Raw genomic sequence first — 115,807 nt, 5'->3', positions numbered from 1 at the left:
TGAAAGTATTACGTATATCTGATTACTATGCAGCCAAGTTGAAATATTCCCTCCATCTTCTATTCCAAAACAGATGGCAAATAATGAGCAAGTTGGAATATTCTCTGCTTATAGTATTTAGCTTGCGGTTAAGGACTTTCCAACTTTCTGGGTTAGCACCATCTCACTAGAGAACTGCTGTAGATCAAGGAGGACTAGCAGAGCTGACATAATTCAATCTCAAACCAACCTTCCCATACTTAATAGCTTCTTGTGTCAGCATGTGTCCTGAGCTGAAACATCTCAGATCAAGTTTGGCTACAACCTAAGAGTACAGGGATGTGTTTAGCAGATGAGACTGGCAGGAACAGAGGACCTTAATGTGGTCAGAGGTTCCGAAGGCAGTGGAAGCACTATGGCTGCTGATGCACTGAAAGTAAAAAGGGAAGGTTTTATCTTTTCTTCCCTGGTTCCTCACAGCTTAGACACTTGGATTTTTACTCTGCAGTGTGCCACCACACAAGTGGGAGAGGAGACAAAGTAGCAAGATTTTTCTTAACGTTTCTGCAAGCTTACCAAGATTGCACTATTCCAAAGTAGGCAGCTACCCTGAAAAAACCCACAAGTCTTAAGCAATTAAATTCACCATGCCCACTAATGAATTTGTTATTCTGTGACATTATGTAATTACCAATTAATTATACATCATTTTAACACGTGCAGTAGGCTAGAGGCCTACTAGATGTTCAATCTTTTTCATTCCACATAAAAGTACATCTGTAGTGGTCTAAAAGACAATTGATTTTAGGTTTTTCAAACTAAAATTACACAAATAGTTTCTTCAAAATGATAAACAATGGAAGTCATACCTCCTTAAACGTGTTTTGGTAACCTTGTTTATTTAAAAAAGTAATTAACTGCTATGTCTTAATCAACTCTTTAAATCATGCCACTTCCTTACATAGGTTAGTATCAGTTGAAGAGTATCAAACATACAGCCCTCATTAATTTCAGTCTTCCTTAAATTTTCTTGTTAGAATAGTGGCTATGGGATGTTCAGCTGTCCTCTAGTCAGAGCGCTAACATGGCTTAGGTTAAACTCCAAACCCCTATTTTCAAAATAGGAACTGCAGAGACTTCAGAAGAATTTTCATTATCTTGCTTAAAACAACATATGGGAATAAAATAGAACTGCAACTTTGGTTTACAAAGCATAGCTTTAATTATACAGATTGCTTCAATGAGTTTTCACATATAGATTTTAAAAAGTCATCAGTGTTTTAATATATGCTTTCTGAAATAACATTATAACATTTACTTTTGAAATACTTATTGCTAATGTTAATATTTGTTGAGTTTTACCAAGAGTTAACACTGAATATTTTTGTTTAAGTGTTCAATAATAATTAAATCATCATTGAAATGCCATCTCTAGACATTCTCTAGTGCATATATTCTTTTGTAGGGATTCAGGCATGAATCTGATTTACAGGTTATGAAGAGCTTAAATATGTCTGCTAGACTCAAATGGGAGCCATGCTTAAGTTATAGAAAAAAAAAGCAGCTAACCTACTGAAGTGGCATAAATAACTAAGAGAGAAGATAGTGACTTGGTCATAAAAGCTAACAAATGTATATACTTATGAGCTTCAGTTTTAGTCTTTTCTTGGTCTCAGGAAGAATGTGAAATACCAGAAAGTGAATGATTGCCTGGCCCACAACATTCTGGTATAATCACAATAATCTAGGGAATACAAATAGATTGTGAAGAAGGTCATGTGGAACAAATTATATTAAAGAAGATTCTTTAAAGAAATGTCATTTTTGACTCACGGAGTAGACTGAAGTAATTTGGAGAAAAGTCTTCAGCGCCAGTTAGGCTCCAAGTGGATTTCTTTATATTGTTCCCCAATGCATACCTCAAGAGGTAGCAAGGTAGTTTTATCATTATACAAACAGAATTTTGGCTTCTTTTGCAAAGGCACCAACTTGGAGGTGATTTCTTATCCTATGCAAACTGCTCAGCCACAGCTCCTTCTGAATAAGCCCAACAGCAGTCAGAAAGTGGTTTCTACTGACCCACGTGATAGTGAGAATCTGCTATTCCATTAATAATCTCATAGTCACTTGCTTCTTTCACAGTGCCATTTTCAAACCAATCTTGCAACGTTTGTAGGTTTCTACACCACTGTAGCCTGAATTTGATACATCAACTCTTCTACAGAGCAGGAATTTAACAGCTTTGCACAGATTCTAAAGTGACATCAAACAGCAGTATATACTTTGAAAAAAGATTCTTGGTTTTTAATATACTTTTCACTTGTAGTTTCTCTCAAAACAGAGTACCACTGATTTGCAATCACTGTAAGATAGCTGACTTCTTTGTAATTCTTGTTGCGTCACTTCACCATATAGTATATTAAAAAAAAAATACAGTTCATCAATGGAACAATTTCATTTTGAAAAGTCACTTTACCTATAAGTTATGGGGCAAAAAGAAGGCAACTTAGATTAAATGTGTTACACAGAAAATCCAATAATGACCAGAATGCAGTCTTAGAGACCTGGAGGTTTAAAGTGTAGAATTTTTGGAGTTTTACAAAGTAATTTCAGAAGAATCAGAGAGGAATCTGAAACGATGCAGCATAAAAATTGCAAGGATCTCCTGATTAATTTTCACGGTGGAAAGTTTCAGGCTGAAACACACTGCCTTCACACTTTCTTGGAGAGAACATGGAGGATCTTAGTTCTTCAAAATGCTGTCAGATAAAACACGTCATCCACGTGACCCACGCAAAACCATTGTCTGCTAAAGCTCCAAACACATTAGCACTTAACAGAGGTTTCCAAAGGCCAAAATCAGTCTCTTTAGTCACTAAATGAAGATTCACTATCAGAACTGTCTTCTGCCTTCCCGTCATCTCCCCAGGCAGGCACAGGGGCATCTGGGGTCCTGCAGGCAACAAAAACGTTCTGTGTTGTAAATGCTAGAAGGTGGCTGAGAACACAAGCAACTTAGCAATGTAATGCTGATGTCCTTTCAGTACAATTGCATGCACTTTATTTCCACAACTTTTAACACATTAACTGTTGACGGTTTACAAACTCACACTTTATTAGTATTGCTTCACTTACAACTGAAAGATAAACACTAGAAACTGTAACTCACTGGACATCAAAAGTGTAGACATCAGTTTGAATGCACACCTTTGAGATTATTGGAAATAATGACAGATCACTAAGAAGTGGCAAACACTTGTAGAAAGAGTTGAAAGCAGGCAATACTGATTAATTCAATTTTTTTTCACTCTTCAGAGGTTCTAGGGCTGAAAGGAACATGCTGTACACCATTAAGCAGTGTAAATAGTACATGAAAAAAATAAGACAGGAAATGAACAATATTGTATCCAACTAAAACTGCAGGGATAATTTAGAGAAGCAAAAAAGAATTACTCAGAGTGGAATTTGGCTAGGACATTGGGTTAAATTCGACATGCAAGAGCAGCCATGGGATTTTTATTGACTATAAATGATCAGACCTCTTGCATTTAGTTTTGAAGGGAATATTTAAGATGGATCTTAGCATTGTGTTAAAACATTTGCTCAGGGAATCTACTGGCAATGAAGGGGAGAGAAGCAAGCCATCTGAAGACTAACTTAACACTACTGACTGAAGATGCTGGCTCTCCCTGGAGTCTCCCTCCTAAGTATGTAATGAGTTTGACAATACAAGCAAGACTGAGCCTGGTAAGTTCTGAAACCAAGGTAGAAAATATACATGCAATTATACTTGGGGGAGGAGGAGAATGATCTTCACAGCAACTAGCTTTCTATATGATAGTTAACTGCTCTCTTTGATAAAATACTACATCTTAAACTAAGACAACAATTGTATTATTTGTCCCATTGGTATTTATCTTGGGGCTACCCCTGTGTGACATGCCACAGAATTTATTTTCCAACTTTAGTTCTGTTTAACATAATTTCTCTGTTGGAAATCCCTGAGGTTCCTTTAAAGTGTTTCTAAACATTTTGGGTGCAAAAATGAGAAGCGCCTTAAAGAACCGTAGGAGGCCCTTCTCCCTCCCCCCTGCACACCTCTAAAATAAGTTAAGGAGAAAGCATTTGCTTTCTCATGCAAATACCACTTCACAATATTATTCCTTGTTGCCATGGTAATGACAAAACAGAAGAGCTGTGCAAAGACATGTGATCTGGAGAGACCAGTGCAAAAACTCTCCTCTATTAAGGAGAGGAAGATGGCAATTAATTCCTTCAGTTCATGAGAGCAGGACAAACTCTCCTGGAATTGTAGAGAGACGAGAGAGGAAGAATAGACACAAAAGTTAAAAATAGATAAATTGGGAGCTTAATAAAATAGGCAGTTTTCAAACTCTGTATAGAATTGAGAAAGGAGTGATAACAGAAGTAAAACAGCTGAAGGAAGAGAGTATAAAAAACTCCATATTATTAGAATCAGCATCTCTGCAGCCACAAAAAAACCATGCTCAGCCACTGGCAAGCAGCTGGGAGAGTCTGCAGTAAGCAACTGAGCATACAATGATATGTACATGTTCCTAATTGTCACTGGCACTGAGTGAGAGATCCAAGGAACCTGAAGACCCAAGAAATGTAGTGCGAATGGCAAGATACCTATAAAAAAAAGTCTATGATATTGAGACAAGAAAGCAAGAAAATTAAAAGAAAGGTCACACCTGACTCCTTGAAATATTATGCATTATGCACCTTGCCAAATAATTAGCTTTCTTTAACCATGTAGATTTGCTACAGTTTTCAAATCAGTAACATTTTAAAGAAAATCTGCCTGAGCATTACTGTTGCACAGAATCTTTGAAGATGGACTTTGAAACCAAACCCCAAACATCTTCTGTGGGCCCCAATCTACAGTAATAACATTTCTGTCTTAACCCAAAACAGACAATCCAAAAGCAGGTACTTTAAAAAAAAAAAACAAACCTTGAAATTTTAACCTATTATTTTTATCTACTACAAAAATCCATCCAAACATGAAGAAATAGCAGCATTTACAGAAAAGTATGAACCAGAAGTGCAGAGTGAAAAATACGATGCATTTAACACACATATAGTAAAACCATGTTTGGTACCCTGTCTCAGACTTGCACAGGTTCTTACTTGTGTTCTTTTTCTTATTTCTCATTTGGTCAGTAAAAATATCAAACAAGAAATAACTTCTTTATGTGTATTTAGAAACCAGGAAGTAGCTGGAAGATAAAGTGACTCAACATATGATACTTCAGTTTCCCTATATTATTATTCATTTTATTAAACAAGTTGCTAGTTTCAGAATAGGCCTTTCCAAAATGTAAAAAGACTTCACTGGAAAGGAGAAAAGGACTTTCTAATATATTGACAGTTTCTGAAGAGGATGCAAAAGTGTTTCAAACAGTTTTTTGCTATAATGTAAGAGTGAAAGTTAATATTTTCATCAGTTTAACAAATTGTGTGAAATAGTACAGTAAAACTAAATTACATGCCAAATATAAAATAAGCCTAAAATTCATGCTTATGGCCAGACAAGTAGCTTTGAAAATGAGTATCTATTCTTAGTAGTCTTCACATCAGGTTAGCTCAATCAACATGAACTGCTGACTTCAATTTACACTGTCAATGTTGAAGTTGTACACTCCATCTACTGAGGGAATCTGGGAACAACTGTATTGTCCCTCATGCATCTGGCAAAATAAAATGGAGTTTGTTCTTATTACTCTACAATGATGACACTGTTATTGAAGTGTTGAAAGAAAATATCTGGGAAAAACCTCATACTCTAAACCGTACAGTGAAAATGGCTACAGACGTATTATTTGATTCTTCATCTGTACTGGGTCTGCATGTCAAGGTTTTGGTAGCCAGGGGGCTACAGGGGTGGCTTCTATGAGAAGCTGCTAGAAGCTTCCCCAGTGTGCGACAGAGCCAGTGCCAGCTGGATCCAAGACAAACCTACAACTGACCAAGGCTGAGCCCATCAGCGACAGTGGTAGTTCCTCTGCGATAACACATTTAAGAAGGGGAAAAAGTTGCTGCACAACAGCAACTGCAGCCAAGAGAGGAGTGAGAATATGTGAGAGAAACAACTCTGCAGACACCCAGGTCAGTGAAGAAGGAGCAGGAGGAGGTGCTTCAGGCACCGGATCAGAGATTCCCCTGCAGCCCATGGTGAAGACCATGGTGAGGCAGCTGTGCTCTGCACCCATGAAGGATAACAGTGGAGCAGATGCCCACCTGGAGCCTGGGGAGGACCCCACCAGAGCAGGTGGATGCCCGAAGGAGGCTGTGTCCCCGTGGGAAGCCCATGCTGGAGCAGGCTCCTGGCAGGACCTGTGGACCCGTGGAGAGAGGAGCCCACACTGGAGCAGGTTTGCTGGTGGGACTTGTGATCCCGGGGGGGACCCACACTGGCAACGTCTGTTCCTGAAGGACTGCAACCCATGGGGGACCCACAATGGAGGAGGGGAAGAGTGTGAGGAGTCCTTCTGAGGATGAAGGAGCAGCAGAAACAACGTGTGATGAACTGACTGCAGCCTCCATTCCCCATCTCCCTGCACCGCTGGGGGGAGGAGGTAAAGAAAATCAGGAGTAAACTTAAACCTGGGAAGAAGGGAGGGGTGGGGGGAAGATGTTCTAAGATTTGATTTTATTTCTCATTACTCTGGTTTTTGATTGGTAATAAACTAATTTCCGCAAGTCAAGTCTGTTTTGCCCATGACAATAATTGCTGAATGATCCCTCCCTGTCCTTATCTCAACCCATGAGCTTTTTGTTATATTTTCTCTCCCCTGCTCAGGTGAGGAGGTGGAGTGATAGAGCGGTTTTGGTGGGTACCTGGTGCCCAGCCATGGTCAGTCCACCACACTCATTGCTAAATGCACAGTGCCAAATGTTACCTTCTCATTGCTATAGCCTTTTCCTTGAACTGCACCACCTCTGCTCAGCTTGGAAGATGTCCTTCCATTTCCTCTCAAGTCTGAATGGTAAAGTCCTGCAACTTTCTGTTTGGGAGGGGACAGTACCTACCCATTTATATTCCAGTCTCTGTACTTCCTTGGCCTTGCCTTGGACTAGACAATATTGAAAAGACAAGTCATACTTGAGATTGCATCCCTCCTCCTTTGTTACTGATGGCCCTGTTCAGACCTATAAGATGCTAAAAACACATTTCACTGAAGATTTCAAAACCTGTTTTAATGCTGATAAATTTAGATTCACAATACTATAATCAAGCTTTTTAAAACACACTTTTTCCCCAAGTTTTTCAAACACATGGTTGCGTTCCAGCCCTACTGAAAGTTAGAAATTACTTACTCGAGAAGATCTGGATTTAGCCCTTCAAAAATCATTTTGTTTCGTATTGCCATTACAGGAACACCCTGTGTAGGAGGAGGAAGAATAATATGAAACTACTGGACACAAACAGGTGAACTGAATTCCACAGGTTCTTTTAGGCTACACTTTCATACAAATTTATGCACGTCACTTGTTGAACAAGAGCATGGAACGATTATCTCAGCTGTCATCAGTAGGAACTTGGAAGTGAGAAATGACTGAGATCAAAGGTCCTTTTAATCCTTCTTATATTTATGGCAAAACATCTAGAGAAAGTTGCAGGGAGAGAATCAAGAATGGACAGATATATTTGCAATTCATGCAGACAAAACCAGGAAGCCAAAGTTTTGTGTATGGATGAGAACGTGAAGAAAGCACAAAGTATCACAAAGACAGCAAAGAACAGTTGTGCTAGAAAGATGAAGACTTGGACATCCTGAAGGTATTGCGAAAGAGGGAGGAAAACCAGGAAAGTGCATCTGCTACCGCTCCAGAAGGACACCTTAAGACAGTGCTAAAAGTTGGAAAAGGCTGTAAAAAGCATGCAGAAAAAGGCAAACAGGACATGAGAACAGAAGCACAATTTAAAAGTGATTCCTCCAAATACAAGTGCTTGTACAGTCAGGCTTGAATCTTGTATGACCTGGGGACAGATTTTAGCCAACTATGTATGTGTTAAAAAAATTCCTTCCTTTCACTGCAAGTCCTTCCACAGCTTCTGCACTTTGTTTTACTCAGCAACACCTAAACATCCCCCCATCTTGGATCGCATACCCAAGAACACTTTGACCCACGTCGTCTTATGAGATACATTCCAACAAACTGCTCCTATGTTTCCACTAGAGTTGCTCAAAGTCAACTTGTTGCTTTGCCATCCCCTGTTACAAACCGATCAGAAATACCACCTGGACCACTGCATGCCAAGATAGGAGGGAGAAAAAAAAAAAAAACAAACAAAAAAACCCAAGAGGATAGCATTTCTGATTTCCAAGGGACAAAGCTACTGGTGGTCTATACAACTCAGGAGAGGCCTCACAACCTAAATGAAAAGTAGTGTAGGATTCTTTTGGCACAGGAGAAAGATGTTTTGTCCAAAGTAAGTAAATTAGTGATAAAATAAAGGGCTGCCATGACTAATGTTCCAGAGGAGCATGTGGTACTAGTGACAGTTCAGTAGCTAACCTGGCAAAGTGAGAGCTAAGCTAGCTGCCTTACTGTGTTTTCTTTGTGCAGTTTCACAGTAAGAATCACAATCAAGACTTGTGCATGAAGATTCTGGAATAACACACAGACAGGTACATAGTTTTAGCAACCTATTAGGCATAATGGCAAAAACATGACTCAAAATAGTTGCAAGGTATTAGTTTGTAATAAAGAACTCCTCAGTAATTCACAACTAATGTACATTACAAAGGGGAAAGCATTTGAGTATTTCATGAAAGTTTAAAATACTCACTTATTCTAGTATGGATTTGGACAGCAGGGATTGTGTGTCTATACACCGCCTCATACTATCTAAAGTTTTTTCCCTCAATTGACTGCTCTTCGGGTTTCTTTCCCCAGCTCAGAAGTCACTGATGAAGTGTTTATGCATCAATTCAAACCAAGGGAAAATAAGACTGGGTCAGGTCAGGCAAAGCAGAATTCGTATTTGCTTTCAATGAAAGGAAGCTTAGTATATGCACTTCTAAGAATGGATTGGAAACTGTTACGTTTTTACGTTCACACTTGGAACGTGTTTTATTCAGAAATGGTATCATCAAAACATGTAAGAAAAAAACCTCTCAGTAGGCTCATATATATCACAGATTTAGAAAAATAATCTGATTTAATCAAAATAGCCTTTAACAGTGCACTTTTTGCCTGAAGGAAAACAAGTAAGATTGTACCTGTATCTTTTTATAATACATTTAGGGCATTACAACTACTTTATCTTTCATACTTTCATAAGTTTTAATCTGGAAAATCATAGCCTAATACTGCTGTAATTTAGCCTAAATCTTACTAAAACAAAACAGACAACTATTTTAAATCTAAACAGTAACTACACTGAGCATACAAGCCCACTGAAATGGCACAGGTGTACTTTTCCAACATAGGAGCCAACACTAAATTTCCATTGCATTTGTCTCTGCCCAGTTAAGATTTGAAATAATCCAAATGACTACACATTCAACACAGTGTACCCCAGCGCTACTCCCAGTCTGGTGCTGCAGCTCAGGAAGTGTGCTGGTCCTGGAAAAGCCACAGAGCAAGTAGCAATCTTGTTGCAAAATAGATTTCGGTTCTCCATAGTGCAGAAAGAGGTGACATACCATCAGTGCTGGCAATTCCTGAAGATCAGTGTACTCTCCGTGTTTGCTTTTTATTTCAGTCCTTTAAAGCAAGGATCAAGCTATAACAGGCCAGTCAGTATCTTGGCATCTATGAAGTCATGTTTGGTGTTTAGAATCAGGTAGGAGTATCTGTACTTTAAACATGAAGTTTATCTGACATCGTAGACTGCTCCTCTCACACTGACAATAGAAGTGTTCTTAACAATTACTGTAGCAAATATGATACCGCTTTTGTAAGGTTTGCTTGAGTATTACTGTTGTATATTTTAAAAAATATGAATTTAGTATGCTTGACTGCACTCCATTGAAATAAGGTTGTTACTATTTCACAGAACAGCTATCTTTAGCGTAACAGAAATCTCTCTTCATGGTGCTAATTCTTAAATACTACAAATATTGTGAGCAATAAGTAAATGATCAGTTCAAACAAATCTTCTGCTAGAAACTTAATGTCGACAAATAAACGACACTGACTGAAATACTTGACTGGACGAGAAGACAAGTTTGGCAAACACAGAAACACACATTAATTTGTAGTATGCTAGTTTGACTTTCCTACCACACTGTTTACAACTGGCAGAGGAGTCACCAGGAACTGCCAGTACAAAGGATAAATGTGGAAAGTGAGATCTCACTCCTCTAGCAGTCACCAAAAAAAAGTCAAAGTAATTAGACTGTCCAGCACTTTCACATCCACTTTGAAGTCTGGCATTAAATCAATACACTAGCAAAGCATTCTACTCTCTGCTACTACCCCACTGCTAGGTTTTCCAAATGGTTTGTAATAAGCTACCCATAAAGGGCCAATTTGTGATTCAAATGAAAAATAAGGTCAGGAACATCATCCAAAGTACCAAGCACACCAATTGTAATAATTGCTCTGAAGAGGGAGTGAAACCACGAAGTTAGTTTTAACATAAGCAACATTTTACCAATACTATGACATTAGTCATATTTTCCAGAACTGTAGCATATATTTTAGAGGAAAATTTCTACTGACAGCTTGAAAATACTGATTTTTTTCTTTGTTTCCAATCTCATTTTTAATTTTGTGGACATGAACAAAATGAGCTCTTAAAAAATGTCACCAAGAGCATCCCATTCACCTTTTCACTCTTTCATTAGTTTTCACACATGTAATATTGAGATTACATTAATTTATTTCCTATTTATCTGTGGAACAGCCCACAGATAAAGAGGTAAACAAAACCTGTATCATCAATAACAGGAAACTGAAGTGGAACCAAGTAGTGAAGCAATTCTTGTATCTCTGTTTTCAGCCCTACACAAATATCAAATACTTCTGCTCTGGACTATACTAGCAAAGCTGTATTTTGAACCCTACAGCCAAACCAAACTGTAATAATGTCTGTGTGTATGGAATGACACCAATTCTGCCAGAGTAACTACACTTCCGGTGCCATGTTCTGTGACTCCAGCTAATATCACTCTGCATTTACACATCTTCATACCTTCAGTTCACAAATATATTGGCAGAAGTTTGTAGAAAGATCTTGCCTGAAGCTATCTAAGGGAATATATTACATCAACTCATTTATTGGAGAAGATGCGCTGGAAATATTGATGTTATCCTACCTTAAAGATTAACATCTTCAGACATTTAATGTTCACTTACAGCTGTGTGTGACTTTCCACCTAAAAATAATGGTGTACCCAAAGAATGGTAAGAAAACTGACTTACCACTTGTACCATTTTGAGATATCTGGCATATCTTGGATCCTTGGCCACAGTTCTGACGTTTTCTGTTACTACCTCCATTTTCTGTAACCCTTCTTCACATATATTGTTCTGCTGTATAAAAAGAAGGTAACGTTTTAATGGTTACGTAAGCACACCAGAAGCACATTAACACATATACACAGTAACACATTATTTCAATCCATAAAATTTGTAGTTTAAGGGTAAAGTGCAACTCTTCATTAAGATTTTTCTGATCTACATTGAAAGTGTTAGAGATTTCCAAGATGTATGAATACACAAAATCCAACTCTTTCGTTATTCACTGTTACAAGGGTGATTCTACTTTCAGCCACAATTTTAAGTTATTGCACAATATGTGGAAAAAAAAAAGCTTATAATAGCCCTGCTAAGTTTGTTGTATTTAGTGAATAAAACAGAACTAAATTTAAATGCTCACTTTATAAAAAATATTTTTTTAAGGATTATATCTATACATATCCTCTAGTGCTCCAATGCATTTTTTCCTCAAAATATTTATTTCATTCCCTGACAAATGTTTCATACAGATCATATAACTTTTAAACTATAGTTTTTAGTATAAACCATTAACCTAACGGATAATATAATAAAATCAAAGAATCGTTGCGAGTAATTAATTTAAAAAAATGAAAAATGACAAGAAGCTACAGTACTGTTTAAAGGACAACAGAAAACTGGGTATTTGCTATTAAACTAACCATTTGAAAGTAGCATTGGAAACCTCCTTTCATGAATATCTGTCCCTACTTTAATATCTGAGAGAAGGAACATTTTAAAGAAAACGAACTAACTGGTAGTCATTCTCTAACATGACTGAAACATGCAATGCTAACTGTCCATTCTGTCTCCCATGTTACTGGCTTGAAATTAGAACTCAATCTTTAACAGGCAGGGAAAAGCAGCAGAGTACTCTAGCTACTGCTGCTCCACAGCAAACTCATCAAATAAGAGAATGAGCAGAGACTGGAAATGGAGATTCCAAGAAAATAAACTATTATAGGAAACTGGACATAGAAATCCATCTACACGAGTCAGAAAGCCTCACTTAGTGAAGTGGTGATCATGGGATTTAAGTCTGGGTTAAAAACCCAACCAAACACACATATATGCACAAAAAAACCAACAAAAAATTAATTCCAGGGATAGGATCTTAATGTTGATCACCTATAATAAGCTGGAATCTTGTGTACATAGGTGATAATATATAGAAAACATTCACTGTAATAACCTCTTTAAAATAAAGTATCCTAGAAACCCCCATCTGAGCTGAAAGCTCACATTCTAAAGGAAGGAGAAAATAGTTGGAATTATGAGATACGAACTGTTATTTTCATTCATGACCTTCCAAGTCCCTTGATGTAATTCATGTTCATATTTTAGAGTGATTGAAGAAGAGAAAGGAGGAATTTATTATTAGATTTGAGTAAGTTCTAATTATTTAAACCACATATTCAAGAAAGGGTATAGATACCCTTTTTTTAAGTCACTTGTTGAAACAGTTTCATTAGTGAAAAACGTAGTTTTAGATCTTTACAGTTGATTGTTCTCTTCCAATAGACTTGCTTCTTCCCTCTGTTTCAAATGAGACTAGAAACTTGACATGGAGAGGTATATTCCTTCAGTGTATTAGTTATACTTCATTACTTACTCCAGATTGAGGTGATACAGTTGTCTGTTGATCCGTAGTAGCTTGTGCCACAGGACCATTTGTAACACTATTCATATTTGCACTGGACACTTCAAATTTGACATCTTCTAGGCCAGGAATAGAGGATAACTGAATGTACAAAACATCATAAAATAAACAAAGAGCATATCATAAGTCCACGTGTACAATAAAATCTGCAATATACTGCTTACCACATAATCCCCAGGTAGGTTTCACATTAGTAAAATTGTAACTTTTTACCACTAGTTTTGGTATTTGGATTGGGGGAAAAAAATAGATTTTTCTATCTGGGTGGCTTCTACAACAAAAACCTCAAAACACTTCATTGGAGCTTTCATTGTTAACACAGAGTTGCAGTGCAGGAAAGGCTTCAACAACTTCCCAGCGTTTTGCTACTGCACTTACCAACCACACAAGAGCTGTGCCATCTTCTCTGCTACTTCCTCTACAGTAAAAGAACAGCTCTATTACCTAACAGATGGGTGACTGGTTACAGATTTTGCAATTTTCTACATCTTTCTCTCTTTTTTATGGAAATGCTTAGAGTGGATACGCTGCATTTCTATTTGAAGGAAATTCTATTTAACATGATTATGAAGAATTCTGAAAAAAAATATCAGTACTGATCCTAAATATTTTGAAATAAGTAAGAGTTAGTATGCACTGTTTGTACTACTACTGTAGTTTTTTCACAAAGGTCTTAATGAACAGTTTCAAAATGTCCTACCCCTGCTCCCAGAAAAGCCAACTGAAATTGCTTCCATCATTATTGAAAAAAAGATTGGTTAAAACTTCACAGTGGGTGTTTTTTTGGTTTTGGGGTTGGTTGGTTTTTTTTCTTTTAGCAAATTAAATGATAATACATGACTACAGATTACATCCTTTTGTCATTTTAGCTAAAGAAGATAGATCAGACACATTTGTGTTAGCTTAGATCCAACTCAGGTCACCTTTCAATATAAAAAAATTTACAAGCCATCTATCTAGTTATTTATGCCAGTTGAAATCCTTACAGTCCGGTAACACAAAGATACTTTTGCTTTACAAAGGAGACAAAAATTTCTTATTAGAGTTTGCAAAGCAAATGCAATTATGTACTGCAACCCTGCAACAGAAGTTGCATATTTTAATATTGGAAAACTTCGATTTTCTTAAAACCAAATATTGCAATAAAATCAATACAAGTAAGCTGTCATATAGTTCAGTTCCCTTTCAAGATCAAAGTGCTCCTTTCCTGTTCAATATGCTTAACAGAGACAAACCCAACATTTCCATTATGTGCTGTTGGTTCCTCTCTTTTGTATCAACTACATGTTCAAATGTTACAGAATATAAGGGGCAAGGCATGGAAAGAGAGAATCTACCATGTGAGCATTTTGTATTAGCTCCTTCAAATCATTATGAAAACTTATTTGCTCAATTCAGACTATGAAAAGGAAGCTAGTTCATGTAATCTAGGAGGCTGTCACTGTTAGAAGACAAAGTCTGTACACATACAAACCTTTGCATCCAAAATATTGAGCGTTGTTTCAATTTGTTGGATACGGAGAGAGAGCGCTGACAATTTCTAGAATAGAAAACAATTGGGACGTGAAAACACTCCCCTAGGCCACTTGGACATATAAAACAGTTCACATCTAGCTAAACAAAACCGCTTTTGTCTTCTACCTGCTGAAGGCAGAGTACAGTGTAAATGAGATAACATTATGAAATAAACAAAGCAATCACACCTCTTTTTAGTACAGTAGCTACAGTGGTTCACATTTTAAACAATTTTACTAGGCAATTAGTTTTCTCAAACAACAACTGACAGAAATGAAGACAGACTATGTACAAAAGAAAGCTAAAGTAAACAGGGTGTTACTTTGGGCAACTGGAGAATAATGGTAGACATATCATACTCTCGCAACTACCAAAACATCTTTCTTCAAAGCTTTTTCCAAATGTGGAAGATGAGAAGATGTGATGTGTGCGTATGTAACTGAGCAAATACAAAGTAAAGAAATCTGATAAAGACTACAGCAGGTAACTGAAAGTCCTATATAGTCAAAATGCACAGTGAACCAGAACTAAGCAGCTTTATATGCTCCAGGTGCACCTCAATCAAATTTTGACACTTTTTTTTTTTTTAAATGCAACTTAAGTTTTTCTAAATTACTCTGTAAGAACTGTCACTCTTTTAACTAATCACTACCATACTCCACCAGACCTGTCCAAGTGAAGTTGGCTAGCACTCTGGCTGGCAGATATGTACCACTCTGACAGCTTTCTGGCACACTGGCAAGATTCTGCCTGGCTCTGAAGCAGAACTTTAACACCCTAAGAAAATGGCAGTTCTGCCAATATGCTAGAAAAAGTAAAAAGAGACTGACAAGAGTTAGTCTTTTTGGATAGTGCATTGACTTGTTTACAGATGGTTCTTTGTTCATGAAGAGGAGTTAGTTCCTATTGAAAGGAACTATGTGCCCTACATGTAGTTGGGAAAGGGGGTGAAAGATGTACAAAAGACAGTTATATAACTTTACAGGTCAGTTTGACTAGACAAGAGCCAAGAAATTTAGTTAAGGATGGTGTCAGCCCTAATTTTTAATTTCTTGGCTTCTGTTGATTTAGACTGGGACCTTCCACATTAAAAACACTTCCGTACTTCATAAATACAAAAAACTCTTCAAGGAGTTTATAAAGCAACGATTAAGTCTCTTGGGTAACAACTCATTTAGGTTAACTAATAACTGTTTTATTAACTAGATTTCACAGAGTTGCTGCATGCTCAAGATGGCTTTAAATATATGTGTTTTGATTTCCATACTGCCTATGTAAGAGGTAATATTGAGATCATGTGATAACTGAGTTTTGGACAACCGACAAAAGCATCACCAGACAGTTACACCGTCCCATGTATCAAGTTACAATAAGTTTAAAAATCTAGAAAAAAAATACTTTTTTTTTTCCTCTGAAGCTCCATATGTTGATGTGGTAGCCAAATTTTATACTTGTCATGGGTCTGGCTCTAAACTTTACTAACAAATAACAGAATTTCTCAGATTACATGGCTTAGTCTAATTGGATTTGACTGCTGCCCAAGCCCTGCTGGCTAGGGCTATATAGTAGTCTTTGTTGAATAAACTAGTGAACAGTTACAAAAAAACCCACTAATGACAGAAAGGTTAAGCTCAAAGCCACATCAGAAAACATGCTTTCTACAAGGGAGGAAGCACTCTTGTCCTGTTCAGTGAACAACTCTAGTCCTGTCAGTCTGGTATATTTCCATTGACACTAAAGCCATCATAAAAACTTGTTAACACTAAATATTTTTATTTTTCTCTTTTTTACTAGACACTAAAATTAACTGCTTCATGTTCCATACTAACCACTTGCCAAAAATGTCTTTTTTTCCGCATCAAAATTATTTACATTCAGAACTTAGTTTATCACCCTTTTAAATTAAAGGTGGTAAAATGTGAAAGCAAGTTTTGTTGCAATATCCTAGGACACAGATGAGAGGAATCCTGACTGTCAAAATGGATTCAGCACTAAAGGAATATGGCATCCTTCTTCCAAAACAAGATGATATCCACAGATGGAGCTGCTCAGAACAAATTCCATGTATGAAAAAGTTCAAAGACTGTGCCAAATGCAAAAGTTTAAGGAAACAGGATTAAGTGTGGTATAATCAGCAGTTTATGTGGATATCTCAGGGAAAAAAAATCTGTCTTAAGCGCTTACTCAAGAGAAACCTTGAACAGAAAGCAGACTACATTTTTTTGTTTAAGCTACCAGTATTACTGCATCAAAAATACTGAAGTGAATGGTTCTCACTTCTAGGATTGTTTTCATTGACAGCTAGGAAAATAATAAACATACCTCTTCACAAACAGTAGAAAAGTGGTTGAGAAACTGCACTGTATGAACGACAAACTGGTTTAGAAATGCTACAGTTCTCTTCTGCTGAATAGCAGGAACCTGCATTAAATAATATAAGAAAATTAGATTATACATAGATGTCAATTCTCACATTTGGATTCAAAAACCTGTTTAAAAATGCCAATGTTTTAGAAGAAATTTGTTTAGAAATCTGCCTTAAGTATGCTTGCTATGAATGCATATATATACAGTTTTTAAATATATATACATATACAAGTCCTTTTTCACTAAAAATCTACTAACATGACAGTTAAAAAGTTGCAGGATACACAGAAAAGGCAACAAGATCCACACAAATGAAGGACTGGTATCTTATTTAAGAAAACACTTTTAGACAAAATTGTGAACATTCCTGAAATCAGTGTTAAAATTTTCAAAAAATAGAGAGTGTATCAGAATCTTTCCTTCTGAAACTTAAGAAGGAAAAGCAAACTTGGTCATCCATACAAATACTCAGTTACAACCAACACCATAATCAAAAATAAAGTAGGGAAATTGCAGTCTATCCTTAGTGGCTGCCTATACTTTTTCTTATTTGCAAACCCACACTATCCTAAAATTACACTTTAGTGTCGCTCCTCCAAAGCAGATCCAATGCACACAGGCTTTTCAGACTAGAAGGTAGAAAGTTAAGTTTGTCAAAAAAAGTCTGGTGCTTGTAATGTAGCAGACAGTTGGCAGTTTTATTTAAACTGTTATACAAGACAGGAATCAGGCACATTCACACAAATGTTTATGTATAAAATGATAGTGCTTCAGGGTTAATTACCTTGGACAATAGTTTAAGTCTTAAACTTTACACAGGAAATTACTCTATGGAATTGTAATTGGTTAAAGTGGAGGATTTACAAGGAAAAATATTTGCAGCCAAGCTTCAGCTGCACTGAACAACAGTTTGTGAATATAGCAACTGTCTGGTCTTCACCTCTTCTTTGGTCTTCCATTTGTCAGCGTATCCATTCACTACACTTTGCCAGTCCTAAGGCATCCTGATTTTTTGGGAGACTTTTGTTGCTAAGATCTCAAGTTTTCAGTCTGTGCACCTGCATGCAGGGTTTGCTAAAGTTCAATTCTGTAGTTCCAAAACTGTCAAACAGTGCTTATGACCTCATCAGAAATTTATGGGATAGCACTGAGAGTGGAAGGATCATTGGGGCAATTGGACATGTCCCATCTTTACGCTCTGTATTTGAGAAACAAACCTAAAATAATGATTTTGTATCATCAAAAGACATGAATAAGCAGCTTTGCACGGGATTTGCCTCACGGTTCTAAGACTGAAATGGTTTAGCCTGTAAATACAACACAATCACAGAACTTGTAGCAAAATGCCTCTGGCAAAGGCCGATACCGCGCTCCTGGAGCCGCAGCCTCAGACGAGCCCCCACTGCGGGAACTGGGCCGCTGGCACGAAGGCAGCGGGTGCTGTCGGCACCCCTCGGCACCCCCGCGCACCGCCCCAGAAGCGGCTCACCTCGCCCGCGGAGCGCCCCGGCTGGCCCAGAGTGCCCGGGGGGTCCGGCGGGGCCGCGGCCGGGCTCAGGGACGAGCCCGACGGCCGGGCCGGGCCGGGTCTGGCCGGGCAGCGGCGTGCGGGGGGGCAGGCGGGGCTCGCCCAGCACCAGGGCCAGCGCAGCCGCCGCCGGGGGAGGAAGCGAGACAGCTCCGGACCCCCGGGCGAGCGCGGCCCGTACCTTGGTGAGGTCAATGCCGGAGCCCACAATGGGCAGCCCGTCCTCGTCCATCCCGGCGGGGCCGGGGCCGAGGCCGTGGGCCGGAGAGCAGCCCCGCACCCGCCGGCCGCCTCCCGCCGCACCCCGGAAGCCCCTCGCGCTCCGTACGCGGCCTCCTGACCCCGGCCCGGAAACAAAATCCCCGCTCCCAGAGCGCGGGGCCGCGCCGGCGGCTCTGCGCATGCGCGGGGCCTCTCCCGCCGCAATGCCTCATGGGAGGCGTAGTCCGAGGGCGGGAGGGAGCCGCAGGGCCGGAGTGTCTGCCTTGCTCCCTCCGGCCTCCGCCCGCCGCTTTGTAACCCGCCTCTGCGGCCGGGCAGCGCACAGACCAAGCCACCATGGCCGGATGCTCCTGAAAGTAGAAATGCACGGCTTTGCCCAAAACTTGTATGGTTTGTTCTGCAAACCGTCCGTGCCGTAGAGGGGCCCCGGCCAGGCCGGGGCGGGGGGGGGCCCAAGCACGGTCCTGAAGATCACATCGGCTCCCACGTGTATGGACATCACAGCCTCAGGACGAGTCTCTAGGTAATGCAGGTTGTGAAGATAAAGTGGCTTCCCCCGCGGTCAAACGTCGCAGGAATAATGAGAAAAGCCAGTGAGGAAACTGTTTCTGTGCTCATATGCATAATTTGAGTAGTGGAGGGCCGTACTTTGAATATGGGGAATAAAAATAACGAGCACTGAATGACCCTGGGATATTCTGAAAAAGACAAAAGCATGGCTGTAATCTTGTTACAAAAGATTCCTGTACATTAATGCTTACACAAAAGGGAAAAAGGGTATGGTAAACATAGCTGTGGACTGACATTTTTGTTTTGTTTGGCACTACTATCACTGCTTTCACTTGATTCTCAAGTTTAGGGTGTAAGTAGGTCTATTCTGTTTCGGCCAAGGAACCTCAGAAGTACCAGGCTCCAAGGAAATGGGGACTAGTCCATAGGTTTCCAGATATTCCTCTGGAAGAATTCCCTAACTGTAAAATAACCAACCTGTTGTGGGGTGGGGTTTTTTTTGTTTGTTTGTTTGTTTGTTTTTTAATCTCGGAGTGGTTGGTTTTATTTTTCTCTACAACAGATTCAAAGGACTGATCAGACCATTTAGAAGTGGGATGCTGATACGAAGATGGCTTGGACCCCTCTGACTGGTTGTATCATCAGAAAGTGTTTCCCATCTCTCTCGCTCCCCACTGATGGCTATGTGTGCTCATTTTACCATTTGTCAGTTATAGCACACAGTGATCCCTTCCTTAAGGCAGTTCAAAGTGCCATCTCAGCAGAGAACTAGCGTTAGAGGAAGGTCTGTTTTCTGCTTGGTTCATGAGTTGAATCGAATCAGCCAAAGTGTGTGTTGAACACTAGTCTGGTGAGCAGGGTTACAGAGTAAGACCTTCCTGGCTTTGGTAGCAAAAATACAGATAACCCCACTATCTCATGCAACTTCACCCATGACATTTCAGGAAAACAGCAATAGAAACACTTACTGCTGGACACACATTTATCTTTTATGTTGTGCTTGATTGAGCTCTACTGGCTGAAACTGACAGGCAGTGAAAGCTCAAGACCAGGACCTGAACTCCTCGTACCACCAATTTGTCTACCATCTGCGCTAAGAAAATTTTGAATGTGATATCTACAGTTAAACACGGTTATGTACAAGGGATTGAGTCAAACAAAAAGTATATTTGACCCCATCTTGTATAATATTAAATAATCTGGTTTCTGCATCTTCAACAGGTCTTCTGTGAGGTAAGACATCTATTCTCTGGGACGGCCAGACAACTGATTGGAATCAAAGCCATTGAAGAAGTCATTAAATATTTGAGGACATGTTGCCTCTATGGAGAGTCAGGAATGGCAATTACATATAGATTATGTATCTAACCCCCAGGCTGATTTAACTATGAATGAAAGATGAGAAATAACCTTTAAATCCCCAAAGATACGGCTCCAGACAGACCAGTACCCACAGTTGCATTTGTAAGTAAACCCCAACTCGAACAGTATATGGAAATCACATCTATTGAGTTATTCCATGAAAACTATCACTGACTCAGAATTTATTCTCATGTTAGCGAGGAATAATCTATTCAGAAAGAATCTATCCTTTGGAAAAGGGATGGGATGTCAAACTGAACACTGAATTCCCAGTCCTGATGTCTGGCCTAAGTTTTGGACAATCTAGGCTAAGCAACAAAAAATCCTAGAAAGATGATGTGTGCTGTGTTTGTTATAACATTGGAACAAAAGATTACCAACAGCTCAACCTGTTAAGTAAAAATTTACTTCATTTAAATTCTAAGGCTATGTACTACTAGAAGGCAAGACAAATTGGGGGGATTTGGGGTCCTTGTTTACAGCAGTGAATCCAAATAGAGTGTAGTGGAGAAAATATTTGGTGAAAATTCTTCATGGTTACATCTAAATACTGCTACATTTAATAAAAAAACTAACTACAGAGCAGTTAAGAATTTACCATAGTCTGAGGCTATCAATAGGAAGCTTCTCATGTGATGAGATGAATAAAGATGCATTAATTAAATACCTTTAATATTAGAATCCAGATGTGCTATGCTAGTTTTAGTTTAAAATCTAACAAAATTCTCAATTTACTTCTAAATTACACGTTTGCTAAGCATTCTACAAACCTATATACAGAATCCATGGTAGCTGTACACAGAGCACTTAGATCTATTACTCAAGTTTACATAAAATTCTCATTTATGTACTGAAGCAGCTTTTCTCTGATTTTGTTTCACAATATATATACTTTCACAATGTATTTATTACTAACCTGCTGTCATATGCACATTATTATTACTCTCTTACTAAAATACTATAGCAAAGTCTTTTTGCCTATACTGTTTGAATTATTGACAACCTGTTTCATACTATGTGTTGGAGCAATGACACGTAGTTGGCAATTTCTCACATCTCCCAAAGGAAGGACAACAGGTTAGCCTACAAAGTAGTAATCTCTTACAGGAATTGTGCAAATTTTTGTTGGGCAAGGGAGCTGTTTGTTTACATTATCCAAGTGAATTATCTTCCCACTTTAATTACCTCAAAAAATCCCCTAAATTATATTCAAGAAGAATTAATCTCATTTACCATAAAATGTCCATAATACAAGTTTTCCAGGCAATGCCACAGAAATTTAATAATGTAAATGCTTATTCAAATCTTATCTGAATATCTTGGTCTGTAAAGCTGGACAAGAAATCTCACAAGAATATGCTCTTCTGTGAACTTTCTGGTACTTCCTGCTTTTAATTTGGCCAAAAATACTGCATAGAAAAGTGCAACACAGCACTTTTTCTCCCAGCTGGAATTAGGAAATGCAGAGTATGAAAAGTGAAAAACAGACTAGAGGAAAATGATCCAATTTTTATCCAAAACATCTTAAAAATGTTTTAATTGAACTGGTTTGTTAAACTGGAACTATTAATGACTGAACCCCCAGTGGGAGGATTTATAAAAAATAATTGAGTGATAATATTCAGATTGACAGTGTGTATGATTTGAAAATGTATTTTGTACCAGCACCTATACTGGATGATAAATGTCAGATTAAGGAATAAACACTGTACAGTACGTACCTGCTGGCAGGTTATACCCTCTGTATGTGTACATATATATGCAGGCATTTAAAGACATAGTCATGCAGCTCCACCTTTCAGTGAAGATTAAAGATTGTTTAACAGTTGCTGAAATGCAGTTCAGTTGAACATTAGTATTTTTAAGATGATAACCTTAGAGATGCTGAGTCTAACTTGGAGTACAAAAGCTGTGTGTACAGGAAACTGATCAAAGCTTTGTCTTCATCATTAGTAAAAAATATTGTCTTCTGATTAGGTTACACTAAAAAGTAAAGGCAACAACATTGGTTTCAAAGCACTGAAATTGATCTGCTACATATATTTTTGTATTGCACAAAATCAGAGCCTCTAGTCAATTGCAAAACAAAACTGCACAAGCTGAAAAAAAACTGTAGCTTACAAGTGCTACTGTAACTTACAACGTTCGTATGCATTTTTGTATGCTTATATACTGTTACAGGTCCCAAGGCACAATATTCTGTTAGAATCAGCACAGAACTCAAATAGCTATGCAACTGAGAGGCAAGTTAAACAGAAACAAAAAGCTGATCCAAAAAAATTTCCAGACATGGTGTCACCTGATCCTCCATAGGGGCAATAGTTGTTTTTACTAAGGTGGTCCAGTGAACAGCTGAAAAGGTTAGGGTGTGGATTAACATTTTTTTTATTTCCCATGGAGTCTTCTAAATCCATACTTGCAAAGGGTATTCTGGCAAAGGCTTCTATATGAAATTGATATTTTTCCCTCAACTGAATTAAAAAAAAAAAGTCTATCTCAATAATCTAGGTATGTCAGAGTATGTACAAATTTAGCAAACAGGAGGTTCAGAGACTTATCAACCCTTGACAGTTAAAGCGACTGAGAAATACAAATGTCAGGTGTTATGTAGGTTCATAGAAAAAAAAAAAGGAAATTAAATGATAAATGGTTCACAGTTCTCTGAAAATGGCTCTTCAAGTTTCAATTTTCCAAGTACTGTGCGCTAAGGCAACATTAGAGGATTAACTAATTATTTTGTTCTGTACAGAAGAACATGGTGAACATGCTAAAAACATTAGCTGCTCTTTTTTTTTTTTTTTTTCTAAATACCCATTTTATACTGGAAAGAAGTAATACAGAGAGCCTTGAACTTGGCAAAATCATTCCAATCCTTGGTAAATAGCTTTAAAATAGTCCTTAAAAACAAAAGTATTAAAAACAAGCATCCTGGCTTCTGAATTAACTGCAGAACAAAAGAATTTCTTCTCTCTGTCCCCTTGGGTTTTAAGCAATTCTAAATGAAAAGAAGTCTCAGTCAAAATGCACCTGCACATACCTAACACAAATTGCCTTTGTCAATATGGGTACTGAGTATAGCGTATGATATTCTGCTTAGCTAGGTGCTACGTAAAGCTTTGCTCTGAGAGTGGACAGAAAAGAAAAAGTGTTTCAGTTTCACTACACATCCAGAAGGGTAGCAGTGCCCCAGTCCAATCCTTCCTCTTAGACCCACAAAGATTTTTAGCTCTGTCTACGACCCAGTTAAACCTCCCGTTAAGCCTGTACTCTCTGGTCAAACTATGGATACAAGATGAATAAAGTGCTGTATCTTGAAACATCCTCCAGTCTGCTTATTTTACAGTTTAAGCACACACCAGTCAAGACTGGAACCTATAAGGAACTTTATATTAATCTTTTAGGTAAATTTTGGTGGCAGTTGGAAAGCAGAATTTCTCAGGGATAACAAATGATGAGAAATAAAATATGGTCTTACATTTTAAAAGGTGACTAATCTCACTTTTTGCTGTCCTAACTATGAATGGGTTGTGTGTGTCCAGCATAAACAGGGACAAACAAAAGAATATTTTAAAATCTAACTACTGCTTATAAGGACAGCTATGATGCTGTAAGGAGCTGTTACACTGGCTGAACATCTTGGTACCACTTCACTTGCAAAAACATGCAAAAAGGATACTGAGGACAGGAGCTGTCTCTGTCTTTTACTCTTTCCTCTTTTACTTCATTTACGGGTCTTGTATGGGAGAGACAAGAAAAATACGCTTCTAGAAAGCAGAATGTCTTTGATTTTCCTGTAAAAAGCTGTAAGTAAAAGTCTGTAAACAGAAAAAACCCACATGCTGTTTGGCATAAATCCCTCTGTCATCTTAAGAGAAATACTTAAAATTATCATTCTGATTATAGCATTAGCTTCGTCACTGTTAGTGGTAACTAATTTATTCAGCAAATACATCCATGGGCAATGTTTTGTGACAGTACATTATTGCATTTCTTTTTTATAAGAGAGTGATGGTTGGGAAAGTTAATATAGAGACAGGTGTTCTTACTGTGGGTACTCTGGACAATTTCAAAGTATTTGAGCTGCGTTAACTGAGTGATGTTGCTGGATAACATCACTCAGATTGCTGGATACAATATCTCTTTAAAAAAATACTTTAAAAAAATAATTTCACACCAAATACCATGTTAAAAAAGTGTATATTTTATTTTAAGGGAAGCAACCAAGTATCAGATGTATGATAACTGATTTTACAAAAGCTTCTGTATTTGCAAGCTAAACATCAAACACAAGTGTTTCATATTTTGCTTGTTCCTTTCTTATGTTCTCCAAGTGAGTAAATACCAGTACAAAGAGTAAATTCATCCGTTTTGCTAAAGAAGAGACATTATGCTGTAAAGTTTCATATTGAAGGCAAATGCTTATTTTACATTTCAGTTATCCAGAAGAAAATTTTATGATCTCCTCCGACTGCACATAATGGAAGAGTTCTATGCCATGTCAAACCAGATCCTACAGCTGCAGTGCCAGTAAGAATGGGCTTAAAAAAAAAAAAAGAGAAATATCAGTACAACTTACCATATAAATGATCCCTATATGTTATCACATTTATATTTCACATATACCAAGTTGCACAGACAAATAAACACCATAGATTTAGTACTCCTTGACCAATAGTTACAACAGAAATCCACCTGAAAATCTGATTATCTACTACTTAGTTCCAGCAGCTTCTTACTACATTTAAGTAAGGTACAGCAAATTATTCCATGATAACAAAATGTTTCAATTATTTTCATTATCATTAACATAACTGTTATTTTATAGGCATACTTTCAAACTTAGAAACATTTCTTAAATGAAATTACTTCCTGTTATTTAAGCATACTCACTACTAGTATGCTTGGAGATAATAAATGCATGCTAACTCCAGCAAAACAAAAATATTTCCTATGCTTTGCATTCATTGTCTCTGGATATATTTTCATTAATGATTTAAAATATAATTAGTTCAAACCTGTAAAATACACAACCAGTTGTTTTTAGCCTCTTTAGAACTAGAAATATGAAAAAATTTATTTAATAACAGGTTAAATGTGTTTTTCTTCCCCTTAGCACTGATAAAGCAAAACAAAATGAAACATATAGATCAAACAGCTTTTAAAATAGCAGGTTGTGTGATTTTTTTTTTTTCCCCTCAGCATGGATGACACAAAACAAAATAAAATAGACCAAACAGCATTTCTGGATGGTTTGGGCTAGTGTTTAATTGTAGCTTTTAACTATTTATGAGTGTGATTTGAAGAGAACAGATGCAATCCCAGTTAAAATCTGAACTCAAAAATTTACCTGGGGATGTCCTAAATGGTGAACAAGCAGTTGAGTAGTTGTCTTTCCCGGATATCCAGTGGTTGCAAACAGATTTTCATTCACTTGGGACCACCTGTGAATAAAATGAATGTACTTTTCAAATATCCCTGTGAGACTATCAGAAGTGCACACGTGGTTATCTGCCTCGTGGTTAACTGTGCGAAGCTGTCAGATAGTCCACCAACACCAGAGAAAAATTCAGAGAAATGGCTTGTAAATGATTCACCACCCGCAGCCCCATATGCATGTCATTGTAAAACAGAAAAAAATCATGGGGACCTTACACATATTAGTAAATGTAGGTCATTCACAAATTTCACAAACTTTATAGACCAGATCCCCTTAAAAATTATTTAAGTGAGACACAAGTAGGTCCCTAAACTCACAACTGCTTGCATATACATAGATGTATATAGACAAAAAAACAGAGACAACACTTATACCTGAATAATCTGGCTCGATCAATGTGGACAGGTCTTTTATCCTGTGGGTAACTAAAACAGACATTCAGGTTAAAAAACTGTTCCACAAGCAGCTACAGCTCATACTCTAAGTACCAAAAGCCTGTATCATTTAAACAGTGAAGGGGACACATTGTCTATTCTCTGTCAAGAAGCTGAGGGAAAACCAGAGCATTACTGCAGTTTACGTATCAGTTTGGAGTAGGAAACCTGAAGTACTTATCCAGTTTATTATGGTTCAATAATTATCTATTTGTGACTTAGAATGAAATTTTAACAAACACATAAAACTTATAGTGAGAGGTAAACAGTAGTGAGATGCTGTCTCAAATGGACAAAAAGACAATGTTATTTTTAACATATAAATATTGATAAAGATGAAACAAAAATACCAGGGAAGGATCTGTATTGACTTCATAATTCCTGATGAATGTTCATTTATTTACTGAATAGGTGATATAATACGTAGTGCATTTAATTGCTATATTAGCAAAGTAGCCACATCTTTTCATGTACTGCTTAAGAGGAGAATAAAGAAACCTGTCTCACAGTGTGTAAAAATACCTGGAGTGAGTGATATCCCAGATTAGCCAATCACTTCCAGCAACTGCTCCAATTTTAAGAGTATTTTTTAAACACCAGTCTGCTGACATCAGCGGTGTTTGCTCGCACTCTAGGGATAGAATGGCCTGCTGTGTAATTAGATCATAGAATCGTATTGTTCCATTCTTCTCCGCTACCATCAGCTATTAAGAGAAATTAAGAGAACATTGTAAATTTAGCATGTAATGAATCTTAATATCTTTCCTACTCTATAGCAAACCTACCATACTTTCATGCAAATATTAAAAGATACAATTTTTCACTTTGTGCTAGAAAACATTCTCCTGAACACTATTCCACCAATAAATAAAAAGCACTTTAATCTATACTACTGTCACATTGTTATACCGAAGGATGACATTATTTTATCTCTACATATCTTTAGATATCTCTTTCTCTCTAGATATATCCATATATATATTTAGATGATATATATATATATCTTTTGATATATATGTATATAATTTTGGTGCTTAGAAGCACCAGTTTTAAACCACCGTTGCCCTGTGCTTTTAGAGTTGTAAAGCAAAAAGTTACTCTTTTAAAATAAAGAAGTTCCTGTTGTGAGTACAAAGAACTGACTGACATAGTTCTGTACAAGGAAACAACAGTATTAATCAGTGTAACTGCAGAATCTGGATTCACATTTACTGATTTTATATAACAGCTTACTTTATCCTATAACAGTTTGTAACAGATTTTATCTAAACTTTTTCCATTAAAGTGATATATTCAAGCAGTTGTTTATTAAGTATTGTAGAAAGAGTTTCCTGATTAAATGATGAAAGAGATTTTCTCCATGAGGAGACAATGGTTCTGAGGTAGTCATGAACAATAATTAAGGAAGGCTAAGAAGCATTAAATACAGTACTTCCAATAACATCCAAGTTTGTTTGGAAAAAGAGAGCTGTCACCAAAACATGCTGTTCTGCAAACCAAAGGACATGGTGCAGTAAGCATTTTGACCTGCAATAAGCTTTTGAGCAAACATCAAGTCTGTCAAGTTCTACTAACTTTCTGAAGGGGTTTTTCTTCAAAAAAAACCCAAAAAAACAACACACAACAAAAAATCCTCTGTCTACTCTTTGATAAGGGTCAAAGAAAAACTAATATGTACAACTGGTGTAATACTGCAGTATTTTTTGGCAAATCTAGTAATTCTGTTGTGCTAACAAAGCTGCCCAGTAGCAACCATATTGAATTGTGATACCACTTCAACCGATGGTTTTCCTAGTTTTCTTAGTAAGGACCAGATATTGATAATTGGTGGAAAGCATGATGAGAATAGAGATTTTTTCTTCCCTATTGCTATGTAAATATTTTGATACCTTACTTGATTGCTTTTCTCTGGTTTAAGTGTGTGTTTTTGTGGTAGTCTGAACAACTATTTGTAGCTGCTTAAGGCATTTATTGATTGGCACAACAGGAATAATAAATCCAAGATTGCAAGGACTAGACCATTAATGAAGCTGAATATTTTGGTATATATCACCTGATTAATCCTCCCCATTACAATAAACAGATAAGTATAAAATCACAGTTTAATGATTTGTTTTGATTTTTCAGCAGATACTTCATATATTCAAAGCAAGAACAGTAACAAAAAAGTCCCTTGCTAACTTCAAACAGATACTTTTCAAAACTTGGCATGCTTTATAAGAGTCTGTGTTATTGGTGAACCGTGTTACCATGACTGAGAAAAACTTGAACTTTTCTCTGGTAACTGTAAGTTAATATACAATCGGCAGAATAGTTATCAACAACTGATGTACGTAATCAAGAAGGAATATTTCTGATGGGAGAAGTGAGGGACTGAGGGTAAAATGACGAGAATGGGAATGAGAATTCATTTACAGCAACTTCACATTAGCAGATCCAACCAATATCCAGTTACAATGTACACTAGCTCCCCAAACTTCAATCTTACTACAGCATCAAACATTCATAGTTTAGATAAGTCCACCCTCCTGTTTTTTTAAAGGCGGTGAGGGCGAAGAGCTGGAAAACACAACCTTAAAAGCCTCCTCAGGATGCCAGCAAACACTCATTCCAGGAGAACGTAAAACAAAATGGGCCTTCTCATTTCCTTCCAAATCCCAGACCCTAAAGAAAAAAAAAAAGAAGCAAAGTATTAAACTATTTATTGACATTTGACTGCATATACATTAACTTCCAGTGCCTCAATACATTCACAAAGGAAGTGAACAAATGAAATAGTGTTCATGCTTTATCACTTCAAGAAGTCAATAAAAATGGCCAGTGCTGAAGATAATGTATTTTAACATTGATGAACTAGGCAGAGCCTCTGTTTAGAAGGACAATATCCAAATAATTTGACTAGTTGTCTAGATATGAAATCTAGTTATGTTCCCACTTTATTCAAAAGTCAACACTACAGCCTTTGTACTATACCATAAATAACAGTGAGACAATACGAAGGAGGAAGGTCAGTGTTGATCTAGCTGATACAAGCAAGCTAGAGTGAAGTACCGAGCAACTTAAATCATCCACATTACCATGTAAGTGATAAGACCATGCACTAAAGTACTTTGCTTGTCTAATATATGAATTTCCATTTTTTCCTGGTAAGACAAGATTGAGTAATGGAAATATGAGACGCTGAAAGTGAAGCTAAGGCAAACAAAAGGATCTATGGCAGAGGTAACACTAGCTCACAAAGGGTCTTGGCAAGCTTTCAACAAATAAATCACATGTGCCAGTTTAATCTTTTCCTTTAGAAGCACCTACGGTACATATTTAAAATGTAGTTAAAAAATATTTTAAAAATCATCAATATTTGGTCAATATGGATTGACAGCAAAGCGTATGCTGAGACAGCAAAACTAGGTTATGTGATGAGTGAGTTTTCTTTGGATGCAACTGATATGTGTGTTAACGAGCCATGAAGCTACTTCGTTTATAAAATGCAACAAAATCAAACCTGACTCTTTTACCTCACAGCCACTGCTCAACTGCCTCTTTTCCTACAAAATCAGTAGCTCAGTTGTAGGACAAAAACATCACATTTGTGAACATTAGTCTGAACCACAAGGCTGCATAGTATTTATATGCCTTTGCACACTGAAACATACACATATATCCTTCCTCCCTGACATGCAAAACCTTAGAAACGGCCAATTTTTTAAGTAGTGTTCTGTCCAGTCTTTTGAGTTAGATGAGTGGCTACGTACTATTATTGTTTATTCTAGAGGATTTTTGCTGACTTCCTCCAGACTTTTTCAGTTTATATCTCACCAGGGTGCTTAGAGCCTTATATTTAAGAGATTTCAAAAAACTCTTAAATAATACATCATAAGTCTAGACAAAATATATGGGAATAAAGTAAATATATTTAATGAACAATGTTGTTTTCTTATGCCAAACCACAAAAGATCAAATATTTGTTCTCCCTGTAGAAAACACAGGGTCTCTAATCTTGAAGAATCAGTGTCCTTATTAAAAAAAGTCAAAACAAAAACCTGACAACTGTTTAAAAAATGAAATATCTACTTGATTAGGTAATTTAGAAACATACAATACTTTCTTCTACTGCCAAAAATTTTGCCTTGTAGATTTGTCCAAGTCAAATCAACACTTTCCATGTGTATTTACTGTGCAGGGAGAAAATTATGATATAACAGAAGACGGTGAATCATTTTGGCCAAAGGAGCATGCCATCATGTTTCCTTCCCTGAAGTGAGTGAGGTTATTAGGTGTTGAGACAGAATTTATGCTTTCTACCTCCCTATTTTTGTTATTTATAAAATGCCAAACTTGTATCTCTTACTCTGTAAGAATGGTAAGATTGTTAGTAACAAACTGTACAGGAAGGGGGGGACGGGGGGGGCGGGGGGGGGGGGGGGGGGGGGGGGAGAAGGATAAATGCCCCTCTTATATTTTCTTCTTTCTTGGTAACAAATATGGTATCATTTAGTTTTGGAAAAAAAACCCAACAAAACCCCAACAAACCAGGCAATACATATCAAAATAGATCCTTGTCTGACGGCATCAAGTCCATGCTGGTATGGAAGTTTACAATTACATATGTGTTCAATTAACTCTTTTCAATATTTCTTTGTGACTAACCCAAGTAAAAAAATGTGCAAAGACCAAAAATTTAGCCAAACTGAATTTCAGTTACTCAATTACTCAGTAATCATAACCAAATCAGCTACAGATGCTCTAAAAACCCTCTAGTTTTGTCCACATTCCTATCATGTAAATCAATCCAAAAAGACTGAGCATTTTGTCTCCCATTCAAAGCCCTTGAAACTTTACTAATATTACCACGATTTTATACCAGAGCAAACTAGTGTCCACTTTTCTCCAAACATCCTTATTATTTGTAAACCTGAAATGTGTCACCCTCTTACTTCTTCTCCTCCCCCCACCAACCACTGTTGTACAGACTTGTTATTGGGCTTGTGGTATTTTTTTTATATTTAAAAAAGCTTCCACAATAAACGTAAAGGAGAAAAGTTTGAATAACCACAGTTGAAAGAAGGGCCAAAGTTTGAATAGTGGAAAGCCTCAAAAATAATATGTAATCTGCTCAATAAATTCATTATTTTTTAAGTAACTAAGGACTGAGAAATTATATACAGTGCTCACAAAATTTAAACTAATACAAAATTCAGATAGTTGTAAATGCCGTTAAAGAAAATTCTTGAGACATTAGTACACTTCTCTTGTCAGTTGCATCCTATGATTAAACAAACAAATGACAACTGCAGTTATCTCAAAGCATGAAGATATTCAAATTATGTTGGAACAACTATTGTATGTCGTATACATCAATATGGATAATGGCATGCTGCATATATGCAGTAATTTTATCACACAATGGACTTTTATTAAAGTTGGCAAAGTATTCATCAGAACATCTGAAAACCTGTCTTGTGGCAACAGAGATTACCCTTATTTTATATTCTATCTTTCTGAATTCTGAGTAATTCTAACTAGAAAGCAAAACCAAATGCTAACTGAATAAAAAACATCATTTGCAATGGTAAAAACCATAGTACAACCTTCAGGCATTTCTCAGATCCCCAGAAGATGGAAGTAAAAAAGAGAATTCTTTCAACATAAGATTGCCACCAATTTTAGTGAGTGGGGTAGGGGCTAGAACAAACCTTGACATCTGATACCATTCCCAACCACAAAGCACGATAACTTGAACTATCACTCACCAACTACTGTCTGACCTACTCTTAAAAATGCCCAACTTGGTTTTGGTTTTTTGTTGGGATTTTGTTGTTGTTGTTTTTAATAATATCTAACTTAAATACCCCTTGCCGATGTTTCTTTATATCTCCATCAGACATATTCCATGTGTGAGGCAAATCCTAGCACCCCTGAAAAGCCTAGAGGACTATGGAGAGGGACAGATTCCTGTTACAGATATCACACAAGAAAGGTAAAGAGCGAAGTTGTTCCTCACTGAGTACAAGGAGTGAGGAGAGGAAGATCTCAGAAAAGGAAAATGGAAGTGCAGAGATTAGTTAACACTGTGGAGAATAGAACCAACATTGGCCTTGTCTCAGGTCTTCTGCCAACTCCATGTGGAAGTGGTTATCAAAGATCTGAAGAGCATACTGGGCAGGACATGAAAGAACAGAAGGCTGAAGTACAACTGTAGAAATCCTATCTAGCTGTTCACAAGAAGAGCAAGGTGCAATATTCAAGATAATTTCTAGTAATTTATTTTAATAACAAAGAATTTAAGTTTTTATAAATCAGGTAATGCACTGTCCAACTAACAGTTCACTGCTGCAGAATCTGTATCAGAATTAGGCAGCAGAACTCCCTATTCAGCGCACACTGTGAAACAAGCCACAAAAGCAGTTGCATGAGGAGAAAGAGGAAATTCATCTGTGCTACCTAGCACTAGTTCACCAGGCACAGCCATCTTAAACCATCTCCTGACTCAGCATACAGGTTCCTAAATTTGTGTCTGTAGAGCATTTCCTTCACTTATTTCTGATCCATGAAATAAAAGCCTTTTCACACAGTAAATGTATAAATACTCTTTCAGAAAGCTGACCCATGTTCACTATTTTCTTTTGGTGGTCAAAGGAAATGTCAATGTTATTAAAGAATTAATAATTAGAATCTTTCAGATTTTGACATTAAAATCCATGTTACCTCTAGCTTCTTGTAATACCTACTTGGATATGCAAGCATGGATCTATTTTTCACTGGTAACTGTGGGATGTAATTCTGATTATCCTCTGCAATGTTGGTAGAAGTGGGAGAGGCAGTGGAACTGCACAGGTACTGTCTCAGGCATCTCAACTGACTGTTCTTCCCTAATATGCATTTCAGAACATGCACACTCAGAAGTAAGTCCAAGAAATACACACTACTACTACTACTGAAATACCCTTAAAGTTATCTAAAGCAAAGCCAGAGACCAAGCAGTATTTTTGCAAAAATCTGAAGCTGCAGTTGTATCCTTTCAACCAAAGAAAAATTAGCTGTTGTTATCAGCTTATTGCTTGTAATGTAGATGTAGAACTAAATACTTCTGTGGTATGACTGTTACTGAGAAACTCAACTACAATTCTGCCAATGGCCTTCTAAAATACAAGGTAGCTGCTAAACAAATCTAACGCAATGATTTCTATTTAAAAGAATTTATAGGCTGGACTACATTCTAGGACTATGTGACCCTTAACATAAGTCATAACGCATCACACAGGAAATAGCTATCATTTCATCCACATATTTTGAAGACTTCCTAACTAAAGGCTTATTCATTCACACTTAAGACCAGACCGAAACAACGTTCCAAACGTTTGATTTGGAAAGTGATTTTTTTTTTTTTCCCCAAGCTGACTGGATTCTGTAACAGGAGACCAGTTAATACTCACATAGTGATGTGAAGTACAACAGAGTTGTTGGTTAATACTTGCATTGTGGCTGTAAAGTGTAACAGAAATTGTGTAAGACTATATTTGAGGGACATACAAGGACGTATACAAAAAGTGTGCAAAGTCAGACTAGACTCTTAAAAATAATTCAAGACTCTCCTTGTTGTCATCAATTATAATTCATAACTAGCTTGATAACTGCAATCAGCATACCTCAGAAAGGATAAGTATTTTGGTATGACATTTCTTATATGAAGAGATACTGGGGAATTCTATCACACAGATGAAGATAGAACAACATGAAATAAGCTACCTTTTTTAAAATTTTGGCAAAAAACCATAGTGAAGTGCAATAGGAATGGAAAGATTAAAATAAAATATAACTTTGGAGACAGGAATAAGTGAGAATGGCAACTTTTCAACATAGCCAAAGACTGAAATATTTATTGAATTAACAAGGTAAGACTTAAGTGCAGCAAGTGCTGGCAATGCATTAAAGAACACAAAACAAAAAAATCCAAACAAGAGTTACAATTGGCTTTCCTATATATTGTCTAGAGAAAGACCTCACAAAATAACTAAGAGTACCACATAAACAAATACACTACAGATTTAAAAACTCCTAAAACCAGATGAAACACTGCAATAGATTTTGAGACTCTATTTTTAGTTTCCAGTGATATCAAACCTTTCCCTGGAATCTGTCCAGGGAGCAAAACTAACCTGGTGGACTGGCATTTGTAGTGTGTGCAGCAGAGAAGGCTGAATTTGACAGTGACTGATAAATAAATTCACAAAGTCCTTCTCTGTGAAGCAACATGAGCTATGGCATAAGTAACAGCAGAACTCAGGAATCAAACCCCAAATACATTCAGAGATAAAGTTGAAGATAAGTCAACTGTACATTGTTTTTCTATTACACAAAAAGAGCAGAAGTTGATGTAGTTCTAGGAATAATAATAAAGAGACAGGGAGGGAGAGAGGGATGAGTCCTTTTCAGCTTTTTAAAATACAAGCCAATCAGGCACTTGATGACCATAAGAAGTTGCTGTGCTGCCATTATTAAGGGCCTGACACTGTCAGTAATCCTCCATGAGGATGAAGCACGAGGTGGTTATCAATCAGATTGAATTAACCTTTTAACAGACAGAGGTTAATTATCATGATGGTATTTTGCATTAAATAATTCAAGAAACATCAGATAGCATCAAAAACTACCAACAGTAAAGGGGTGTCTGTCAAGCTTGTGCTGTTTTCCAAACATTTCCTATGCTCTTTTTGCAGAGGCTTTATTAAGTATCAGAACAAATGATTTGTACATCTGAATCCCTGCAGCCTCCTATACTGTGTTTCCAAATCACAATGAAAAAACTAGCTTCCACCCCAGAGTGGTGCCCAGGGAGCTGCGCACACAGTTCTCATTAGCGAAGTGGGATGCGCATGTTCCTACACTTAATGCAAATGTTCAAAAAAGTGCATAATGCTTTATAATTTTAAGGAATTAAATGAAATATTCCTTAAAGCTATCATAAAAGATTTTTTCTTATTCATTAAGCATGCTCTTATACCAAGAAATGGACAAGCAAACTAAGTGCATGCACATAAATGTTATACAGAATTTTGGAACTGAGATATGAAAGGTAGATCATGAAGAAAAAACAACTAGATTTGAAGGAAAACAATTAGATTAAATCCAAGAGGTAATTTACTTTTCTGTCATCACCAATCTTGACTGTCAGCAGAAATGTATAAATATCCTAAATCTGATTTTTTAATGTACACACAAGATATTTACTTTTATTTATTTTTACTTCAATTGGAATCAATGTTAACACTCAGTTAAAACTGAGTCACATTTTTGTTTAACAGTAGTTATTTTAGCTATTTCCTCTGCCAGTCTTTTACCATTTTCTTTAGAATTTTCCAGACTTTAAAAATAATTTTATTTTCTTTTTCTCTCTTTTAAGAAAGAGTAAAGCAATTATGAAACGCATAAAAAAGTGAAATACAGCAAAATTTTAAAATGACAATATCCTGCCAAAGATATAAATTAACTACACGCTTATGAAGAGCTTCATCCATCTTGGAACATAGCCATCCTTGGGACAAAATGAAGAAAGTAATGCAAGATATTTAGGACTCAGGATTTGAGTTTTTCAATCAACTTTGCAGATGTAATTTTTAGCTACAGGAATTTTGATCTTTAATATAAATACAGTTGTGAGTAACTGCAACATGGTGGATTTTAAGAGTCTTCCAAAGGTGTCTTTCTTTCAGAAAAGCAATTCTTTTTAAGGTTGTATTAGTTTTGAGGTTCTCAGTGCACAGAAACACAAGATTATTAAAGTGTGCAGCATATTTACATACCAACACCTCTTCACTTATCTATGAACGCACATAACACTCTTATTCACAACTACATAACGTAGATGACTACTGCAATTATTTTTACACAAGAGTATTTTTAATTCAGTTCTACTTCACAGCTGATAAGTCTTGTATTGTGAGACCAACAAGGCCAAAGACTACATGCAAGAAACAACAAAAATTCCTGAATGACATAGCAATTTAAAGGTAAGACCATTGAATATAACAAGCACCTGACTTACACTGTCTGTCTTCCAACCAAAATGACTGAACTCAGCTCTGAGATGTCACTGTTGCAGCAGCTTGTGGCAAGATTGTTTAGTGCATGAAAACTGAAAATCTGAGTTCCTTGGAGATCTCTGCTACACATACTACTGAGTGAAAACCAGGGAAGATCTAAACATGTTTGCATATATTCTGTACATACTGATACATTGTATTAAGACTTAAAAGTGGAACTCTAACCGAACAATACCCAAACACTCCAAATTTCATGGTCTTATACTAATTGTTCTAGAACTTTATTCCAAAGGTATTAACAGATGATGTATCCCAAGAACAATTTCAGGACAGAAACTCAGTGCAGACAGAAGAATTATTCCTGTTCTTACATTACTGCTGAAGCAAATTACACAGTAAGTAAGGAATGATTTTGGTAAGTCCCAAGGAATGCATTTTCCATTAGTTTTGAAAGTGTAACCTTTAAATTCAATAAAAAAAGTCTTCATGCTCCACATGCATGAATGGAAAAAAATAAGAACTCAAGTAGCCAAAAAAAATCCTACTTATTTCCCATGGCTTTCAACCAAAGACTTCATGGTTTACTGCATAAAATGTCTTTCAGAATTACTAAGTTGAAATCTTGATAGTATATATTAATTATATCATTTTTATTTCCTTTTAATTTAGTATCAATAGACTACTGGTTTTAAACCAGTTCTATTTCATCCCAGGAACACTGAGCATTTCATAAAATAAACAAAAAAAGGCCGCACATTCAAACAGCTCTTTGCTGAATAAGCCCAATATTAGTTGAGATTTAATGAAGAAATCAAGGATAGGAAATAAATCAGAACAAGCTATGAACAAGTCATACATTTCTGCTATTCATTCCTAATGATTTTGTTGGGAACATGAACAGGGCGTCTATGGAAAATCTGCCTGCTGGTCCAAGTAGTATTTCTAAGTTCTGTAGGGGTGTTAAAGTCACGGGCCTTTTAGATTTTCTATTTATGTAGGACAGAATAGGTCAACTAAAGCTACTAAACTGTGATTTACACCAGTTGACGATCTACGCTTTACAAAATCTCATACACAGAGTAATCATTCTAAGAGCTATTCCCTTCTCTTTTAGCAGGTAGAAGATAGCTTAACTGAAAAATGACTTTTTTTCCCCCCCTGAGTACTACATGGTCATTTGTATGGGAATTGATTCGGTGGTAACTTCAAAGAGCAAATATATAATTCATATAATCAGGGAAAAATCTAAAACAGTTCCTTAACTGAGACAAGTTTTGAATTATCACAGCTATTACAAAGAAAAGTCAAAGATGATGCTTTCTCAAGTCTCTTGCTGCTACTGCAATGACTTGCAAAGCCTGCATAGCTGCCCTCCTGATCTCTCCAACTGTGAGCTGCATGGGGATAAGAATAGCAGCTTTATAGATTCTTGTGTGCTACTAGAAGAGGAGGATGAGGGACCTTTTGAAGAGGAAAAAGTCCCGTACTACAAAACCTTAACCAGCATTTTTCTAAGTATTTAGCCATGTTTCCCTTTTTCTCTGTTACAAATAACTAAATATACGGGTTCGAAGCAGCTATAATCATGGTATTATGAGCTGCCAGTACCACTGCATTAGTATGGTACTGTCCTTAGGCTATGTAATCCCACCTCCTAGTAAGGCTAATAAATTTGGGTAAGTGGACAAGTTCACATACATATACCGGTTTTAAACTTGACTCATCTGATGATGAATGGATAGAGAGTCTGTACAGTTCAGTGCTGAACTATGCATGTCTTCTCTCTCCTATTCTCATACCTTTTATACCTGGCCCAGCAAGGGAAATTATAGTGTAGGTAATTCCAAGACAGAACAGCTTTCTTCACATTGTATCTAGTTACTTCAAAATGCTGCTTTGAAAAAAAACAACCCACAGTCACAACAAAAAGCCAGTCCACAACCTAGTTAACAAGATTAGTCCACCTGTTGTCTTGTTAGTGGGCTGTGAAGGCCCACTAAAAATAAATAAATAAATTTATGCTTATTTATTTAAGCAAGCGTATAAAGTATACACACACAGAAAAAGCGATACACTACTATTTCAATAATGTTTTGAACAACATGCATACCTGCAGGTGTGATCATCACTTACACTTGCGACTTCTTGACCTTCTTTGGGAGCAAATACCAGATCATTAATGTAATCTGAGTGGCCATCAAACGTCTGTCAAACAGAAAACAAAAGACACCTTTTACTTTTGAGCTGACTTCCATCAGTCCACAATGTATTTATCAGAATCACTAAAGGAAAGATATATGAGTGTTAAGATAAAGCTGTCATTTTACATGGAAGGTAAAAAAAACCCCATTTATCGGTAACTGGAGTTCTTTAAAATCTCTCATTCACGTATAGATTCATACTGCAGGTGAAAAGACTCCCCACTATTCCTTGTAGTTACCACAGAGGTCAGCTTGATGCTTTTGTTTGACAGAGATCAGTGAATCACACCAGAACTTTTTATCCTTGTTTCAACCACTGCATTTTGAAGGTAGAAGATAATAAATCTCAGAAAGAGAATGAGCAGGAAGTGATTGTGTGCATGATCTACATATCTTAAAGAACTCTGATTACTGCTAAGTAACTCATCTCCGAATAGTAGTTTTTACTAGGGGTTCTTGCAAGCAGCAAGAGTTTTTGCCTGAAGGAGCAATAAACCAGCCACTTGTCCAGTATATGCTCTTTTCCAAGCACAACTTGACTAAGAGGGTATGTCCACTAAAGATGGCAGACCAAAGGGAAACCTTTAGAAAAAACAGTGGAAAACAAACTCTCAGTGAAAGATGAAACAGAAGATAATGCATGCTAATGACTAAGGAAACCAAAAATGAGGAACAACAGTACAAGCAAAACCAAGCAAGCCACACCACACCTTAGCAATTAAGCACAATTTCTATTAAGCATTTGAGAAGAACAGACACAGGGCTTTGTGCTCTCTGCTTTACATGCTGTTGTGCTGAAGAGAAAAGCAAACGGGGTATAGTGCACACTCTTCTGTTACTGTGAACTAATAGATCATCCATTCTCAAATAATAGGATACAAGCATTGGTTGTGTGAACCTACATGTGAACTGTCACTCAGAGGCAAACATTTACAGTTGTATCAGAAAGTATGAAGTCATCTCAAAGGGAACCTTGTTACTGTGTAACTGTTCTCACCTGAAGCTTCTTAATATGACATTTTTATTTTGAAGTACTGAGATAATTTATCTGTAACAAAAACCAATTTAACAGCCTAGCTTTTCCAAATAAAAGCAAAATCCCAGTTTTAGTAAAAATTAAAAGTTAGATAATTTTTATATATTTTGAAGGCTTTTCAGCTATCTTGGCCATAACATCAAGACACCACTTTTTCTCAATTCCACTAAGTGTTTTGTACTTAGCTGCAGACATCAGTAATCTTTTGAGGTTTACAGTATCCACAAAAACCTAAGTTAAAGAACTTATACACATTTATCATTAAGCAAGCATGCAAAATTCATCTCATTTAGGGTCAATTCAAAGTTTAACGTACATTCAAATTAATTCACATGGGGCCTAGGTATGAGCAAATAATCTCTGGTCTCATTAGAAAATCTGTAGCTAGTTAAGATACCAGTTTGCTCCATCTGAGGATTTACACATATTTTCTCTCATTAACCACATCTATGGTCTTTTTGACAGAAATCTCACTTAAAATTTTAAGTCAGGCAAATGTCCATATGTAGATGTTGTATCTGTTCCTGTTTCATCCTCTTCAGTCCCACTGATTAAGTCTCAAGGCATAGCTGCTCTTGCTTTGCCCAGCAAGGTATCATAAAAAGGAGACAAAAATATCCTCTGGATAATAGCATGACATGGAGATTGCAGAGGAAAACAAGGTCAAATGAAAACAACCCGTTCCACAGTTTTCTGAAAGGAAAACACACTATCTGTTCTCCAAGTGTAGCTATTCTGAGGATGAAATGCAGAACTGATAAAAAAAAAATAATCTCTCAAGCATGCACAATAACTAAATCCCCCTCTCTAAAAATTTTATGAATGCCTCATCAATTCAATACAGAAACGTTTTCAGCAGCCAACTTAATAAAATTATGAGCTATTGCAAAAAATTGAAACCTAGTGAATTATATTAGAACTAATACATCATAAGATGATGCTAAACTATTTAGACAGAAATGCCAAGTCTTTTGAAAATTTTCAGCATTTTGAATTCAAATATCCTGCCTCATTTTACTTCCACAGTTCTGATGAAATATGCTTTTTATTAAACCAAGTTTGAAGCAGGAGAAGGAAGCCACAATTCATTTCCAAATCAAAACCTCAAAAGAAGAAAAAGATTTCGCAGAGATCCATCAGTCATATTTTACCTTTTGTTTGTTGTTCTGGGCTCGATCCAACCCATAAATTTTGGATTAGTTGTGTTGACAAAGTAACGGAAAACTCAGTATGCTTCAAGTTCCTTGTTGGTAATTACATCAGGACAGTTTTTCCACTGGGAAAACAGAGTAAGATTACTCTGTCTGTCCCTCCAGAAGCAACACATACTAATTGTTTACTATAAAAGACAAAATGTTCAGAGATTACATTTGACTGTAATCACATATTTCCTTCAGCTTTGTTTGCACATTTTGTACCTCTCCTGAAAATCCCATGTGTAAAGTGTGCACCATAAAATGGATCAAAGTCTTCCATGTGTTCATTGTGAGTTCAACCTCAGGTTTATTAAAGAGCTTTTCTGAGGTATCAACATACTGTTACTAAGAAACCACTGTATCAAACTACTGAAAGCCAGCTCAGCATAGCTCACTGAGTATTTGTGAACATCTGAGATTTTACAAATACTTTATATCAGTTAGGTGTTGCTTTTTTCTTGACAAAAATTATAAAGTACAATGATCATCCAGGTATAAGAAGTTAAGATGATTACCCGGACAAAGTATTTTCCACACTTTTTGTCAAAAAAACCCAGATGATAGCCTCAAAGACAACATTTTTACCAATATAAACACACTAGTCCACATTCTTCCTTTCACTAACAAGTTCCTCACTATTAGGTAAAAATATGTATTTTTAGCTGTTTTCTGATTTTTTTTAATATGAGACCAAGCCTGACCCAGTTACAATATGAATTTTTACTTTTTCCTCAGTCTCAGTGTATCCTTAATAAAGTTCTTAGACTGTTAATTCCAGTGATGGAGCTGGCATAAACAAAGCTAATAGCTTTACTGTTAAATTCAATCCAACACTTCTCATTTGTACTGCATAAGGCCCAAACAATCTTTAGTCTTCTGTAGTGTCAAAAATGAAGAAGCATCCATGATATCTTCAGCTGACAAAAAACAAATACTCTAATCCTTCTGTCTACACTGGACACTGGAGCACCTTATTCACAGCAGTTGAATAATTAAGATACTGCAATCGCTTGTTTCCTTCTGGGGCAAAATAACTTCCATGCTTCTAGTACTTAGAGCTGTGGCTGTTCAGCCGAAGTATCACATTCTAATGTCCAACACTTGTATTAATGCTCTGTGGTCTCTGTACTCACTATCTATCATAAAAAATTATTCTGGTGTGTTATGCAATGAACACACTTTTGCAGAAGTTTATAACTGCTCGTCAGAGCGTTTTGTGTAGAAATAAGTCCTAAGGGTAGATGAATCAGTTCTCCAACTAAACTTTTTGTATGAAAAATAATTGCTATCTTAATGGAAATGTAAATGTGGCATTTCAAATTTATTTCTAGGCATCCAGTCAAAGCTACTGTGTAATAAATTCCCCTAAATTAGAAGTGCATGTTTTAAAGTGTCATTTGTGTTGGTCAGATACCAGAAAAAAATCTTGTCAGTACTGGGAAAACAATAACTCATCACAGAAATTCTATTCTGAAAAAACAGCACTCAGCAGACTGTGCTACTGAGTTGCCCCCTTTGCTTCCCTGGTTGTAATAGGGAACATGCATTGATAATAAGCTAGAAATTAACCATCTCATTGGGTATATTCAAAATTGCTGTTATTTTAAAAGTGTGTTGTTTGTAATCTCATTCTAATTCAGTAATATCAGTTTACTAGAATTCTTCACTAGAATAAGCTTGCCTATTTGAACTTGTATGTTAAAAGTCTAAATTAATGAATTATCAAAGGTGTGTTTGTGTGAAGTTATAATACTGATTATTTCTCTGGAAGCAATTAGTTCCTAACGAGCAAAATGGCAGATTGCATTGGTAATTTCTAGTGCTAAGTCTAGGCTGTATCCCACCTCAATGTGGAGAGTCTGAAGGCCGGTGTAGACAGGAAGTCTGCTCTGGAAGGTATAGAACAGTATCTTTGGCTAAGGACCAGATGATGTAGGACAGGAAGAGGTATGAAAGTTATGAACTATCACAGCTGTCACATTCAGTTTTTGGCAAAAACACATAAAACTGTTGATCATTAATTAACCCCCAATAGAAAGAATAAGCGGCTTTCATATTTATTAAACATTTTGAAAAATCACTCATCCATGGCTTGAACCAGTGTCCACTGAAGTCAAGAGATTTCTCATTGATTTTAGTGGACAGTCCATCAGATGCCTTGTTAATCCAAATTAAATAAAAAAATTATAATTTAGATGCTGAATTTAGCTGAATAGAGCCTGTAGAACCAGGTTCATCCATATGTTTGATTAATTCCACTTATTCACCATCCATCATCTACACATTAAAGATTTCATCCATTCTTTCTTCTGTATGCTTACGAATAATTCTAGAAATTTCTCGGATTGTGGTAGACATACATAATTACCAAGTAACTTTACATTCTGCTAAAAAGTTAAAAGATTTAATTCACAACTTAACATTAAAGCCTGGTGTCTGCAGTATCATAAAACTGGCAGATACTATATAAATAGATAACTTTAATACAGGATGACAAACATCAACTCACAAGCAAACAGCATTAAGAACTTTTAGAAGAAGTGCCACCCAAGTTGATTGTAACTGTCAGTTATACACACCACTGCCTGCGTGACAAATCCAGATAAGATGACCAAACACAAAAGAAGGAAATTAAGGGTACGTGCATGTATGAAGTAACAACAAGTATTTTCTTTAAAGAAAGATGTTGGTTTTAGTAACATCCAGCTTTACTTCTTATGCCATTCATTCCATTACCAGTATGGTCACATAGGCGACATCTGCAATTCACTCAGTTTCTGTACGATAAATATGTCTTACTAATACAAATTATCAAACCACAATGGAAAGTCTATTATTTTCTTTAGACTCAATACACAACTCTCACCAAAAGATGCATTATCATATTCCAAAGCACTAAAAAAGAAGGAACCCTCTGCCCTGATTTTTAAATATTAATTAGCCTTGCTTATTCTGGGCTGAGACCTCAACAAAACAAATTCAAACTAGTTAGCACAAACACCTAATAAATATTAGTACTTGGCCTGGGACATTGTTTCAATGGCAGAATTTTGAAGAATATGTACATATCCTAGTGACACAGGAGTTGACATGTCTTGCAAATGAAAGAAATCTCCAGAAAACCAATCTTCAGCTTATAAAGTGAAGACAGTGTTTAGACCTGGCTTCTTTTATATCACCGGTTTAAGAACACTACCATCTACACTGAAAGAAGGGGAAATGAAATTGTATTTGGTAGACATTTCCTTTGTTTCTATCTTAGAAATAAACAAGTGACAGCCTATGGGCATGTTTAGTGTACCTGCCTGCAGTTATGTACTAAATTCAATATTCTTTCTTTAAATTTTCTACTGTTTGAAAGAGTTGAATTGCAACTTCCAGTTCCCCATGAAAGAGAAATTACTGAATTTGCTTTTCTTACAGAGGAGTCCAATAACCAATACCACATAAAATTTTACAGGTTTCTATAGAAAGGAGCCTCATCCAACATGGTACTTGAAATTCACCTGTAGGACACTGTTTATGAGTATATTTTAGATGATCCATAAGCCTCTACTTGCTTTTCTTCAATTTGGTTAAATTGTTACAGAAACACTTTTAAATCAAAAGATCATGTAGCTGATAATTACAGTTATTCCCTCTTTAAAGACAGAAAGGTATATACAATACAATGATTTTCCCTAGATAAAGAATCTGTCACAGTTCAGTGCTCTATCTCATACAGTGCATTAACCAAAATGGGGCAGAAGGGCAGTTAAAGATTAGACTTTACTAAAGACTAAATTTTTTAAAAAAATCAGCTTAGCTGCCCTTACCTTAAATTCATTCTTGTCCTGCAGGTCTGAAGTAAATAGCCTCAACTTCCTATCAGAAGCCGCAGTACAAAACCTACACTCAACAGACAAAGAAAAGCCCTTCAGTCAATTAACACTGCAATAGTTGACTTTTTATCAGTTTCCCTTCAGTTTAAACCTGAAAAGTGACATGCAATGGAAAATTCAGATTTTGAAAAAAACAAAAGCTTCTATCTCAACTTTTTTGCTTTGGCAACAAGCAGAATAACTGAAACTTATCTGTAAAATAGTGTGTATCAAGTGTCAAGAATAATTTTTCATGGAAAGAAACACAAAATATTTTACAAAGCTAAATCCGAATCAACTATTACCTGAAATCTCTCTCACAACTGCCACTGAAACTTTCCTTGGAAAGAAGTTAAGTGGTAGAGCACAAAAACAAGCCCTCAGTGTTTTAAAATACCAAAACATAAATTCATAAACTAATTTCTAACATATTTTAAACAAAAGACCATACAAAAAATGTAGCAGTAAGCAGCCATCATAATTTTGAAGAAGTTTACAAGCTATTGAGAACATTTTCATTCTTAAGTGCATATTTAATAGTTAACTATCTTTCCAGATTTACACCTCAATGGGTCTCACAAATAGCATCTGACCTACTCCTAAACAAAGCCCATACTATGCAGACCATTACAAATAGCTTTTTAAAGCAGGTTATTACAATAGTTTCATCCTTAGCAAAGTTGTTAAAAGAATTCCTTCACAGATGTACAAAGAAAGAACAAACTATATTTTAGGTCCATTAAAATAATGAATAAGGAAAAAAAAAATTACTTACTGCTACTTCACTGGGGGGAGGGGGAAAGGGCACAAGAAGTAGAACAAAAAAAAAAAGAATGACTCTAAGAATGAAAATGTTGTTCTACTGAAGTGTTCAGAGACTTTGTCAGTGATTTCTAAAGAGTTAGATTTCACCCATAAGCTTTAAAATCATCCCAATATTATGGAATTAGCAAAACCAGGTAAGAGGCAAGGATTCATTGTACTAATGTATTACAAATACCTTATCTGGGGAGGTAAAGCATCAAGTCTAGTTTCTGGACTCCATGCTATGGCATCAACTCGGATTCCATGATGGAATGTTCTTAGTGCCTTATATTGCATGCCTTCCACTTCTGCGTCCTCCTCCTACAGAAATACTGTAGTTAGCTAATACAGAACACCACCTTACTAACTTTCTAACAATTCAGAATGATATGAAATTGAAAGGCTTTCAAAATTACATGTTTCTGGGATCTTTTTAGATTGTAACACCCTCAAAGTAAAAACCTGGAACATAAAGAAAGTATAAACTTGAAATATGTAAGTACTTAAAAATAGATTAAATGATTGCAGTCTCAAGCCAGAGGCCAATGTAGTGCACAAAAATCAAAACTGAGTAACAAAGTTGGTGAGCCCACTTGTAACAGAGCGTTAAGTACAGACTGCAAGGAGAAGAAAACAATGGGAACAAAAGCAAGCAGTCATTTAAGCTATCTTCTCTCCAAATTGTTTTTACACCATGGAAAAATGCTAGCACTTCCAGAACAACATTCTTCAAACAGCAAGAGCTAGAAAGGTAACCTCTGTCATCTATCATGACCAAAATTTCTAATTTGCCTATTCTTCCCACTGGGTGGGAAAGATGAAACAAGTTGGGGTTGTAGAATCAGTCAATCAGTTGACCTCTAAAAAACTAAAGTTTTCAAAACATCTAATGGAGCACCTCAAAGGATATTTCTACAAAACTTCCTCTATATCACAATTCTGCTTTAAGGTAAAGAACCTCTCTGTATGCCCTCTGCATAATGTGGAAGCTAGGAAGAACCTAGCTGAGGCAGCATGAAATTATCCAGAGTTTTTCAGTGCTTCTTAAAGCAAGGAGCAAGAATAGCATTTTCTTCCCCTACTTTGAAATACTCACTGACTCCACATGTGGAATGGAGGATATGAAAATTGTAGAAAAACTACCTTGTACCAGTGGTTGTCAAAATTTTAATTAGTTTCAAGACCTACACTAGAAACAAGATACAGGGCAATACAGATGGCAGTAGGTTTCTGTGGTTAGCACTAGGTGCTTTTCAGAAAATTTCCAACAGTAAGACTTTGGGGAACAATAAAAAGACCAGTTATGCTGTTATTCATATTAGATAAAGTACAAAAATAATACTGTATGATAGAGAAGTGAGTTAAAGAAAAAAAGCTTAAAAATAGATTCCGAAGATAACAGCTGTCTCCTACTGATTTTCAAGCATCTAAGCAAAAAAAAAATCTTATACAGTCTAAAAGTATAGAGCATACAGTATTTTACATTTTAGAACCTTTCATAATATGATGACTAAATAATTTAAAGGTAAGAAAACATATATTACTGTTTCTAACAGTCTGTGAGAGAGATCCAATAAAAACAACTGGGAAAGCAAAACCAAAAAAATTAGTTATTTCTACAGTCCTTTCTTAAAAGAAATATCTAGAAAATTAACAGACACTTTAGTTGTAAAGTTTAAAGTACTTGTAATCTTTGCTGTTTTGCAGGCAATTTAATCTAAATAGCAAATGTACATAGAACAAAATATAACTGTGCAAAAAAGGAGCCAATTATCCTGTGATGGTAAAGAACAACGTACAGCAAATATTAAGTCACATATTTCTAAAGTTGCATGCTTAAGTTCTCAGGTAGCAGTCACCAACATTAGGAAGAGATACCAAAATGGGATTACTCTTTCAGTAGAGTACTCCTGGGTTTTTTGCAGTTTATTTAGGGAGCACAGTGACAGGACAAGGGGTAACGGTTTTAAATTGAAAGAGGGTAAATTGAGATTAGATATAAGGAAGAAATTCCTTCCTGTGAGGGTGGTGAGACACTGGCACAGGTTGCCCAGAGAAGCTGTGGCTGCCCCCTCCCTGGCAGTGTTCAAGGCCAGGTTGGACGGGGCTTTGGGCAACCTGGTCTAGTGGAAGGTGTCCCTGCCCATGGCAGGGGGGTTGGAACTAGATGATCTTTAAAGGTCCCTTCCAACCCAAAACATTCTATGATTCTATTCAAAAGGAACTTTATACCAGCAGAATGGTAATTTATACCAGCATGTATTTTATATATTTTTTTTTTGAAGAACAAATATTCCAGACTTTTTAATGTAATAAACAAGTAAAACCCTCCCCTGATTACATGGGGAGGAAACAGGAAAGCCACCAGTCTTTGTAGTAGTAAAGGTGATAGCAAAGTAAGTTTCAGGAAGCAACTAATAAAATCAACAATAACACAAACTAACCTGAAACCTGCATGTCCCAATAACAACGTAATTATTGCCACCATACGCAATGAGGGAACATGCATCTCCACTATCAAATGGATTGAATTTTACCACATGCACATAATCTTCACAATCCACAGTGTAAGCAGTGTTTCTAGTAGAATCCTGCTTCATTTTCAGTGGACTAAGTCAAGGTATCACAGAAGTGACGTCTTCTCCAGGATGAAAATCTACATTCCTACGTAGAAAGTTTTAAAAAGGATGCATTACTCATTTGCATGAAAAAAAAAAAGGTATTTGTGACACAACAAATCAAAATTTCCTGTAACATCATATCAAAAGCTGCATTTAAGCTCATTATTTTTAGATGTAGCATTTAGTTTCATCAAAAGATTAACTAACCTTACTAACAACCATTCAAAACTGTCTCTACAGACTTCAGCAATAACTGCAGATTTTGTGCTACTGTTGGCAACCCAACTCCAACACAAGAAATGAAGTAACTAAGCACCAAAGTCACATATAGAATTTTTAAATTTTCAACCAAATGACAAGAAATCACATTACTACCTTTAAATTCTCTTTACCCGTGTACTTCTCTAAAGACTGTATGCGTCTAACTAAAAGCAAAGTTAATCCAGGCTGCAAAACTGTAAATGAGAATACCATCATGCATAAAGATGGTTTCACGACTTAAGCCACCTCCACTGCAGAGCGCCTATACCTCTGTGTACCAAAGAACTTGTACTCTACTGTATTCAATCAATTTTCAAGAAAACTGCGTCCCTCTGCTAGAACACAAAAGGCTGAGATACACAACTCCTTTTAGTCCCAGTACAGATTTGACACTAGTTTAAGCCTTCTTGGGAAATCAGACCTTTAATTACACAGCACATGGAAAAACAGCTTTAAATCTCAGGCCTTTGACAGATTTTGCTGTGTTAATGATCTGAAGGTCTCAGCATCCAAGACCGAATATTTAGCTTTGGAGCCACCCAGGTTTGACACAGGCATCACTGAGATGCAATGTTCTCCATAACTGCAATGTTTATTTATTAATTAATATGACAAACCACCACATCAACATAAATCCTTTAACCATGTAACTTGTGTAGCTATGCTCCTTAAGGCCAAATGCAAATTTTAACCCTACACATAGCTTTCTTTCTTTAAGGCTTCCCATGAACACAGGCTACCAGACTAGCTTTAACTGAAAATACCAAGAATGCTATTAAGCTTCATTATTTTAGGAAACACAATTCGGGCAACTGAGTCCTGTGTGTACCCGTTACCTCCCCTCCCCGCCCGCCCTCCCCTTAACCTCCTACTCCCTCCTTTTCTCTTCAGGGCCCAGCGGCTACTCCCGAGCGAGGCTGCCAGGCTGCGCCGGTCCCACAGCGCTGCCGGTCCTCAGGCGAGGGCGAGGGCCCGGGCTCCTCCGTACAGCGGCCGGGCCGGGCCGGGCCGGCTCCCGGGACCGACCGGGCGAAGCTCCGAGTTCCCCCTCGGGAGGGGACAGGTCACCCCTACCCCCGCCTCACACACACCTCTGCGGCCCCAAATCCCCCACCGCCACCACCTCTCCCGCCAACAGCCAGCAGCACCTCCCACCCCGGGAGCAGCAACCCTGTGCTTCCGGGTCAGCGGCTCCCGCCCCTAATTGGGCAGCTGCGGAGGATTTAAATTTAAATTTAAAGCGCCGGTACGAGCTGTGTGAGCGGTTCTGCCCCTCCGGTGAGGCAGGTAGCGCCACTAGGAACGCGGGAGCTCTTCAGCCGCTCTGCGGGGTTGTGGCAGCTTGTGGCTCCGCTCTGGGAGCGGTGGGGCTGCTGAGGGGGGGAGCTGCGTCGGGCTGGGCTGGGCTGGGCTGGGCTGTGGTGAGGGGGGGACCCTGAGGCGGCCACCGCCGCGAGTTTTCAGTTGTGGGAGCGGTATGGGGGTGGCGGTGGTGGTGGTGCCTGTAAGGGTAATGCCGGATTTTAAGGTTTGGGGTTTGTTTCGCAGGCTTTTTGGCGTGCTTGGGCTGCTTGGCTGGGCGCTCGCTGCTAATGAGCCTTATCCCTTAGAAACCACTCGGGGGGGGGAGAGAGAAACGCCTCCGGAGAGATTTTTCTTTGCCCCACACTGACTTACACCTGCCCACCTATTCCCTCCTCCTTGGCTTGCATGTTTCGTTCATGTCAACATAAAATAATAAAGTAGGTTGTCCCCTTCAAACATTTCAGAGAGTAACTGCAGTTGCTGTTACAGTCTTGCTTGTTACCTGATGTCTCCTGTTTTCCCTGCCCCTCTCCCATGCTTCATTGCTTTTCTGATCATACCAGTCACCAAAAAGCCTGCTGTGGACTGTGCCTTAGCTAGGTGAAATAAGGGGAAAGGTCGGGTTTGTGTTCTGAAAGTAAATGGTATGGGTGTTGCTCCTCTACTGTCACTGCAGTTTTCAGGAACTGTGTTTCAGGAAAGAACAAGCTTAAAGAAAGCAAATTTTCTTGAAGAGTCTGGTGTACCTGTGTCTTGACAAATGCAAGATGGAGAAGACCAAAGTGTAAAGTAGTCCAATTCAAAACTGATGCCAAAACTCATTGCTGGAGGAAATAGGGGTGGTAATGGAAAAAAAAGCCCAAAACACTGTATAGGTAACAAAAGCATTTGGAGATGTCTTTGTTAGTAAGTCTTAGAAATAGTAAATATTTTGTTCCCAGGTCTAAAACATTCTCACAGACACTGGTCTAAATGTATAGTGAGTGCGGATAGTACAGAAGACATTTCAGCATTCAGGCTGGCTGCTTTCAGAGACAAAAGACTGTCATATTTGTGGTAATATTTATTCTTTTATGTTGGCATAATGTATAAAGAAAGTAAGGGGTCTTCATGAAGAGGTGTCATACATAGGCACTTTTAACACCTCATCTTCATAGTTGCTCTGTCAGTGAGGTGTCTCACTAGACTTTTGGTTTAGTGGGCAGAGTTTGTTGTAGGTACCTGATCTGCAAGAAGATACAACAGGATTTGCACATGTTATTGGAAGGGGGAGATGTGCATAGGCCTCTTGCATAGTTATATTCATTTTTATTTCTCTTAATTATTTTTATCTTCTGCTCTAGACAATGATTGACTTCCAGCAAAAAATTTTAAACTTGATCAAGTGTTTCAGAAGACAATGGCCTTTATTTTCAAACTCTGAAAGGACTACTCTATGTGGAGCAGACTGCATGCTGATGGCGTTACAATTGTCAATGGCTGAAGTCAATAAACAGGTTAGCACTCTTTCAGTATGTTCTTAGTATATCTCAAACTTGGTTCGCTTACTGGACCTTTTGCTTAGGCACCTACTTGAAATGACTATTTTGGTCACTTCACTGTTGTTTTAACTGAGGGTCAGATGCAGCAAGGCACTAAAATTAATATGATTAAACACACTGAATCAGGGCTCCGAAAAAGAACTGCAAGACAGCGGGGAGAATGGAAGTGTTTTAAGTGTATATCTGACTTCTAAACTTCAATATTAAATATCAGTGTATTTTTCTTGATCATGTAACTTCTGTTTATTTCTATCAAATATTTCTTCTGTGCTGTAGATCAGGGTGGAGAACTATGGCATTTGGGATGCATCCTTTTTCTGGGTGCTCCAAAAATGCTTTGGAAGGACATGAGAAGATGAGTATAAAACTGATTTGACATAGGCTGCATGAGTTGTGCTTGCTGCAGTCCATTCTTGGCTGCTGTTTTTCCTGAGGCTCATTAGATGAAGACCTACACCCAGTATCAAATATATGGCCTTCTTTGCATGTGTACAAGAAGCATCTGTCAAATGATCAGTAGGAGACTTAACCCTTAAGTGACTCTGTAAGAAGCACTGTGGCTTGTCACAGCTGGAAGGCTGGGTATTGGCAATCATCTGAAACATACCAAAAACTGTTGCAAGGTACAGTCAGGCCTTTGCATGTGTCTCATCTAATAAGAACAATTGCAGTAGTCACTCTGATAATCTAAAGATATCTTTTTAGATCAATAAGCTTAGTTATTGATGAAAACAAATTACAATTACTGGAAGACTTACCCAAATGTTGCATAGCAAATTAAACACGTAGTACAAATCTTTAATTTTAAAAAAACCCGAAACAAACCCAAACCAACAAAAACCCACAAACAAACAGAAAACCTGCTTCAGTTTGTGCATTCTTTGTTACAATGTATCATTTTAAAAATTACCACTTGTACTGGAAGAAGCTTATGTCTTGGGAGAAATATTTCTAGAACCACTCTTTAACCTAACTGAATTCACCACCAGAAAAAGGTTTGTAGTATAAAATGTGCAGAATGGGAGTATCTCTTCTCTAAACATTAAATATAAAACTGGTCAATTCATCCCCACTGCAACAAACATTACAGCAGAAATATCCAAATGCCAAGATTCTACATTTGTACTTCATAGAATGTAATATATTTCAGCCAGGGTCCCGGTGTCCTCACAATACCTATGTAGGTAAAACTCAAAAATTATTATGCATCAAAATGGACTCTCAGAGAACTGATAAAGGACAATAATGCAAAACTACCTGTGGAGGCAGTCACTGTTTGTCATGTTTGTTGTGATTCTCAAGGGGAGAACTACAAACATTTTTCCAAAACCAGCTCTGGGAACTCAAATGTGTTATTCTGTTGGCTGCCAAAAATTACAGACATGATAAAGATAATATTTTTCTGGTTCATTGCTACTTTTTTCGTAACAGTTTACAATAAGCTCTTTCCTTCTAGAGGTAACTAGTTTATTCAACTTTCTCCTTTTTTCTTCTCTAGCAAAGATTCTTTCCCTCTAAAAGTATATTTTCTTTGAGAGGTGATCTAACAAAAATTAAAGCAATTATTTTCAACTCATTTAATTTTGAAATACACTGCTTTTAGTTCAAATCTGAAGAAAGACCAAGTGCTGAAAAGCTAATTTTTTCTGATTATAGTAGTCAGTCTAATAAGACAAATTAGCAGTTTGTATAAACCTTGTCATGCATATGTGGATTAAAACTATTTTAGAATTTGTGTGTGCTGCCTCTGAAGTTCAATTTCTTCATTTTACTGTTTATAGTGTTAGAGTAAAATATGACTGGTTTATTTTGTTTAGCACTGAAACTTCAAACTAAGATGCAGTGTATTACAGTTGTAGGTGTGTCCCTTGTTAGTTCTCTAAGTACATCAATTTTGTATTGTTAACATAAGACCTGTAGAAGTCTATTATGATAAAGTCAGTTACTGCAAGAAAAATAACTCTACTAACAGGTTATTGACTGGCTGAAAAAAAAAAACCCAAAAACCAACCTACCACAAATAAAAAAACCCTATTCTCTTTATTTAGATGTTTGGACAATTTTAGTGGATTTGGTGGTTTAACTGTTATTGTATCTGTAGTAGAAATGAAAAATAACAAAGATCTTTGGAGAACTCCAGAAAAGTTTGAGTCTTATAATTTATCAGTCTTACATTTCACCTAGAATAAGAATAGTGAACAGTTTGATAAACATTGATCAAATAACAGGGATGAAAGAAAAAAAAAAATCTATGCTTTGACTTACTCTGAAAATACTTTGTGTTGTAGCACAGTTGTAGCTATATGGCATAAAGACAAGTGGCATATGGTCTGTGGTGAGAGTTAATACCTTTTACCTGGACTGATTAGTATAGATCTAAAATCTAGGTAAACTTTCAATAAGAACCTTTCTTAAGGTTTGAAATAGAAATAAAAATTTTCAAGTTGAAGTTCAGTTGAGGGTAATTGCTTTAAGTTGACTGTATTTGCACCTGTGGATTGGGAGGGGTAGAAGATAGGTTATTAGGACAAATAATCACTTGTATTTTCAGACCATGACTGTTTTAGCTAGTAGTGGGGGAAACTGAGACATCACATAAACCAATTGTTTTTTCCTGAGTCTGTGAATTTAAATTCTCAGACTTGTCTTAAATGTTTTCTAAATCTCTCTTCTAGCACTAGGACTGTGAGACTGAGGGAAAAAGTGCTTCATTGTTGATTTTAGAAATATATATTTTCTCTTTATAAATTTGTGTTTGTCTCTTTCTAATTCTGGATGAAATAAGTTTTGGTGTGTGGTTTGGTTCTACCATGTGCTTCCATGAGTGCATTTTGTACACTGTGTGAAGAATATTATGTTTTGTTCATTATCCTGTATTTCTTGAAATGTTTTCCCAAATTATCTTGTTCCCATGTTGGCAAATAAAGAAAAATACAAAGTTAGTTTGCAGCATTACTCCCTTAAACTGTTGTATCTGTCTCCCTTTTGGTAATGAGAGACTCCTACCAACTTTGTAGCAATTTTATATATGTTGCTTGTAACTTACTGTAATGATGCTACCGAGAGGCATTGTCTTGGCTGTTCTTCAGTATGATTAATTTTTCACAGAATCACAGAATGGTTGAGGTTGGAAGGGACCTCTGGAGGTCATCTTGTCCAACCCCTCTCCTCAAGCAGGGCCACTATGTCCAGATAGCTTTCAAATGTCGCCAAGGATGGAGACTCCATAAACTCTCTGAACAGCCTGTGCCATTGCTCAATCACCCTCACAGTAAAAAAAAATGTTTTCTGATGTTCAGAGGGAACCTCCTGTGTTTCTTTCGGTTTGTGCCCATTGCCTCTGGTCTTGCCACTGGGAACCTTAAAAACTCTTGCTACTTAGATCTTGAGGCACCCTTCCTCATCTCAAATAATTACCCATGCAAGGTATACTGGCTTTTCTGTAAGCTTGGGATATTGGCCTGTAACTGGCTTTGCTTCTGGCAGATTGCAATATAGCAACCAGCAGATGCTTATGTCTATACACTTGTGCTTATATGAACCAGTTTCTAAATCTGTGCATGGCACTATCAACATTCACTGGAATGGGAAACATTAAAAATGCTTCTTTATACTACTTTAATGTGCTTTACATACCGCAGTTTTGGAACTTTTCTCTTGTATGAGAGCATATGCAAGCAACGAAGGCTGAGTAGGACCACACGTGACAAGACTGCAGAATCATACAACTCAAAGGTAATGCCAGATAACATTACTGCAGTCTAGGAGTATGCCTGAAAATAATAGAACTAGAGGCAACACCTGAGTGGTGCTTAAGTACAGCAGTCTCAAACACACATATTCCAAAAATGGTTAGTGACCATTTGTTTGGGAAAGGCAGTAGAGAACGTGGTATTTCTGAAATACATATCACTTTTTGAAAACAATTTTCTGTCAAAATAGAAGCTGCTTTGCTATGTAGTTAGCCCTAGAAAGCTTGCAATACCTGCAAAATACTAAAAAATGGTGTCTTCAGACATGAAATGTTGCTACTGGATTTCAGACATTCTAAAATAAGAGTCCAAGGAAGTTTAACATACTGCACTAGCAAGGAGTGAAGAAGTTTTATAATACTTCATTGTTTCTGTGCCTGTGAAACACAATACTTGCAATGTCTATCATGGAATGAAAGTATTAGCCACTTGGCATATGCTTACTGCAAAACACCACATTATTTTTTAAATTAATTTTAAATCCAGAGACTCTTGATAAATTGACTGTATAAGTTATAGAATACACTGTCACAGGGAGCACCTGATCATGAAGGCTAATATCTGGAGTGCAATTTTATTTGGATTTAAAATATTTATTGAGCACTAATATAAACTTTGCTAATCTCCACAGGTCCTTGGTTTGGTGAGGAAAGGTTTTGATTTATTAGATACCATATTGAAATGGTACTATAACTTGGTACTCCTGGAGGATTTTGTTTCAAAACAAAGTGAGAAACTAACATTTTTATTCTCCAACCTGCTGCTGTTTTGATCTGTTTAAATTGGGTTATAATATAATTACATGTTTAATTTTTTGAGGAGCTGAAATGGAAAACAAGTGCTTTTCAGAAAACATATATGCCATTTTAATATTCTGGTAATCTGTGGAATAGCATGCAAGTTCATAGTGCTGAATTATCATAACCCATGCACAAATTAGAAGGCAAAAAAGCACTCAAAGTAATATGCATGAGTACTCTTTCATTTTCACTCCTGGTTCTTTGACTAGGCAATATCAAGATAGTTGACTTTCAGGACTTTGGAATCATATATTTAACCCGATCTATCAGGAAAGTCGTGTGAAGTGTGCTAGAACCCAAGGAGGGATCTTCTGGGCTGGAACAACTTAAATTATTAAAATTGTTCCTGGTTTTGTATTTAGTTTTGTATTCAATTGCTAATGGTGTTTGTAGGTAATTATTTTATCCAGATTAAAGTTGCTTAATGTGAAAATGTCATGAAATAAAATAACCTTTGCACTAGACAGAAGTTACCTGCTGTTACTGACATAGCAAAGCAAGGCTTGTCACTCAGTCACAGGGCATCTGTATCATGTTACATAATGAATTACATGACCGTATAATATTGCGCTTTTTTGCTGCCATATACTGGGGAATGCTTTAGATACCAGTAGTATGAACTCTGTTTCTTTGGTGAAAACTGGAAAATTTGCTATGATTTTTCACTGGTTTAGTTATTTTACTTGTTGCATGTATTCTGAGGTCTAACTCAAATAGAAGGACCTCAGCTGAAAAAGTTTAACACCATGAAATGGGGACTGGTATGTACATCAAAGAGGAGGGTATGGACGAAAATGAGGAGTCTAATTGTGAAAGAGGAGGAGATAAGAGCAAGTAGTAAGGAAGTCACAGATTTCAGGGAAAGGGGAAGTGGTGGTGAGGAAGTTGGCGTTGGGAGGATGTAGAGTATGGTAGCATGGAAAGGTCTGCAATAGGCATGGCTATGAGATAACAGACATTGTGATGGACATTAGATAAAACACCAAGATATGGAAGCAAGGTGAAACCTGGCACAGAATATAATGAAGTACGGGTGTGTAGAGAGATTAGCATCTCCTAGCTAGAATTTGGGAAGGCAGAGGACAGTACAGGAGTTAAAGTCCAGAGTCAGTGGTCAAGAGATGAGAAACAGGTTAACAAGTAAATAGTGAATGAAGGACCATATTCTAAATTACAGAGGCCTGTAATCCTGCATCCCAAACCCTGTGTTTTGCCTCTGTTGCCTTTAGCTCAGCCTAATTAGTAGCAGAATTCTCTGCTACTATGTATTTTCACTTATATAAGTAGCATCTTACTGCAATTCTTTTTTTGTGTGCATAGCTTGGTTTACAGGGATTGAAAATGATTTTTCTGGTTTCCTCAGTGTTGCAGCCCTTAACCATTGACAATACGCTCATCTCCTTTATTGGAAGGTACAAGAGACAGGCTCAGATTTCTTGCAGTTCCTTGTACCCCCACACTGAACTGGAAAAACTTAATTAAAATGTCTGATGCTCAGTGAGCTGATTCCCCTCCCCCTGCCAACTGTGAATCACTTGGTTTAAAAAACAGTTCTTTACTGAAAGTGACAATGCCAGGGATTAAACAAATAGGATTATGTATTGTACCTAATTATTTCTTTCTTAGAGTGCAGCAATAACTGCTCTCTCCTCTAGTGTCTCACCGATACAACTGGATGGTAGCTGGCTTGCATCCCACTTCCTTCAGTAATGCATCATTCGGTTTGTAACTCAAATAACAGGACTTTGTCACTTGGCTTGTTTTTAAATTTCTGTGAATTCCAGCTCCACTATCTGTTCCTATCTGGTGTGACACTTTCAACTTTTTGTTTGACATTTGTGCCCTGATGCCATACTTGTAACCTTCAACTATGCCAGGTTTGCTAACAACTTTGGTTCTTTAGTTACTTCTGCTTCATAAATGAGATTACATGTAGCATTATGAACTACATACAGTCTCTCTCATTCTTAGTCTCTTCTATTTTCCCATGTAGAGATAACTTTTAAAGAAAAGTTTATTCCCTTTTTTCCTTTTAGTTTAGAACTGCACAATAAAACTGCAAGCTTATTGCTTTACAATTAAGTGTTCACTCTTCTAAAAAGTGCTTAGACATGATTACTTAATAGACTCCTACATATAAATGTAGTAATAGCAGATATCCCCACTTTGATGTAAATCCTTTGAAAGAAATATGATAAACTAATGTGTAAATTAAACATGATTTTAGTAATTCCTGTTGATACATTTTCTGCTTCTGTCCACCAAAGGTCAACAGAGCACTCCTCTCAAGAGTTGGAAAGAAGAAAGTGACTTCTAACTGATACAAGCCTCTTAACTTACTTTGTGATAAATCTGAATTTTCATTTTTGCTTAGATTAGGAAGAGGTTCTTCAGCTGCTAGTAAAATGCTGTTAGTTATTTTGCTACTCATGTATTTGTTGTCATTTACCCACTTGATCTGCTCTTTTAAATTAAGTGTTAATATCTATTAATTCTGCTAATTTTCTGATAAACTGTAATTCTTTTTTTCCTTTTTGGAGGTTGAGGAGAAGGCAAAGGGGCACATGGAATGTGATCTAATAATTTTGACAGGGAGAGTGGGCTGGAAGCTGGATGTAAGATTGTAGCCTATGTGGTATAGTTAATGTTAGTTATGGTACTAGGATAGATTTGCATTGCTTTAATGCAATTAAATTTGTTAGATCTATCTAGCAACACTGTCAATGTTATGCTAAATTACAACTGTACTAACACAGGAAAAAAGTGCTTTGCTTTTTTTGGACATGGCATTACTGCTTGAAGCAAGGTAATAGAGCTGTATTTATTGCCTTTGGGATGTAAATGCCTGCCATGCTGAAAATTATTTCTGCAAATAAATAACTTTATGTAAGCAATAGTCCTGCGAAAATCAGTATGTCTTTTCTTAATGAGTAAAGTTCAATATATATACACCTGGTATTTTAAAGATCAGAAACAAATACTGCATATAACAAAACTCAACTGTAAAGGCAAAGCACTGCAAGAACTTCAACTATAAGACTTTGTTTATTATAAACTTAAATATTTAGATCATAATAGCTTTTTTAAAAAATACATATATATGCAGCTTGTTTGAAAGTTATTTTAAAGCTATGTATGCTGAATACAAATCAATATTTCTGCTTTTCTCTGTTCTATTAGCACCATGGAGATTTCACAGTATCACTTAGTGATGTGTTGGAAACTTGGAAATATTTGCTACATGACAAACTGGGATTATCATATGAAAACATGAAAGAACCTGAAAATTATGCTGACCTAAAAAAAGCCTATCATGCCTTCTTAGCAAGAAGCAATATGTTCGATCTAATAGACATATGTCAGAAATGCTATAGTCTTGGACTTGTATCTGATGATGAGAACATAGCCCCTGTAAGTATTTTGTTTGTTTGATCTCTGATATTGTTTTGACATATTTTTGATTCCAGCTGTGGATTTATGACACTTCTAAATATACACAGGAGCTCTGAATTATTCACAAGTTACTTTGATTCTCTATTGGGGAAGCAGGTGAGTTTAAATTACTAACACTTTTAAAGAGATCTTGAATTCACTCAAAAATTCTTTTTCTGTTGTCCTGCTGAATGGGTAGGTCCCACAGCTCTTCTGTGAGTATATCAGTCTGCCAGAAATGGAACTGAAAAGTGAACTGTAGAGATTTGATAAAACTGGAACAAAGCTTAGTGATTAACATGAGTCATGGAGTTTTGGTTGTATGTTGGTATGCAGTCAAAATACTTTTAAAGGTTATAATTTTAAAAATACCATCCTCCTAAGAGCTTCCCTATACTACATGTAGTTCCATGTTAGATTTTTCCAGAAACCAGAAGAGGTTCCACTTCAGCCAGTCAGCAGCTCTGTTGAAGTTTACTGCAGCTCAGATGTTCTTATGGCACAGCATGTGAGGCACTGCTCTAGGCTAGAGAAGTTCTAGTATTGCACTCTTAGACTATAAAAGTATGAAAAATGAATTAGATTAATCTCTATTAATCTTCATCCAATAACAGGATAAAAATATATTTAAGTAGCAATTAAGATAAGTTTGAAACACAAGCATTCCACACGATTTTATTTGATTCTGTGCTCTCTAGAGCATGGAAATGTCAAGACAAAGGATTTTGAAACTGAAAAAAGTAATGAATGTTGGATTTAGATTTACTTCTAGCTTGTAATGAAAATTAGAAAGGAGTTAATTGTCTGCTTTTACTGCCCACTCTCAGCATTACAAACTTTTAAACAAACTACTGTTTATTTCATCTTCTGAATTTGATGTATGTTTAATTAGCTGATCATTTTAATATGAAGGAAGCTATATCAGTAACTGAATGTTAACTGAACTGAGGTGTATTATGAACATACCATGAATTACTAGTTACAGCATGATTAAAACTGTTTACCTTCCAACCCTAGTAACAAGAAAAAGCTTTCTCCATGAAAAATATCCTCAAATATTGGAACAGGTTGCCCAGAGAGGATGTGGACTCTCATATTTGGAGATATTAAAAACATGGCTCAGCATGTCACTGAGCAACCTGGTCAAACTAGTCCTGCTTCAAGCATGGGTTTGTACTAGATGATCTGTATAGGTCTCTTTTAACCCAAATTATTGTATGATTCTATGACAGATATGCTTGTAACCATCTTGCCTACTTCCTTAAAGGTTCAGAGACCCTACATTCAAACACTTGTGTGATTACTAGGAGATTATAAGGAGAACTAAAGTTCAGGAAGGGCATGGAAACTGCTATTTTCAATTTTTTTTTTTTTCTTCCTGTTTTCACGGGGAAGATAGAGAACTTGAGTGGTTTAATAGGCTCTTCCTAAATATGGTATAACATATTAAATGTTCTCCAAAACATAAGCAGCTGCTTTTAGTGCAAGTGTATCACATAGCTTTTTGAGGTATCTTTTCTAAGTTAATTTGGATTTTACACCTCATTTCTCTACTAAAACAGTTGTACTTTTAAATACTGAAACCAAAAGTAGGTTGGAAGGGCTGAGTTAACCTCAAAACACCAACTAACTGGCAGAGACATAGTTTCAACAGGTTTTAATACTACTTTTGCTTTCTAGTTATCTTCATATTTAAGTTTATTCTAATCTTTTTATTAAAGGTTCAACTGTTGGAATTTATTTCTGGCATAATAAATGTACAAGAAAATAATGCTTCTGTTCTTTCTACTCCTTCTACACCAGTCAACAGACAGGGCCAGGAGAATGTGAAGGTAAAAGTTATTTCTCTCTTTTCTGATGTTCTGTATATATTGGAAAGATGAAATATGACATAGTTTCCTTAAAATGTTACTGGTTTAAAAAACCAGGACATGCGTGTTCAAATTCTGTATCAATTGAGTGTATTGTAGGTGTGTGTGTGATGCTAAGTGCAGAAATTTATATTCTGGAAGACAGTCCTTTTATGGCAGGCACTTGATATAGACTTAATCTGCCTTGAAACACTAGGGAATAAATTTTTCTACAAGTACACTGTCACTCAAGCATTGTCTTGACTAAGAGTTAAATGATTTACCCAATGCTGCAAAGTGAAATGGTAGATGAAGTAAACTACTTTGATTTCATTTTGTTAGCTTGTACTCCCTTTCATACGGAAGAAATCTGAATAGCCACCCTAGTGGTAGCTGTAGCAAAGCAAACAAGGTTTGTCTGTCCCAGTAGAGGACTTGAGGACTTTCTGGGAATACTGGATTCTTTCCTTTTACCCTTTCAACCCCCAAACCAGGAATCTCAGAATACTCTATAACAGTGCTTGAAATGCTGGACCCTTTGTAATTTCCAGACTTGCTTTTCTTATAAGTGGCAATTTGAATTCAATATTTGGGTACAACTCAAAATATTTCTGAACAAGAAAATATTTTCTAAACTAAAGTTCTCCCATAGATAACACTTCTACCACTAACATAATGGCCTTCTTGCTGCTCTGACTTGTGTAGTAAAAATATTACTTTCTCTTTTTTTCCTCCTCTTAAATCTGGGTTTTCAGACTGTCACACATACATGTTTGTTTTCTTACTGCCTACATTTTTGTTGTATGCATCCTGTTGAATAAGAAGAAATTCCATAGCAAATATAGGTTTACTCATTACCTTTCCTTTTGTTAATGGCCTTTTTTGGTCTTTGCTTGTGACAAAACTGTAAATTCTTCAGTTCTGGGACTGTTGTTCTTACAGGGTTCAGAATACTGCTGCAATATAAGCAATTACAATGTTATGTTTTGGTTGTGCGGGTGGAGATGGGTCACAATTTATGTCCAAGCTCAATCAGTGGAGTTTCTGTGATTGAAATCCCCTGGGAACCAAGGGAAAAATTACTGAATCTGACACAGAGCTGGCGAGTTGCTTAAAAACTTAGCCTATTTGAAGTTAATGACAAATCCTTATGTGGTTTAGTAGTGCTAGTATTTTGCTTTGGGATAGAAAAGGAATATCTGTGAAGAGGCTTTGAAGTAGAAAACGATAGCAAATTTTAGTAGCTAGAGATCCAACCCTCAAATATTTTGTGAATATTAAAGTACAGTAGGCATAATTTTAACATATTAATGGTGCTTGCTTTTGTGAATACTTCTAGAATCCCCATACATAAAGTAGCATTTTGAAATTATGCAAGGTGAAATTCTTACTTTTCAAAAATCATATCAGTACATATCTAATTAGCTTTTTTTAAAAAAAAAGAAACATAATTTAGCAGTGGGATGACCAATTTGTGTGATGCTTTCTTATACAGGTGACAATCCTGGCAAAGAAGTGTGTGTGTTCATATTTAAGCCTGTTGGTGAATTCTAAGGATGATCTGGCACTGGCTCATATTCTAAATGTTCCTGACAGAGGACTTGGTAGAGAAGCCTTCACTAACCTAAAACATGCCTCACAGAAGGGAGGAATGTCCATTTTCCTGGTATGTGTGTCAAATGAAATTTGCTGTAGATCAGAGACAATGAAATAGATCTATAAGCAGAAAATGTTGCTTTAATTTCATATGCAAGACTGATATTTGCAAGCCAAGTCAAATACCACCATAAACATGGTTTCTAGATTAAAGACACAACAGAGATTCTATGTGAAGAAATAGGTACTAACTTGGTCATGGGATCTAAAGATGGACAGAAAAATAATTGTGTGCATGTGTACCTCTAGAGCTCTAAAATGTGATATTGTAAAAACAGGCATCGAGAGTGTTCATCCCAAACAGTGACTGAAATCCTGAAAGTTTACTATCTTAAATGAGAATATAAGAGATGATTTTTATTATTGCTTTTAAAATTTTGAAATCTTCGTAAATAGTGTGAAGTGAGGTCATGAGTATGCATATTAAAGAAAAAAGACAAAGAAAAGATGACATTAGACTAGATGTTGCTGCTTACTAAATACCTCTAAAAGCAATTGTGATGGGTTGACCCTGGCTGGATGCCAGATGCCCACCAAAGCTGCTCTATCACTCTCTCCTCAGCTGGACTGGGGAGGGAAAATATAACGAAAAGCTCGTGGGTCACGATAAGGACAGGGAGGATCATTCAGCAATTATTGTCATGGGCAAAACAGACTCAACTTGGGGAAATTGGTTTATTACCAATCAAACCAGAGTAGAATAATGAGCAATAAAACCCAAATCTTAAAACACCTTCTCCCCACCCCTCCCTTCTTCCCAGGCTTAACTTTAGACCTGATTTTCCCTACCTCCTACCCCCAGCAGTGCAGGGAGATGGGGAATGGGGGTCGTGATCAGTTCATCACACATTGTATCTGCTTCTCCTTCCTCCTGAGAGGAAGGACTCCTCACACTCTTCCCCTGCTCCAGTGTGGGGTCCTTTCCACGGGAGACAGTTCTCCCTGAAATTCTCCAGAGTGAGTCCTTCCCATGGGCTGCAGCTCTTCATGAACTGCTCCATTGTGGGTCCCTTCCACGGGGTCACAAGTCCTGCCAGCAAATCTGCTCCAGCATGGGCTCCTCTCTCCACCAGGCCACAGGTCCTGCCAGGAGCCTGCTCCAGCACGGGCTTCCCACAGGCTCACAGCCTCCTTCGGGCATCCACCTGGTGTGGAGTCCCCCACAGGCTGCAGGTGGGCATCTGCTCCACCGTTCACCTCCATGGGTGCAGGGCACAGCTGCCTCACCATGGCCTGTACCACGGGCTGCAGGGGAACCTCTGCTCCAGCACCTGGAGCACCTCCTCCCGCTCCTTCTTCACTGACCTTGGTGTCTGCAGAGTTGTTTCTCTCACTACTCTCTTCTCTGGCTGCTGTTGTAAAATTTCCTCCCCACCCCCTTCTTAAGTATATTATTGCAGAGGCACTACCACCACTGCTGATGGGCTCGGCCTTGGCCAGCGGTGGGTCCACCTTGGATCCAGCTGGCACTGGCTCTGTCGGAATAGGGGAAGCTTCTAGTAGCTTCTCACAGAAGCCACCACTGTAGCCCCCTGGCTACCAAAACCTTGCCACGCACACCCAATACAGCAATGAACTTGGTTAAATAAATACCACAAAGCTGTATTAACATTAACAAAACCAAGCCTCTAACAATGCATTACAATGCATTTCAGTTGTAAAGTGCTGTAAGTATTTTGGTTTAATAGTAAAACAGCATTTCTCTGTGCATTTGTTAAACTTGAGACATCTGGAACCTAAAGTAGTTCTGTGTACAAATTGCTTTTCTTAGAGCAGAGGCCAAAATTTGAAAGGCCAGTTTTTTCAGCTTTGACTCAGAATTTGGGGAGGGTTACGCTTTCCAGTCATTTGCAGCTTGATCAGTCTTGAAATACTCTTCAAGATATGATTGGTATGGGGCATTCCTGCTCATTTTATTCTCAAAGGCATACAGGTGGAAAAAAAACCTCGAGTCAGTGGTATACTCTTTCCTCAGTGCTCTTGTATAAGAATATAAAAAAAACTACAGCATCAATGTGTGGTGCTCACAAAGGCTTGTTGCTAGAGAATTTAGTTTGGTATGTGAGGTGCATTTATACTTAGAGTAGTTACAGTCAGCACAGAGCTATCTCCAAAATAGTTGGAATAAGATGAGTAAGAATTCTTTCTCCAAAGAACCACTGTAGTCCCTCATATTCAAAATAATCAAATTTTGTATGCACAGTGGTCTCAGTGCAGACAACAGCAGACCAAAAAACCCCAGTATGGGTATGTAACAGTCAGTGAAGCAGCTGTATTCTCAGATTTTTATGGTTGAATAAACATGGAAAATTTGTGAAATCTCACTTCCAGGATTAATTATTGTAGCTCCTAATGCTCTGTTAACATTGTATAAAAAAGTATGTGTTTGGACTGGATTTATTACCTCTTCCTCACAGTTGCCAGAGGGGAAACTTCTCTACCATGTAAAGAAGTCTTCTTTTCTGGCATCTGTGTCTTGTAGAAATCTTGCAAAGCCAGAATATTTTCCATTGGGAAGGCAAGGTCCTATGAACTGTACTTGATCCACAGGAAATCTTTAACACAGAGGCAGGAATACTGGCAGGTTTACTTTCTTTTTGCTAGAGTAATTCCAGTTGTATTCTTTCCAGTCCGAAGAGCTTTATTGATTTAACTGTATAGTCTGAAATTAAAATTTATATGTAGAATTAATATTACTGCATCTGTGTCAAGCGTATTGTTCTCTTTACTTTCACCTTTCTGGAAAACTGCTAAGCTTTTTATTCTGACTGTTGCCTTAAAATTTGAGGGGTTGTCCTCTAAGGCCTACTGCTTTCAGGACATCTCTTGTTTTCAGTGTCTTTACAACATATAAAAATATATGGAAACTTTCCGAATTGGGTATCTGTGATGATAGAGGCCTTAACTGTCATAATTTTTCAGAAGTATACATTATTTTTATTTCACCTCTGAAAATAAATATACTACTGAAGTCAACTTTTACGTGCTTATGTTAAAATTGTTCTTGGGTCATAGACATCCCTCAATATAAGAGTAGTTTTTGTGAGGTCAGCACAGGCATTTAAACAAAAAAAATCTGTAGCCTGTGTTAATAAGTTTTTTCCTAAGCTGTCAAAAGGCCAATGTGAATATTAAATTAGCTGGGTCATTTTCATTTTGGCTTGTGGGTTTGTTTTTATAGTGCTGCACTATTTAAGTATTGATCCTGCAAATATTTATGTTGAGATGTACAAAGCTTGCCATTAAGAGGTATTCTATTGATTTCAGTTAAATTATTTCTGCTATCAACCAGCTGTTATACACTGTTTGCAAATCTATAGGAGAGGCTCACTTCAACATGTGTACATTTCGCATATGTCTACAGTTTCATATTTCTGTTTCTCCTAATAGATGGCAACATCTTTTATCCGAACTGTAGAACTTGGAGGAAGAGGCTGTGCATCTTCATTATTTGATCCTTTAAGAGTCCATGTAAAGGGGCTTTCAAACTTTGTTAATTTTATTGACAAGCTTCAAGAAATTGTTGGTGAAACCTTAAATCCAAGGTAATAAAATTTCTGTTACATTTTTGTCTTATTGAGCATCTTTTTTTTTTGTGCATCGAGGAGGGGAGCAAAAGAAAATCTAATAATTTACTTATTCAGAATAAATGTTTACAACAAAGATTTTTGAGGTTATTCTTTGTATTAAATTTCTATCAAATCAACGTATGCATGGCTATTTGGTTAATTCCCTAGTTGTAAATGAACTTGCAAAGATTTCAGTCTTGCAGGTCTGGTAAGCCCATAAACTGGTATGTGCTTTACTTCTTATAATTACTACTTCTTTGTCATTTCATTGTATATACCCTTATATAAAGGAGTCTTTATTGCTGCTGACAAATTATGACACTGGTTATTTAGCCTTTCCCTTCTCTTCTTTTTAACTACATAAGCAAAGCATAAGAATTATTTCTTAGGAACGTGCTGTTGAAGCCACTGATTTTGGATGTTTTTTAAGACCTGAAGTTAGTCTTTTGGGAAGGCTTATAAATGTGAGATTAATTAGAGAGAAGTGTAAGTGTAACACAGGAATTTGAATTGGTAAATGTTGGCATTATTACAGAGAGAAGAGCAATTTTCTAAAGCATTATAGACATTAGTAATTTTTTTTAATTTATAATCAGAAATTTTTCTGTAAAAAACTTCAGCAAATCAGCTGTAATAGTTTTGTCCTTGATACTAAAGAATCTTTTTTTAGTTTGAATTGAGTCTAATCCACACAACCGAAAACAAAATGTTGTAAGCAGACCATAATAAGCATTATTTAAATTACTGTTCAGATTGCATTGAAGCTGGAAGTGGCAAGTATTTCTGAAGTTGTTTTGCAGTTTTTGTTTTACTTTTTAATTCTGCTTCTTTGTTCTTTCATTTCAACATCCTGGATGCCAGAGACATGCTGTCTGTGCTGGTGATTAAAGAAAATGTTTGACTCAACATCTAATATATGATTTTTTTCTTTATTTAAATCCTATCTGGCACTGTACATTGATAAAAAGGATAAATGGAATAACATTTATGTGCATGACCTTACTTTTTAGGGTGGAAAGACCACTTTTTCAGGCATATACAGTTCAGCAAAGTGTAAGATAAAATACTACATCTTGTTAATTACCTTTCTGTTTAAGGCATGTGAGAAAAATCAGAGTGGGATAGCTGCTGAGAATTATCAGTTTCTAACTGGGAGAATTCTCTAGAGCTTGGAAATTCTTTTCAGCATTCAGCTATTTATTCGGTTGCTTTCTCTGCTGTACTTGCTGTGCCATTTATTCTGGGATATAAATCTCATTAACATCAGATTTTGGTGTGTTCGTTAGGTTTCATGTATACACGTGGGTGTTGTTGGTTGTATCACTGACCAAGAATGGAAGCTAGCTGTGGTGTTAGTATCTCTTGTACTCTGTATGGGCATTATAACCTCACAATGTAAAATACTACTATTGTTTTTATATATGTATCTATATAGTAGCTCAGTGCTTATAGAAACATACCAATCAGTTGGCTGTCTTTGAAACAATCTTCATTAGTATGCTGAAGTTCTCAAATGTTATAGGACTAGTATACAGCTTAGAAACTGAAAGGGTCACAACATCGGTGAACAAAAAGATATTTTTCTGAAGTGTTTGGTAAGCCATATGAGTGAGGCCTGTCTGTATGCCCTGCCTGTGATGTGACAGTTGTTATGAATTCCAGAAGATGCAGTTTTACACAAGATATTTATCTAATTCTGTTACTACTGCAATCTAAAGAGCAGAGGAAAAAAGTAACAATGCAGCAAAAGTTTAAGTTGCTTAGTCTTTAGAAGACTGCTGAGAAATCTAAGAGCAAACTGGATGACCTATCTGCAGTATTGCTGTTTCTCTGATGTAGAGATTAGCCAAGCTGCAAAAAACAGGTCTCAGTTTTTGCTCTGCCACAAGAAAAATGTGGTATTTTCGGTTGTTTACTTAATAATTAGAAATCTGTTATTTCAGTTTCATCTTGTTACAGTGGAGATTTTATGAAACTTGAACTTGCATAAAATACAAAGTAGCCAAATAAATGCCAGGTCATTGTGGAACACAGGTTGAAAAGAGGCTTTCTTCATCTGTCTGAGTCAAGTTCCTTTGCTCTGGAAACCTAGAAACCAAATTGAAGATGTTGGACAGTGAGGGGACGTGCTTAAGAATATTTGGAACATAGTAGGAGATATGGTGCAACCAAGTATCTGCTAACGTATGGAGAATAACAAAAATGTGTTTCTCATCCCCAAGTCATTTGGCTAAGAAAGTGAACAATAGATGAGATGGGGGAAGGAAAAACTGTTCAACAGAGTGGAAATCTAATGAAACTATGATGATTTGATTCAAATATGGCACGAAGTGTAAGCAGACCTGATAGCAGGAGAAATAGAAGGATATAATGAACTTTGTTAGTTTCAAGGTGTATTCACTAAGCAGAACAAATATTCTTACAAACCTCTGGAATTTTGAAATTGTTCTCTTCTCATTGTCCAGATGTCTAAGATTAGAAGAAATCACTAATCTTTCAAGAATCAGTAACATAAACATTCCTTAAAAGCTTTGGGATGCTGTAAAACTTGTAACCCTAAAACTATTTACAGATGCTGTACATATAAGACTTGGACAATGTTTGAGTGAAATAGCAGAATGTTCTACTTTTTGTACCCATTTCTTGACTAGAAACATCAGTGTTGTATTTCTCGGTGAAGTGGATGATTATTATACACCTGAGGATCTGGAAACTCTTTCCTGTTGGTATAAATGAAAAAGTTGAGTACTAATCCATCATTCTGGAAATGCTTGTCTTTCAGACCAGATGATAATGCTTCTTGCATCAGGAAAGAACGTACCCTATTTCTAAAACGGCTTTTTTCAAGTTCCTAAAAGTTGTGTGTGACTTAAAACACACATGGAAAGGCCTTTGTCTTATTGGTTACTGCACTTGTTGGTTCATATAGATGTGTGTGTGTGTGTGTGTGTATACATACATATATTTTAAAAGTCCCCACTGATTTTATTGAGTAGCAAAATCGGTAGATGGCCAGTGAATTTTCTTCTTGAATTGGGCCCTGACTTCGCTGTAAGCACTGACCACTAGGTGACACTATTGCACAGCTCACTTAGTAGCTGTTTAAATTCAAAGTTTGCTGTATTGTTTCATTCAACACATTTGAGTGAGTGTGATGCTTTGGAGTGGGTCTTCATTTCAGGTCCGTGAGCAGTCTTCTGCAGTCAGTTGTAGAAGTTATACAGCTTGACTTGATCCTGCACATGGATTAGCGCACTGAACTTTCCCTTGACGGAGAAAATGCTGTTTCTTATGTGTTGCCTTTTTGAGGCTGTGATTATATCTGGAGATGCAGTAGTATTTTGGGAGAGAAAACATATAAGACTTTATCTGGTCTTATGCTGAATGTTTGAGTCAATTGGATAGCATTCACACAGTACTGGACTTTTGCATTCTAAAGTTACAGGAAAACTGTGCAGGCATAGGCAAAACATTGTCTGTAGGACTCCTTAAACTTAGGATCACCAAATAATTCAGGTAGGAAGGAACATCAGGCAGTTTTTGGTCCAACATCCTGCTCAAAGCAGGGTCAGTTGTAGGGTCAGCCTAGGTTAATCAGGGCTTTATCCAGTCAAGCTTTCTGCAGTCTCCATCCTTGGAGGTTTTCAGTCTCCCTCTTGGCAACCTGTTCCACTGCTTGAGTGTCCTCATGGTGAAAAGGCTTTTTTCCTTATATTGAGTTGGGACCTCTCTTGTTTCACTTTATGCCTGCTGTCTATTTTCCTTCTACTAACTGCCAACATGAGGAACCTGGCTCCCATGTTCTTGGTTACCTTCTTGTAGGTATTGGAAAGCTGTTAGTAGATCTCCCTGAAGCCTTCTCTTCTCCAGACTGAACAGGCTGTTCCCTTAGCTGTCTCTCACAGGACATGTCTCCCTGATCGTCTTGGCAGCCCTCTGCTGAACTTGCTCCAGCTTATCAGTGTCTTTCCTGGACTGGGGGGCCCAAAACTGGATGCAGTATTCTAAATTTGGTCCAACAAGTGCTGATTAGAGAGGGATAATTACATTCCTCAGACTACTGGCTACGCTACTGTTGATACAGCCAAGGATACTGCTGGCCTCCTTTGCTGCCAAGGCACACTCCTGGCTCATGGTTAGCTTGCTGAACATGTACCAAGACTCCCAGGTTCTTTTACATAGCGCTGCTCCCCAGCCTGTATCATTGAGAGGGGTTATCCCTTTCCAAGACTTTGCATGTCCTGTTGAATTTCATATGGTTCCTGTCAGCCCATTCCTCCCATCTGTTTAGGTATCTCTACCCTCAAGCATATTGACCATTCCATCCAATTTGGTGTCATTTGCAAACTTGATGAGCATGTATTTTTATCACCAAGTCACTGCCAAAGATATTGAAAATAAAAAAACTGGTTTCAGGATAGGCCCCTATGGTACTCCATTTGTTACTGGCCTCCAGACAGAGTACAACATGTTTACTACCTTCTGAGCCTGATCATCCATCCAGTTTTCAACTGCAGTTGCCCATCCATCCAGACTGTAACATCCAAACTTGTATGTTGAGAGTATTTTCTGACAGTGTTGTAAGCCTTGCTACAGTCAAGGTAAATGGCATCCACTCTTCTCCCCTGGTCTGCAAAGCCAGTCATATTATTATAGGAGGCAGATTGGTCAGGCATAATTTACATTTGATAAATCCATGCTTACAGTTACCAGCCACCACTTAATCCTTCACGTGACCAGAAATGTTTTCTCAGAGGAGTTTTTACATTGTTTTCTCAGAGGAATTTTTACATTATTTTCTCAGGGAACAAAGTGAGGCTGGTGAACCTGTGGTTCCCCAAACTGTCCTTTTGGTCTTTTTTTGCAAACATTTTCTTTTCTCCATTTGTCAGGGACCTCCTCTGATCACCAGGACTTTTCAAGTGTGGTATAGCGTTGGCCTTACAAGGACATAAGCCAGTTCTATTGGATGCAGCCCATTTGATTCTGTGGATTTGTATGGGCTTGGTTCTGGCAAGTAAACCTTGACTTGATTCTTAGCCACTGCTGGCAGTTCTCCTCTGAAAACTTTCACTAATCAGAGGCCTGGGAGACCATGTTAGTGAAGACTGAGACAAAGGCGGCGTTGAGTATCTCAGTTTTATCTGTGTCCAATGTTGCAAAATCACCTTCCTTTCAACAAAGGTCCCTAATTTTCTTTGTTCAGCCTTTTAGTACAAAAGCAGCAGGTGAAGCTGCTTTAACAGTCCTTGCAAGTCTGAACTTCACCTGAGCTTTGGCTTTCCTGGCAACACTCCGAAATGCCTGGGCAGTGTTTCTAGATTATTTCTTTGTAAGCTCTCCCTTCTTCACTATCCTGTGTAAAACCTTTTTGCATTGAAGCCCACTCATCAGTTCACTGTTTAGGCAAGCTGGTCTACTGATATTTCTACATGTTTTCCTGAATATTGTGATGGACTGTTCTTGTGCTTGTAATATACTGTCATTAATAACATGTCAGCTTTCCTGAGCTCCTTTGTCTTTTAGAACTTTCTCACATGGGATTCCATGTACCATTTCACTGAATAAGCTGAAATCTGTTCTCCTAAAGTCACAGTCTGTACTCTGCTACTTGCTTTCCTCACTCCCCTAGGATCTTGAACTGTACTACTTCATGATTCCTATAGCCAAGGCTGCCATTGATTTTATTTTTTTTTTTCTCCACAACCCTGGCCAGTTCTTCCTTGTTAGTGAGTAGCAGATCCAGCTGTGTGTACCCCTGTGTGTTGCCCATCCAGTATCCCTGACACCCTCTAGAAATCTTGACTGCTTGTATCCCATTGTGATGTTCTTCCAATAGATGTTGGGGTGGTGGTGGTAAAATGCCCTGTAAGAACCAGGGTCTGTGATACAGAGCCTGCTGAGAGTTGCTTTAAGAATACTTTGCCTGTTTTGTCATGTGTGTTGGGCTGTCTGTAGCAAACTCTGACCCTGATTCACAAGCTCTCAACGAACCTCGTGTCTGTTCGATATATGAGCTCCTCCGTACCTCTGTGCTGCTCCTGCATATAGAGGGTACTCCCCCACCTTCTCTTTTCCCAAACAGCTTGCTGTATTCATCCTTTGCAGCACTCCAGCTGTCAGGCTGTCCCACCATGTCTTGGCTATTCTAATAAAGTCGTAGTTCTGTGACCATTAGGAGCTTATATTCCTTCTAACCTGTTTTGTTGTGTTTTACTGGATAAATCTCTTTATACTGTTATAGAGTATTTGCAACATGCTGTTTCTCAGTAAAATACTGAGAACTTAGACCCTCTAACCTTAGTTTCTCAACTCAGCATCATTGAAATGAGGAATATTTTGGTGTTTAAATATTTACAGTGAAAGTTACTGATTATATAGAATGACCCAAATTAAGACTATGTTACCATTCTACAATGTTAACAGATTGTGTGTGACTTAATTAAAAATGTTCTTGCATTTTGAAGAGAAAGAAAAATATCAGAAAGGCTTATGTAAAAAAAATAATTTTTATAAGAAAAAAAATTAGGTTTAAACCGGACTCTTAAAAAATTTTCCCTGAAAATTATTGCCACTTCAAAGACTGTACTTTAATGTAATTTTGAAGGAAATTATCTTCTCTACCTACACATTTAACTTAGAATGGAAATACTGATATACTTTAATCTGGTTCTGGTTGTCTTCATTTGAACTTAATGTTGAGAAAGTTTAAAAATATATTATATAATTTTAAAAATAAACTTAATTGTGGTTTAAATTGGATTTGCAAGAAAATGGAAAACTTTGGTTGAAAAACTGATCTTTTGAGGGTAAGTCTGACTTAAACCACCACAGTTGAAGTGTGGTATCTTAAGTGCTCCAATTGTACAATACTGCATTTAATTAAATGATTTTTTAGTGAATTAAGTGATTTTTGTAATTTGCTGTCCCTTTCTTTAACTTCCTAATTTAGGCTGGTACTGGAGAATGCGCTGACCATTATGTCCTAGATATTGAAATTCAGGTATAGTCCCTTAATTAAAAAGAAGACATAGAAGCTGTGGTTCTACAGCAATTTTATATCAGTGCTGGATTGAAAAATCTTATGTTTATGCCATCATACAGATATTAAACTACTAGTTCATCTGTTTCCATGGCCTCCCATTAATCCAGATTTGAGAAGCAGCCTGGCAGCTCCCTGCTCATAATTCCAATCCTGATAATTTTCAGTAAATTGCAGGAAAGTGATTATGTCTAGAGGGAACTATTAAGTTGGTTATGTTATGGTGGAACAATGGATCTGTAGCCTGGAAAGCACATGGCTTCAAAGGCATGAAGAATCTTACTCTGAGAAGAATACTTGTTTAGTTTTATAGTAGCTTTGTCACTGGACTTGAGGAGAATATCCAAAATTAATCTTGGTGAGATCAGACACTGACAGAACACCAACTTTGATTTTGCAGTAAATTCTTGGGAAGGTACCAGATCTTTCAGATGATGGCACTTTCTGAGGAAGAGTCACTGTGGTTTCTTCCACCAAGCTAGAGGACAGAAATTTTTGGCAATACTGCCAAATAGGCAGCAGCAACATGGAAAAATACTTAGGAACAGGATTCTTTTTTGCTGTGATTTTATTGTTGGTCTAATAAACTGCAGAACTCTGAAGGGTACAAGGTAGGGTCTTCACCTAATATTTAGTTCTGTATGGGTTAAAAAATTAGAGTAATAATGCATGTGTCCATTGTTTGAGGTGGAATTTTTGAGTGGTATGAGTGTTTTGATATAGTTACTTTTTTCCTTTGCATATATGTTTGAAATCTAGATAAGTTCACTGATGCAATTTTTCTGTTGGAATTTTGAAATTTAAATTAACATAAGCCACTAATTTTTTAAAATTTATGCATATAACACAATTAGAAAAAATATCGGGTTTGCTTTAAAGGCACAGTTACTGCTCTGTTAAGAGTATTTGTATTTTGTATTGTTTCTCAGATAAATTTTGTCCCAGTCTTCTATTCAGGTAGCTGAAACTCTAGTTGACATCCTACTTCTTTATGTTTGAGAATAGAAGTAGATTGCTAATCTCTTCATATAGTTCTAAATTCAAAAACTGGATAACTGTTCAGTTCTTATCAGTTCTAAAAGTTTCCTAAATCCATTACAAAGAAAAAGCCTGTGATCTCCTCCCACCCCATGATTCCTAGGTGTTTCTAACCTGTTTCAAGACATTTGTTCCCACTATGTAAATTAGTGATATATTTGTCATCTATTTTTCACCCCTGTCGGAGAAGTTGAAATGAATGACTGAAACTGTTGACCTTAGCATAATAGAATTTTGGTATATTCTTTTCTGTCCTTGGAATAGGCTTCAGGATTATGTTCTGCTTTTTATCAGGTTTTGAATAGTGTCCATATCCTCAACTCTTTTTTTTTTTTTTTCTCCTGTCTTCTGTATGATACTTCAGTCTTTTCCACAAAAGATGTATTTTCAGAAAATAAATAAAAGTGCTTCTGTATCATATTAACTTTGCACACTAAGGCCCAAGTTCTGTAAGAAGGGCTCTTGCTGATGTTATTTAGATTTTAGGTAAGCAGAGGAGCTTGTTTATGTGATAATCTCAGTAGGAACAAAATTGACGAGGCATGCAATCAGTTTCTTGTAAGTTAGCTACCTCAACATAAGAAAAAATGTCTTGATAAGGAAAATGAAGTAGGAATAGATAGGACTGGGACACAGATGATGTAAGGCAAAAGGGTTCAAGCAGGCACAAGATTGGAGAATATTTTTAATAGAAGCTATCAGTGACAGAAGATATGATTTATACAATGCCTTTTTAATAGGTAGAGTTTTACATTGTACTATTTTTTTTTAAACTCCCTTTGCACTGATGCAGATAAGGCATTTTTAGCATGTGATTCATTTTATCTTCATGTAGACATCTGTTTTGATCTGGCTACAAGACAGGTGAGATAAATCCTACCTGAACTGTCTACTCCTCTTTTACTGTTGTTTCATGCTGAAGATGGTAAGCCGTTCCTTCTGTCAGTTGATCTAAAATGTTTGGGAACTTGTTCATTTAAAAAACAAAAATATGTTAACTGAACATTGTCTAAACTAAACAGAGGCTGCCAGTGAAGTCTTAGTTCAGGTGCCTGAGATGCATGCATTAACTAGTCTTTAATTGTGTGCTCACATGTTTTCCCATCACCCACCCACCTGGTAGGCCTGGCTTTTGTGGGTAGGAAATAAGAGTGTAAATTGAGACTGTGCAGTGAAAGGTGGTAGTGTTGGACCCTTTCCAGCTGATGAAGCAAATGAAGAATATCCATCAAAGGCCATCAAAGAAGGGAAACCATGTTTGGTTTTAGGTCTCTTCTGCTATGGACTTACTATGGAATACTGGACAGACATCCTGATGGTCACATTTGGACTTTGCTGAGTTCACTCAGTGGAAGATCACCACTGTGCCATTGGATCCAGGCTTTTGTGTCTGAACATTCCCTGCTGGACAGTGGAAGGTGGTTGTTTCAAAAGGGTTGTTTTTTTAGCATTTATAATTACTCTGATAGATTTTCTTTTGTTATTTCTATCACAGTTAAAGATGGCAGTGGGTTTTCTAGTTGAGGCTTCTTTCAGTTCATACCTTTTGAACAAAGAAATATTGTTGCATGTGACTGAACAGAAGATCATATTATTAACACTTAAAAAAAATTGCTATTTTACAACATCTGTCATAGTGGTAACTGACAGATGTTTACTGGTAATTGGATTTGATAATAGTCCTTCTTCAGTATAACTTAAAAGACCATGGATGCAAGACTGAAGCACTTCACCCTAGAATATTTCTTGTCTTCAGTCTATGATCTGAATGAAACATTAGAGAAAGCTTGTTAGCAGGCACCCTGACCGGAAAGGGAAACGGTCTCTCCAGTTCTCTATTGCCTTAGACAAATGGCATTGCTTTGTTTAATGTATCAAATTAATTCTTGAATTCAATTAAGATTCTTGTTCCTCTTTCAGAATTAAGAAGAACTAAAATTCTTAACTGTTGCTGCTGTAAAAATTATCTGAAGACAGATAACTTTGCCCATGTAATTCCATATTCAAAACAAACCTTTGCTGCCCTTCTAGCTGTTCAGAACTGAAACTGGATAACAGTTTTCAACCTTATTCTGTTCAAATAAATATTTTTTTTCCTAGTACAATGCCAGATATTTTAAAGCTCATTTAAGTTTGACTGATTTTCTGCATAATATAAACCTGTAAAAGAGTAAGATCAGAACAATGTGCCATAGGGTCTCCTTTTTGTAAAAAACAAAACAAAAAATCAAAACCAAAAACCCCACAAATAAACAAACCCCAAAATCCCCAAGTTGCATTTTTACCACATTTTCCTCTTATCTTCATGCTTTTAGTTAATCTTTTTAAATCTCACTAACAATGAAGTCCTACTAATGGATCTGAAGTTGCTCAGGTAACTTATTTGTTTGCTTCAAATAGAACTATTATATATATTGTTGAATGAATTTATAGCTTCATCTTCAAGATGGTTATTTCTTGAATTGTCTTTTCTGGGAAAAGGATGATACTCTTTTTACCACAGAAGGGACTCTAAACATTGGACAGAACCCTAGTCATCTCCATTTGTGCTCTAGATGGCATATATAAAGAGATTAAAGAATGCCTTTCCTACTGAGACTGGCTTGACTGTACTTTTTGAAACTGCTAGACATGGTTAGTAAGAGCTTTCTGTAGTAAGCTTTGAAATATTCATAGAATAGCACCAATGAGGTGGATTCAATATTTGATAGATATATTCAAGACTAATAAAACAAACCTCACAACATAACTTATTTTGTTATATCATATCCTGGTGTAAAATCACATAAGCTAGGGAACAGTGTTTCAGTACTAATCCACACACATTAGATCAGCATTTTATGTCTTGGCCTGTTTATATAAATTCTAGTTGAAGTATGAATAAACTTTTCCTTTTCTTTGCTCCAGTTAGTACTGTGTATATCTTATGGGGGACTGGAACCCTTTCCTGGAAAAGGAGGAGGAATATGGGGAGAAAAAGAGATTAAATGAACTTTACTTCTAATAGCGAAGATCCTTAGCTGGCATTGGGTAGTAGAGGCAAAACATAAACATAGAAAATGTTTTTATCACAGTTTTTTTTCCTCAGTAACAAGCTACAAGGTATTCAAGTCACATAGAGAGCATAGCATTTAAATTAAGGGCATGATTATCTTAATTAACTGTGATGCCCAATGCTATATGTATAATAATACTTTTTCTTCCAGCATACATACATGTATATATATGTAAAATGTGTGGAAATTATAATGATGTAGATAAGCTCAAGATATCTGTAGACAGAAAGGACTGAACCTGGCTTTCAAAGACAACTTCAGTCAATCCCTTCACCTGCTTGTTTGTCTTGGAGTTCTAGGTTCAGCGCAGTATTTATGGAATAGATACTACTCATTTAATACAATGCTTTTTTCATTTCAGGGTATTATTTTGGAAAGTGTCAGTTTAGGGCTGAGAGGAATAAAGTAGTTTGGCAACAAGCATCAGGAGACTTGGCTACAGTTCCTGTATGCATCTCTGAGACAACTTTTCTTCGGCAGTGCTCTCTTCTTACCTCTTGACAACTTGCACTGGCTTTTTTTTTTTTTCCCTTGAACTTTTCATTCTCTTGTGGTTAGACTGAGTTGTGGTTATTGGAGCAGAGGTACACCAGCATCTTTTTTTAAAAAATCTATCCTTTCTAAGATCTAGATGGTTGTTGACCTGTGTGCAGAGACTTCACATGGTGACTTTTCTTTTGGCTAAGTGCATACATTGTGCTTAAATTTCTGCAAAGCGCAAGTTTTTCTGTTTAATTAAGCCTGCAAATCTATTGTGAATTGAATAATCTTTAATCTATAAAAATTAAAGCTGAGAATTGTGTGGAAATTTTTGGTTTTGACCTGAAAAAAAAGCCAAAAAAAAAGTTTCAAGTTAGCTTCAGGTTTTCTAAGTTATTTATGGGAGTCTTGTTCTTGTAAGCCAAAACAGCAAGGTCTCTGGCCCAACTCCTTCCATGTATTTTAACAGGAAACAATGTTAACAAGCTAGTTTTCCTCTGATTCAGTTTCTATTCTTACCTAGGTCTGCCCACTTGTTTTATATTTTATATGAATGTAAACACACAGAGTTTCTGTTGGTGGAGGTTCTCACAACTAGAATTCTAAAATTCATCTTCAGAATTTAATAATAATAAAATATACCTCTTTCAATTTGCAAGGTATCCTTTAGGGTAAGTAGGCAGGAGCATAGAGGAAGTTGAAAAACATCTCACTCTTGGCTACGTCACCTGGAGGAATAAAGCCATTGCCATTACTTTGGATTTTTTGCAGAGCTGTGATTTGCAGCATCATAGATGTGTCTAAAAATTCTACCATAAGTGCAAATAGCAGCTCAAGAGTTCAGGGTGTATGAATAAATATGAAGTCATTTTGTACAGTCCATGGTATAGTTAAGTCAAAACTATTGGTGTCTGAGCTAGATAGACTGATGTTAGGTTACACTCAACATGATGCATTTCTGCTTTGATTTGGACTATAAATCTAACTCTTAGGAAAAACAACAAAAAAAGTAAAACGTTAACAATTGTGCTGTTAAAGGCAAGATTTAACAGGCTACTGGTTTTTAGGGTTGGCCTTCCTATGCAATTATTAGATGTTGCAGGAAAGTGGCTAGTGTTTCTTTAAGTCTGGGAAAAGAAACTGTAGGTTAATTGGAAAGGGAAGATGGATTATTTTAATAGATCATGAAGCAGATTGACTGCAAAGGAAGAATTCTTAGAGTAGGAGTTCAGAATGAACAGAATTGCTTTTGTTGCTTTTGCCTGACATTATACTTAGGCTTCATAAAAATTAGAAAAAAATTAATTTGACAGCAAATCAGTCTCATAACTGAACTCAGCATCGCAAGCATATCTAGCTTCATGAAATTTTTTGTCAAAACCATGGAGACTGGAAGCCTGGGTTTTTTTTGCTTGTCTTCATTTAATTTTTTGAGTCACTACTGTTACCACAGAGAATGTACCTTACTTTAAGGATATGAAATGTGATTGTACAAATTCAAAAGAAGGGTCCACAAGCACAGGATCTTGTTTCCAACACTGGCAATAAATACATGCCTTGTAAGAACAGAGAAAATGATTATGATACTTCTCCTGAGTGCTGTCTCAATCTCCAATTTCAGTTCAGGGTATTTTCTGAACATAGTTCTACCTATTTTTCCTGCGAATCAGTTTTTTTAAAGAATGGGTTCTTTGTGCTTCATGTTATGATTTTATTTCTTCCTTTATTCTTACATGTGTTATCAGCTGGTATTCAAAGGTGAAAATAACTCTGTATGTGAAAACATAAAAGGGGAGGGAATCAATTTAAAAAATCCTATAAATTAGAGCTAAAAATAAAATATAGACTATCACACTCTGAAAAAGTTGAGGAAAATAAGCAGAAAGAGAATGAAATCAAAGACAAAATGTCATGGGGAAATAATGAAGTCCTTATATATATGTGATGTTAAACAGAAGATAAATGATTGCTTGTTGGGGTGAGGGGAATCTTGATTGTAATCAAGTTTGTCAGTCTGGATGATGGGTTCATGTTCTGAGAAGACTGGAGAATTGATGATAAAGTTTCCAAACAGCATGCAGCTTCAAAAAGCTTTTGAGAAGAGATGCATTATGATGTAGGAGAGCTGAGTGGTTCTTGCAATGTTTTTTTTTATTTGCCCAAACTTGAGCAATGGTAAAAAATACAGTCTTTCACTTAGTGTTTTGTGTAGGTACTGGACAAAATTATTAAGCTTTTAACTCAAGAGGTTTATTCTGTTGTTCATTAAATCATCATTAAAGTAGTCGTGACACATTTGCTGTCCAATATAGTTTTTGGTCATCTCCGATAAGATCGTGATCCCCTAGCTAATTTACTTAACCTGGTTCATAGTCATCGTTCATAGTAGTGCCTCATGACTAGTGATTCCTACCTTCATACCTCCATATGGCTTTTGCACCTACTCACCACATATTACAATTGCAAAATGAACAATTCACTCCTAACACTTGGATTTTCCATTCTTGTGATGGGACTATGCTCACTCTCGTTATAAGCTTTAAGTTATTTTATTTTATTAATTTTAAGCAGCATTTTAAGCAGCACTTTCAACTCCTGAATGGAAAGATGCACTTATAAATGGCCAGTGGAATTCTTGGAATTGTAACTGTTTCTTCTTATTCACAACTGCTTCTTCATATTTACAATTCTTGGAATTGTAACTGCTTCTTTTTATTCATCAGGTCTGGGTAAATCAGGTGCAGTGTCACAAGAGCCTCAGTCCTTGTAGCCATTTTTTGGACACAAGATCTTTTGTTTTTCTTGTGATTCTTCAGGAATTGATTTTTTTATATTTCTTTACTTAGGATAATGCTGTCTACCTGGCAGCCTGTTATTTTTCCGTTTTTATAGAATACGTGCAAGTCTGAGGGAGCAAGCCATGGTGTAGTTCTCTCAATATTGCCTATTGGAGCATCATCTGTACAACTGTAAACTGCTAATTACTCGAGAGTTTCACTAGGGAGAGACCTGGTAGTTCTAACCCAAAAGTGATCCCAAAAGTAGTCTATCATACATGCAATGTGGATGGTTCAAAGTACAGGACCAAAAATTAATATTAATGGTCTAAACATAGGTTAGGCACACTCAGAAATACCTTCTTATCCTTCTGTAAGAAGAGTTAAAATAAAGCCCCTATATCAATCAGATTCAATTATTTATTTTTTTGATGTCAAACTGCATGGACATTTCATAATTAAACTACTAAGTTCTTTTCTGTAGGCATTTTTTCTAGCTGATGAAAAAAGAGATTATTAGTGTGTGCCTTTATGGCAAACAGTGATATTAATCTAGTCTAATTACTATCTATTTAAATAAACATTGAAAGCAGATTGATATTTTGAAGCACTTTCATGAAGCACAAAAGACTCAAAAATGTAATAGGCTGTTAAATTGGAATGCATGTTTCAGTGAAACATTTTGTTTACACTTAACAGCTTATGAGCAAAACAGTAGGTTTAAAGAAAGTACTTTTCTTTGAACTTTTATGGAGAAGTTAGTTTTGTGTTGCAGCTCAGAGTATTACTAAATGCTGAATTCATTACCTTTCCTTATAATCTTTTTTTTTTTTTAAGAAACTATTATGTTGGATAATACTTCTACACTGCTGTTTGATTTAAAAGATCAAAGCTGTTCTCTGAAGAGTTTTGATTAACTGTGAAGACTGACTATGTTCAACACTAATAGGTATACTAAAGTGCTGCCAAGATTAATGTGGAGATGACCCTGTGCCTATTTTCAGAATTGCAGGGGGGCGAATTCTGTCAACAGTGAAGATGCATTTGATAAAAGGCCTAAGCAATGGGGATCCTTTCTGTCAGGCAGTAGAGGAAGCTGTACAAGACTTGGATTTGAAGATTAAAAATATTATCGATTCACAACATGAAGTCTTGACTGCTAGCACTACTGGAGTCAGTCCAGCACGGGTAATGGGACTTCTTTTGTTCTTTTTACTATTTAGCTCTACAGGAAAGCAAATGTCTTTTACCTGTTTTGTTTCTTTTTTATTTTTTAAAGGACTTTATATTAGAGTATTATCTTTTCCTAACAGTACAGAGGCGCAGTGTCATTTCCTCTACGCTGTGGCTTTAAACTTATTGAAAGAGTTGTACTTGACGATTACAGTGTGGATTTCAAAAAGCTGATTTACTTAAACTAAATTTCTTACCTCAAAATTGTAAATAAAATAGTCTTAAGAGCTTAATTTGTTCATGCAGTTATTAAAGATGTAGATACTTATAACTGTCAGGTTTGCCACTAATTTCAAGGCAGTGGAGCTATAACAAATTTCCAAACAAAAAAACTCATGAAAGTGGAATAAAGATTTGAGAACATGCATTAGTAATTTTTATTAAAATACATAGGTTTTAATTAACTCAGCATCAAGTATTTTTAAGGGTAAAGCATTCAAAATAATGTTAAATATGAAGGAAGTCCAAAACATGATGAAATGTGAAGTGGGAGGGGAATAAAAATAAAACCCCAAACAATCAATATGTAATTTTTTTTCTCTTTTAGTGTTTCAAGACACTAATGAAACTATTAATGATTTTAGTTTCATGGAAGGAATCAGAATATTTAAAGTTCTTTAAGTCATGTGTGGAGAGGCAGAATACAAGCTATTTATTTGTGGTTTCTGTACTTTGAATCTACTCAGGTTTATATTATGATCCTTTTTGCAATGAAAATATCAACCAGCTTTAATTATTTTATTTTACATTGTTGTATTTATTGATATATAAAATATCTAATGTAATGTATTTTTGTCTAGCAACCTTTTTAAAACTTATAGACACTTTGAATGTGTGTACATTGTTAGAATGCTTTGTTTTATGAAATCACTGGAATTACCCCATGGTAACATAAGATTTTAAAAAAAAATTTAATCAGATTTCCAATATGCGTCTTTTTTATTCTGAGAGCTAAAACCAGCCAGACCCTAGTGGCTAGTTAAACTGGTTTAAATGTGTGTTTCCACTGAGCAGTTGGAGTATATATTTCATCCTCATTTTCCTGTTTCCCTAGAATCTTTCATCACTGTATTTCCCTGTTTTCCTTTCATATCCTATTTCTTTCTCCTTCCCCTCTGAAAAATTGATCACCGTTATCAGTTCTGTCTTTATTTAGCTACTTGTATTACTGACAGAATTTTTAAAAATTTAAATCATTGCAAGCCAGGTAAAACTATTTTAATAAAACTTCATTCTTGAAATAAATTCACCAAAAAATTGCTTTTCCAAAATGGTTCATGTTTCTTATTGTTTTTCATAGGTCAAGTTCATAGTCTAATGTCTCTGTAGGAATGTTTACCAGTATCCTTGTTGAGGCAGAAGATAGCAGAACTGATTCTATCCTGATGTTGTTAGGAAATGTCGTTAAATACTTGATCCCATTGAGAGCAATGTGAAGTTAATATTTTTCTCGCAATAGACACCTGAAGGCAGCTTATGAACTTGATTATATTACTATGAGTCTGTGGTTCTTTGTTGAAGTTTTTGCCAATTCTTGAGTTTAAGTTAATTGATTGCTGGAACATCCCATCTACCCGTGCATGGGCAGATTCTACTATAGTTCTTCTCAGTGAGGAAACTTCAGTACATAGCAGAGGATGATGGGCTTTAAGCTAATCCTTTTCACCATACTTACTACGCTATATCCATACTCACCACAGGATGGATGTAACTGAGAGCCATCAGAAATGACACTGGTCTGGATGCGACCAAAGTGCCACTCGGCTTGACAAATCTAGTGCTGTATTGGGCTTATGTGGCAAGGTTTTGGTAGCGGTGAGGGCTGCAGGGGTGGGTTTGTGAAAAGATACCAGAAGCTGCCCCCGTGCAGGACAGAGCCCCTTCCAGACGGATCAGAGAAGACCCACTGCTGGCCAAAGCTGAGCCAATCAGCTATGGTTGTAGCACCTCTGTTTTAAGAAGGGGTAAAAAAATGCTGCACAACAGCAATTAGGAGAGGAGTGAGAATACATGAGAGAAACAACTTTGCAGACACAAAGCTCAGCTGAAGGAGAGGGAGGAGGTGCTCCAGGCACTGGAGCAGAGATTCCCCTGTCACCTGTGATGAAGACCATGGTGATGCAGGTTGTCCCTCTGCAGCCCGTGGAGATCCACAGTGGAGCAGATATCCACCCTGCAGCCTGTGGAGGGAACCCCATGCCAGAGCAGGTGGATGTGCCCTGAAGGAAGCTGTGACCCTGTGGAGAGCCCACACTGGAGCAGATTCCTGATAGAAACTGTAGCCCATGGAGAGGAGCCCACGCAGAAACAGATCTTCTGGCAGCACCTGTGACCTAATGGGGGACCCATGCTGGAGCAGTCTGTTCCTGAAGGATTGCACCGTGGGGAAAGGACCCATGCTGAAGCGGTGCATGAAGAATTGGAGCCTGTGGGAAGGACCCACACTGGAGAAGTTTGTGAAGGACTGTACCCCATGGGAGGCACCCCACACAGGAGCAGGGGAAGAGCGTGAGGAAGAAGGAGCAGCAGAGACAAAACGTTAGGAACTAACCACAACGGTCATTCCCGATCCCCATGTGTCGCTTGGTGAAAGGAGGTAGAAGAGTAGGGAGTGAAGTTGAGTCTGGGAAGAAGGGAGGGTTCCTATTCTGCTTAACTGGCAATGAATTACATTCATTTCCTTCAAGTCTGTCTTGCCCATGATGGTAATTAAGTGAACTCCCTGTCCTCATCTCAACCCCATGAGCTTTTCATCCTATTTTCTGTCCCTGCTCTGTTGAGGAGGGGGAGTGATAGAGCAGCTTGGTGGGCATCTGGCAGGTAGCCAAGGTCAACCCATGACAGTGCTTTCTGGGGTCTGAGGAATTAGAGATAAGGACAGTAACTGGGAGGTAACGGGCAAAATGTGGACTGAACATTGCTACAGAGTGGAATAAGTATGGGGAATTTTTGTTTTTGTAATTGTGGTGAAGGGACAAGAGGTGGACTGTGTGTAAATTGCCTGCCTTTGTTGGTGTTGTGATGACGCTATTTTGATTTTGGTGTGGGGAATTTTTTGTTGATGTAAATGGAATTTGTGATGATTGTGTGATGAATGTATATTTTAATGATAGTTCTTAAAAATGTGATTCACAGAGTCGAGGGAGCTTAGACAAAAGTTACTGATATTGAATTGTGTATTTTAGTGGAGCTTGATGTGGAGGAACATTTTCCTAAGCATTTTACTAAGCATACAGAGGGATAGGTTACCATGGCTAATTAAGAAACAAAACAAACAAAGCCAAAAAAACCCCCTAAGTTTTCCAAATGAATTTGAGCTGTATAAAAAAACTTTGAGCATCCGTATTGTTCCATTAAGATCTCAGGAGAGCAAAGATTAATGCTCTGTGCTGAGTTTCACATATAGCTTGGTTTTTTTTTATTGTGTGTTGTTTTTTACTTTATAAAGAAACCCCCAAACCCTGATGCTGTTATTTTTCCGAAAAATTGTTCTATATTCAGAATAGTTCTTGTTTTGATATGATGTTATGTTTTTTCATATGTAAGAGACTGAATAATTTCTCTGAGTGCAAACTTATATTATCTTAACTATAGAACTGAAAATAATGGCTCCACTAGCTCCTGGGAAGGCTGCTTCCTCATAAAATGTACCTGAAAAGAGTTACTTGGTTAGAAAAATATTTGTCTTTCTCCTGGCAGTGGCAGTTTTCTTCCATCATTGCTCAGTTTTCCTGCAAATACCTGTTTTATAAGAATTTAGAGCTCCAGGAAAATTTATTACTTTATGCAGAAGGAAGTACTACTTTGTGTTGAAGCCTGCACGAGTGACTAATAGGAATTATGATTAATTTCTTCCTGAGAAAATTACTACTGTAAATGGAATCTGGCTGGTGTTCCTGGAACTAACCAGAATAGTCTGGAGTAGCTAATGGTCACTACTCTTGAAAGACTGATCAACTATTTTCTTGAAAAAATAATTTGAATTATGATTTTAAGCTTACTAATAAACAAGATTTTTTTATGGCAGGGATTGTTGTCTTGCCTAAAGTTCTTACTGTGCCTTGGACAACAAGATTTTAGTCCATGGTTAGTATATCAAGTCACTGTTGAGGTGCATGAGATTTCTGAAGGTCATCTTTTGGCAGTTAGGAGGTTGTTATATTCTAAAGATTATTTTTTTTCCTTTGTATATAATCAGTCGAGATGATGCCAAATTTGTACTTCTCATTAAGACAAATTTACCGTGACACACATGACATTTTATAAAAATCTATGATGGTGATGTAATGACTGAAGAGGTTCAGAATAAATTTTGAGGAAATTAAACGGTACTGAAATAGGCCAATTCTGTAAAGCCAAGTAACAACCATTTCTGTAATTGCTATTTCTAGCTATTGATTATAACTTATAGTAACTGACTGACATGTGTTGCTATGGTTTCTTGAAAGCTACATACACTAATTGATGTAATCAAATAGAGAGAGAAAAAGAATTTGATCTTTTCAAGACTGTATTTAAAAGCAGTTAACTGATTAGATAAATGCAGTTCATTGCTTGTCCTGTCCTGAACAAAGTCAGGCTGTTTAATGTTTGTGTGTATTGGTAAATAAGAAAGTCTATAGTTTTAAAAATCTACTACTGTATATAAGCACTAAATTTATCTATGGAACTCCTAGTACTTTTAAAGAAAAATATAGCAAACTTGCAATTCTTGCAGTCCCATAGTGGCTATGGAGTTCTACATCTGTACTGTTGACTGTAACATTGAGCACTTCCAGATGTGGATTATTATTTTCTTTAAGGAATTCTTTATTCTTGTGGAAAATTGTGAGGAATTCATCCTGTTCCAAACAACAAGAGATTGTGCCAAGTACCTCTGTTGTCAAATCTTGATGGAAATCTCAGTTTTAACCAACTGCTTTAGCAGATTCAGTTAGTCAGAGGAGTTGGACTTCACCAGAATGTGTTTGTGTACCCCATAGCTCTCAAATTGGTTGTGAGAAAATAATATGTTAATTTCTGCTGCATGGTTTCATCACAGATTTGCATATTTATCTGTGTGACTTGCTCATCAGTGTACACCTCCAGCTGGCAGTGATCTAAACTCTACTAATTGCTTGGGATGAGGAAGAAACTTTCCCATGGGCAGGTTCCCCATAAATGCTTACTGAGAAAGGGAAGGAGGGATTCTCACTCCTTGTGCTGGTATGGGTTGCTTTTGCAGGTGAGCTATTGGTCTGGCTTGTTGACCTTTCCTGTTGTATGTTCCTTTTGATTTTATTTACTTTCAGCCAAAATTACATTCCATAAATCATGGTACTGTGTATTGTGGCAGAGATACTGTAAAGGTCTTACTAGTTCTTCTGGATGAAGAAGCTGTCAATCCTCCTACCCAGAACAAAGTGGAGCTATTATATGATGATGAAAGCTTAAATTTGTTTGGAATCACCTCTGTTTTGACACTCTTCAGGTGAGTACTAGAAGGTTTTTGTGTTTGTGTTGGGTTGGTTGGTTTGTTTTTAAAGATCTTATACTGAGTGGCTAACAAAGCGTTGATATTACTTAAACAGAGCAAATGACCACAGTGCAGTCTGTTATGAGGTTAGGTGTAAAGGGAAAGCATTCTTAGAACAGTCTCAGGTTCTCAGAAGTATTCTACCTCCTTATTTTCATTTTCTGTATCTTCAAGATACTTCTGTAATATGAACTTTTTGAGCTGCACAAAACCCGTGAAGGAATATCCTTTGCAAAAAACCTTCCAAATACTCACCTCAAGTTGAGTTTGAACTCCTAAGTTCAAATACTGTCTGTTCAGTAGCTAATTATATTACTATTCAATTTGAAGATGTCTCCTTTGTCTAGCAATGACACAAGCAATTTATGGATTATCCTGTTTTCTTCCTACATAGTAATTATTTTGTGGAGACGGTTTTAAATAGTTAAATAGTTTTTCACATCATGATATACCAGTCAGGATAGTATTGCACAAAGGATGTTGAAACAATTTAATATGCATGAAGATTTATTAGTGGGGTCTGTAGTTGATGGTATACATTGACTCTAATGGTGAAAGTTGCTTTTGGGGAAGAATAAAATCAAAAGAGGAGGAAGAGGACAGGTGAGAGAAAATTCTCCCTGGTGGCCAGCTGGGTAGTAAAGCAGGCAGGGTTCCCAGACAAGCATCCTCTAAAGTACAGTGGTTAGTTCCCCAATAGTGCTTTTCCCAGACAGATAATACTGTCTTCATAAGAACCTGCTCAAACCCCTTATTGGTTGTCCCTGCTTTTGGTGCCTTTAGCATTGATTGGAGCATTTGTTCATCAGGGCAGGGACTGCATGCTCTCTTGCTTATTAAGCTCTGTGCATGCAGATTTTTGAGGTCCCTAACAGAAAAGAAGAGCTACAGTGAAAAGAGTAGGAAGAGTGGGGAAGAAGGGGATGTTTCTTATGCTGGTGGCAGTTGTTTCCCATGAGAGCCCACCATAACAACACTATCTAAATGTGCAAGTGCAAGGCTGTGAGAATAGCAGCAAGGGAAGAGAAAAACAGTGATAAACTGGAAGATGGAGGATCCTAAAAGTCGAAGAATTTAAGGGTTCCATTAGGTTTATCATTCGACCTCCTATGAAACCAAAGGAATAAGCACATTCTAATAAAACTTTTAAAAATTAGTTGCACTAATAGGAATTCTAAATAAACCTGTAATAATTTTTAATCTAAAAGGCAGCCTGTAACAACATATCATGGAATATTTCTTTCACCTCTCAAATATCTGTGGATAGCAGTAGCTATACATTTCTATTTCATTATGTAACAAGCTTAAAATAATCCTGATTTCAGTCTCCTATTTTTCCATTACTTCAGATTCAGGAAAATTGATCCACATTACTTTTTAAATTGTTTCATTAATTTAATAAACCTCACTGTGGTTGCATTTTTATCAGAATGAAAAGGAGCTTAATCGGATTTAGGTTAATGCTGTCTGTGAATGGAATCAGGGCCCACCTGAATTTTTCTGAACTAAACACTGCTATTATTCAGAGCTAGAAATCTTGATTTTTTTTTTTTTTTTTAAGTAACTCTTTAACTTAAAATGGGTTCTAAACCACTTATTTCTGAGTAAGAGTGCCCACTGAGTGCTTTGGTTTCACTTACCTCATTTGATTTTTCAGCTGAATTAATTTTCTTGAATTTTCCCCAAAAAGGATAAGGCATTTGTTTGACTTAATCTTCTTGGTGTAGGTGTAAGCAGGTACTGCTGTCTGGGAATTTATACTGTAATCTAGACAATTCTTGTGTTTTCCTTAGTAATTCTTAGTAGTCAATTTGTTTTAGCTTTTATATTCCAGTATATAATATTTTTTAATATTATCTGTGTGCTTCCTTTTAAAAAATTGATTTAGAAGTAATTTATTCGAAGTATTGAATTTATGGTCCTAAATAATCATTTTAGGAATAAAAACCTACAAAAACTGAAATGAAACCTGCAAACACCTGTTCTCAATTTTTGTCAAATCTTTGTTCTACATTTCTCTAGCAGCTTTACTGTAAGTCTCCCAATTGCTTTATGAATGCTGAACACCTTAATACTACACAGGATAGTAGCTAAGGTGTCACTCTGATTTGCATCAGTGTACAGGCACCTCTATGGTACAGCACTTTTTTGTTAATGCTTATGTCACAAATATTTGATCTAGAATGTTTGCAGTCTTTTTGCAAATCTACTGTTAATAGTAAATCTGGAACAGTTTACAGGATGAATGGCAGTACCTTTGGCAGTAAACATCACTGCAGTTTTCAGGTACTTTTTGCTAATCTGATTCCGTCTATCAGACTGTTAGTCACCTCATATGGTAGTTATTGTATTATGGGCTTTGATCACATAGTAGATATTGTTTTGAGGTTTTTCACAATGCTTTTTGTTATTTCTAGAGATTACATTACTGAAGAACCCCAAAATATATTTAAAGTTTATGAGTAGTTTTGTCTGAGTTCTGTTCAGTTTGAGAGAGCACTGTTCATTTTCAGGTGAAGACTGAGGTTAAATGAGAGCACCTCTTTTTCAAAATTTCAGCATTTCAGGAATTTTTCTTTGTTTTATTCGTAATAAATTTCTAGATCAGTTGGGTAGATTTATTTCTCTGCACTGAAATCCTGCAAAAAAGCTACTGCTGAGAAGCTGCTGTTGTGTTGTTTAACTTTTTGCTGACTTTCTTTAATTTAAAATATTTTCATTGTAATCTGTGCAATGCATGTGTATTTGGGAACTGAAAATATAAGCACTGATAAAACATCCTCAGTGTTTTAGAAGAGTCCTAACCAAGCTGAAGTTTATCTTACTTAATCTGTCCTTTAGTACATCTGTCAAATATTTTCCTTCTGTAAGCACTTGATTTCAGTCTTCTGGAAAATATTCATTTTAGATATGCATTATAGAAGTTCAAATAAAATTACCTTGCTATTTTTTTGTATTTTGAAGCTGCATGCAAGGCAGAAGCATGCTATTTTTCCCATAGTATTTTTAAATTTTTAAAGCAAACATAAATATGTAGTGATGATATTGAAATCAAAGTAAGGTGATTCTGATATAATTAATGATATTATTTCTGTTTTAGAGTTAAATTTTGAATGACCATGGATTAACTATTTTCATAACTTTTTGCAGTAAAGGTTCTCTTTTTCTGGTTTAGCAGGTTCAACAGGTATTTAGGGTTTTGGGTGACTTTTTGTTTGCTGCTGTTTGGTTTTTTTTTTTTTGCTGGATCATTCCCATCATCTTCCTATCCTATTAATGTTAAAGCCAGTCATTACTCCTTGTTCATTTGTTTTCTTGCTTTTTAAAATTTCCTTCTATTTAAGGAATACCCATGTTCATCTGGAGTACAAAACAGAATCTCTTGAACACCTATTTCTGTGGGCACTGAAAAGGAAACTAAGCTACCCATGCACTGGAGAAGCAGTGAGGATTTAATCAGTTGCTTATCCTGAGGAATCATCAGTTGGAAAAGTGGGATGCTGAGAATTTTGTCATTATGGGTCACAAAGATGACTCATGAACCAGAACAGCAGCATAGATGGGAACATGCTGAAGCTATGTATTTTGGCAATTTAAATAGCAAAAACATTGCAAGGTCCTGCAGAAATTTTGCACCACAGACAAATAGAAATAAATAAAATAATGAGCTAAATAAAATAAATTTTATTTATGGAATAATTGAATAGAATGAGCTAAATAAATAAAATACAGAATGAGTTATTTTTGGAAAAAAGTCCTTATATGCACACTGGCCTGCCATGAGCATAAACAGAGAAGTAATTATTTACAGATGCACAAATTAGTTCTTATTTCAAGACTAAAAAACCTTCTCTTATATGCATCAATAATTTTTTGCATTATATTCATCAAAATTTTTCATTAATGTACATAACTATTCATGTACTAAAATATAGGAGGGTGGAAGCATTTTTTTTTTGTGTGAGTACTTCTATTGTAAAGTCTGTAAATATGAGGAAAATTTTTCTGGATGTCACCCAGATGCTACTCAAGGAGGTGTAAGTATAATGACTTGGTAACTCATCACCAGCATTACAAATTATAATATTGTGACTGCAAAACTACGATATTGTAAACAAAATGATACCAGAAATTGGAACTGTAGGTTTGGTTTCATTATGCTGTCTTCAGTTGTCACAGTACATGCAGTTACTTGGGAAGGGAGAAAACAAAATAAGGCTTGGAGAGTGAAGATACTTGCCTTCCTGTTTCTGAGGAATTTGGTATGGTAACTATTTTTCTTAACTAAATGTTTTTACATGTCCTAAATACTACTTATCTTTTTTTAATATAGATCTCCAGCACAATCCAAAGTTTCTTCTCCAAAACCCCTTAGACAACGTATTCAGAAATCTATGGATGAAAAAAAAAATAAGGTACTGTGTAGGAATTGCTATGCAACTCCAGATGCGCTGAAATAATAATGCTAAAATGAAAATAAGTGTTAAAATTCTCAAATACTTTGCTGACATGTATCCCATAGCTAAAGAAATGTAATTATGATTAACGTGTGGTAGCTGGCCCGACTTGAACAGTGTTGTAATATGAATGAAAATATCTGAACCACCAGAAGAGAAAGGCTTTAAAACTAAAAGTACTTCCTAATGAAGATCTCTTAACGGAGATATACTGAGTTAATCTATATCTCTTTATTTAACTGTCTGTGTATTTCAAGACTACAGAAATAAAACTGAAGCTATGTGAAAACAGAGATAAAACTGAACACAAGCACCTGATTTCAGTTCTGATAATATAGCCATTCTAAAAGCGTAATAATGTCTTTTTCATTGCATTTTTGGGGGGATTCTTTTTATTTGTAACATTCTAAGGACATTTACATAACATTGCTTTGTGAACAGTAAAATAAAGATACTAATGTTTGCTATTTTGTAGATGAGATGGAACATTACAAGAGTATGTTAATATTGTGAGTTGCACTATTCAAAAGAACAACTTCAATGTTTCTGAAAACTGCAGTCTTCCAGTGTACTGCATTTTATATGGTCTTTTTTCCTCAAAATTGTCTAACTTGAATGTTGGGACTATGGAAAGAGGCAGACCTTGCATCTTCCACAGGATTTCAAGAGAGAGCTAAATATAAGTAGTGACTTAATATTTTTTACAAACTTGGTCCTGACAACAGGTAAAAACACAAATGTAACTAGTATATAAGGAAAAAAACAGAGGTGTTTTAAGGCATCAGAATTAGTTCTCAAAGAGCACAATGGAAAATATCTTTCTGCCTCTGGACATGAGGGGAATTTTAACATATTACATGTTTGAGAAGTAGAAAGTCATTAAAAGGAAGTAAAATGAAAAGCACTGTCGGTATTTCCAACATGTGTTTTAAATATACTCCAACTTCATTCTGAGTGCTTTTTTTGGAATGGAGGTGGGGTGGATGATAGGCATTTTGGATACATGCACTAATTATGGTGAAATTTAGCTTAAAACTCATAGGCAAATTATGAAGGATTGAAGCTGATAAAGGATCTTCATTATATTAATTTTATGATAAACAGCATATTTAAATTTCAGCTTTACTCATCAAATAGCAAAAATGTGGTATGCTGTTTGCATAATACATTGAAATAGATAATTTTCTTATCTAAACAGAGGTTTTGTAATTAGATTAATGAACAGCTGTGTTCAGTATCAAAGTACAAAAATTTTTATCTAAAAGTAATTACCTGTCACATTCGAGACCTTTACTGGAAACTTACAAGGTTTTTGACAGAAACTATCAAAAATATGAGTCTTGAGACTGATTCATATTATGAAACTATTTTAACTTTTTTGGAAACACTTTTTTGCTAATCAAAAATACCAGATTAGCTACCATACTTTCTGTGCAAATAGTAGTTCTTTCAGAGGTCTCTGAATAATTGAATGAGTTCTACTTCAGGAGAAGGAATTGCATGCAAAGGTTCATCATGACACTCTCCTATGCTTCTTTTGTAGTTCCTGGCTCTAATAAGGGTTTTTTGACTCCTATGATCCTTGTTAGCACAATACAAGAATCTGACTTTTTCTGTAGGATTCTTGTCCTAGTCTTGCTTCATGATTGATGAAATAGAATGTACTTGTAACAAAATAGAATGAAACATCTAACTTTTTTAGCCAATAATTTTTGAGATCTCTCAGTCAACTTCTAGAACTGATTTTGATGCTTGCCAGGTGCCTAATATAGTTGAGGATGAATATATTGAAATATAAATGACCTTTTGTCTTATGAAAACCAAAATTCAAAGAGAACAAGCAACAGGTCTAAAGTCTGTGATTCACACTTCTAAACTTTCTTTGGCATCTTAGAAGACTGTAAAGCTTGCTTATAGTGTTATCTCTTGTAGATTAAATCTGTGATGGTGAACTCTGCTAAAGTAGGGGAAGAATGTGGATGGTAACATGTGATTAACATGCTAAACTGAATGATTGCTTGGGGCTATACAACTCATATCTTAGAGCAACATTAAGGCTGCTAAACTGCCTCTAGTCATCACAATCAGTCTTCTTTATGGCTTTCTTCCAGTGTATCCTATTGTACCAGACAGATAAAGTACATCACAGAACCGAGGCCAAATATCTCAAGATGTTTTTCCATTTAAAAAAGTGAAAATAAAAATCATGTAATTCAGAGTGTAAATGTTCCTCAATCATGTATCCGCATAGAGTCCTCTTACTCAAGATAAGATGTCTTAGTGTTTCACATTATGTCTGCAATTCTCTTTTCTGTGTGTCAACCAAACATTGCCATCTAAATTACACTATATTCCTGTGAAGTCTGGAGTTATTATTCTGGTGTTCCTATGTTCACTTTAGTCTTGCTTCTCCTTCCAGTCAACTAAAATTGCTGTTGCCAAACAACAAATGACTTTTCTGACTAAAACTCAAGATAGCTCTCTGCCATTCATCTTTGATCTCCAACCTCTCACACAAAATCCTACTTTCTTTCTTGAAACGTTCATCTTTCATTTTCTCTTTTTCTGCTTTCCTTTGTACCTTTCTAACAATTTCTACACTTTCTTCTGCATATTTCTACTCCTCCCTTTTCTTCCTTTTTCTATGAAGACTTTGTAGGGGCCTGTCTTTCTCCTGTCTTTTCTCCTTCTCTGCCTTCTTTGTGGATGAATACATATACAAACAGAAGTTCATCATCTTTATATGAACAGCTCACAGATCTATATCTGACCTAAGTGTCTCTTCTGTGAAAACTGACATCTTTTGTTACTTCTATACCATCCTGGGAATACCCACCTGTTGATCTTGAAGTGGTATGTCTATCTTTCCTGGTATATTTAACATTAACTCTCCTTACTTTTTCACTCTGTAATGCCTCTGGAATATATTCTTCTCTATCCTTGTATCCACTCAACTATAATTTATTAAATATTCACTTTACTTTTTGATGTGCTGCTGTGTATTTTTCTTGGACTCAATAGTTGCAGCTTTGACTTATTTTTCTTTGTGGAGATTGCTGTACAAAAAGTTGTTATCAAAGTGATTAGATGCCAGATGCAATTCTTCTGTTTGCATCTCAATCTGTTCCTTTAAGTTGTAGTATGTATAAGCTACTTGTTATAACTTATCCCAACCTGTTGGTTTTTTCTGATTTGCTGCTTTGACATATCTGTCCTTGCTTACATTCAACCTGCAATACCAATCTTCATTATTCATTTGTTAATTTTTAGACTAGCTCTTTCAGCTGTCTGTTTTATACTGTCTCTTATGGCTGAAGATATTTCCTACAGGTATCTGCAGAACTCATTATCCTCCTTTAAAATAATTTTCAGTATCTTTAAATCAACCTCTCCCTAAAACTTAGCAGTGCTTGTGTTGAGATGGATGCCCATTACAATGACTAATTTCAGTTCCTTTCTCTGTGAATCCATATAATTCCTGTCTTGGATTGTAATATCTCTTGATAGAAATAAATTTTGTTCTGTCTTTACTGTGCAGCACGTAGTACAATGAGTTCCTTTTCCATGACCATCGATCTCAAATCACCTTCTTACACTGAATATCAGTCTTCATTATTGTTTCATACAGCCATCTTGAAATGTGTACAGGTTGCTTGTAGTTGTAAATTTCATTATGCATAATGCACTCATTTTAACTATCGTCTCAGAAGAGATACCATACCTTTTTTCTTTTAATAAGACAATAGTAACATGATGCTTCTTCTCAATGTCAGTGATTCTTCTGAAAAGTTTCTTATGCAGTATGTGTGATGGTAGCATTAGTTCCATAGAATTTTTATGCAGTATGTGTGATGGTAGCAGTAGTTCCATAACATTTTCCTAAGGACCTTTTCACTATGCTGCCTCTGATAGATAGTCTATAGTACAAATTCATGATCTCTCATTAGAACTTGTCCCATAAAAGTCTCCTTTTTCATGATATTTGAGAGGGGAAGAAAAACACGGTAGTGATGATTAGTTTGGTTGTATGCTGAGTCCCATCAAGATATATGCATTGAATAAAGAAATCTAGGAAAATCTAGAAAGTGAAAGGATAAACACTTCTCTAAATAATAAAAAAAAAAGGGGGGGGGGGAAGGGGAACCATTATGCCCTCTCCTTCCTTTAAGAGGAGCTGATCTCAACTTCTGCAGAATTATGTGGAGGAGTGCAGATTGATAGTATTTAGACCTAGGACACAACATCATGCATATGTGTTTAGTATCTAAAAATATGGAGAGTGGGTAAAGCAAACAGGTAGCTATGAACTGGAATTTGTGTTTAAAAATAAAATAAATCTGTGGTTGTTTCCATTGTACCAAAACAAATTCCTGGCAGCAGTGAAAGACAAAGAAATATTTTTGTCTTTTTAATGAGAATTGATACTGGAAGAGATGCAGAAAGATCACCTAGCATCATTTGTTAGGAGGCAAACCTGTCGATCTTATACCTTGAGGAGAAAGGCTGAGGAAATAGCATGTTGCATTTTTTTATTCCCTCCAGCAGAAGCAGGTAAGAGTAAGACAATTTAGAGTTTCAGGTTTGTTATCTATTGTTTACGTGAAGTGTCTTCTGGTGAATGGTATTCTGTGGAAGGAGTCTTTAATTCAGAAAGGATTACGGAATCTGTTGAGTTATGTCTCTTGCTCTCAGTTGTCCTTATCACTTCTTTCTGCTTTATGAAATATATAGAAAGTTTAATTAGACAGGAGAGAGGTACTTTATCTAAAAAGGGTTCATCTAAATTTGTGTCTGCTTCTTTGAATCATACTTCCATTTATCTGGAATGGGTAGATACCCTATTGTTTGACTACTTTGTTGATTTCAATGAGGTTATATAGATCCTGCATATTGGTGAGAGAGAAGAATGGAAGGACTGTTACAATCACCCGCTTTGTTTAAAGAGCAACATGAGACAATAAAAGTGTTGCGTAATAAGATTTTAATCTTTTTTCTGCACCAGAAAAGATCAATTAGACTTTCAAGTTGTAGGTAAAATACTGTTCCTGAACTAATGGGATTGGGTGAAACTGAGAACTTGTAGGAGTTAAGAGGGAAGGAACAAAAGCTGTTAGGCTGTGAGCATGCAATGTATGAGAGAGCGACAGAAATTTTTTTGTAAATTTAGGGTTGTTTTGGCCTTTTGATACATTGTTTTAGAAATCCCGCTGCATTGTTAACACATTTACTCTGAAACAGCTGCAAGGACTTTCAGTAGTTTGGCATGTTTTTTTCTTAATGTAACTGGAGACAACCTTTCATATATGAGGCACTATTTCCCTCCATTTGGGAACATAACTGTAGTTTTAGTTTTAAAAAGAATTTGTGGCTTAAGAAGTCTAACAAATCTTGGCATGCTTGAAGTTCATTGTAATTTTACTGTGTATAGAAATTCTTCCAAGGAAAAAGCTCCACAAAGCAAAAACTCCCAGTCTGCCTTTCTCATGTGACTTGTTCATGCCTATATAAAATGTCTTAATATCTAGCTTCATGCACTGCTGTTATTTTTCATTGCTTAGTTCTCTAAATGCTGTTATTTGAGAGAATTGTTTTGCCTATTTGTGATTCCAGTACAAATAAACTGTGAGTTGGAAAACTATCAACAGGAAGTTATCAAGAGTTTTCTGTATGCCCACTATAATTGTGAGCAGAAAATTCGTAGTAATAGAGAAAACAATCTTCCTCAGGTAGTAGCCTCATCTATTTTAGCAAGAAATATTTATTTCTAAGTGGAATATAATTATGGAGAACAGTAAGCTGACTACTAGTTTCAATGTGTATGAAGCATGCTAAAAATTAATACCTAGAGGAGGCGGGGGGAGGGGAGAAATTGGTTATGTTCAGCACAAAATCTGAAGAAAGAATTTATTATTAGTGTCAGTTGATAAACACTACTTGTGTAGAAAATACAATTTTTCTTTCTACAAGACCCCCAAACTACTTTCCTAGGATCCATAGCTGTGAGTCTTGAGTACTTTCAAAACACAGTAATGAGGTGATTTGAGGCTAACTGTTCTCAAAACGGTAGTGGGTTAATTTGGGATAGCAAAACCTAGTACAATGTAATGCTAAAAAAATTTGATAGTTCCAGTACAATAAAAGTTTGCTATTACCTGAGCTATTCAGGACATTTTTCATGTTTCAACAACATGATGCCTTGGTTTGGCAATGATACTTATCATTTATTGTTTTGTTACTCTCCTTTGTAATCCCTTCCCTTTCTCAACTTTCTCTTTCAATTTACCTTTAATATTTGTTTTCTAAAAGTACAAGGGTAAGGGTAGAGAAAAGAAATTTTCTCTTTTTATCTCTTCTCCTCTTCCAAATAGTACTCTAATTGTTTGGCTAGAAAATAAAAACATGTGTTTGTTGTTAGTGATGTAGGTTTTCAAATTCTATTATGCCATTCCAGTGTATAAAACCCAAATCTCAACATTCTTAGTGACTAAATATTGGCAGTACTGTCTGTATGCAGATGCTGGAAGGAGATCTGGAATAGATTATCGACTAACTTTTAGAAATAAATAGAGCATGCACCATTAATATTTCATATAAAAGTGAATGTTTTATATTGGCATCTTGAACAACTGAAAAAACTTCTCTAGATATAGATGTCAAGGTGGGAGAATGTCCTGCTTTATCTACTCATTATGACTACTAATTGACCTACATGTGCTGAAACACTATCTTAAATTCTGTCATACTTTCTTCCAGCTGAACAGTGGTAACAGTGAACCCCTTTTTCTGAAATGCAGCAGAATTTCTTTCTTTGTATAGGGAAAATGACAACATCCCACTTGCTTGTGAAGAGGAGAGGGGATAGTAAGTCTGACTTCATTGCATGCCATTTGTGTGCAATTACTTGATTAGCAAATTGAGCTCCCAGCATCTTTTTGCTCTCCCAGAGCTGTGGGTCATTGGGGTGGTGCCCTCAAAGCAATGTATTTCAGGGAATTTAATGTAAAAGAACTCTAATTTCTAAGAACTATTTCAAGCTGTTGACAGGCTTCATTATGTGTGCTTCAATCAAGTTTTAAGTTTCTTTTTTTCTTTAAAAACATTCCAGTGAAGTTCTACTTTTTAATTCAGTGCTAGACTTGTGCTCTTTCGTTCTGCCTTCAGGCTATTAAAATTTGTTTATTGCTACCCTAATACAGTTGTTTTTACTACTGAATATACATTCCTAGACTAGTTGCAAAGTTTGACTACTTGGTAACAAATTTAGTCTTGAACTCTTGAATTTGTATATACCCTCTAGATCAATACTAGCATCAGCTGAAACAGTCATACTTGGTAGAGCTTTGTATACTGTTTGCAAATGACTAAATTGTATGTGATGTAATACAGAGTGAGACTTTGAGGTGTATTTCAAGCGTCAGTGAAATTGAAACAGAGATGGATTTGTGCTGCAAGTTTTTCAGTATTTGAGCTTAATTTCTGTCCTTTGACTCCGCATATTCTAATCCCTGCAAACTGAATTAGTGAAGTGTCTGATGGGGGTGGTAAAAAGAAACCCTGACGTCACAAAAAAACCTGGATTTATTGTTATAGAATGGTAACTATCAGGCTTTCTTGCTCAAGTTTGATGTTCTTCATGCTGTGTTTATTATAGCTTTGTCAACTCAGCACAAATTACAGAATCACAGAAGCTTTTTTTGCCTCTTGTAATATGAATATGTGATAGAACTCTCTGCAAGTTATTGTTGTGTAATTTTTGATGTGTGTCACTTGCTGAACAATAATTAAGAATTGAGGGAATTTTAAAGGATTAAGATGAAGTGTTTAAGAAACATAGCAAATACAGGAAAAACTTTTTCATTAATATTACAGTAACCTTAAGGTTAAAGAAAATGTAAGCTCCTGATATTCTGAATATTTTAATTATACCATAGGATGTTGATTAAGTTAAACTAGATTACAGTTGCATTTTTAATTTTTTCAAATTTATTTATTTATTTATTATGGGTATATCTTCTCTACCCTTCAAAGCACTTTCTGAAAAGGTTATAAAATTAATGACATACACTTAATAACTCAGTGAGCTAAGCCATAAACTTGAAGCACAAAAATCCTTATAAATGGCTATGTATATAGTCTTACCTTACAGTAAATGTTTTAAGTACAGAGTAGATTAACACTTAAAAAAATTAGAATTGTGGAGAGTCAGGCTGGCTAGTTCTCCCTGTTAAATCTGACTTATGCTGTTATCTGGCACAGAGAAATTGCAGTTTGGGAGTGACAGACAACTGGGAAAATTGGGTCTTTTTAACTCTTGAAGGGAATACTGAGTTTAAAGTAAAAATATATATGTACAGACATATTAAGTCAGAAGAACTACATTTCTGTAAATAAATGTGATTTTTTTTTTTTTTTCTTTTTTTCAAGAAGACTACATGTGTTCACCTGGCCAACTGCAGTATCATGAAGAAATATTTAGGTTGCATCTCAATGATAAAAAGCTGGAGTCTGTTAGCTTATATGCGTGAAAACAGTATCAGATGAAAGTGGCATAAATTGTGACTGAATTTTGTAGATGGAAGGCCCCTGTGAAAGGAGGTTTTGGGGAATGTATTCTTTCTTTCTGTCTAAATCTGAGATTCTGAGTTGGAAGAAAAATATATCTATAAGGATCAAACCTGAACTGTAAGATTTAAACATGCTTGTGTTAAGAAGAAAAGTAGACTTGCATAATGCAAACTTTTTAATCAGAAAAGTGGATGTAAACCTGTTACTCAACAAATCATTCCTGTTATCTATGTAGTAACATTTCTTTTGTGACAATGTTTCTTGCTTTTCCCATTTTCTGATACTTGTACTGTAGCACCTCTGCAGCTCAAATTTATTTAATTCACCTGTGCTGTTGTAATAGAATTATTAACTGAAATTCCTAATATATTGTAATTATCAGCTCTGTGCTATATCTTTCAACATATTTTGTATAAATCAGTAGACTTTTAAATGGAAGTGAGGGTATAATTTGTCTTGCAGAGTCTATAGCATTTGTGATAAATTGTCCAGAAAGTACAAAGCTTGACTCTGAAATTCTAAGCTGATGTGGAGCTGTAACTTAAGTGTAAACTGAGGAAGTTTGACCTGTAACCATCAATTCTGTTAAATATGGATATATTTATATATTGAAAAATTTTATTTAATCTTCTGTAGTTGAGCCAAATATTTTGATTTACCTGTGCTGTGAGACTAGATTCCCTGCTTCCAAGACTGGGAGGAGGAGATGAGCATGCAGAACCAGATACAATAGTGTACAATACTGTAGATTTCTGGCAACTTATGCTATATGGGTATGTTTTGACAAATTTGGAGTTAGACATGGGCATTCAATGAGCAAATGGCTTTATTTTGTGAGTAAATGGGAAATCTGAAATTTGCCAAAGAAAGATCTGAAATAATACTTTATATTTCAGTTTTAGGTATAAGTATACTGAAGCTTAGTTTTTATTGTCTATCATTCCTTTTCAGTGTTGCTGTCATGCTTTCCTCTTTGTATAAATGGGTTAAGTGGTGAGACTTATCTTATACTTGGCATTTATGAACAGACATCTCAAAGAGGATGACCTGCAGAAGTATGATAATTGACTGCAGTAGCTATGATGACTACTCAAAATGGTAGAGTCTTCAGTCTATCAAAAGAGGGGACTAACTTTGACAGAAAATCTTAGGTTGAAGCTTTAAAATTTAATGTGTAACTTTCTGAAAGAGATGGAAAAAGATTTAAAAATTATCTTAGCATGTTAATAGAATAATTTTATCAGTATTCTTGAAGCCTTTACGCTTTGTAAATGAATACTTCATAAATATTTTTTTATGTGAGCATACTAATTTTTCTGGCATTTTACATGATCTAAAAGCTTTCAAGGCAGAAGAATGGGGAAACTTACTATCTTGCAGGTGTTGTCTTTTACTTTTGTAAATAATTAAAGCTAATACCAGATTGCTGTATGCAGGGGAAACAATCTTCAATCAAATCTCAGTTTGCATGTACATATAAAAAGGAGCTGGGTGAAATAAAGGGTCAGCATTTCCTCAGCAGGAGCCAAATTCCAACCTGCATACATCCTGCACCAAAGCAACATTTAAAAGCTGGATATCTCACAGGTAAGCCATAGTAGGATTGAGTAAGTAAATGTGATAGCTAATATTTCAAATGTTATCAAACAAGGTTTTAGTAAAACTCAAGTATAAATATGTTTTGAAGAAAAAAATAGACATATCATTGCTTTGTGTATGCTCTGAGCAGTTAAATGTCTTTGCCTTAAAATTGTAATGCTAATGCTTTGAAAATATAAATCTGAAAAATATGTATTGATGCTATCTTGCGGTAAAAAATTGATAACATTTTACATACATTATGTAATGTTTCTTCTTATTTTACAAAAGTAAGCTGAGTGAAATTTGTATTTTTGCCATTAAAAATAGGGAAAAAAATTGTTTTACTCCAATCTAAACCATATCATATATATAATTTCTAGGCCCTTCAAGCATCTTTTTCAATATCTTAAAGTTATAAATCTTCTTCCCCAAATTAGTTGCTATAACATGGTTTTGAGCAATGTCATTTTAAATTTGCAGTACACTTATGAACACATAGTAAATGTAACTGCAATGACCAGCATAGTTTTGCTTTATTGATAAAGCACTAGTTTTGATTAAAAAATCATATGACAGTCCTCTGATAGAAAAAGGATGAATAATCCCAGGTAACTTTTTATTTCTTCACATATGTTTTTGATATTCTTACATGACAGAAGGTATGAATTCATGTCTAGATGTACCAGTGCTTGGAACTATTTCTGAAAATGTTCACCAGACTAGAAGTTATACAGAAATGGGAAAGCTGAGTTGTCAGCCAAGAAACAAGAATTCCAGGAATGAACAGATGGATTTGAATAATGACAAAGTAATCTGTGATAAGGAAAGTGAACCATCTTTGCAAAAAAATGCTAAAAGACCTAAAACTTCAAACAACCCTCATAAGGAGTCGGACAGGAAAATCAGTGGAAAAAGAAAACACAGCAAAACTGCAAGCAAGAATAAGTTGATTGCTGGTCAGGCAAAATTAACTCACTTTTTTCAACTATAAGTTTTTGTTTTGACATATACGGTATATTGACTGGTTCCAAAGTTGTAAAATTTTGCGAGAAAAGGGTGAAATTCCTTAATTGCTTCATTTCGTACCAAAATAAGTGAAGGTGGTTTGTATGTAATATTGGACAAATACTTAAGAGTCTGGATTATGCAGAAGTCTTTTATTTTTTTATAACAATACATCATGAGTAATTACAGATATGTTCTTTTTTGATAATGAATTATGTTTCCCTCTACAATGTGATGGGAAAGTATTTTTGGATGTATATGTATAGCCACGCTAAAACACAGTAACTTCAAATTACATTAAATCCATAACGAAATATTTAATCTTCAAAGAAGGTGATGTAGATCAGTATTTTTCAGACTTGCCAACAAGGTCGATAGACTCTTCCCAGCATACACCTGAGCACTGCGGGAAAAGAAATCTGAAAGTTTAGATCATCAAAGAACTAAAATTCTTTATGGCCTCTGGAAATATTAATTTAACAATGCTTCCTCCCCTGTGCACCAAATCACAATAGACATGAAGTTTCTAAATGAACCTTTATCAAATTGCTATGTAGATATTGCATTATACTTTACCAGAATGAAATAATTTTTATGTAAAAATGAAAATACACTTACTGTCAAAATCTCTTCTTCCTATAGGGAATTTAGCTGAATTTTCTTCATCTGCAGTCTCTCTTTCCTGTATTGATTCAATAGTTTGAATTCCAGTGTCAGCTGGAAAAGCCATGGCTCCCTTCGGTGCAAGATAAGGTAGCTGCTTTCTCCCAAAGTTGACTGGCATAACATGATTTAAGAAACCATGTCTGAAATCTCTGTCCTGTTTTAAGGGAAAACAAGAGTAGCAGTTTATCTTTAAGTCAATTGTGTTCACTTTTTATGCTTAGCAGTGCAAGTATTTTATCTTTCAAGATGATATTTTAAGAGTAATGACCTGCATTATATCTTTAGCTGAAATGGTTTTTATGGTAAAGAACATGATAAAATAATGAGTCTTATATTTGGTGAAGGTAAAAACTTGTTGCTGCATATAGGGACATGCTGAATCAAACATAAATATAGACTTTTTTCCCCCCAAGTTTTGGCTACATACGATTCTGTAAAAATCAGGTTTCTTTTATTCAACTATCCAAGTTACACATTTAAAATCTTCCAATTACATACATGCAGTTGAAAATTTATTCTTGACTGTAGTATGCTAAACTGATATTTTTGTATATTCACCAGGTTATTGCTTTAAATTATTGTTTTCTAAAGGTCTACAAGGAGAACTTTCATTTTACAATTAATCCAAACCATAAAACTGAAAACTCACCAAAAACTTCATGTTTCTGTCACCCTCTTTGTCTGAAACACTGCTGTCTTCAGTCTTATAATGCTTCAGCAAAGGTATAGCTCCTCTGTTCACAGTTCTATCTCCATTTCGAAGAGATTTTCCTAGATTTAATGTGGTTAGCAACATATCTTCATCTTCTACCTTTTGCAGAGATTTTGAATCTGAGAGTAGAAAACCTTGAGAAAACAGAGAGAGAATTAACATGTATGATGAGATACACATTCTTAGTTACTTAATGCTTGCATAGAAGTTAAGCAGTTTTCAAATTCTAAGAAAGCTTTTCCAGTTGTAAATTAATATGTCCTCCATCTGTGCCCACTTTATATATTTTACAGATTGAATGGAAACTACTTCAATGGCTGAGTTCACTCTTTAAAAATGATTCATATTAAGGAGTAACCTTTTCTATAATCCTTCTAATCCCATTTGTTGTTTAGAATGACTTAAACCTTTCTTTAGCATGGATAATTTGTTTCTTTGTATGTTTTTAGAACATCACAGATTAGTTCCTTTTCATGGATCAGTATAACAAAGTTCACAGAAAAAGTGATGTCCATTTGTGTTGTTTATAAAGCCTTACACCCAGTTAAGGCAACTTAAGAAAAGGAACTAATCTACATAAGTAAGCAGCACTGTTGTAAAGGTGTGATCTATCATAGTTTTTGATCAAAACTGATTCACTAAAGAGTTGGAAAGCTTGAAATTTAACAATAGCTTAGACTGCTACTGTGTTAGAGCTGAAATCATTAATTTGTATTTTGATGTCCATTATGTCAGGTTCCATTATTCAGAGCTTATGTCTAGAAACATTTATTAATGCCTAAGTAATTGTATCTGTCTACATTTTCTTTCTGAAGATGAACCTTTCCCAGCTACAAATATAACATAGTCAGATATACTGGCTAAGAATGTAGAAAGAAAAGTAAACTTCAGTTTTTCATTTAAAAAGTCTTTGAACTATTACCCTGTGGAAGGAAATGTAGGAGTTTCTACGTAACCTTTCTTATTTTTTTTACCTTATCTGGAAAGCAAATGAGGCCAGCCCAAATTTAGCTAATCTCTTAATGTCAGTGATACAAACCACCTTTTCAGTGGCTGTGTGCCTCTTAGCTGGTACCCATCTCTTAAATTCCTGTTTGTTTTAGCATTTAGGTTAGTTCAGGGAACCAAACACCCTGCTAGTCAAGGCAAACCACTAGAAAATTGACCAAGAACCTGACTGAGCAGAAAGAGTACTGGTTCCCGCTTGCTTTCCTCCCTCACTCTCCATATTGCTCTTCTTGCTTTTTCTCTGTACTGTCATATGCTAGGAATGAAATGTAAATTTTTATTAGCAAAAGTGATTTCTTAGTGGTTCTTTTTTTCTTTTTTGTACTGTTTTCTGATGGTCTTCACTAGTACCTACCACTGATGTGGTGTGAAGGAGAAAGTAAGATCGATATTTAATAATCTAGACAAGTCTAAAGCACATCAATGGTAGTCACAGATAGCAAGTATACATTTTGTCTTTATACCTGTTACAAGAAATCCAAGGAGGAAATATGAGTGCCTGCGGAGAGGTATTGCACAGTCTTAGGGAAGTACAGAATGAATAATAATGCTTCCTGCTGAAAACAGGCAATGATACAACACTAATCCACAGACTGAGGATGTTATGTAGAAAAACTGACCGGCATTGTTGGCACTGTGGTATTTTTAATCACTGTTCACTGCTAAACTTCCTGGAAATCAGACTGTCTTGCCAAAGTAACTTCTTGGAAAGAAGTTTCACGGGAAAATATGTCCTGATGGACTAAGCAGTTTTTGACTAAGTGACATTTTGTGTATACCCACTTTTCCCTAAATGAGGAAAGTTCATTTAATCCTTTCGGGCAGAGCATCTCTGACAAATAGAATCATTGCTTCTCATTCTTTTCACTTCCTTGCTGTAGAGTCTGTACTTGCCTCTGGGCAATTGAAGTGGTTTCTTTTCTTTGACTTTAATTGCCTGGCTACAGAGGAGGCAAATTTGAAAGTCAATTGTATATGGGTTTATACTTCTCATCCAACCTCTCCTTGCTGATTTGTATTCTTTCCTCACATTCAGTATTTGTACTGTTTTGTTCAATTAATAAAGCAAAAGCAGTGTATGCTCTCTAACGGTACTTTTCATTTAGCTCAGTCTAGGCAGAACAAGAGGAGTGCTTTGGAGCTGCTACTGGCAGCAGACCTTTCTCTTTCTATGTTGGTTTATGAATTAAGAGTTGGATAACAAACTATCCATCCAGTAATTCTGTATGTGGCAAGAGCTTCTGCTTATCTGAAGCTATAGTACCCACAGGTATCCAACATATATCACACATGGCTTGCTTTCAAATACTTCTTTTTCATTTAATACAAAGCACAGTTAAAATAAGAATGACTGACCTGAATCAATTGGAAAGTCCATCTACGGTGTCTGTTTAGTTGTCTACTGTGCCTATAAGCTGATGTCTATGGAAGAATATAGGATCAAGGCAACTTATTGTACTCCCACCCCCACTATCCTCTAGTGCTTCTGGAATTGGCTGTTAATTTTTAAGGACTGCCAATTATCTGAGGTGATTCTAGTGATTAGTAGAACCTCCTAATTAGACTGCTAAGAAATCAATAGCATATGTCTATTAATTCAGTAAACTTTCTGCCTGTTCAGAGCAGTAGGCAACATTTTTACACCTGTAGATTTGAAATGCACTGTATACACTTTTCATAATGCCTTTGGGAATCCTAACACTCTGATGTCTGCATTTTTTCCTTTCATCTTGAAACTTTTAATTTTAATAAAAATGTAAAATGTTTTAATATACCAGCTTCTATGTTTTATCACTGTTTATCAAATTGGCTTTTTATTTTTATAGTAAATAATAACCTAGTTCTGCTTACAGAGGATTAACAGTTATTTTGAGAAACTCTTCTTACTTCTATGTTGCATTTTGTTACAATGAAATATGAACTCAGCATCTGAAATCTGATGTGGTATATGTGAGTAAATAAAATCTAGGTGATAATGTGCCTGGAATTTGTCTCATGCTCATTTTGATTTCTTCTAGGAATGGATTATGAAACAATTATAATAGTTTTATTTGGTCTTGTAACTACTGTAGTTGCCATGTTCAAGTGTTTGAGCCTAATGCTTACTACTGACTGAACAATAAATAAAACAGGTGTATCTTATATTAAGCCAAATAAGTTTTTTCACTATTAGTGGAACTGAAAATCTTTGCAATTCAAGAGAGAATATTTAAGCAGGGTTAACAAATCATTTTACTGAATATTAAAATAGCGCATAAATACCTGGTCAATGTTAATTTGCCCAGTAGCATACTACTTCTGATTTTAAAAGGTGGTGGGATTTTTTTGTTTTGTTTGGGGTTTTGTTTTTTGTTTTCTTTTTCTTTTTCAGTTTGGATCTTGTAAATCTTATACAAACAGCTGTATTTCAGTCCTTTTTGAGTGCAGTTAGAAGATATTTGTCATTTGACCCAAGAGCCACACATACAGAGATTTGGAAGACTGATTTAAAACCAAACCCAGACTCTTCATGATGTGTTTGTTCATTTGTGTGATCCTCTAGTAATAGTGAAGGAAATGCAGACTGCTTTTCTTATCCTACAGAATGTAAAAGCATGGAGTTATGTGCATGAGACATGTATTTCCAGGGCACTTAACACTTTTGGATAGTTTTGAGTAACAACATAACATTTTCTTACCTTCATAAATAACTGAATATATTACATTTTTTGTATTGGAAAAAAGAAACTTTGGGCATTTATTTTATTAAGAGATCCATTTTGGCAATAGAGTTAATAATATACATTGTGCAGATAGGTGAATCTGTTTTAATTTATCAGGCATAGATACTATTTTTTTTACTCTGATCCTTTTTCTTGTCATCTTGTACAGAGTAAAAAGAATAGACCGGTGGTATTGTTTTGTGCATTTTGTTTAGCACTGATACAAACGGAAATAAAAAAATTCAGAAAGGATTCATTTGCTTAAGAACTGCAGTTCCTTCTTAAGCCTTGAAGAGGAACCCTAGATTTTCTATACTGGTTTTGGGGTAGCCAGTTGTTTTACTTCAAACTAGAATGTAAATGGAACCTAGCAAGCACATTTGACAAGAAGCTGACTACAGCTGGTCAATAGGAAGTAATAAGGTTATGAGTTGTATCTGAAATCCCAATCCCTTCTTGAGTATTAGCTCTATCACTTATATTTACTCATAAATTTGCTCATTTTGGACCCAGAGCCTGGAACTTTCTCTTGAAGGTGGACACTCTTTCTTTTGAGTGATCTTAGCACCTCATTATATAGACTATCTTAAATACCTAACATAAGTGTTTTAGTTCCACCCCTAATCCAACAAGCAGGTGTTAAAGTGGAAATTCCCTGTGCTACTAATGCAAAGAACTTCTGATCAGCAGTTTGTGAACTTGACGTGACAGAGGTGATTAGCACACTTAATTAGTGACTGTACAAAATTAAGACTCTTGCTTAGCACCAATTTGTTGTTCCTCCCTGCTGAATTTGTAGTCACCTAGAATCAACAAGTTGATTTAGCATGAAGTAGGCACTATGTGGTTTATAACAGGACAGCACTGGACTTGTGCAAGAGCACAGCTCTAAATATTTGGAGAAAAAGTCATTTTCTGTTTATGTGGCAGAAGAATGTACAAGGAAAGAGTGGAGATGAATCCCTGCAAACAAGGTGACTTTTCCTAAATTTCTGCCCAAGATCCATAATAGCAATTTCAGTCCTCTGATGAATTATAGTCTATGTATTTATAGAATGAAATGTTGCATTTGTTTGTGTTACAAATAAATTTCACAGTTAGGAAAACTTTAAAGTATTTTCTGCTGTTTGTTATTTTGAAAGGAATTTCAGGATTTCATTTGAAGGAACTGCATAGAAATGTACATATTTCTGAAGGAATTGTACAGCAGCAGAACTGATTAATGCATGTAAAGTTCCTTCTAGCAAAAGATGATAGACGTATTGGTAATTGTGTCCATCCTTTCTTAGGAATCTTCTTGCTGAATAAAATGTTCTCATGGGAATAATTTGCCAATACACTATGCTTAAAAATAATTGAACTGTTCTTTTCACTGTTTAAAAAAAAAAAAAAAAGAAAAAACCCTGAAACCAATCCCCCCTCCCAAAAACTAAGTTTCTTATTCCAAAAGACTTTTTTTGAAACAGTCCATATGTAAGTCTGTTAAGGGATTCCTAATTAATCAGTAAAGTGGAAAGAAGAAAGATTCCTCAAGCAATATTAGCTTCTTAATGAAGAAAATGAAGAAAAAAGCAGTGGTGATGGTGAACATACTGTATAAAAGCTAGACTTGAATGGCAAATTTATAAATATTGACCTATTGATTACAGCAGATTCAAATAAATTTTTATCTGCTGTTAGATTCAAGATAAATCTGTAAGCAGAGAAGCTTATTAGTATCATAACTGAAGCAATAGCTTTGGAGTTCAGAGTATAGATTAAATCCTTATGTCATTTTTTAAGCTTTATTAACATCAGTCTGCCTTTAGAAGGATTTGCTGTCTGCCAGAATGCCTGGCCTTTGTGTATGTCTTTTTAGACTATCTGATTTCTCTTCAGTCAACTGTACCTCATCAAACAAACCATATTTTTGTGGTGGGCTGACCTTGGCTGGACACCAGGTGCCCACCAAAGCTTCTCTACCACTCCCCTCCCCAGCTGGACACAGGAGAGAAAATATAACAAAAAGCTCGTGGGTCAAGGTAAGGACAGGGAGAGATCATTGAGCAATTACTGTCATGGGCAAAACAGACTCGACTCGGGGAAAAATAATTTTATTTATTGCCAATCAAAATCAGAGTAGGATAATGAGAAATATAACCAAATCTTAAAATACCTTTGCTCCACCCCTCCCTTCTTGCTGGGCTTAACTTTACTCCTGATTTTCTCTACCTCCTCCCCCACAGCAGTGCAGCGGGATGGGGAATGGGGGTTGTGATCAGTTCATCACATGTTTCTGCCACTCCTTCCTCCTCAGGGGGAGGACTCTTCACACTCTTCCCCTGGTCCAACATAGGGTCCCTCCCACAGGAGACAGTTCTCCCTGAACTTCAGAGAGAATCTTTCCCACGAGCTGCAGCTCTTCATGAACTGCTCCATTGTGGGTCCCCCACGGGGTGCAGTCCTTCAGGAACAGACAGCTCCAGTGTGGGTCCCTCCTGGGGTCACAAGTCCCACCAGCAAACCTGCTCCAGCATGGGCTCCTCTCTCCATGGGTCCACAGGTCCTGCCAGGAGCCTGCTCCAGCATGGGCTTCCCACAGGGTCACAGCCTCATTCAGGCACATCCACCTGCTCTGGTATGGGGTACCCCACAGGCTGCAGGTGGATATTTGCTCCACCGTTAACCTCCATGGGTGCAGGGACACAGCTGCCTCACCATGGTCTTCACCACGGGCTACAAGGGAATCTCTGCTCTGGTGCCTGAAGCCCCTCCTCCCATTCCTTCTTCACTGAGCTTGGTGTCTGCAGAGTTGTTTTGCTCACATCTTCTCACTCCTCTTCTCCAGCTGACGTTGTGCAGCAGGTTTTTTATCTACTTCTTAAATATGTTATCACAGAGGTGCTACCATGGTTGCTGATGGGCTTGGCCTTGGCCAGTGGTGGGTCTGTCTTGGATCCAGCTGGCACTGGCTATACTGGACATAGAGGAAGCTTCTAGCAGCTTCTCACAGAAGCCACCCCTGTAGCTCCCCCGCTACCAAAACCTTGACATGCAAACCCAATACAATTTTATGTGTCTACCTTTGCACTTACATTCGTATTCTGTAAAAAGAATTTGAATTGGTGTGTTTTGATGTAAGAATCTGCATTTCTGAGAGAAGTCCCTTGTGCACAAAATTATGGTGGATAAGCCACAGTCAATTTTTCTGAAAGCAGCTAACGGCAGGAACTTCCTTATAAGAATAATAAAGAGGGTGAGAAAGGCTGGACCCCTTTTATTTGCAAGAAGATGAGAGGATTTCAGCCAAGAAAAAGTGCAGGAAAAAGCAGGAGGTGCAGCTGCAATTTTTAACTTCATTTGAGTATGTGATACTTGGGAGGGGCCATGAACCTGGCTATCCAGTGCAAGTCTGCTAGAATTCCTGTGATTTCTACTCTTCATCATTACTGTTAATACATTTTTGATAATGCTGAGGTGAGCCATTTGCTTTGCATAGCTAACACTGAGGCAGGTGAATTTCTTTAGAAGTATTGCCTCTTGAAAGTGCTGGACCAATGCGACTGGAACCATTAGTGGATTGAGCCCTCTAAAGGGCAGTAAATACTATTGCTGATACACAATGATGGTAAGACTGACAATGGCTGCATTTGAGAGGAGCAGCAGTTCTATTTGCAGCTTTATATGAAAGAACTCTGGGTAAGGTAAAGGAATGTTATTACCAGTATTGGCACAGGTCTTATCCATAAATTCTACTGAAGGTGTATTTGTGTTCCATGTATGTCAGTACAGATTCTTTTAGTGAGCTGAATCTTCTGAGTCTGTTTACATGATGAGAGTTCATATACCCATACACTCATATGTGGCTATGAGATGAATGGATTCAACTCTACCACAATTCTTTTTCACAGACCAGGCATACAGTAAATTGGCACTTTGCAAAAGTCTGAATAATTGGTTGTTTGTTACCCAATTTTTTAAGCAATAATGTTTTTATTTAGTTCTTGTTTACATTTCATTCCCTTTTAAAAATAATTGCATTTTTATCGGAGTTGTTTCTACTAATGTTTTGTTCTTATGATGGAGTATAAGCCTCAGGTTTTGAGAATCTTGTTTCTTGTGAAGCAATAACATTGCGTTATGAGTCTATGACGTATTTTTACAATGCTTTGGGTGTGAGGTACATTCCTGAGATATTCTTGTGTGTAAGTGATTCTTGAACACAAAGGTCAGAGCTGTTTACAAGAAGTTGTGATGCCTAAAGAGAACACAGAAATGCTCTAGTACATTTTTCATGTGGTAAACTGAGTCACATGCCTAAGGTATGGATCTGAGTTTCTCCTTCTGGGTCCTAGCACAAGGAATCAGGTATCTTTTTATTCTGTTATTGTGAAACAAAATTTAAAACCTACGAAGGACCCACCTGGTATTCTCTTTTTTGTTTGCCATACCAGTCCTTGATACTGACTATTCTGCTGTTTACTCCTGCTACTCATATGGTATTAACACTGTGGTGTACAGAACCTGTATTTGTGATCTCTTAATTACAGCAGTAGATCATTATTGCAATGCTTGTGATTGTTATCCAAGATCTAGGAGTGACATTATGATTTAGTGACTGTTGTATCCTTGCAACACCTTTTCTTTACTATTATCTATGCCAGCAATCTAGCCGAATTGTACCTGCTTCTGTTATATCAGTCAGGTTTTTTTCATCCCAAGCATGTGCACTTTGTACATGGTTGAAACATCTGTCTCACAGACTGAGGAACAGGAGTTGCAGGCTATTAATCATACAGTTTCTACACTGCATTACCTTTGTCTGCAGATGAGACTGTGCTACCATTGATACTCAAAAGTACAGCCAGATACTTATAAACGTTTTCAAGAGTTACTGCCCAGAATGGCAGTCACACTGGAGATTCCAATGGAAGCTGTCCAGGAGAAATCACATAAGTTTCTGGACATATTATGTACCTCTATGCCAGCATGCCTTGTAATTCCCATAAATGAGGGCCTATTGGAGTCAGCCAAATTACTCTGGCAGATGTCTGCTTCTTTAGTGTTGACAGTCCAGATGGGTGTATTGTTGTTATCCAGTGCTTTTAGCAAGCTTTGAACAAGTCTATAAACACTGGAGCCAGGATTGTTAACTGTGGCAGCAGTCCACTGGACAGATGAGCATTAAGGTCTACAAAGATCAATACCAGAAGATTTACACAAAACTTTAATTAGAAACAAAACTTACCTGTTTTAAATTACCTCATTCTAGTTATGAACTAGTGCTGTTTTAATCGGGGATGTCTTTCATGGAAGATAGTATTGTTGTCAGTGAAATATCAGTAATTATTTGCATTGATATAGAATCATGAAAGGTTTGCCTTAGCCAGAGTTATATTTTGTAAGACTCAGTTAATTTCCCAGCAAAAAAATTGAAATGGTTAGCCTAGTATATACCTGTGTTTAGCACTTGTTTGGCATACCTCATATTTTGAATATTAAGGGTCATTTTGCCCAAATGCAAGCAACATCAGCTGTCTTCTTTGGGAAATGTACTGCTGCAATGACTTTTGCCAAATATTATGACTTCAACTTGGTCAGGCATTTAGATGACAAGTTTTGGATGAAAGTACTGTTTGCAGCTGAAATTACTCTGTCTCACCATTTTGGGGGATGCTGTCTGCCATTCATAGTTGTATCTGAATCAATGTGGATACAACTATGAATTTAAAGAATAATTACTTTCTGACAGTATGTCTGATTCTCTGAGATGTTATCAGCATACATCCCATAATGTACATTGTTTTCATTTTTGCTGGCCCTACCTACTATGGACATTGACTTGTAAGTGACTTTAAGTGAGCAAGGGTTCCCTGCCCTTTATGCTATACATGTGGGTATGAGGCAGTTGAGTACACATGATATTTATATACCAGATCTTAATTTTTTAAAATGAAAGTGGTACATATACACAAACAATAGAACCAATACAGATTACAGCTTTAGGTGGCTGACTCATTGCTACTTTGCACCGATAGTGATTCTTTTTGGATATATAGTGATTTGCCACTGTTGTTCTACTTAAGCTCTGAACTCAGCGATAGATTTTGTTCCTCACCATCTAGTGAACCCTTGTTTACTGTACCACACTTCAAACCAGCTTGCCCTTCAAAATAACTGGCCTATTGAAAGAAAAATAATCTCTGGCACTGTCTTAACTGGTGTTCTGTAGGGATAGTATGATCTTGATGTCTGTTTTTGACAAATGTTTTTCTTGACCAAAATGGAAGACAGAGATTGCATTTACCCATTGCTTACCAAAGCCTAATTAGAAATTTTTGGAACCTTGAGCTACTAATTTTTTCACAGATTTCATGCTTAAAAATTGCTGTTTAATGAAATTTTAACCATTAGCTATTTTTCTGAACTGCTAAGATTGTATTCACTTGAACTCATTTACAATTTCTAAGATGTTAATAATATGCAGTCATGATCAAGAATTGGTTGCCACTACCCATTGATTCAGAGATGCAATCTATAATTATAATAATTAATTTTAAATAAACACACTAGGCAATTCCTGGCAAGAAACAATCAGGTTTTAAGATCAGATTTTATTGTAAAATCTATGAATTTCTGCCTGCTGGAAAGGCAACACAGCAGGTCACAGGCAGTCCAGGAGACATATGGAGTGCGCTGATGATAACTTCTTGACACAGATTGACTGAAGAGCTGATGAGGGGAAGCACTCTGATGGACCTGGTACCAATAATTAGGAACCGGATGTGAAGACTGGCCGTGGCTGCAGTGACCATTTAAATGGAAAAGATCAGAATCCTGAGAGAGGACAACAGGGCAAATAGGATCAAAACTGAATTTCAGAAGAACAAACTTTGCTTATTTTAGGGTTCTTCTTGGGATGAACCCATGGGATGAAGTCCTGGAGAGAAGAGGGGTACTGGATTGCTGCGTCACCTCCTCTAAACTCAAGATTTGTCCACCTGAAAATCAAGGGAAGGTGGCATGAGGCCTGTGTTAATCAGTAAGAAGATCCTAACAAAACTCAAACATAATCGTAAAGGTTGTGGAAGTAGGGACCTGACAGACTATAGACACTGCCTGGGTCTGTGAAGACTGGCATGAAAAAAATCAAAGATCAGATGGAGTTGAATCTGGTGAGGGTGCAAAGGGCAAAAATGAGTTCTACAGCTTTATCAGCAGAAAAATGAAAAATTTGAAGAATATGAGACTGCTGCTGAAGGGAGCAAGGGACTGAGCACCAAAGAACATAAAAAAGCTAGGGTACTCAGTGCTGGTTTTGTCTCAGTCTTTACTGATAGGATTTGCCTTCAAGAATCCCACGTCCCTGAGTCCAGAGGGAACATCTGGAATAGTGAGGACTTTCCTTCAGTAGAGGAGAGTCAAATTAGGGGGCACTCAAGTCCAGGTTGGATGGGACTTTGAGCAACCTGATCTAGTGGAAGTGTCCCTGCCCATGGCAGGGGGTTGAAACTAGATGATTTTTAAGTTCTCTTCCAACCCAAACCATTCTATGATTTAAACAAACTGGTCATA

At 36.5% G+C, this 115,807-nt stretch overlaps 4 protein-coding genes and 1 long non-coding RNA gene across 9 annotated transcripts; 2 read left to right on the top strand and 3 right to left on the bottom strand.

Annotated features, from left to right (window-relative positions):
• Positions 1-1,177: 1,177 nt before the first annotated feature.
• WASHC3 (WASH complex subunit 3) lies at positions 1,178-18,879 on the bottom strand. Of its 2 annotated transcripts, none has more exons than XM_074825942.1 (7): positions 18,709-18,879; positions 16,955-17,053; positions 14,592-14,657; positions 13,070-13,198; positions 11,383-11,493; positions 7,324-7,388; positions 1,178-2,932 (listed from the first exon to the last, which is right to left on the bottom strand). In XM_074825942.1, exons 1-7 carry the CDS (start codon positions 18,757-18,759, stop codon positions 2,848-2,850), a joined length of 606 nt encoding a protein of 201 aa, XP_074682043.1. In that variant the 5' UTR covers positions 18,760-18,879; the 3' UTR covers positions 1,178-2,847. The 2 variants fall into 2 exon arrangements, with proteins under 2 accessions (XP_074682043.1, XP_074682044.1); XM_074825943.1 differs by having other exon boundaries at positions 11,383-11,490.
• A 104-nt stretch (positions 18,880-18,983) lies between these two features.
• On the top strand, positions 18,984-21,592 carry LOC141924091 (uncharacterized). Its single transcript, XR_012623452.1, has 2 exons — positions 18,984-19,272; positions 19,822-21,592. It is a non-coding gene; the product is annotated as an uncharacterized LOC141924091 (long non-coding RNA).
• Positions 21,593-24,801: 3,209 nt separating this feature from the next.
• NUP37 (nucleoporin 37) lies at positions 24,802-49,679 on the bottom strand. Of its 4 annotated transcripts, none has more exons than XM_074825938.1 (11): positions 49,603-49,679; positions 48,074-48,293; positions 45,826-45,950; positions 44,781-44,853; positions 42,810-42,881; positions 38,643-38,737; positions 29,066-29,156; positions 27,015-27,196; positions 26,433-26,483; positions 25,969-26,062; positions 24,802-25,159 (listed from the first exon to the last, which is right to left on the bottom strand). In XM_074825938.1, the coding sequence occupies exons 2-11, from the start codon at positions 48,227-48,229 to the stop codon at positions 25,046-25,048; spliced, it is 1,053 nt and encodes a 350-aa protein (XP_074682039.1). In that variant the 5' UTR covers positions 48,230-48,293; positions 49,603-49,679; the 3' UTR covers positions 24,802-25,045. The 4 variants fall into 4 exon arrangements, with proteins under 4 accessions (XP_074682039.1, XP_074682041.1, XP_074682040.1 ...); XM_074825940.1 differs by having other exon boundaries at positions 42,810-42,854; XM_074825939.1 differs by lacking the exon at positions 49,603-49,679 and adding an exon at positions 49,384-49,485.
• A 74-nt stretch (positions 49,680-49,753) lies between these two features.
• On the top strand, positions 49,754-103,515 carry PARPBP (PARP1 binding protein). Its single transcript, XM_074825936.1, has 12 exons — positions 49,754-49,798; positions 50,514-50,691; positions 51,160-51,312; positions 59,090-59,320; positions 61,063-61,173; positions 62,687-62,857; positions 66,238-66,392; positions 81,814-81,997; positions 87,334-87,512; positions 91,891-91,972; positions 102,016-102,166; positions 102,817-103,515. The coding sequence occupies exons 3-12, from the start codon at positions 51,163-51,165 to the stop codon at positions 103,149-103,151; spliced, it is 1,749 nt and encodes a 582-aa protein (XP_074682037.1). The 5' UTR covers positions 49,754-49,798; positions 50,514-50,691; positions 51,160-51,162; the 3' UTR covers positions 103,152-103,515.
• A 3-nt stretch (positions 103,516-103,518) lies between these two features.
• PMCH (pro-melanin concentrating hormone) lies at positions 103,519-104,723 on the bottom strand. Its single transcript, XM_074825937.1, has 3 exons — positions 104,481-104,723; positions 103,784-103,985; positions 103,519-103,568 (listed from the first exon to the last, which is right to left on the bottom strand). Exons 1-3 carry the CDS (start codon positions 104,721-104,723, stop codon positions 103,519-103,521), a joined length of 495 nt encoding a protein of 164 aa, XP_074682038.1.
• Between the last annotated feature and the right edge of the window lie 11,084 nt (positions 104,724-115,807).

Source organism: Strix aluco, chromosome 5, assembly GCF_031877795.1.
Source record: "Strix aluco isolate bStrAlu1 chromosome 5, bStrAlu1.hap1, whole genome shotgun sequence".
NCBI lineage: Eukaryota > Metazoa > Chordata > Aves > Strigiformes > Strigidae > Strix > Strix aluco.
The sequence above is the reverse complement of the archived record's forward strand: the minus strand, read 5'-3'. Positions and strand labels throughout refer to the sequence as shown.

Excerpts from the sequence above, each read along its gene's own strand:
- WASHC3 (XM_074825942.1), bottom strand. The coding sequence starts at position 18,759 with ATGGACGAGGACGGGCTGCCCATTGTGGGCTCCGGCATTGACCTCACC. Across the intron at positions 14,658-16,954 it reads TTTCTACTGTTTGTGAAGAG|AAATTGTCAGCGCTCTCTCT; the intron begins GTATGTTTATTA and ends TTTCTATTCTAG. Across the intron at positions 7,389-11,382 it reads ATCTCAAAATGGTACAAGTG|GGTGTTCCTGTAATGGCAAT; the intron begins GTAAGTCAGTTT and ends CCTCCTACACAG.
- NUP37 (XM_074825938.1), bottom strand. The coding sequence starts at position 48,229 with ATGAAGCAGGATTCTACTAGAAACACTGCTTACACTGTGGATTGTGAA. Across the intron at positions 42,882-44,780 it reads AGGACAAGAATGAATTTAAG|CCAAAGATACTGTTCTATAC; the intron begins GTAAGGGCAGCT and ends TCTGGTCCTTAG. Across the intron at positions 38,738-42,809 it reads TTCAGACTCTCCACATTGAG|ACGTTTGATGGCCACTCAGA; the intron begins GTGGGATACAGC and ends TCTGTTTGACAG.
- PARPBP (XM_074825936.1), top strand. The coding sequence starts at position 51,163 with ATGATTGACTTCCAGCAAAAAATTTTAAACTTGATCAAGTGTTTCAGA. Across the intron at positions 51,313-59,089 it reads TGGCTGAAGTCAATAAACAG|CACCATGGAGATTTCACAGT; the intron begins GTTAGCACTCTT and ends CTGTTCTATTAG. Across the intron at positions 62,858-66,237 it reads GAGGAATGTCCATTTTCCTG|ATGGCAACATCTTTTATCCG; the intron begins GTATGTGTGTCA and ends TTCTCCTAATAG.
- PMCH (XM_074825937.1), bottom strand. The coding sequence starts at position 104,723 with ATGTGTATCTCATCATACATGTTAATTCTCTCTCTGTTTTCTCAAGGT. Across the intron at positions 103,986-104,480 it reads ACAGAAACATGAAGTTTTTG|GACAGAGATTTCAGACATGG; the intron begins GTGAGTTTTCAG and ends CCCTTAAAACAG. Across the intron at positions 103,569-103,783 it reads AGGAAGAAGAGATTTTGACA|TGCTCAGGTGTATGCTGGGA; the intron begins GTAAGTGTATTT and ends CTTTTCCCGCAG.